General features: G+C 42.0%; 1 protein-coding gene and 73 non-coding genes across 78 annotated transcripts in view; all 74 read right to left on the bottom strand.

Moving 5' to 3' along the window:
• htr2cl1 (5-hydroxytryptamine (serotonin) receptor 2C, G protein-coupled-like 1) overlaps positions 1–35026 on the bottom strand; it is a 139306-nt gene extending 104280 nt beyond the window's left edge. For 4 of the 5 annotated variants that reach the window (XM_051400457.1, XM_051400461.1, XM_051400460.1 and 1 more), the window contains exon 1: positions 34463–35026. The gene's annotated coding sequence lies outside the window, so the exon portion shown is untranslated. Of the gene's footprint in view, positions 1–32819; positions 32900–34462 lie in introns of those variants that run through there. The other variant, XM_051400458.1, reaches the window with a different exon arrangement.
• A 33560-nt stretch (positions 35027–68586) lies between these two features.
• trnap-cgg (transfer RNA proline (anticodon CGG)) lies at positions 68587–68658 on the bottom strand. The gene has a single exon. It is a non-coding gene; the product is annotated as a tRNA-Pro (tRNA).
• Positions 68659–69011: 353 nt separating this feature from the next.
• Positions 69012–69083, bottom strand: trnap-ugg (transfer RNA proline (anticodon UGG)). The gene has a single exon. It is a non-coding gene; the product is annotated as a tRNA-Pro (tRNA).
• Positions 69084–69332: 249 nt separating this feature from the next.
• On the bottom strand, positions 69333–69404 carry trnap-agg (transfer RNA proline (anticodon AGG)). The gene has a single exon. It is a non-coding gene; the product is annotated as a tRNA-Pro (tRNA).
• An 805-nt stretch (positions 69405–70209) lies between these two features.
• On the bottom strand, positions 70210–70281 carry trnap-cgg (transfer RNA proline (anticodon CGG)). Its single transcript has one exon. It is a non-coding gene; the product is annotated as a tRNA-Pro (tRNA).
• A 352-nt stretch (positions 70282–70633) lies between these two features.
• trnap-ugg (transfer RNA proline (anticodon UGG)) lies at positions 70634–70705 on the bottom strand. Its single transcript has one exon. It is a non-coding gene; the product is annotated as a tRNA-Pro (tRNA).
• A 249-nt stretch (positions 70706–70954) lies between these two features.
• Positions 70955–71026, bottom strand: trnap-agg (transfer RNA proline (anticodon AGG)). Its single transcript has one exon. It is a non-coding gene; the product is annotated as a tRNA-Pro (tRNA).
• Positions 71027–71831: 805 nt separating this feature from the next.
• trnap-cgg (transfer RNA proline (anticodon CGG)) lies at positions 71832–71903 on the bottom strand. The gene has a single exon. It is a non-coding gene; the product is annotated as a tRNA-Pro (tRNA).
• A 353-nt stretch (positions 71904–72256) lies between these two features.
• Positions 72257–72328, bottom strand: trnap-ugg (transfer RNA proline (anticodon UGG)). Its single transcript has one exon. It is a non-coding gene; the product is annotated as a tRNA-Pro (tRNA).
• Positions 72329–72577: 249 nt separating this feature from the next.
• trnap-agg (transfer RNA proline (anticodon AGG)) lies at positions 72578–72649 on the bottom strand. The gene has a single exon. It is a non-coding gene; the product is annotated as a tRNA-Pro (tRNA).
• An 805-nt stretch (positions 72650–73454) lies between these two features.
• trnap-cgg (transfer RNA proline (anticodon CGG)) lies at positions 73455–73526 on the bottom strand. Its single transcript has one exon. It is a non-coding gene; the product is annotated as a tRNA-Pro (tRNA).
• A 353-nt stretch (positions 73527–73879) lies between these two features.
• trnap-ugg (transfer RNA proline (anticodon UGG)) lies at positions 73880–73951 on the bottom strand. Its single transcript has one exon. It is a non-coding gene; the product is annotated as a tRNA-Pro (tRNA).
• A 249-nt stretch (positions 73952–74200) lies between these two features.
• On the bottom strand, positions 74201–74272 carry trnap-agg (transfer RNA proline (anticodon AGG)). The gene has a single exon. It is a non-coding gene; the product is annotated as a tRNA-Pro (tRNA).
• A 1229-nt stretch (positions 74273–75501) lies between these two features.
• On the bottom strand, positions 75502–75573 carry trnap-ugg (transfer RNA proline (anticodon UGG)). Its single transcript has one exon. It is a non-coding gene; the product is annotated as a tRNA-Pro (tRNA).
• A 249-nt stretch (positions 75574–75822) lies between these two features.
• On the bottom strand, positions 75823–75894 carry trnap-agg (transfer RNA proline (anticodon AGG)). The gene has a single exon. It is a non-coding gene; the product is annotated as a tRNA-Pro (tRNA).
• Positions 75895–77122: 1228 nt separating this feature from the next.
• On the bottom strand, positions 77123–77194 carry trnap-ugg (transfer RNA proline (anticodon UGG)). Its single transcript has one exon. It is a non-coding gene; the product is annotated as a tRNA-Pro (tRNA).
• Positions 77195–77443: 249 nt separating this feature from the next.
• trnap-agg (transfer RNA proline (anticodon AGG)) lies at positions 77444–77515 on the bottom strand. The gene has a single exon. It is a non-coding gene; the product is annotated as a tRNA-Pro (tRNA).
• An 804-nt stretch (positions 77516–78319) lies between these two features.
• trnap-cgg (transfer RNA proline (anticodon CGG)) lies at positions 78320–78391 on the bottom strand. Its single transcript has one exon. It is a non-coding gene; the product is annotated as a tRNA-Pro (tRNA).
• Positions 78392–78744: 353 nt separating this feature from the next.
• trnap-ugg (transfer RNA proline (anticodon UGG)) lies at positions 78745–78816 on the bottom strand. Its single transcript has one exon. It is a non-coding gene; the product is annotated as a tRNA-Pro (tRNA).
• Positions 78817–79065: 249 nt separating this feature from the next.
• On the bottom strand, positions 79066–79137 carry trnap-agg (transfer RNA proline (anticodon AGG)). Its single transcript has one exon. It is a non-coding gene; the product is annotated as a tRNA-Pro (tRNA).
• An 804-nt stretch (positions 79138–79941) lies between these two features.
• Positions 79942–80013, bottom strand: trnap-cgg (transfer RNA proline (anticodon CGG)). The gene has a single exon. It is a non-coding gene; the product is annotated as a tRNA-Pro (tRNA).
• A 353-nt stretch (positions 80014–80366) lies between these two features.
• trnap-ugg (transfer RNA proline (anticodon UGG)) lies at positions 80367–80438 on the bottom strand. Its single transcript has one exon. It is a non-coding gene; the product is annotated as a tRNA-Pro (tRNA).
• A 249-nt stretch (positions 80439–80687) lies between these two features.
• On the bottom strand, positions 80688–80759 carry trnap-agg (transfer RNA proline (anticodon AGG)). The gene has a single exon. It is a non-coding gene; the product is annotated as a tRNA-Pro (tRNA).
• An 805-nt stretch (positions 80760–81564) lies between these two features.
• trnap-cgg (transfer RNA proline (anticodon CGG)) lies at positions 81565–81636 on the bottom strand. The gene has a single exon. It is a non-coding gene; the product is annotated as a tRNA-Pro (tRNA).
• Positions 81637–81988: 352 nt separating this feature from the next.
• Positions 81989–82060, bottom strand: trnap-ugg (transfer RNA proline (anticodon UGG)). Its single transcript has one exon. It is a non-coding gene; the product is annotated as a tRNA-Pro (tRNA).
• A 249-nt stretch (positions 82061–82309) lies between these two features.
• trnap-agg (transfer RNA proline (anticodon AGG)) lies at positions 82310–82381 on the bottom strand. The gene has a single exon. It is a non-coding gene; the product is annotated as a tRNA-Pro (tRNA).
• Positions 82382–83185: 804 nt separating this feature from the next.
• Positions 83186–83257, bottom strand: trnap-cgg (transfer RNA proline (anticodon CGG)). Its single transcript has one exon. It is a non-coding gene; the product is annotated as a tRNA-Pro (tRNA).
• A 353-nt stretch (positions 83258–83610) lies between these two features.
• trnap-ugg (transfer RNA proline (anticodon UGG)) lies at positions 83611–83682 on the bottom strand. Its single transcript has one exon. It is a non-coding gene; the product is annotated as a tRNA-Pro (tRNA).
• Positions 83683–83931: 249 nt separating this feature from the next.
• trnap-agg (transfer RNA proline (anticodon AGG)) lies at positions 83932–84003 on the bottom strand. The gene has a single exon. It is a non-coding gene; the product is annotated as a tRNA-Pro (tRNA).
• Positions 84004–84809: 806 nt separating this feature from the next.
• Positions 84810–84881, bottom strand: trnap-cgg (transfer RNA proline (anticodon CGG)). The gene has a single exon. It is a non-coding gene; the product is annotated as a tRNA-Pro (tRNA).
• A 353-nt stretch (positions 84882–85234) lies between these two features.
• Positions 85235–85306, bottom strand: trnap-ugg (transfer RNA proline (anticodon UGG)). The gene has a single exon. It is a non-coding gene; the product is annotated as a tRNA-Pro (tRNA).
• Positions 85307–85555: 249 nt separating this feature from the next.
• trnap-agg (transfer RNA proline (anticodon AGG)) lies at positions 85556–85627 on the bottom strand. The gene has a single exon. It is a non-coding gene; the product is annotated as a tRNA-Pro (tRNA).
• An 805-nt stretch (positions 85628–86432) lies between these two features.
• trnap-cgg (transfer RNA proline (anticodon CGG)) lies at positions 86433–86504 on the bottom strand. Its single transcript has one exon. It is a non-coding gene; the product is annotated as a tRNA-Pro (tRNA).
• Positions 86505–86857: 353 nt separating this feature from the next.
• trnap-ugg (transfer RNA proline (anticodon UGG)) lies at positions 86858–86929 on the bottom strand. Its single transcript has one exon. It is a non-coding gene; the product is annotated as a tRNA-Pro (tRNA).
• Positions 86930–87178: 249 nt separating this feature from the next.
• trnap-agg (transfer RNA proline (anticodon AGG)) lies at positions 87179–87250 on the bottom strand. The gene has a single exon. It is a non-coding gene; the product is annotated as a tRNA-Pro (tRNA).
• Positions 87251–88054: 804 nt separating this feature from the next.
• On the bottom strand, positions 88055–88127 carry trnap-cgg (transfer RNA proline (anticodon CGG)). The gene has a single exon. It is a non-coding gene; the product is annotated as a tRNA-Pro (tRNA).
• A 353-nt stretch (positions 88128–88480) lies between these two features.
• On the bottom strand, positions 88481–88552 carry trnap-ugg (transfer RNA proline (anticodon UGG)). Its single transcript has one exon. It is a non-coding gene; the product is annotated as a tRNA-Pro (tRNA).
• A 249-nt stretch (positions 88553–88801) lies between these two features.
• On the bottom strand, positions 88802–88873 carry trnap-agg (transfer RNA proline (anticodon AGG)). The gene has a single exon. It is a non-coding gene; the product is annotated as a tRNA-Pro (tRNA).
• An 805-nt stretch (positions 88874–89678) lies between these two features.
• trnap-cgg (transfer RNA proline (anticodon CGG)) lies at positions 89679–89750 on the bottom strand. Its single transcript has one exon. It is a non-coding gene; the product is annotated as a tRNA-Pro (tRNA).
• Positions 89751–90103: 353 nt separating this feature from the next.
• Positions 90104–90175, bottom strand: trnap-ugg (transfer RNA proline (anticodon UGG)). The gene has a single exon. It is a non-coding gene; the product is annotated as a tRNA-Pro (tRNA).
• A 249-nt stretch (positions 90176–90424) lies between these two features.
• Positions 90425–90496, bottom strand: trnap-agg (transfer RNA proline (anticodon AGG)). Its single transcript has one exon. It is a non-coding gene; the product is annotated as a tRNA-Pro (tRNA).
• An 805-nt stretch (positions 90497–91301) lies between these two features.
• On the bottom strand, positions 91302–91373 carry trnap-cgg (transfer RNA proline (anticodon CGG)). The gene has a single exon. It is a non-coding gene; the product is annotated as a tRNA-Pro (tRNA).
• A 353-nt stretch (positions 91374–91726) lies between these two features.
• trnap-agg (transfer RNA proline (anticodon AGG)) lies at positions 91727–91798 on the bottom strand. Its single transcript has one exon. It is a non-coding gene; the product is annotated as a tRNA-Pro (tRNA).
• Positions 91799–92602: 804 nt separating this feature from the next.
• Positions 92603–92675, bottom strand: trnap-cgg (transfer RNA proline (anticodon CGG)). The gene has a single exon. It is a non-coding gene; the product is annotated as a tRNA-Pro (tRNA).
• Positions 92676–93028: 353 nt separating this feature from the next.
• trnap-ugg (transfer RNA proline (anticodon UGG)) lies at positions 93029–93100 on the bottom strand. Its single transcript has one exon. It is a non-coding gene; the product is annotated as a tRNA-Pro (tRNA).
• Positions 93101–93349: 249 nt separating this feature from the next.
• Positions 93350–93421, bottom strand: trnap-agg (transfer RNA proline (anticodon AGG)). Its single transcript has one exon. It is a non-coding gene; the product is annotated as a tRNA-Pro (tRNA).
• An 804-nt stretch (positions 93422–94225) lies between these two features.
• trnap-cgg (transfer RNA proline (anticodon CGG)) lies at positions 94226–94297 on the bottom strand. The gene has a single exon. It is a non-coding gene; the product is annotated as a tRNA-Pro (tRNA).
• A 353-nt stretch (positions 94298–94650) lies between these two features.
• On the bottom strand, positions 94651–94722 carry trnap-ugg (transfer RNA proline (anticodon UGG)). The gene has a single exon. It is a non-coding gene; the product is annotated as a tRNA-Pro (tRNA).
• A 249-nt stretch (positions 94723–94971) lies between these two features.
• trnap-agg (transfer RNA proline (anticodon AGG)) lies at positions 94972–95043 on the bottom strand. Its single transcript has one exon. It is a non-coding gene; the product is annotated as a tRNA-Pro (tRNA).
• An 805-nt stretch (positions 95044–95848) lies between these two features.
• On the bottom strand, positions 95849–95920 carry trnap-cgg (transfer RNA proline (anticodon CGG)). Its single transcript has one exon. It is a non-coding gene; the product is annotated as a tRNA-Pro (tRNA).
• Positions 95921–96273: 353 nt separating this feature from the next.
• trnap-ugg (transfer RNA proline (anticodon UGG)) lies at positions 96274–96345 on the bottom strand. The gene has a single exon. It is a non-coding gene; the product is annotated as a tRNA-Pro (tRNA).
• A 249-nt stretch (positions 96346–96594) lies between these two features.
• trnap-agg (transfer RNA proline (anticodon AGG)) lies at positions 96595–96666 on the bottom strand. Its single transcript has one exon. It is a non-coding gene; the product is annotated as a tRNA-Pro (tRNA).
• An 805-nt stretch (positions 96667–97471) lies between these two features.
• Positions 97472–97543, bottom strand: trnap-cgg (transfer RNA proline (anticodon CGG)). Its single transcript has one exon. It is a non-coding gene; the product is annotated as a tRNA-Pro (tRNA).
• Positions 97544–97896: 353 nt separating this feature from the next.
• On the bottom strand, positions 97897–97968 carry trnap-ugg (transfer RNA proline (anticodon UGG)). The gene has a single exon. It is a non-coding gene; the product is annotated as a tRNA-Pro (tRNA).
• A 249-nt stretch (positions 97969–98217) lies between these two features.
• Positions 98218–98290, bottom strand: trnap-agg (transfer RNA proline (anticodon AGG)). The gene has a single exon. It is a non-coding gene; the product is annotated as a tRNA-Pro (tRNA).
• Positions 98291–99095: 805 nt separating this feature from the next.
• trnap-cgg (transfer RNA proline (anticodon CGG)) lies at positions 99096–99167 on the bottom strand. The gene has a single exon. It is a non-coding gene; the product is annotated as a tRNA-Pro (tRNA).
• Positions 99168–99520: 353 nt separating this feature from the next.
• On the bottom strand, positions 99521–99592 carry trnap-ugg (transfer RNA proline (anticodon UGG)). The gene has a single exon. It is a non-coding gene; the product is annotated as a tRNA-Pro (tRNA).
• A 249-nt stretch (positions 99593–99841) lies between these two features.
• On the bottom strand, positions 99842–99914 carry trnap-agg (transfer RNA proline (anticodon AGG)). Its single transcript has one exon. It is a non-coding gene; the product is annotated as a tRNA-Pro (tRNA).
• Positions 99915–100719: 805 nt separating this feature from the next.
• On the bottom strand, positions 100720–100791 carry trnap-cgg (transfer RNA proline (anticodon CGG)). Its single transcript has one exon. It is a non-coding gene; the product is annotated as a tRNA-Pro (tRNA).
• Positions 100792–101144: 353 nt separating this feature from the next.
• On the bottom strand, positions 101145–101216 carry trnap-ugg (transfer RNA proline (anticodon UGG)). The gene has a single exon. It is a non-coding gene; the product is annotated as a tRNA-Pro (tRNA).
• Positions 101217–101465: 249 nt separating this feature from the next.
• Positions 101466–101537, bottom strand: trnap-agg (transfer RNA proline (anticodon AGG)). The gene has a single exon. It is a non-coding gene; the product is annotated as a tRNA-Pro (tRNA).
• An 807-nt stretch (positions 101538–102344) lies between these two features.
• Positions 102345–102416, bottom strand: trnap-cgg (transfer RNA proline (anticodon CGG)). The gene has a single exon. It is a non-coding gene; the product is annotated as a tRNA-Pro (tRNA).
• Positions 102417–102769: 353 nt separating this feature from the next.
• Positions 102770–102841, bottom strand: trnap-ugg (transfer RNA proline (anticodon UGG)). The gene has a single exon. It is a non-coding gene; the product is annotated as a tRNA-Pro (tRNA).
• Positions 102842–103087: 246 nt separating this feature from the next.
• trnap-agg (transfer RNA proline (anticodon AGG)) lies at positions 103088–103159 on the bottom strand. The gene has a single exon. It is a non-coding gene; the product is annotated as a tRNA-Pro (tRNA).
• An 804-nt stretch (positions 103160–103963) lies between these two features.
• Positions 103964–104035, bottom strand: trnap-cgg (transfer RNA proline (anticodon CGG)). The gene has a single exon. It is a non-coding gene; the product is annotated as a tRNA-Pro (tRNA).
• Positions 104036–104387: 352 nt separating this feature from the next.
• Positions 104388–104459, bottom strand: trnap-ugg (transfer RNA proline (anticodon UGG)). The gene has a single exon. It is a non-coding gene; the product is annotated as a tRNA-Pro (tRNA).
• A 249-nt stretch (positions 104460–104708) lies between these two features.
• On the bottom strand, positions 104709–104780 carry trnap-agg (transfer RNA proline (anticodon AGG)). Its single transcript has one exon. It is a non-coding gene; the product is annotated as a tRNA-Pro (tRNA).
• Positions 104781–105586: 806 nt separating this feature from the next.
• On the bottom strand, positions 105587–105658 carry trnap-cgg (transfer RNA proline (anticodon CGG)). Its single transcript has one exon. It is a non-coding gene; the product is annotated as a tRNA-Pro (tRNA).
• Positions 105659–106011: 353 nt separating this feature from the next.
• On the bottom strand, positions 106012–106083 carry trnap-agg (transfer RNA proline (anticodon AGG)). The gene has a single exon. It is a non-coding gene; the product is annotated as a tRNA-Pro (tRNA).
• An 805-nt stretch (positions 106084–106888) lies between these two features.
• trnap-cgg (transfer RNA proline (anticodon CGG)) lies at positions 106889–106961 on the bottom strand. Its single transcript has one exon. It is a non-coding gene; the product is annotated as a tRNA-Pro (tRNA).
• Positions 106962–107314: 353 nt separating this feature from the next.
• On the bottom strand, positions 107315–107386 carry trnap-ugg (transfer RNA proline (anticodon UGG)). Its single transcript has one exon. It is a non-coding gene; the product is annotated as a tRNA-Pro (tRNA).
• Positions 107387–107635: 249 nt separating this feature from the next.
• trnap-agg (transfer RNA proline (anticodon AGG)) lies at positions 107636–107707 on the bottom strand. The gene has a single exon. It is a non-coding gene; the product is annotated as a tRNA-Pro (tRNA).
• Positions 107708–108512: 805 nt separating this feature from the next.
• Positions 108513–108584, bottom strand: trnap-cgg (transfer RNA proline (anticodon CGG)). Its single transcript has one exon. It is a non-coding gene; the product is annotated as a tRNA-Pro (tRNA).
• Positions 108585–108935: 351 nt separating this feature from the next.
• Positions 108936–109007, bottom strand: trnap-ugg (transfer RNA proline (anticodon UGG)). Its single transcript has one exon. It is a non-coding gene; the product is annotated as a tRNA-Pro (tRNA).
• Positions 109008–137957: the final 28950 nt, after the last annotated feature.

Genomic DNA, 137957 nt, shown 5'->3' with positions numbered 1-137957 from the left:
AAAGCAAACAAGCACTTTTGAATATATAAATATATAAATAAACAGGATGTGTGTGTTTGTTTGTGTGCTTAAGAGGAAAGCAGAGTGAAAGTTGTGTGTGAGAGAAAAAGAGCATGAAAGTGTGATAATAATATGTTCACATGCTGGCAAGTGTGTGTGTGTGTGTGTGTGTGTGTGTGTGTGTGTGTGTGTGTGTGTGTGTGTGTAAGAGATAATTCTCCCACCTGACCTACAGGGTCAGAAGGCTAATAGCAACACGCTAGTAAGACGTGAGTGAGTCATTCTCCACCTCTGGGATTGTGTGGCATCCCTACAGTAATTTGCAATTATATTAAAAGACGCATCGTAGCACAAGCTTCTTGTCTTGTGTTCTTCTCAAATCCCACCTGGAACAACTGAGTAATTGTTGGTGTTTCAGTGTGTGCAGCTCTTCAGATCGGAGGATGATGAAGCAGGTGAAGCAGAACATCTTATCAGGGTTATTTTTATATAGTTTTAGCCATTATTTCTATTGGATGACATTTTATATTAAGCAAACATATCAAACACACTTTGGTTTAAGCTTCTGTACATTTATTTGAAGACATCCTCTTGGGTTCTGGGAACATTTTTCCAACTATTTTTTGGGACATTTCACAGACTAAAGTGTGACTCAACTAATTGGGGATGGAGTAATTGATAAATGAGAGTCGTTAGTTGCGGCCCTAACAGTAGGTCAAAGTTGAAGCAGGTAGATTCACTGTTAAAAAGACATTTTTCACAGCAGCCATTTTGACCTACAACATAAGCACAGGTGTTACCACTGATACTGATTTAGGTTCTGTTTCATTAAGTGTAGCAGTGAGCAAACATGCACAATAGCAGCAGCCTGACTCTGTTTGACCTAAATGAAATGGAACCTTAATTAGTATCATAACACCTGTGTTTACCCTACTATTTCATGTCAAAATAGCTGCTGTGAAAAAGATCTATGTTATCTTGTTCAATATATATAGTCATCACTTTCACAGCTTCAAACCCTGGCAAAAGGTAAAGCTTCTGTAATTTCAACATAAAAAAGGTATTTATTTTAGAGATAACATGAAATAAAAGGTCAAACATTTGCTATATATTAACAATTCAGTCAAAGCTTAATGTTAGCAATGTAATTTACACACTTTGGCTGGAGCTGGAGCCACTTGAAACAATACAAAAAGGTGTTTTTGCTTTCTGGTTTTAAGGACCTCTATCGTCATAAGAATGAGATGGTGGAAGATATGAAGAATACTGGCACACACACACACACACACCTTCACCTTCTGAGTCACCTTTCAGATATGTATAAATCTTGGCAGAAGTCTGCCTGTCGTCCAAGGACCTTTCAAGAACCTTCAAGAATATTTATGGTGCCTCTCCTGATTTTGGTGTTCCAGACGGCCCAGTCCTCATCTGATCTGAGTCAGCAGGTCTGGAAGTTTATCTCATCTCCTTGACACCTTCTCCCTGCATCAGTTTTAGCAAACTTGGCGTCACTATTTGGTGCAAAAGTGAAGAGACACACTGAAAGGGTGTGAGATTCTGCATGCCTTACAGGCTTTTCTGACAACCAAATTTAACACCCTGACTGGTAAAAAACTGTGTGTAGGTGTGTGTTTTTGTTGCATGTGTGGGTGGATGTTGTGAGTGTTTTAAACATATTTATGTGTGTGTGTGCGTGTGTGAGCCTGAAGAAATCCTGTGGTATTTTGCAGTAGAAGATCAAACACTTGAATTCTCTTTGCACCTGTGGTTGATCATTTTTTGGTAATGTGAGTGTGTTCAAGAATCACTAATTGATCCGGTTACCCGTGAAGAATATCAAGAAGGCTCTGACACACACAAGCAGCTATTTATTTTGCCTTTGATCACTGAGGCAGCTCTGGAGTTTCATTTGAAAATAACGCTGTATTGATAGCAAAATGAAAAAAATAATGTCACCCTTTCATAGATCTGAAGGAATTTAAGCTTAGAGCGATCTTACTTTTACATGTTTTAGTCCATTACCACTTTCCAAACCAGAGCTACATACACATTCTGTGTTAGACATGCTCATGATTTGCATAAGACCAAAATGAGTGATGACCAAATATAATGGCCTGTACCAAATGGTAGAAGACTCAAAAACTGAGTTTGACAGTGTATTGGTCTCTCTTTTACCTGCTTCTTTCTCCCACCTCTCAGAAACTATACATCTTTTATCACATGCAGCCAAATGAGCAAAAGAAAGACCCCAGTAACACGTGTAACTATATTCTGCAAAGACATCCAGCAAAGACAAGCCGTTCGTGAAAGCGAGCTAGTTAGCATCACTCATTCATTTCCATACAAAGCTACAGACATTGATCTATTTCCACTAGAATCAATCAATACGCTTGTTAGGATGTAAATGGACACACACACGCACGCACACGTTAAATGGCTCCTGATGCGAGAAAGAAGTATCACTCCTTAAAAATCAGTCAATGACATCAGTAGGCCTCCTTGTCTTTCTCTTGCATGTTTACTGCTCGTCCTTCTCTTCTCATTAGTATTTTTTATGAGCAAACTGAATGTTCACTGGTCATTCAGTATTCATCAGAGGCACATTCCATTTTTTTTAATTGGCTGTCATATACATTTTCTTCTCCTCTCTAAAGCAGATTTAATTTTCTTTCTCTCTTCAATTGCTGACATGCTTGAAAACACACAACTACAGTTTTGGTTCAGTAGCTGGAAGAGCATCAAATTAAATTGCTATACGATGACAATTTCAGTCATGCTTTTTTAATTTTACCGTCTGTCACTGGTTATAGGCAGGCACAGGCAAAGTTTTTGCTCCTCTAAAGTTTCTGCAAACAGTTTTAATGAATGAACAGTTTTTGATAGTTTATTCTGCACAATTGTATTCTTTAGCTATCTACTGAGAAAAACAGTGCCATTTCCTCCAATGACGCCCGTTCTGGAAAATGTTTCTGGTCTTTTTTGCTCCAACTAAATCATTTGCTCAACTAAAGAAAGTGCTAGTTTCTCAGGGGTGATTTACAGTGTAGTGTACAACAAGACACACTAAGTGCAGAGCTGATAATTGCAGCTGTTTCCAATCCACAAAAAGGAAAACTGGGCACAAAGTAGCAATAATATCCTTTCATGCAAACAATAGCATTTGCATCAATGAGCTGAATTTGCAGGTGTCAATAACCATTATGTTCGTTGTGTGTGTGTGTCTGTGTGTGTGTGTGTGTGTGTGTGTGTGTGTGTGTGTGGCTATTAGAGATGAAGTATTGGATTCTATTTACAGTAGCTGGCCTCAGTGGAAACGTACAAGTTAATGAGCCTCAATATGCGCTTTGACGGCTACTTCATCTGCTCCCTCTCTCTGTGTCTGTCTGGCTGTCTCTCTCTCACACCTTTTATGGCTGCAGTGAAGCTGTTTCAGTTATCATCACACCTTTAATCAGTGATTTGTCTGTTGTGTGATGTTGAAGTAACTCACTGATCGAACTACTGAAGAAATATACACAAAATTCTGCTTTTCATTTACAATGCTGACTTCAAAACCATAGTGCACACCCAGAGGCAAAAACAGAACATCTGTACAATGTCATCAGACTCTGAATCTGAAGACGTTAACTTAAAAAGAATCTAATTAATGTTTGAACATCATAAAGATGGTATGTATGTAACTTCCCCTAGAATCAAAGATTTTCATTATTACATCTTTGACTCCCAGTCTTTATGCTAAGTTAGGCTAACACTACAAACAAGACCATTGGCTATGTTTATACAGTTATATTTAATACCTGCCACTGGGTCAAATTCGGTTGTATTCCCCTTGAAATCAACAAAACGACGCCGTGGAAACACTAGCGCTTTTGTCCACAGGGGCCGCCAGAATCAACAAAAAAAAGGCTTCAACATTGTTGTATTGTTGTATTCTATTACATCACATTAAAAATCGGATGTCATGTCCCACATATACACACACACACACTGACTCACACTGTGCATTACAGTCAAATAATCATACACACACATGCATACACAGCATTGCGTGATTGCAGGGCTAAACAAACAGCAGAGATTTGCATGACTAAAAATACCTCAGGGAAACCTGCTATGTCTGTGTGTGTGTGTGTGTGCGTGTGTTTTGTTGCATAATCACTCATGCATGTATGCAGGTTTTAGTAGCACGTGCACAGGGGATCACAGACAGAATAACCTGTGTATGAACTACAAATTTAATTCAAGTTTAATTAACTAGAATAAATGTAGGCTACGAACCCCACTGTATCTTGAGAAATAACTCAACATATACCTAAAGTCAAACCTACAATGTAACCATGGGCTCAGTTTTCATCAATGATTGTATTTACTTTTTTAAAGCATTGCACACTTCTTTAGTTTTTAATTTGGGCGATGACTTGAAGGAGGGTTGTAGAGGGAAATAGAATGAGAAAAAGATTTACAACGTGGGAGGCAGGAGAAGAAAAAAAAAATCTGTGGTTCAGCATTGCACCTCCTTCATCCTCATCGCGTGCCACCAGCACAGTCTGCTTGTCCGCTACAGCACATTACACTTTGAATGAGAGGGAGAAATATACACAGCGGGGACGCCCGTATGGTGGAGAGAGAGAGATAGATATATAAACACAGGGGGAGTGAGACGGAGAAAGTGCTGTCATCTGCAAAAGCACACTCGCTCACAAAAGTGGCCGAGGAGGAGGACTGATGGCTTTACGCTCTGTCGGCCGAAGAGGCGGCATCCGTCTCCGCTGTGATGCACCGGGGTGAAAGGTCAAACTTGTTCCTCTCCATTGATTGTCTAACTGGAGAGCTCATCACCAGCTGTCAGACGTCCTTCCCTTCCTCTCTAACATCGCTCTCAGCTGAACTCACTGTGCTGGCATGAATGATAAACAGTGACTAACTCAGACAAAATGAGTCAGAGAATGTCTTAATACCAAAACAAGCAAGTTGTGATATCTTTTGGTTTATTTCATATTATATTATTCTGCGTCTGGTATTCTTTGAGTCTCTCCTCACATTTGTTTTTCGTCTTTTGATCCTACTATTATGTGTGCTGTCTCTGTCTGTTTGCTGTCAGGCTTTCTCTGCTTGTTTTCCTTTTGATTCCTGTTTCCTTCCAGTTTACTTCTGTTCCCCACTCACTCCTACCCCTTTTGCATCAACCTTATCTTTTAATCTGTTTCCCGCCTACACTCTGTCAACAGGTATGTCACCTTTGTGCATGTTTTAATAGAATTTCCAACTTATCAGTAAAACAAAATGCAGATGAAAGTCTGTTTTTCTCCAGTACCTTGAAGTTAAAATCCTTACGATTTCAGCACTGCTTGATTTGGCAGCATCCCTGGTTAAGGCCAGTAAAAACTACTGCGGTTTAATACTCCAGGTCCCAGAATTCAGAGGGCTACAAGGAAATACAACAGAAAAACAGCTGGTGTTGTGTCTGTTGACAGTGCAGCCATGAGCAGGGCATTGTAAAATTAGAGGCTGCTCCTTCTCGTTCCAGTATTTCATACAATATTTAATCCGCAGTCGAAAAATGTGGAAATTAGTCATGTCTTGTTGTGTAGACACATTTTTGAAACTGTGACAGTAAAAAGCCACCCTGTTTTGTGTCAGTTGAATGCTTTTAATGTGAAGTAGCATTGGTAGGAAATGTGTCTGTAGGAAAGTGAACAGTAAGGCGGACATCAAAACTCAACCTGGATCCTGACTGGGATAATTTCAAACTAAAAAAAAAAAGTTTTTGAAGAGAGATCACTCATATGGTCATGAATTATCTGGTGTGTCCTGTTTTATGGTGCTTTAATGCGTTACTTTGTGTCGTGCATTGTTCTGTCTATATTTCTTGCTAAGTTCTGTGGTTTTTAATGTTCATACTTATTGTTGTGTTTGTGTTCTGTACAGTCTCTTGAGTGTTTGTTGAGTGTTGTGTATTTTAAAGGCCCATCTAGGGATGGGCATTAGATACTAATATATACAAATAAACAGTAAAACAAAATGTTGGATTAGATGCTGCTTTGTTTTAAGTGACTCCCTTGTGCATGCTTGTAAAGGCAATTTGAGACTTGCACAGGAGTGGCGGACCCTGCCACAAACAATGAAAATGACTACATAGAAGGGTAATTACAAGATGTAAATACACTGAATGACTATTGTAGAAAAAATTACCATCGGCGGTTTAGAAATTGCCGGTAACTTTAAAAGTCTTACATAATGGCATAATCTTCCCCCTTTTTTGCTGCTTCCATCTTGGGTTTCATTTAAGTTATGTTCATGATTTGGTCAGTTTCCGCAGGTGTTTTTGGCTGCTGCCATTTTCTAATCGACTTTCTGGTAGTAGAGATATTTTGATTTTCTGCATCTCATCCTTCCATCATCCTTTTGTCTTTCTCCTTTTTTCCTCTAATGACATTTTTTCAATATTAAGGCATTTTTAAAACCACACATCAAAGCAGGTGGATGGAAACTCTACCTTTCCTTTCCTACTACTACTATGCATGTCAACCTCATTCCTGCATATTTCCAATCCATCTCCTTCTCAGCTTTTATCATCTTCAATTCCCTGAGTTGCCTCCCTGAGCTTACCATTCGAATTTTTCCACTCTCCTCCCCTTCATCTGCCTTGCCTTTCCTGTCATCTTTGATTCTTGTTCCTGTTCCTCCTTTCTCATATACATTCAGTTCACGCCGCACGGCTCCTCCACTGTTCATCATTTATTTCTTCATTGACTTCTGAATCTTTCTTCTTATTATTTCCACCCTTACCCTGCCTTTTCTCTATTAATCTTCCTTCCTTCAGTGGTTGGTCAGGTGTGGTGAAGCTAAAGCATCTCTTAAAGCTAGACTAAAAGATTTTGATGGATGCTTTGAGGCTATGCCTGAAGGAGAACAAATGTTGCATCAAACAGGAGATTTTAGGGTAAAATCTGTTTGATGTTGATAAGAATATTTTTTTTAGATAAGCATGGGTACAACTAAAAACAGTACAATTAAGTGTGAAATTCAAAGACTAAGCTTTGGATCCCATTGAAACATGAGTGTCAGGCTCTTATTTCCCTCACTGGGGATAGCAGCTGCTGACAATCTGCAGGGGACAGAGGCCTCTACCCTGTTTCCGATACTTCACAGCTGAGCCAGTTTTACCAGATCAGCACGAAAGTCACTCATCTTCACGTTTGCAATCAATCATGGCACAGGGAAGGCAGAAACACATAATAGAAGCATTAATGCATATCTGGCAAGTTGTTTTCAACTGTTCCATGCTCACAAACAGGACAAAATCTGGACGGTTCCAGCTGTGTATACTACTTGGCACACGCTCAAGCAGAGATGGAGGAGCTCTTCAGTAAAGTCAGCAGGTCTAATAGTGATATGTTGGCAGGGAAACCTACGCACTGCACTCTTGACATTGGATTGCACAGTTTGATCATTCTTTTGTTTTTACAACTACTTATACAGTCATTTCAGTAAAAAAAAAGCCCAGTCAGCCTGCAATTCTGCTGGACAATTCTGAAGGACGTGATTTACGTCCAGTGTCAAATCAAGAAGGTAATGTTACATTTATTAGCCTGGTGATGAGTAAGGGTTTGATCAATGGTCGTGTAACTCTTTAGACAATAATGTCTGAGATCAGCTTTTTTGTCCAAACTCAGACTCCAAACTCCATCTCTTGATGTTGAGCGCTTTAGTTTTTTATCCATACCTGTACCTTGACCACATTTCCTTTTGCATTGCCATAATCTGGAGGCTTTCAAACTGTCCAAAATCAGGTTAGTTATTTTAGTTTGGTCCATTGACTTGCCCACTTATTAACATAGTCGACAGTTGTACCAGCAGCAGTGGTTGTGACACACAGTTTGCGGAGGCAATATAAAACCTTAGATTCTCACAATTTGCATCAAAACTAGTACTCCTTCTCATTCATAAGTCTGTAAACTTTTTCTTCAGTATCTAAGTAATTCAGTGATGGTTGTAAGTACATCCATGGAAGCATTACAAAAAACAGAACTGTTGACAGGAAGTATGACTCAAAACACCTGTGCGCAGCATAGTGTTCAAAGGCAGTTTGGTCAAGGTCAGTCAAAGTTGTTGACTGGCTGGCAGGTTGGTTTAGGCAAAGCAGTAATCAATAAATCCTTATTAACTGGCTTATTATGCAAACTTATTGTTGCAATCGAAATTTTGCCTCAAGCTGATTACTCCCTGCAGAGAGTGTATTGATGAACACATAGACATACTTCTTGATAAAGTCCTCCATGCCTTTATTGTGCATCAGTAGTAATCACCGTGGAAAGATGCCTTCCTGCCTTTATCCTGCACTGTTGACACTTTTGTGTTGGAGATGAAGCCAAAGAGCAAAAGTAATTAAGAAACTGTGCAGTGAATAGTTGGCCTGAGCTGCTGATTTGCTTTTGTTTATGCAGAAAGACTGCAGAGGTAAACACAGGGCACCTTGATGTCTCTGCAGGGGGTGAGTGTCACTTCCCACAAGGAGAGGAACATCTTTAATTAGACTGCGAGGAAGTAACACGTTTGGTGTACAGAGTCCTGAAACATGTTATGAGATGTATAGAGAGGGGTCAAAGGGTGCCGAAGCAGCTGCTGAACAGTTTTTTCTAATACTGTGTAAGGTCAAGATGACAAGTTGGAAGAGGAGGGAGAACAAGAGGCAGAGGTCAGTCAGTAAACGTGGAGAGACTAATGTCGGCAGGCTTGGGGAAGCAGTGCTCCGGGCGGATTTTTTTGTTGATTCAAAGGGTGATATGTGAGTTTTGTTTCTTCAAGCATGAGGCACAGTAGCTTTCCGCATTTAATATCAATTTTGTTGTGATCTTGCATTCTTAAATGAATACCTTACCAAAAAAGAATTAAATCCTCTCCACACACTTTAAAGGCAAATCTGAAATGTTTGAAGCTTCTTTCTGGCTGTAATGGCAACAATAGCAAGCAAGTCAAACATCCAAAGCGTTTAAAATATGTCAACTTAAAACCTTTTTCTGTACTTTCAACCACATCCCACTGTCATCAGCAAATAGATAGATAGGTAGATAGATAGATAGATAGATAGATAGATAGATAGATAGATAGACAGACTTTATTAATATCAGGAGGGAAATTGGGTCGTCATAGCAGCCAGGTACATTAAAATACAATAAAATACAATAGAATAAAATATTTAGACAGAAAAGATGAAAAAAAGATAAATAGGTAGGTAAGGTGCAAAGAGTTGTAGTTGCAAGATGGTGGTAATAGTACTGATGACATGATGGTAGTGTTATTGTAAATAACAGTATATAATGATAATATTAATAATATTTATGATAATATAATAATAATAATAATAATATGTAGATATAATATGATGGCTTAGGTATCATCGGTTTACCGACCAAGCTCTATTTGCTGATGTTGAGAGCTGTGCGAAAAGCTTGTAAGTGTACTATAGTTGAGATTATTTTGTTCCACATAATATGCCCAAGGTTAAGATTTAACTTCCAATGCTCAGCTCCCTTCCTTGCTTTGGAAAGTCAAGCCTTGTCAATGCAAGTTTCTGGTTAGTCCCTGAGACCAAGTCCTGGTCAAATTACAAGTCTGGAGGTTTTTTAGGTCTTTAAATGCTGACCATTATAATGTGTTAATTGTGTTTTTACATAGCTGAGACCAAGTCTTTCAAATGCACATGCCTGACAATAAATCGTCCTTTGGCGATGCAACAGACGGTCAAGACTTATGACTTCAACAAGTCAAGTTTCACAGCAGTTAAGTCTAAGTCAGGCCTCAAGTCCTAAGTTTCAAGAACAAGTCCTCAAATATAGTTGAGTAGTAGTTATAGTCCTATAAAATATAAGTAGTAAGTATTTTCTGATCTGATGCCCCTATTGGCAGTTTGTTGTTGCCTTTAAAAACTGCTACAAATCCCTGTTGCACAAATAAAACCGTTTCATTAACAACACTACTATAGTTAAAGTTTGGTTCAAGTTAAACAAGTTAGTTAGAGTTAAAGAAAGACTGGTTTGGGTGAGAACTACTTCATCCCTCTGCAAGTGTACAGTCCACTGATGCAGTATGCAACCAATGATGCAAAATTCATTGGTTGGTTTGTTCAGTATGTTCCAAAACAACGATTGCTTTGCCAACAAATCAGTTCCGGAGGAGCTGCAGAGCTCAGCAGAGGCGATGCCGTGGAGTGACTATGAGGGTTTGGGTTCAGAAGCAGAGAAGTGGATTATACTGCACAAGTAGTTTGAGAAGTTTTGACTTATTTTTGATACTGAAAGCATTGATTTCCAGTACAGTAATTTCTTTCAAAGGCGTCTCAGCACTTAAATTCCACTCTGCTTCTATTCCCTCAACTTTTTAGTCTCTCTATCACTCTCTTTCCCCTCCTTGTGGCATCACCTCTACCTCATCTGTCATCACCCTCTCCTCACCATCACTCAATTTATCTCTCCACCCTTCATACCTGAGCCGTTCATTCACTCCCTTATTCATTCACTCCTCTTTGAATCATAGCTTCATTGTAATTCCCTCCCCACGCTCATCCTTCATTTGCTGTGTCCCTACTCGATAAGTCATTTCTCAGCCCTGCTGTCGTTACTCACTTCATTCATGAGGTTTATGCCATCTCTCGCCCTCACTCTGTCTTTTCTCCCACTGCTCTCACTGTCAAAGTATAATTTTGTTTTTCAATCACAAGCAGAGTTGGAGTCACTTTGCCATCAGAGGACAACAAATGAAAAGGAATTTGTCTTAATGTCATAATGACAAAACATATATTGAAACACTTGATGTATTCGGTGGAGACCAAACTTGACATTTTACTTAATTATGGAATCAGTTCAAAGCATGTCATTAGTTCCTTAAAGGGTTATGTGCCAAAAAGCAAAAAGTGAAAGTTAAATGAAAACACTGAAGACCATTACATGGTCTTACATACAGTTATGAAAGAGGTCTGTCAGTTAGTTTCCAAAGCAACAGAATAAAAAACGTGTCTATGGCTGAACTGCATGTGCATCAATCAGAAAAAAGCCTAATTATATATATAAGTATGTCAAGGGCAAGAGAAAAATAATCACAACATGTCGAATGCTGTAATATGGCAAAAACCTAATCTGACCAACCTGCTTGCCATGGTAATTTAATTAGTTCAATTGAAAGCCTCTTTTTAAATTTCATTCATTCATTTTGTGCTCTGCAATGCTCAAGAGTTACTGAAGTGCCCTTCAACAAAACACTGACCTCTCCATCATGTATTTGGGTGCTGCCCTACAGCTCACTTTGACTCATCCAGAGACAGAGATTTGTTTGTGTTGAAGGCAAATGTGAAAAGCCGGGATCCAATTACCTCGTGTAAAATTGCTAATAAAGTTATCTGCCTCTACAGTGTGAAGGTGGGTGGTGTAGGAACGTAGGGACAAACACAACAGATAACACTAATCCTGCAAAACAACCCTAAAGTGAAACAGACGTCAGTATAAGCACGCATATCCTGATAAGAGGATGAAGTTACGGGGAATGTTTAAATCCATGTATTCGCTGTCAAAGTCAATAGGTTTGCTTTTACAATTCAGTCGGGTATGGATAACATTGACCTAGGAGGGGTACTATCAAAAGGTGTCCTTGTACCAAATGAGAGTGAGTGTGGGTGTGTGCACACATAGTGTAGGATATAGCTTGTTGTACTGAAGTGCATCAAAGACGTCTGTGCACCAAAAAATGAAAGTTAGAGAAGAATACTCAGGGTAGAGAGACAGAAGGCATGGGTGCAGCTGAACAGCACAGAACCAAAAGGCAGTAGAAGAACAGTGATGATGAGACTGTCCACTGTGTCTCCTTGATGAAAGGATTGTGGAAGAAAATCTAAATGGAATACAGAGGATGGCTTTGAAGTGAAGCCGGCCTGTCCGAAGCACTAATGTGAAGTCATTAATAATCACAATGTTCGCTTTTATCATAACTTTCTACAGTCTCTGACTATCAATGCATTCCCTTGCTGTGGCAAATATTTGAACCTACAGGAGATCAAAGAGGAACAGGTGAAGAAGAGAAGAGAGAAAAAACAGACTCAAATTAAGTCTATGACAAATCATTATATGAAGTCATATAATTTAGGCTTGAAAGGGGCTTTAACACGTAATTAAAGAAAGGTCTGGCAACAAAATGTTTTATTGTTGCTATCATCAGCAAATCTCTTGAAAAGACCATTGCGCCATAAACCTTAAACCTTAAACTACTTCATAAAAACTACTACCTACACCTAAAGGTACTTGGCTAGGAAAAGATGTTTGGGCCAAAAAAACAGAAGTTGTTGCTGCCACAGTGTATATTTTGCATAACTGGTCTGCAAGCATTTGTTTTTTACGGAATAATAGGCTGTTAGACATATTGGCACTCCAATGGGGCATTTTTTGGACGACTGGGGTTTCGGAATAATGGGTTGTCGAAACAATGGCATGGTACTGTACTGTCAACAGTCTGGATTCCAGTTGTTGATATCAAACAACAAGCTGCAACTGGAATAATTAGATTTCCTTCAGACCAAAAACTGAATGAATTTATCTTCCAACTATCAACTACTACAACACATTTGGCCTGACTTGGTCCTGTCACTTTTCACCCCCAAATCCTTACAAAAAATCCGCCCAGCAATCATAATATGTGTCCCCGTCTTCACTTAGTACATCAGCTAAAAAAAACTCTATTCTGTGTGTGTTTGTGTATATGAGAAAAAAAAAGACTTTTTTGGACGCAAATCAAGATGGGGGTCATACGGCACACTGACAACTTCATTCTTCTGTGACCAAGTGTGCAGCAACATATTGTGTATGTTTGTGTGCATTTGGTTTCCTCCAGTGAGAGAGCAGAGCAAACACATTCCTAAATCTCTCAGATTACAGCGAGAAAGTGGATTCGACTGTCCTTATCTACGGCAGAGCAGAGCAAATGTGAGTAAGTGTTTCTCACCAAGACAGATGGACAAACACACACAATCATACAAACAGAAAGAAGGCATGGGTCACTGACAGTTCACTGCGTTATTTTGTTTTACTCTGTGTAGACAAAACAAGTAACTAAAAGTATATTCTACTGTGAGTGTATTGAAAACCTGCTATAGTACTTTTTTTTCTGCCTGGCATGTAGTTATGAGTTTCCATATGTTGTTTCTTGGCATTTTAAATGCATTTTCTGTCATCCACCTGCTATCTGATGATTTGGCCTCTTTGGAGCTCTCTTAGCTGTTGCTCTAAAATCTCACACCTCAATGTGATGATTGCCAAATTGTGATGATTGCCAGACTTTTTCATAGCTGACAAAAGCTGCTAATTGACATTCAAGCTGAAATGGCCACAGTAATTGTGATTACGTTAGCTCTACCATCTGTATTCTTGGCAATGGAGGAAAGAAATGAAAAAGGGATTTGAGGCTTTGAGAAATTAGTGGATGCTAACCGACCAGGAATTCTTGCAACTTGCTGTCAGTTAAATTAGTCCCTAACATGACACTAAGTTCACGCCACTTATTCAATAAGATGTGTATTGTTACATGTCATTATATGAAAGTGGATGGGGCAACACAGCTAATAAGCAACGGTCAACAGTGCAAATGCATGTTTAAGTTTACCAAAGTTTAACTATTCAGGTGTATTTATTTGGCCTCTGTGAGTGAATCCAGTGACTGCAGCGATTCCATTGAAATACACTTTAAATTTAAATGTGGCTGTTTGAAATGTTGGTGTGACTGCGCCTTTAAACTGAAAAGCTCCTTTAATACTACTATCAACAGATGACTAATGCTGCAATGCTGGAAAACACACAGACCACCCAGAATGTTTGGAATTCTGGGAAATGTATGCACATCAACTGTTAGTCCAGTGTTTGTGTTTTTCTCTCTTTTCTGAATGTGTGTAAAACTATGTGTCCCCATATTGCTGTATATGTGTGTGTCTGTGTGTGTGTTCACTTTCTTAAATACATACAGTCATGGAAAAAATTATTTGACTACCCTTGTTTTCTTCAATTTCTTGTTCATTTTAATGCCTGGTACCACTAAAGGTATATTACCTGAAGAATGAAATGAACACAACAAAAAAATGCAGCTGATTCCATAATACTTTATGTCGTATTTGACATGCTTAAGCTTAATTGTTTTCCCAGAGGCCATTTCATGTCATAAGCAGCACTGCACATGCAAAGGCCTAGAGTGGTTTCCTGCTTACATTCAAGCCATAGCACAACTCAGAAGTTGTCAGCTCTTACATAATGCCTAAAAAAAAAGAAGAATTATGTGAAGCCACAAAGGCAGCCATCTTGGCACTGCTCGAAATTGGCGTGAGTGAGAGACAGGTAGCCAAAAAACTGAAGATCTCCAAGACAGCCGTTCATTACACCAAGAAAAAGCAAGCCAAACATGGTACTACCAAATTGCTAACTGGTCGAGGCAGGAAACGTCTTTCGACCGTGCACTCATCCGTTCCTGTGTCAGGAATCGTCGTCAGAACTCAAAGGACCTAAAAATTGAGTGGGCACTGTCGAGGAATATGACTTGTTCAGCAAGGACAGTCCAAAACCGACTTCTTGAAGCTGGTCTGAAGTCACACGGCACGGAAGAAGCCCTTCATCAACGAAAGGTAGAGGAACACCCGGTTACTCTTTGCTAGGGATCACAAGGATTAGACTGTTGATGATTGGGCTAAGGTTCTCTTTAGTGATGAATCCAATTTTGAGTTGATGCCCACTCCAGCCAACTTACTGGTTAGGAGGAAGCCTGGAGAAGCCTACAAACCAGACTGTCTTGCCCCTACAGTAAAACATGGGGGTGAATCGGTGATGATCTGGGGTTGTTTCAGTATGGGTGGAACAGGGCAAATGCAATTGTGTGAAGGGCAAATGAACCAGGTCACATACAGGGCTGCTCTTGAAAACAGTCTTCTCCCATCAGCTGATAAACTCTTTCCTGCCTCGAATGACTGTATTTTCCAACAAGACAATGCCCCTTGCCACACGGCAAGGTCAGTTAAAGCCTGGATGGAGAACCAGAACATTCAAACCATGCCTTCACCAGATCTAAATCCAATTGAAAACCTGTGAAACATCATCAAACTCAAAATGGAGAACCACAAGCCCAAAAACAAAGCAAATTTGTTTGAATTTTTGCAACAGGAATGGGCTGCTGTGACAGCAGAACAATGTCAGAAGCTGGTGGAGAGCATGCCAAGACGCATGGCTGCAGTCATCAAAAACAATGGTTATGCAAAAGTACTAACTCCTGTGTGTATCACGTGACTAAAGCAGACAGAGAAGAAAACATGGAATGCCTAAAAGCACTGTTTTTGGCAGTACAATGCCATAGCTATTGATGTAAGAACTTAAGTGATTTTGGTTATTATCAAGAAAACCATGGAAAATGGCTAGATATCAGCTCTTAAATTAAACTCTTATGAGCTATATATTGTTGTTATCATTATATTTGTCCAATCAAATGTACCTTTAGTTGTACCACGCATTAAAATGAACAAGAAACAGAAGAAACAAGGGTGGTCTAATAATTTTTTCCATGACTGTATATGCACCAGTGGCACCTTCAAAGTGGCAGTAGGGGGCAGGGAGCAGACATCTGTTCACACAGCCAGCCTGCTGAGATGCACAGACACACAAAATTGGGTTCATGTGAACGTAAACCCACATACACACACACACACACACACAAAACCCCAGTTGAATCACATGCTCCTGTTTGACAGCGTGAATCTGATGGGCTAAGACCTACCCTGCATGCGCATGTGTGTGAAGATGTGTGTGCGCATATGGGTTGACATTAGTCATGCCATGGCCGGAGGGTGACAGCAAGAACAATTACAACTGACTGGTCATGTGGTCATCTAAACCTGTCCTCTGCCATTAGTTGCACTTTGTGTGTGTAGATGTGTGTGTGTGTGTGTGTATGTGTGTGTGTGTGTGTGTGTGTGTGTGTGTGTGTGTGTGTGTGTAGGTGTGTGTGTGAGGCGGAATGGAAACCCGAATTCTTGGCACGTTCTCTCAAAGCTGGTTTTTTAGCTAATGTCACAGGGAAAAAAAACTGTCTAGACAACTCAGACAGGAAGACAGATGCTTCACCGTCCACACAAACACAAACACCCACTCACAAACTTGTGTATTTCAGTGGCTGAGCGCACAGTGCCCTGGGGCATTATGGGGGCTTGGCACCAAGACTGGGATTAAGACATTGCAGAGAACAGCTGTGGATGTGACTTCAACTCCCAGCCAAACTCATCGATCAGCCCAGACAGTGTTAGTTAGTATATTGACGTTTTGTACACTCGCTCTGTCAATTTCTGAAATATTATGAGAAGCTATCGAGTTAAGAGGAACTGTTTTCAACATCAAATTGTATACTGTTCTAGTTAAATAGCTAAAGAATTAAAATTTTATGAAAAAGAAAGATTTAAAAAGTTTGGTTTATGAGCAAATACTTGCAAAACTAATGACACTCCCATCAACCTCAGCTGTACTTTGTGTTTTGAGGTAATTAACAGATGTTATTGTGCTAACTTGCTAAACTAAGATGCAGGACTTTCTTATCTGCTAAACATCAGCATGTTAGCATCATCCTTGTGAGTAGCCTGTGTAACATACTGATATTAGCCTTTAGCTTGCCACTGTGCTGTATAGCCTTATACAGACTCTAGCATGACACTTCATTTTGTTTTAGAATAAGGATATGACCTTTTGTTGCTGTTGATTTAGGCCAGTTTATGTGGTTTAAGCTTAGGTTTCATTATTTTGGGTATGGTAAGTTAATTTGTTTGATTTTCAGGTTAATCATTTTAGTTACAGGAAGGATTTTGGTGTCACACTCTTCTTTGGATGAAAGTAGCTCATGTGAATGTGGATATTGTTAAGTCTCAATAAAGGAGTCAGACATTGATTATGACTGAAAGATGCCAGAGAGAGAATGAAATACATATTCTACTGAAGCCTTATCTGACCCATATATGAGGTTTTATAAGGAAACATCCTATGGTTAGGTAAAAATATGTACACATTAATTCTTGTTGCCAGTGCACACACAGCTGCAGAAGAGGTGTTATGTGTGTTTTAGCTTGAGGACCACAATGAGCCCTTAAGGAATGCAATTCTGGAAGATTAAAAGAGTCTACCTTGGTGTAGTCAAACTCATAGTATACTTTAAGTTTGAATGCATACCTACTTCTTCTCACTGAGCAGCAACAGGCTTGCAGTTGTCTGTCAACTGAAGTGAAGCCCTCCTGCTCCAGTTTAGCTCAATTGGTCTGATTATGGAGCCACACAATTCATTTTGACCTCTGTCCATATTGTCAAGACTCATACATTTCCCTGCTTATTTATGTTCACTAACTACATTAACTGATAAACAAAATGTCAATGCACTAAAATTTCCTGCAGGTATAAATAAAGTTGTTATTGAATGCAGTCCCTTTAAATCAGCCAATAATTGAGCTCTGACTCTATTTTTGTTATTATCCAGTGTAATATATGAGTTTACACCATGCCACTGCTGTGTTTCTATAACTAATAGGATCAGACAGATAATTTTGTTAGAGGAAGACAAACAGGTGCGAATAGGAAACTGACAAAGAGCTGACCAATTTCTTTTCTTCTCCTCCTCTCCTCCTGAACTGTCTGTGCCTGCGGGTGAGCTAAAATAGACAATCCCAGAGTGACAGAAATGAAAAGAATGATTCAGTCGGCCAGCTTTCGACACCTGGTCTCTTATTCCCTCAAAGGCACTAGGTTAGGATTTATAGACTGGCAAAGACAGGGGAAGTGAGGGTGAAACAGAGACAGACAATAAGGGAATAAGGTACAGATACAGTGTGGAGACTGAGGACGGAGCTTGAGTCAAAGGAAGAAGTTGTATGAAGTTGAGGAGAGACGTTGAGACAAAAATCAATGGCGGAGAGAGCAGAAAGGAAGGTAGAGTAAAGAGTAGTATGTCAATTTTAAAATCAATAAATCTTTATTATTCTGCTCCCTAACACAAAACGATATCATCACGATTGAACCAACAAAAGCTTTTCTTGTTCTGCTGTAAACACCCACGGCTGTTTCATCTTACTAAGACTGTTTCCAGCAGCAACTGCAACGATTGGATAAATAGAGGAACTCTCAGTGTGCATTGATTTTCATGATAAGTAGAGACCACTGCCTAAAGAAAAGACCACTACCAAAGCAGTTAATGTAGGATTTTAGGGTGGGTAAGACCTCAGCAATGACCTTTGACTCTGTACATCTTTTTGATATATTCATTCTTCCTCCTTCCTTCTGAGGTCTGGGGAAAATTTAGCTTAAAAATTGGATAGACTTGGAGTTATGATAATGGGGTTACACTATGGAAAACGTCTGCACTCAAACAAAAATTATTTTTTACTCCCATAGCCAAGAATTTAAAAAAAAGTAGTATTCACTGTCAAGTCCATAAATTAGTCCTTGCTGGACTTTTCTCTAATCAGCCCACTTGACCTACCCAAGTTTAAGCTACATATTGGATTTAGCTACCAATTAGACAGAAGAATGACTTAAAATGAATGCTAATGTAGCTCCTACATGCAACTGTTTGCTAACACGTTAGACATAACAACTTTATGAGGTGATAATATGTCTGTGTTGAGTTTTCAGCTTGTTTTTGCTGCCCCCAAGTGGCCATAAAAATCAGTTAATGCAAGTTTAAGTCATGTGCTTTATGACTTAAACTTACATTAAGTGTGACTGTGTGTAAAATCTGAATCTGCAACGTATTATATAACAACCAAAGCATTCAAATAGTTTAAATTTATCTCTGAAAATGTGGAGTAGACCTCAGTAAGTACCTCGTACGCTGTGCTCATGTGCTTGGGTCCATTTCCTCAATTCATTTTTACCTCTGCTTATACTCACACAAATCTGTTTCAGCAAGCAAGTATTGAGGTCTTCATTTGCAGTGGCTGATTCACTCACTGTTAGAGAGACGTTTCTTTGAGAAGACCTTGGCGGATGTTTAGTTTCATCTGTCTGTCTCAATTTTATTTTCTGTTATTTATTGTCTATTTCTCTGATTTATTGCCCTTGGCATTTTGTCACAGGCATTCTCTTTTCTCTCACCATCTGTTGTTTTCTCTCTCTTTCATTGATTGCCCTTGTGTCTTTTTGTAATTCCAAAACAGTCAATTACACAACACTTTCATTTGCAGTTTAAAAAACAAATTGCAAGGATTTTCTTTGTCTATTTGTTGTCTTGGTTAATTTTTTCCTTGTAATGTTGTCTCTTGGTATTTTCTTCCTTCACATTCTCCTTCCTCTGCATGAATTTGTACAGAATGTAAATGGTTCAGGGGAGAAAAAGCAAAAAGCAGTTTAGCTATTTTAACTACAATGAGATTTGTTCAACAGACATTAAAATAATCTGTTACCTAATTTTATTAAGGCAATGAACTTACAGAATATACAGAACTGACAACTTTATAGAGTATATGCAGTGACTGAAAGTAAATTGGTACTATGCCTTGTCTCAGAAGACAATATAAATATATATATATAAATCTATATTTTTTGGAGCTTGTAATTCTTGCCATGTAAGACCATATCAGAGTGTCGCAAAAAGAAGCCTCTTGTCTTTAAACATCACAAACCAAAGGGCATTAACTCTGTAGCAGACTGCCAAAAATCTAAAGCAAGAGCTGAAATCTTCCTAAGCCCTTCCAGATACTCTCTGAGCGTTTGCTTTGGTCTGGCCAGGGGCCAGACAAGAGGGCATTTGGATTGGGAATATTAGCCGGCTCTGCTTTGCTGGGCACACTCAGTCAAATCAGTCCTTGAAAAAGAAAGATTTCAGAGAATTTCAAGCTGTTTCTTAGATGTTTAAGGCAAGACAGAGTTTGGATGGACGGCAAGTTAAACCCCTTAATCCAACATTCAAGTTTAAACAATTGCAATGCTACATGCTATTTTTTGGGGTTTAGCCTTTTTAAAACTTTATCCAGCGACGGTTGCCTGAACACCAATGCCCTTTTCCTGCAATTCCCTGTTGCACCAACAACACATTGCTCTGCTGTTTAGCAGCTTCACAAGAACAGCAGTGGATTTAAGGGGAAAATCACCATAAAGGACACCCACTGACGATGTAAATTGTGTCACTTGTTATGTTGGAGAACTTCCCAGATGCAACACAATCAATTAAATTGCACTTATTTACCGTTCTTCTCATTGACAGGTCCAATGAGTGGTGCAGCAAGTACAAGTATTGATATGCAAACAGATGTTCTATTGATAGGCTGACTGTGGGAGTGGAAATGAGACCAGTAATGTGTTTGCATACCTATATCTAGTGCAGTTTTAGTCTTGGATTTACAGAGTTTTATGCATCTGACTCCTGGACTGTTCTCAGCATCTGAGCTGCTACTTCACACTGGAAGCTCTCAATTCCTGCAAGAAAAACCTGCTAGCCAGCACGTCATAATCCCCCCCTCTTAAGTCTTAGCACCAAACAGCAGCAACTGTTTTCTTCTTGCATATTTGGTTCATTGCAGACCAGCACACATAACTGTGACAAGGAAATCAATGCAAAGGCTAATTACACTGTATGGTGTGCCAAGGCGGCAGTGGCCTCGACCAATAAATCTGTGAATGAGAATGTGCGTGTGAGTGACATCATCTAAGGTTAAGTACCTGTGATTAATGGACTCACCTAAGCTGGCTAAATGGGGTTTTTATATCATGGCTTAATGTCGCTGTTACATGGTGTCTGGTTGGCACTTTCACTGGGAATTGAAACCCTCTAACCCTAGCAGGCTTAGCTCCGCTCTCCGCACCTTGAACCATACACACTTTAATGAGTGTGTGTGTGGAAGAGAGCTAGGAGAGGGTGAAGGAGTTGTGAAGTTGATAAACTGACAAGCAAGAGAGTATCTTAGCTGGTAAACTGCGCTTGGCGGCCTATATGGTAGTCGAAGTGTGTATGTGTGTGTCAAACTGTCAAGCAGCAGTGGAACAGACAAATCCCCAAAGCACATCACCTTCAAAAGAAGGACTATCTGGAGATGTGTGAATGTGAGAGAGACAGAGTTTATGTAAGGGAAAAAAGAAAGTGTGTGTGGCCACTGTACCAAACACAGTCACACTGCAGGACCGTTCCTTAAGAGTTCAGAAGAGAGGTGGGTAGAATACAAAGCGAGAGAGGAAGTGAAGGAAGAAGAGGAGATAGAAAAAGAGATGAGAAGACGAGAGACAGGGAAGGATGGGAAAGATGTGTGCACAAGGAAAGGCAACAAGGAAAGGAAGGGAAGGAAATAGGAATGACGGTAGAGCAGAACTGAGCATGAATTAAAAAGATAGGGAATGACGAGAGAGGGGATGCAGGAAGATAAAAAAAAATGTATGAAAGAGTAGAGGATGAAACAAAGGGGAAGACTGGAAAGCAAACAGGGAGGGAATAAGGGACAAAAGAGGTAAGACGACAGGGGGATATAAGAAATAATTGCAAGAGGGACATAACAGAGGGACGGAAAAAGGAAAGAATGCAGGAGGAGGATAGAATCAAAGGAGGGAGGAGAGAAGGAAAGTCAAGGAGGATAGAAAAAACATGGAGAAAAAGATGCAAAACGGGAATAAGAGAGGAATGAGTGAGACATGAGGAAGCAGGAAGAGCAAGAGATGAATGAATGGTTTGGGGATGAAAGGGGGAGGGAGGGAAGGGATCAAGTACTGAGGAACAAAGAAGGAAGGAAATATGGAAGAGGACAGGAGGATAGATGGAAGAATGGCAAGAGACGGAATGAGGGATTATGGGAAAAGCAAAAAGAGCACACAAATGAGCAGGTAGGAAGAGTGAGAGAGAGGAAGAGATAGAGAAAAATAAGAACACAAGGAGGGAGAGGAAGAAAGGCAAGGAGACAAGGAACAAGGGAGAGAATCAAAGAAGCATGGAGAAAACTATTAAATGAGGAGAAAAAGAGGGATCAAAGAGAGGATGAAGGAAGAGAAAGAGATGAATGGACGTGCAGAGGATGAAAGGAGGCAGGCAGAGAGGCAGGAGGATGGATACGAACAAATTGCAGGTGGGCTGCCGAGGCCGGAGGAGTCTTTGAAACAAGTAGGACATAATCCTACGACGGGAAACTAAAATGAGAAGAAAAAGGGTGAGCAAACAAAATGTCCATGAAAGAGAACGCAGATTAAGAGTCTTAGGAAGAGCTACAGAGGAAGGAAAAGAGAGAAGGACAGGATAGACATGAAGTGGATAAGGAAAGGGAGAAAGACAGACCAGAGCATCATAGAGAAAAAGACAGCGATGGGAGAAATCAAGTTAAGGATAAGAAAGGAAAGGAAGAGAGCAAGAGAGCAGACTCAAGGAGGGAAAGATGAATCGCCGGCAGGGGGGCTGTCGAGGCTTATTCGGCGTTCCAAGAAAAAAGAAAAGAAATCACCGTTTTACATGATTAATGTTTCCCTGAGCCCGAAGGTTAGCAAACACAATCGCTCTTTCATGCTAATCGCATCAAAACAATCTCTAATCAGAGAGAGAGAGAGAGAGAGAGAGAGAGAGAGAGAGAGAGCGTGCGCAAGGGAGACATAAACTTAGAAGAAAAACTGGCACACGTGTAGTACAGTTTGTGTTTTTTTTCCCACATTATAAATGCTTTATGCCGCTATTTAATTAAATACATCCAATGTGCTTACAGTCTGTGTGCACTCACTCATCTATATTTTAAGCTCCTCCAACTCTTGACAAATGACATCGGGGAATTGTAGGAATTCTCAGCGCTGCTTAGCCACGACACGCACACACGCATAGACACTCATACACACTCACACAGGCAAACACACACACTGACAGGTGTGAAGCAAATGCTTTCTTGTGATGGAAACTCCCCAGGAACCCTTGGAGACATACAGGGAATGTGTTATGTGGCGAGGGCGCAAAGATGTGTGTGCGTGTGCATGTTTGCATGCTGCTGTTAGCCAGCCGAGCACAGGGGCTGACAGCGGGAATAACAATTATGTGTGTTTGTCTGCATGTGCACAGGTGTGTGAAAGCTTCTTTCACGGCTGCCTTGTTTAAATGACAATCTTTCAACTTTCTTTTAAGTGAGTGTTCATGTGTCGGTGTGTGGAAATGCATACAGAGATAGATACAGGTGCGATGTACTGCAGGAGCATTTTAAAATGCACACAGTGATTTTGCAGCGGCACTCAGCCTCGAGAGCATAGATTAATGAAAGTCTGGAGGGAATATGAATGCAGTGGTTGTTTGCAGGTGCTGCTGTCGTGATCGCTGTACTGTATAGATAAACATGAACCGCCTGGGTATTATACAGCTGCGTGTCTACAGACACTGCCTGGCTGTCATATATCTTTCTGCATCACAGTACAGGAGACAGGCTCATGTCTGGGATCTGCCTCAGTTGGGCATACTGTACCTACACCTAGGTTGTTCAGTTCACATTCAAATTTAAGAGCATGACTGCTTTATAAAAACTGCATGTAAGTGACAGTTATGGTAAGTTTATGACTTTATCTGGCCACCAAATTCAATTAATCCATTTTATAATTTATTTTTCTCTTTATTAGCCCAGTAAACATCTCAGTGGGATTAATCTTTCTGGCCAATAAGGCAGCATGAAATCAGTGTTAAAGGTCCAGTGTGCAACATTTAAGAGGATCTACTGGCAGAAACATAATATAATATTCATAGGCATGTTTTCATTAGTGTATAGTCACCTGAAGATAAGAATTATTGTGTTTTTGTTACCTCAGAATAAGCCGTTTTTATCTGAGGGAGTGGGACATGTTTCTACAGTAGCCCAGAAAGGACAAACCAAACGTTGGCTCTAGATAGGGCCTTTCACAGTCTTTTTGTGGCCGACGTAGTTTCTCCTACACGCTTGGAAAGCTTAGCTTTTTTCAAATGGTTGCAAACTGATCCTTTTACAGCTAGATGCCACTGAATCCTACACAACTATTACTTTAAAACAAAAACAATGCAACACAGACAACATAAAGAGACCAAGAATACTGTCACACATTACAAACTAAATTAGGAAACAAATACTGATCTTGAAGAAGCAGTTTTCTAACTTTACAACAGACTTAATTTAACAAGTAATTCAAGTTATAATTCAAGGAAGCTCGTGTAAAATGAAAAAATTGACTTTTAGAGCATTCTGACATAAAACTGAAACCAAAACTGCCTGCAAGGTAGGTAATCAATCTAAAAACAGGCTTAATGCAATCTGACTGATGTGATCTATGAAAAGGAATGCAGCCTGATTTCATATGACAAGTGCGAACAAGGAGGCTCAATTTTATCTGACTGAAGTGTGGCCCTGTTGATCATAAACATGATAAACATGAAGCATAATGATGTTTTAGTAATGGATTGCCAGATACGTTTGACCTCAGCTAGCGTCTAACACTCAAAACTGTCACCTTCAATACAGTGAGTAGAGTAATAATACAGCAGTAAAACGGTGGTCAATCCAAGTAAAACGCTTTGATTTACGTCACTTCACTTACTTCTATCATCTACCAACCATTACATGAGGACGTTGGGTGTGTTTTTTTTTAAATCTCCTTGTGTAACTTTAGCTATAGTATGCACAGTAATCTTAAACACATACACACATTCATCTTAAACAATCATTAGTGTCAGTCTTAACCCCCTAACATACACAAACACCTGTGTTTTAGCTATTTATAGCTGAAGCTCTTATCTAAAACACTCAGTCAGTGGCCATTATGTCATCTGATTTATTGACGTCCTTGACTCTCACCTATAACATTACCAGGAAGCATGCACTCTCCCTCTTCTTCTCATGTCTATCTTATATGTCTTATATGTCCACACACACTCCCTCTCCCCCTCCACATCAGTCTCTAGCGACAGTCCCACTGAAAGGAGATCAAACAGGAAAGGAAATTGTGAAATAACTGCAGTCAGAAAGGTGCATAAGTATGAGAACAGATAGCAGTAGCCACAGCGCACAGGATGGGAAATCTACAAGGAGCCATATGGGATGTTATATCACACTTTACCTCGCACTTACATGTGATTTCAAAGGACGCTCCAGGGAGCAGTAGCAAAACAATGTGATGGGAGAGTATCACCTTAGATTTCCTACTAGAAAACACCCTGGCAAGGATATACTATGAGTCTGGCAACAGTGTAACAATAAAGAATAGCCTAGTGATTTCCTTTCATGTTAACTTCATAACGCTACAAGCACTACAAGACAAATTATGGAAGAAGAAGCAATACAACCAGAACATATTGAAGTATCCCTTTCTTTTAAGGCTGGAATGTATTAAAGTGTCTTGTCATACTACAGTGTAAATATTTTAAACTATCTTGTTCTGATAAAGTGAATATATGATCTAAAAAGAATGTAATCAAAGGATCCGGATTAAATAAGTCTGTAATATATTGAAGTATTTTGTTCTAAACGGGTTGGAATATATCAAAGTATCTAGTTACAATAAGGCTGAAATATATTATGTTCTAATAATGCAGGAATATATTAAATGTGTTCTTAAAAGGCCGGAATACATTAAAGTGAAACAAAAAAGCTTTGCTATATTTAAAGTATATTGTTCAAATAAAGCTGCCACATACAGAAGTACTCTGTCTTTGAAAAAACTGGAATATATTTAATGATCTTGGCCAATCAGGCCAGAATATAACGAGGTATTGTGTTTTTAAAAGGCTGGAATAAAGTATCTTGTGCTTGCGCGTATTAAAGTACCCTGTGAACAATATCAAAGTATTTTGTTCCAGTAAGACTGGAATATACTTTAATATGATATTCTAATAAGGCTGGCTTATATTGAAATATCTTGTTCAAATACAGCTATAACATATTGAATACCTGTTTGAAACGGGTAGAATATATCAAAGTGTTTTGTTCCAGTAAGTTTGGAATACATTTAAATATCTTCTTTTAATAAGATTGGAATATAGTTAAATATGATATATTCTAATAAAGCTGGTTTATGTTGAAGTATCTTGATCGAAAATGCTGGAATATATTAAAGTATCTTGTTCTACTACAGCTGGCACGTAAAGAATACCCTGTTCTAAAAGGATGAAATATATCAAATGATTTTGTTCCAGTAAGGCTGCAATACACTGAAGTATCCTTTACAGCCAAAAGACTGAACTTGACTGAACTGATTATGCAACAGTCTCCATGAAATACATAGACTGAACGACTAATTGTTTATTTAATTTGAATAAAATTCAAAAGAATAGGAGGTTAGCTAAGAATTTAAAGCTACTTTTATTCACATACAATTCAAATAATGTATTGTTTTCCATTTTCTTGTGGTCTATACGGTGTATGCCATTGTTGTATTTAAAATTACATTTTACTCTTTTACTTTACTTTTTTACTTTCCATTTTGCTTTGGCGACATTCAATTAATTCTTAACATGAATCCTACATTTTTCATTAAACTGAATTCACAGTAACATTATTCCTGAAGATGTAAAATGCTAAAAATGCAGAGCTCGTGCTAAAACAGGAATTTAAATGAGCTGATCTTGTTTGCACTGTCATTCCAGATAATTGAGTTATTCCACAGCTGAAGTTTGTAGGAGATGTGATAATATGAATTCAGTACATTAATAAGTTTAACACAGACTGAGACTATTAAGTTTAAACTTTATATTCTGACACTGTATGTGTCCTAATGATGTTTCTCTTCTTTTTTCTTTCTGGCATTCTGGTTTAATAGCTTATCTGATTGTATTGGCCAGCTGCAACTTTAACTTGGACTTATATGTAATAGGAATGTTATAAATGGGTTGCCTGGATCGAACACCATCCAAGTAAAACCTAGAACCTAGAATTTTCCAGCATAACTTCAAAGCACAGTTTTGTCCAGAAACAGCAAACAATTGTATTTTAACATGTATAGATTTATATGTCATAGATTATAATGCACTGTGTAATAGGTGGTTTCAGCCATAAACATGTGGATTATGTGACATTGTTTGGCAAATTCATGACTATGGACATTTTGTTTAAGTGTTGTATTATGTTAATGTTGAGGACCATTCATCATATTGTAATGTACACATACTGTATCTACAATAAAGAGCCTCATGTGGTTGTTAATGCGGTTTCAAGCTGCTGGGTTGAATATTAACCAATGAAAAGTGGGTTTAAACACTGGGGCATTTATATAGAGATTAGAAATTGGGATTATAGTGGATTATGTAACTGCCCTCGTGACAGTATTTTAATTGCCACATTAAGAGACAGCTGTACATCCTGGTCTACAAAAGGTCAACAGAGTTCTCGTTTTGTTTTCTTTGTATTATGAATAAAAGTGTTTTCCATTTCTGTCTTCTGACTTTTCTGATAGCTTCCCTGCTCTTTAAAGTCCTCTGATTTTCTCCCTTCTTTTCCTCTTTCTCCATTTCCTCACTTTCCTTTTCACCCTCTCTATTCCTTTGTTTCAACTTTCCTAATCACACCACCGCCTGTTTACTGTTCTCTCATGCAGATAACCCTGTTTAGATCTCCGCAGGTTCACAGTATAAAGCCATTCAAGGTCTCTCTGATAAAACGATAAAATGAGCTGAGGCTCTATGTACTGTAGGTCGTACCTGGCTCCGCTCTCCTGTAGCTGAAGGTCTCTCCGCAGCTTTAAGAGAGCCTTTTATTTGTAGTGAATGTTCAGCTACAACTATTCAGAATCTTTGAAGTGCACTGTGCTGACACAAAAAAGTGTGAACAAGTCTGATAGTACTTAATAGGATGATGGTGACTTGGGATAAAATAAAAGTTTCAAATAGGAGGATCAAGGCAAAGAGAAGAAGTCACTTAAGTCAGGTTTTGATGGATGCTTGCTTCATTCTTACTCTAGTGCCAAGAGTTCATCCACAGAAGGCTAAATATATTAGAGGGGGCTTCTACCAACAAATACAGTACTAATGATTAGAGTCAAAGTACTTCATATGATCAAATTAGATGAAACAAAGATGCCGCCCCCCAGGGGGAAAACCCATGTAGAGTAAATAAGTGCGACGCTGGCTGTAGGACAAAACAGCAAATCACTCATAAAGTCAGAGAGTTTGGATGAACACATTAATGCATTCTTCAGAAAATCCCACTTAAGCCCAGGGAACAAACATGATAGTTCCTGCTATCTCTAAAAGAATGTGACTTTTTTTTCTATTAATTTGTCCACTGAATTTGGTAGAAAATCTATGATTTAAGGCTTTTATAATATACAAATGGATGTCAACGTCTTTGCAGTCTTAAGTCAGTGTGGGATGATTTGATTTCAGTACCGAAGGTCTTGTTTTGGTTGCCACCACTCTTAATAGTACGGCCATGCTTGCAATTATTTATTTTTTATCTTGTGATCTGGAGATAACGTCATTAATTATTTGGTTATCTCTAGAAAACAAGCTTTGTTAATTTGAGATAACGAGATAATCAACTTGTTATCACGAAAAATAGGGTTGTTTCCTCTTATTACTTACAATGTTTATCAGTAATCAGGAATGCCAGGCAATTATGCATAGATTGTGTTTTATAGATATAGCATTGGTTGAACAAGTTGGACAATGCATGAAGGAACAATGTGCAATGTGCCAGGTAATATTAATTTTCATACTGACCAAACAGAGTCAGCAGCCATAAAAACAATCTGGAAACATCAGGAGAAGATTAAGATTCATAAAATGAGCTCAAAGGTCCTTGCTATTTTGTCTTCATTGTATCACATTGCCAGGAAATGAATAGCATAAATTAACTCTTAGATGTACATTCTAGTGACAACTATTTCTCATTTTCGAGTTTTACGTAACTATCCAATGATTACGAGAAACTGAATGTTGTTTTTCTCCTGATAAATTATCTGACTATTTCAACAAATCTTCCTTTTTCCTTTCTTGACATTACGGCATTAAAAAGATAATTGCAAGCAAATCCATTCTCTGCTTCCTTAGGGGGGTCCCTGAAGGCTTAAATCTAACGGCTGGACCACTTAAACCCATTCCAGCCCTATAAATCCCAGTCTGGATCCTATAAATCTACCTACAACCTGATGTTTAATAGCTTCATACAGCAGGAAAGTCGTTGTCGCACTCCTTTTCGCTTTTTGTTCAGACAGCCCATCCCCACTTGACAAGTAATAGGTTTCATTACAAAGCCTTACAGGCAGTTTCCATTTCCTAAAAGAATAAAAGCGAACATCATTCCCTAATGTTCACTGATCAATATTTAAAGACCACAGATGACTACATCTTATAAAATTCCTTTTTTTCCACCCTTAAGAGCATGTGGACAGTTTAATTCTTGAATTTAATTAAAAGTCAACATTTATTTAAAGTAGGTGTCTCATTTTTCAATAGGTTGATATCTCATTTTAACAAAACTCTGTTAAGTACCACTTTAACAGCAGTTACCCCCCTTTTTTTTAACTGCAGGCAATGAATTGTATCTGCTGACTCACTAAAGCAATCTACTTTGAATAAGTCAAGATCCTTTTAAATATAGAAAAAAGGGAACAGACAATAAACAGGTGGACAGCCATTTTGAGAGCACTGGAGGTTTCTCTACAAAATGACTTTTAAATGCCATAGGGAGAGTTAAAGTTGCTTACTGAAGGACTTTAAAGATCACATTGTTATTTGCTCATTTAGAATTCCATTCAGCCTTTTTGAGGGAGTCGCAGCTGGCAAATCCTAGTTCACACATATATACATACACACACACACACACACACACACACACACACACACACACACACACACACACACACACACACAAAACCATCCCTGCACCATTACGAGAAAGAAAGATGTAATCAGACTCAAGAATCCACTATATTTATCTCGGTTTTCCATTTGCAGGGAGAAAAGCACGAACCAGCAGCAGCTAGAGGAATTGATTCGCAGTTGATTTGGTTTGTCTTCCAACAACCCACCGCTGAAGGTTAAAGCTCGGATCCACGATCAGTGAGTCCCCCCCTCCATGGACAGGTCGCAGGTCTATAGAGAGGGGGGCGGTGCTGGTTGTTGTTTCACATGACTGATTGTCACTTTAATCTTGTGACTCTCAGGCCAGGAAAGACTGAGGCTATTCAGCCAAATGAAATCCTCTTCCGCTGAATGACTGAATCAAGTGCTGCCATCCTGGCTGAACACACACAAACACACCGGGGCGCATGCTTTAGTACTTAAGAGGAACGCATGACTGGGGGGGAACATATGGAGGAGAGCCAAAGCTGAATGATCAAAGTTTAAAGATCTGATTCATATGGGAACAATGCAAGAGTGCTTCAAGATTCAGATTAGCCAGATTTATTCAGAAAGACATGGAGAGAATTTTGATAGGGATAAAAAGAACACGGAGGTTGTCCTCGTCACAGCTAAATAAACTGAAGTCAGGAAAATAACAAGCCTATGCTCTCAATATAGTGGAGAGCTCTTTCATCCTGAGCCAGGTTTAATTGGCAGTGCTCATTCAAAGGTTGAAGGAAACAAAAACTCTGTCCTTCAAGATGTTACTTCAATAGAATAATGATCAACCAGGCTAGTTTTGTTACTGATTTCCCCAATTAGAGATCTTCGCAGGTTCATAATGTTGGGCCTGCAAATAAACTTACCTGTAGATTAATCAATTACCAAGCAGCCAAGATCAAATACCTCTATCCCCAATTTTGTAAATGTTTTATACAAACTTTGTAGGTTACCTAAAAAGGTACCTTATGGTTTAAAGGTGGTGGTAGACATGAAATCCTTTTTGTCGTCCATAGCGTGCCTTACGGAAAAAGTTTTGCTTGAAACAATTTAGTTTGTACAAAGTGTTGCCCAACCACGTCTCAAGACACAAGTGTTTACTACTGTCCCAAATGGTCACAACTCAAAAAGGTGTAACCAAAAGCCTGCCAAGAGGTTTGAAAACACTTTTGGACAGTAAAAGGCATTCATGTTTTTGCACTCACTGACAGAAGTAGCTATGCAAGAATTGAGTACAGACAGCTTGTTACTTTTACACCTCTGCACACCTGGTCAAGCACCGTGTGAAATGCTTTCTGAAAACCACAAAAAGAATTATGGGGCGAAGCCCATCGAATTCCATTGTCAGAAAAGTGTGCAGGTAGAGGGCTCAGACAATGGTCGAGCACTCTGAAGCCTTGACAACCACGATAGCCACAAACCATTAACCTTAACCTTATCCTAACCCCAAACCTAAAAACATAACTTTCCTCTTGAATTCTTCAAAATGCCGTTGGAGGGTTGAGTATCCATGTTCCCAGGGTCCTAACACCGAAATTCCACCAGACATAGCTTTAAGTCGTTGGTTTAATCATTAGACCGTATCAGAAGTGAAGCATCTTCAGAGTGTTTTGTATTTAGCGTTTATTTATATTTTGCCCTTTTGCTGACATAATGTTGATGTAGCGTGAAGTCTGCAAAGCGTATTTTATTTTGAAAATTGACTGGAACTCTATGGCATTTCTGTGCCTGACTTCCTGCAAATACTATCTGCTCTATGCAGCTTAGATGAAACACATAGCAACCGCAACCAGGGGATTTTTGCCGCAAGTTTCCTAACGCCCCCAACCCACATTCTAACACATACACATACATATAAACATAGGACCCTGGGAGCATAGCAATGACCCCAAAGTGAAAACCAGGAAAATGTCCTCACAAGGTCTGAAAGTTAAATGGTCCTCACAAAGATACAAGTATAAGATTCGACACACACCTTTGCCAGACAATTCTTGCTAAGACACAAAAACGTAAACACACAGACAATGCACACTATGGTGCACTCCATGCATGAATGCCTGCAGAGATATACACACCCCCCACAAGCCCACCACACAATCACATTTCATTTCATTCCCTGCGTTACCGGGCTCCCCCTCGAAATCTATTTTCTTCTGGATTCTGGCACTAGGATATCATCCTCTATAGTTATTGTTCTTGTGTGGCCATTCAGAGTGAGTCTTCCCTATAGATTGTTTTGTATTTCATTCAATGAGCGGGGGGTGAAAAAAAAAAACAGTTTGGGGCGATATGTCAAGCCTGCTGATCCACTCTGATTAATTCTACAAATCAAATGAGGGGTGGGATGGATAGATGTGGCATTTTCAAAGCAGCATCCTGAGGCAAAATAGAGTAAGTCTCTTTGTGAGAGATAGAAAAGCATGTTTGTGGATTTATGTCTGACCATCTGCATCTCTCTGTGACTGCCTGTGGCTGGCGTGTGTTTAAAGTCTCATCTCATATCCCCAGTTCGTTGGGCCATGGATCTTTCCATTTGTCTGAAAAACAAACCTATTATAAATCAACCTGCAGTTTTTTAACCATTATCCATTTGGTGGGCATCTGTCTTTCCACATGACAGTTCTGGCAACATGAGGATGAAAAGTAGAGGTAGAGAGAGAGAAAGGGAAAGAGAAAGGGGAGGATAAATAAATACATACATTTCATATAGCCACGATTGTCAGTGATTCCAACTTTCAATGAAAAGGTTGTAACAATAATAGAAAATTGGTGATGAATGAAATTATATGCTAAGCAGAGCTCAAAATTTGCCTAAAAAAAACAAATATATTCAGTGTCTGTTTCATGCTGAGAATATATAATATAATATAATATAACATGCTTCTGAACAAAATGTGGACCTGGAATTGACAATTGTGAGGGAATTAAACCCTCACCCTCAGCAGTGACAGCTCTGCTAAACAGACAAAAATGAAGCAAATCTGAGGAAAGATAGCAATGCAGAAAAGGGAGGGAGAGACAGAAGCACAAACCGTATCCATTTCCATCTTGAATCTTGATACTTCTCCGATTTTTCTTCCCAGTTTCATGCCAATACAGCATGTTGAATTGGAAATTTTATTTGAGCTGAGCCAGAGAAAGGGAGATGAGGAGAGAGAGAGAGAGAGAGAGAGAGAGAGAGAGAGAGAGATCAATTGAGCCCAGAGCAAGACAAAAGAGAGAGTGTGAGCATCCAGGCTATGATAAATGACAAGTCTTATCATGCATTCAAATGAGGCTTTAGGACTTGTCTACCCTATAACAACCTGCATACAGATGAGTTTACATTTCTTTTAAAAAAAAGGTATCCAAAATCAGCCTTTAGTGTTAAATGTAACAGTTTCTGGTTTGTTATGTCTTTCCTGACGAGCTGGTAACATACTAATTGTTCTGCCACAATGCCTCCAAGCCGACACATGTCAGAGTTTTGACCCATCAGCGGGGCCAAGCAGCCTTGGCTGTTAAAAAATTATTTGCACTCAAGGCACAGCCAGGCGCTTTGGCTAAATGCCTCCACCAAATGTTGCACTTGTGGCTGAATTTATCTCTGGGGGGTGGTGGGCTGAAGGAATCAACGTTTTGTCTCAGAGATTATGTTGTTAAAAGGAGGAGAAAGGGGAAAAAAACAGGTCCCAAAATGTCCCAAGCGCTCTAATCCTCCCTGGAGACAGGTGGATTAGCGGGACGTTCATTGAATAGACACGCACGCACATACACACATGCACACACATGCACACACACACACACACACACACACACACACACACACACAGCTAGATGATTTAATTTCTAGTTTGGTGCAGGTTTTTGCTGCTGACTCCCCACTGAGCTTGGTTGACGCGCAGAAAACCTTCAGCAGAGCAGAGCAGGGAATGGACACGCGAACAGCCACACCCTCTCTGAATGAAACCCAGCAACACACAATTCAAAGCACTGAACACACCCTCTACGGCATCATGACAAGTCATTGTCAGAATCGTGTTATTTGTTCTTAAACCTAAGCCACAAATCTGAATCATGAGAGAGAATCCTACTTGCGTTCAGCACAAATAATTAAAAAATCGTCCTTATTGTGGATTAGTGTTCCTTTATGATACAAAATTCCCACCACCTGTGCAGGATTTTCATTTTTAATCAATTGTAGTGTTCCAGAAATCAAAGAAAAGAAGATCTTAAAACTCAAAACCAGACTAAATTACTTAATAAGGGCGTTCTTGTGGTGCATTAGCCAATGGTGCGTAAAAGCGCACATCTTGCAATCTCCAAAAACAATCCACCTGTGAACCTGATACATTCAAGTTTCTACATTTAGACACATTCTGTATATTTCTTCACACACGCACTTGATGCTGCGCGTCCTAACCTGTCTCGGTATCGATCTCATTCTTTCAAGGACTCGATTTCCTCGAAGTTTCATCTAATCCAAACGTGCTCAGCCTTCCGCATTTGCTGCAGCTAAACTGTCACCAACTTTCACCCTCAAAATGTCTCCGCACACAACTCCAAGGACATCTCTGACCTCCATCCGCTGACCGTCTGCATGTGTCAAAGATGCGAAGGCGCAGCAAATACTCTCATCTTTCGAGTAAATGCGAGATTTTTTTTTTTTTTCTAAGACAAAAGCATGTTCACTCACCCGTGAAGATATCCGATTGTTCCTCCCGCGCCCTTCAGTTTATGATGTCCCTATGTTGTTGTTTTTTTATAGCTACATCCTCCTTGATATCTTTCAGCGTTGGTAATGTGTCCTCTCTTCGGTCCACAGCCGTAGATGAGGAATGAAAACGGACAGAGAGTGTAGGTGCGGATTCAGTTCACCTCCGGTCAGGATTTCTCCTGTCAGTTCGTCCCGGACACGGCGGCAGAGGACCAGGGCGGACGCACCGGACACGTTCTGCGGTCCATTTTGGTCTGGTGCGCACCGAGACGCACCGAGACTCGTCCTGCAGCAACACAGGAGCCCAAAAACGACAATAACTCCTTCTTTAAGTTCCAGGAAAACAGTTGGTTAATGCGTTTAGTACGATGTTGAAAGATCCCCTTCTCCTCTAAGGAAAGTTTTAACACCGGAGACCAGAGCGCGGAGGGGATGAGAGAGAGAGAGAGAGACAGTGAAAAAGGACTGCTGGAACTGACAGAAAGGGGGGAGAGAGAGAGAGAGAGAGAGAGAGAGAGAGAGAGAGAGACTGCAGACTCCGACTCGCTTCACTGACCACGAGTTGAGTCCTGGTCCCACACATTGTGGCGCCTCAGCATGGTCTGAAATTCAAACAAGCTCTTGCAAATTTTAAATTATAAAGCCCCTCTCCTGTATGTAAAGCTTCACAGTAGCCAGGGGAAAATATTTGGGATTCTTCCAGTTATATATTTTATTTATTTATGCTATTGGAGTATGGTGGCATCTGCAGATTATAGTTGCAGCAGAAGCTTCGGTGTTTACCAGCCTCCAGAGAGTCTGACTCTGCATGTAATGAGAAATGTCACATAATTGGTTTTCATCTTGTGTGTCTGTGTGTGTGTGTGTGTGTGTGTGTGTGTGTGTGTGTGTCATCATGACATCATCAGTCTACTCTGGCTGGTGTTTATACATGATATCCGTCTGTGGACACATTTTGTCAACGCAATGTGACAAAATACTGCAGGTATTACACTTCCTGCTTCCGCAAGTACGCGCTAGGTCCAAGTGGCATACATTTCATCATCAGAGGTTGTACGAGTGGGCTCTGTGTAGACATCCACTTGCTGCCAATTTGCGTGACCTTAGAGACCTCAGAACTATACACCACGACTATTGTGTGTAACAGCTGTTCGTGTAAGAACCGGTTTCTGACTATATTTGCACCACATCTGCAAGTACGGGAGGGTCTACTGGGGTCCAAGTGACGTAAAGAGTGTACGCATAGGCGTTGATTTGTTGTGTACTTTTCCTACTAATGTAAAAATGTCTTCAAATGTTTTGTTGCACCTGTTAAGGTTAGACGACTTACACATTTCTCATTTCTCAGTTCTCAATCATTCATGAAGTTTGGTGGCATCATGTGATTCTCATAAAGCCTCCACCTAACTTCAAATGGAAATTGCAAGCTCGTGGTTACGACACGCAAAGTCGTGTACACGATATGCTTCGTGCTGAAGTGGTAAGTTGTGAGAACACCGTTGTTAGGCAACGGCGATATGGACGGCAAAAGACACCTTGTTGTTTCCCTTGTCTTTCTTTGCTTCTTTCCAAGGAAACTTGACCTACTTTGTATTTCAACACCACGCAGAAGAACACAAAAATCGCCGCAACTCTTCCGAGGTTGTGGATATGCTACAAGGGTGGTGTTCATATGGACTCCTTAAAGGTCTAATCAGCCAAAATGACTAAAGAAAACGATGTGTGGGTGTTCAAACAGCCCATAAAGGAAATTAGGGCTGCCCAAAATGTCCTCACACGATCTAAAACTCAAATTTGTCCCCACAAAAAGACACACACACCTAAACAATGAACTGTAATACTAAAGGAGGAATTAGCCTCCCATCTCCTTATATTTAATTATCCTTTAGCAATGAATCCTTTCATTTATACTGTACATTACACACACACGCAACCATGACGGAAAAAGAGGATTTGCCTTCTTACCTCCCTCACTGCTCAGCCACTTTCTACTCCACGTCTCACACACTGTGCACTGACGCATTTTACTCTCTACCCACAGCGATGGATCAAATCCCGCGTCTTAAACTCTCTGTCACACTGCTTTGGTTCAACTCTTTATCCTGTTACCTTATATTATGTCTCTCTCACACACACACACACACACACACACGCTATAGGCCTATAATAAAACTCATTACTTTACTACATGTGTCAAAAGCGGGCGGCGCATTGCAGCATAATATCGCTTTGTCGCGTTATCGAGGCTTTACACCATCAACCATAGTTCATATAATTCATAACTTTAGGTAAACACTGTCAAACACTGCAGAGCGTTGCTGCATTTGTTTTGTGCAGGTGCTTTGGGTGCAGATAAAAATGTTTTATAGCTCCTTTACAGAAACACATTTTCTTTTTCATACATGTGGCACAAAATACATGTATACACAACCAATCTCAAGTCACAAACTGTTGGAAGTTAACGCACAATGACTGGTTATAATCTTTGCATCTGGCAGTAATACATAGGCCTCTTGTGTAATTATCCCAATTTCAATAAATGTCACACACACAGAGTACTGCAATGAATTTAGCTAAATTTACAACACACGTACTTTGTACTTGTCCTATAACCGTGGCCAGAATGTCAGTAAGTTACTGGAAAGAATTATAACTCAAGCAGCATTAAAGCAGCTTGATTTGTTTTTCCAATGTCGAACACATGCTGTATAGTGCATCACACTGTGCTAGTTTCCTCTGGGATAATAAAGTCCCTATGTCTCTGTCACATACTATTCATATTATATTTATCTCATATGAACAAGCCCAAAGCCCTGGGATATTACAGCGTACGTGCATTATTGAATGGTGTTTTAAACCTAGTTATACAACAGAGGGTATGATCCAATGCAGTGGTTTTAAACTCTGGTCCTAGTGGGGCAAAGACCCGCCAGTTTCTCTCCTGCCAGCTAAATGATTGCATTTAACTGAGTTCACCTGCTTCATGAAGTTAAATCAGTTCCTAATTAAAAGCAGCTGGTCTGTGGTTGCTGAGGACTACAAGACGACGCCAGTGCACCATATATACTGCACTATCCAATATATTATTGTAAACCATGACAGTGAACGGAACCACAAGATAAATTTGCAGACACTGCAGAACTCCCATTTTATTAAATAATGCTCAACTTTTCCATTTTGAAGAGTAAGTTCCTTAGAATAATCAATATAATGTTGTTGCTAAAGGTAAAGAGTTTAAAGCGATGTTGGTTTTCCCTGTGGATTGTGTTTTTATTTCTATTTAAATTGTAAATGGTGTGTTTTCTTGGCCAGGTGGCCCTCGGGAAAAGAGATTTAAATCTCAAGCAAATTCCTGGTTAAATAAAGCTTTATTACTCTCTACATCTCCAGTTGTAATTTATTAGTGACTCTGAGACATATGTTACTTATGTGGAAAGCTGAACGATAGAGCTTTACATTGGATGGCTTAAATTGATACTAAGGCTGTCATCTTTATGACGGTGTAAACAGCACAAATCACATCAAATCTGATCTTTTCGATTCTGATTCGGTCCACGTTCATATGTGGTCCAAATCAGATACAGGTCTGACCTCATATCAGAATTCATGTGACTTTTACGTCACTCTAGATCAACTTGTCATGCAGGTCACTTCAGGACCTGGATACTAGAATCTGATATGGGCCACATTCAAAAAGTAATGTGAACAGCCAAACAAAAAAGAGCAATAAATCAGAATTTAGCGCTAACGGTTGTGGTGTGAACGTAGTCGTACAGAGAATGCAGTACAGGATACTGTGAAGTCAAAGCAGGCCAGAAAATGTGACTGCAGTGTTTAGCAACGCACCTAAGGCCCCATTCTAGGCCGACTTGAGAGCTGTGTTGCAGCCCTCTCATTAATTTGAACGAGGCCAGTCTGTCAGCACAGTGGGGGTGCGAACGCATGGGGGCTCTGGCAAAACAATGCAGGGTTGTCCAACAAAAACACTGAACCAGACTCAACCAGGCTTTGTTGCGGCGGCATCCATCAAGGCACTGCATTGTATGTGAGTATTAACAAATAGTTGTGCAGTGTTTTGGTGTCTAATAAGCCTCTAAGTGCATGAAATATGTTACTCCAATTAGTCAGATTGTCTCACTAATACCATGGTGTGAAGCTGGATATGAGCATGTGTGTATAGCAAAAACAATGGAGTGGTAGCTCTGCAAATGTTTCTCTGAGGCTGAACAATCACATTAGTTGTGTTGAACCTTAGTGGACCTTAGTTTGCTCACTGGCAAAATTCCTGGAATTCTTTTATACATTTGTGGATAGCTATAGGCTAGAATGGTGAGTTTCAACTAGGAAAGCCACCTAACATTGATAACTCTGTATGAGCCTGCATTTTTTTTAGTTTGTAAGCAAGAGGGTTCAGCTTCACAGATGCTTCCCCTCTTTGTGTTTTCCTTATCACTTGGCTTCAGACTAACACTGCTTTGCCATAAAATCTGTACTTTAACTTTAACTCGGAGTCAGAGAAGATTTCTCAAGAAAAGTTTGCATAACTAAACTTAACTTCCCCTGAATTAAATGTTATTATAATATATATATATATAATATAATCTTGCCTGCTGAGTGGCTGGTTTAATTCAATAGCTGGAGTATGAGACTCAATGAAACATTCATATCCTTTGACACAATATGTAAATAGAAATAGTAGGAAAACAAATCTCATTACAAAGCCTAGTTGCAAGTATTTTTATCATCTCTGCACTTGTAACTGCTTGACATTATATTAACAAAGCATTTGTCCTTGTCAGTATTAAAGCTAATGATCATCAACTGTACACAGTCTGACAGACATAAGAAACTGGATCAAATGTGTGTTTAGAGCACATGAAAGTATCCCTTTCGTTGAAACCCTCTGAAAATTTTGCAGTGTTGACCCGTTCTTTGACCCCTTCTTTGTGACCTGTGTTTGACATTGGCACCAATTGATCAGCTGTATCTCAATCAGCATAGTAGTAACACCCACTGATCAGTTTGATTTCCCTATGGATCCCTGAATGAGCTCATCCCCTGGTGTCTAGGCTCACTCTTTACATGACCAAAGGTTGGCTGGCTGTTCTAAATCACACTGATATTATAGAGAGCATAGTCTCTTTTTTTCTAAATCCGATACCAGCCTTTTTGCTATTGAAGTATTTCCAATTTTTGTGCCAGAAAATGACATTGTTTGACGGTTTCCCCAGAATTACATCTAACTGGTGTTAATGTACGACTGAAATGTCATATAAACCCACCATTAAAGCCCAGACTAGTGGAATTATTTTAGGCATAAAAGCTCTAAAACGGCCCCCATAATCCCATAATGGCAGTGAAAACCCTTGGATACACTATTTCCTTTTAAAAAAAGAAAAAATTAGGTAATTGAACTCCTTCCTGAACAATGAAATACATAAAAGGTAATGTGCAAATACATTTTAATTTCATATAGTAGGTTTTAAAAAGGTGGTTATATATAGCTGCAATCAGGCCGGGACTTCCATCATGAATGACAACTAACATTACAGATTTATATGAGCCAATCAATATTTACACATACTTTGTATTATATATGAGAGAGTGGGATGACCATGCTCATTGAATTTTTCATAAAGAGCACATTTATTATGTTTATGCATGCATTCAATTAAACTTCCTATGTAAAATTATAACTGTGAGACTGTGAAAAACAGGGACCATGGTGTTAAAAGTCAAATGATAACAAATCAAAAGGATTTTAGACATTTCATTACTTTATTACTTGAATTCCTCTCTCATCATTATGTTCTCAAGTTTTTTTTTTTTAATCTTATAATATGGCAGCATGCTGCCCTCAAACTAAACTGGAGCTTATGCGGTCGAACAAGGAGCCAAGTATGATTAGATCCATTTGGCCCAGGTTCATACATTGTGTGGGAGTCCCAGATGCTGCCCATTGAAAACTCTGGACTTTATTGGAAATGGTGTTAAAACAGTGCACCAGGAGTATTGCAACTTGTTTTTAATTCAAATGAACCCGTCTAAAGACTGACTGTATTGACATACACCAATAGCCATAACATTATGAGCACTGACCAAAGTGAATAACACTGATTATCTGGTTATCCTGGCTCCTGTCAGTGGGTGAGATATATTAGGCAGCAAGTGAACATTTTGTCCTCAAAGTTGATGTGTTAGAAGCAGGAAAAATGGGCAGTGTGAAGATTTAAGCGACTTTGACAAGGAGCCACATTGTGATGGCTAGACGACTGGGTTAGAGCATCTCCAAAACTACAGCTCTTGTGGGGTGTTCCCGGTCTGCAGTGGTCAGTACCTATCAAAGGTGGTCCAAGGAAGGAAAAGATCCAACAGACGAGCTACTGCAGCTCAAAATGCTGCATTGCAACATTATGACCACCAGGGTGTATCTCAAAATTCTACTTTAATACAGTACTTGAATAAATGTACTTAGTTATGTTCCATCACTGGTTAAAACTAGAACAGGACTGGAGTGGATCTAAGCAGCACTGGCCCAACCATATGCTCGAGCTCACCAGGGTTTTGCAAGGTTTGCATCTTTTTCTTGTTGACTGGAAAGCAAGGGATATTTTGTGTGTATGGGCTATTGGTAAGATATACCATAAGACTTACTGATTTACATCCTCCAGATCTAACAACAACATATTTTACTACCTGTACCATGAAAGAAGCAAACAGGGCTAGTAGATGATATGCTTGGCAATGAAGTGGTTTCAAGTTGAGAAAAGGTTGTTACTATGTGACAGAGAAAGAAATGTGAAAAAGTAACATCCTTGGGTTTTGTAACAGCAGTATATGTCACAACTAATAGCTTTTGCTATGCTTTTTGGTCACTCTAGTGGCCTTGTAAAAAGGACTCAATTTAAAGGCTCCAAAGAAACTCGTGGAGCAACAGCTGCATCCATTTTTAGCGTGAACTTCTATCAAACAAGCCTCTATGACAACATTTCCATTGCTTGTTAACGGTACAGACACATCCCAAGTGCAGGTTTTCCATCCTCTCATTCATCCTTCTATTAATTTAATTAAGCCACGCTCAGTTGCAGTTCAATCAAGAGTCAGCTCACAAACCTTCAAAGAAACACAGACTTTTTGGGATTTTCTTTTCATTCCGTGTTTTATGAGAGAGTGGGCAGGTGGTAAATCCCTCCTCTTCCATGTCACCCTATTAGAGGCTTATCTGTAGGCCGACGAGAGGACAGAGGGGGGGAAAGGGTGGATAGAGATAGAAGTTGGTAGAGGAAGGATGGCTGGAAGCCTGGTGTGAGTCATATTTGAGCGTGCAGAGTTCAAATACAAAGCCTGCTTCCTCATATATTAGTCCACCTACTGGGATAACACCATGTGGTCTTTTTCAGAGCCTGATGCAGCCGAGGTATTATCATTTTGTCCGGTCTTTACTTTTGCCTTTTACAAGTCAGTCCAGCCCTCTCAGTTACATAATCACTAAAAATGTTTTTGCTTTAAATGGCCTGAAAGGATGTATTTTTTTAAATGCATATCTGTGTCCTCCTTCTATATCTCTATATCTAATCACAGAGCATTCAAGCTGCTTTGCGGACAGGTCAAAAGGACTCATATCTATTCTCTCAGTGCATTAATTTTTACTTTCCATGGCATTGTTTTGTTTGCTTTGTCTAGTCTATTTAATCGAGAACCCTGACTGAGTCTTTGGCTTGTGTAACAGGAGAAAAACATATCTGCTCAGCCACCACTGCAGCCTCTCACTACACATCCTTTAATAATGGTTTCACCTTGACTCTGAAGGCCTGTGGGTAGCCTTGCTACCTGTTCATGACACCTGTAATGAGCAGTTATTTTTTACTACATCCAGTATGTGGAGTATTTCTTTTTAAAAAAGCAGAAGGCTTTGGATTGAATCTCTAGATCAGTGGTTCTCGGCCTGGGACTGCAGGGACTCCTAGGGGTCGTTGAGTTCCAGGGGGTCCCCAGAAAAATGGGGAATATTTGTTAATCTTCCATTCTGCAATAAAGACAGTAAGTGAATCACTAATTCATATCAGACTGAGATCCCTGAGACTGCATCTCATCAAATATCGGTCCACAGCCTGATGTGTATCAATTTGGGGGTCCGTTCATTTTTAATGATTTTTACAGTGTTGAAAATCTTAGTTTAGCATTTTAGCATGCTAACATTTGCTAATGAGCACTCAACACAAAGCACAAGTGAGGCTGTTGGGAATGTCATTAGTTTTGGAATAATGTAATCATAAACACAAGTATTAGAGAAATTGAAATATCGATGTGAGGATGGTGCTAATTAAGGGGTCACCAAGGTTATTAATGTTGTGTCATTTGGAATATAAATGTTGGAAACTAATTTCATGGTTTTCCATCCAATAGTTTTTGAGATATACACTAAATAACAGAAGTCATCTTCATGGTGGCATTAAGGTCAGGGGATCACAAAAGTCAGTAGGATTTATCTTCTGGGGACCATGAATGTCTGCACAAAATGAAAAAGGAAATCCATCCAATGGTTGAGATATTTCAATCTGGATTTTATTAATTCTTAAAAGAAACAAATCACACTAAACAAAAAATAGCAAAACAAGATGTCTTTTTATATGCACTGAGGAATAAATCAGCAAATACATAAGGAACACTTTAAAAGACACTCAAGAAAGTAACCAAGGAACAAAAACAAGAGCACAGAGCTGTGTCAAAACAAAGGTCAGAACCAAAGTGAACAAAAAGAACAAAAGGTATTCTCCTTCAGTCACACAAAGCTTACATAAGAACAAAGAATAACTTGCATAAGCGCAATTCCCATTTGTGTAGCTGTAGACATTTCATACCCACTTGCAAGATCAATTGGTACATACATTTAAATGAAAACATGCATATGCACACACACACCATGTCTTAAAAGTGTCAAGTGTTACTTTTGCTTTTCGTCTGGACTTGAATGTCCTTTGCTGCTCTGTGACTTTGTAACCAGCCTGTTGCATTAAGAGCTGCTTCATAAAACCTCTCCGTAAGTGAATCTGACTTGACAAAAGAGAAAGAGACTAAAAGCTGTAACTCCGGAGGTCAACTTGCAGTCCAGAGGCGGCTAATGTAATGGAAGAGGCTGGCTTTGTTGGTGAAGACATGTGAAGGTAAGAGCATCAGAAAAATAAAAGGATTAAAATGAAATCAAGATGTGCTTGTGTCTATGTGATACATCTGAGCTCAGAGACCTGATTTAAACATTTTTTTTTTTACTTTCAAACAAAAAAAATGTCCACTTGTAAAGAAGGAAAATATCAATTTAAATAGCCAGACTGTCAAAAGATTTAATCAGAACATTCATGCTCTTTCCTCATGACTTTCAGGCCAAAATGTCAAATATTTACACAAAACGTTTTTATAATTTAATGCTGAGCACATCAATCTAAAGGCCTTTTAGACATACTGGGGGCATTTTTTTGTGTGCGTGTGAGAAAAAACAATGTCATCTTTTTTAGAATGAGGTCAATCTTTTCAGAGCTTTCACACTGCGAATAAAAGGCCTCAACCAATCATATCATGAGGAACAGACTTCATGTCACAACTCATGGCAGACCTTAAAACCCTGTATTATATGACAAAAGACACAAAAAATTGTAAGACAATGTGACAAGAGTGACCTGGGATGATGACTGCTCCCTCTGCACAGACTGCTCATGTGGGGGTTTACAACGGGGAACTGAAGCTGTTATGGCGATATATTAGTGCATCTTAACAGGCCACACTGGAAACCCTGGGACTGCAGTCCCGAAACAGGCAGCTAGGATGAACCTGGTGAATATGACCTCTCTATCCATACGCCGTTCGGTGCTGCATTGTGACTCCAAGACCCTGGAAGCTCTCTTCCACTAGTCCCTGCCTTGCTTGGTCTGAGGTAAGTGTGTATTGATTTAATTTTTTATTTTAATGTGTTGCAAATTAGCATCACTCCTGGTATGAGTAGTTTTGATGTGACATATGAGTGATTTGCATTTTTGTGTCATTTAGTCGTCTTGTTCCTGGTATTTAATGGCCTTAAAAGCAAAATTACGTCTAGCACTTTAATATTGTGTTGTATAGAAAAGAGCCACCGGGAGAGCTTATATTTTTCTTTTCTTGTTTCTTCACTTTACTAAATTTGTCATCTGTGTTTCTAACTCATAATTAATGGCCAACAGCAGATACTTCATGTGCAACACTTTTCTTCGGGTTGCAGTAAATCCTCCCTTCAGCAACCATAATGGCAGAGCATTTCAACTTATCACCCAGAGAATTTATCAACCCCTTTCACGCTGATTTCTCCCATCTTTTACGTTTGAGGTGAGCGGGCAGCACTTCAGAGGGTGTCTGACGCAACATCAGACTGATTTTGAGACAGTGTTATTAACTTCTCGCAAGTATGATTTGATTTGATGTCTCCTTTATATGCTTGTAAGATAGGTGTTGCCAGAGTAGGTCAAAAGTAGGAGGCAGACTCAGGACGTTGTAGTAGAATTCCCTTTGTGTGGGCATTTATTCAAGTGCTTCCCAAAAATGTGAAAAGCAACAAAAAACAACTAAACCTATTTACAAAAAACTGAGGAAAAATCAACTCATACTAGATTTGAAATTAACAGCACTTGTCTCCACCGCAATTTATCTCTCCTCACCTCTCTTGCTTTCCCCAAGAGAACTGACCCTTATATACTCCTTACCTGCCTGAAGACTAGACATGGATTAAACCATCCTCACTTCAGGTGGCATTTATTTACAGATATCTTTTAGCAAGACACACACTTCAATAAACATTACCCATAATAATCACTCACATTTCCTATGGCGTTGAATGTAACACCCACTCAATATACCCCACCATTCATAAAATGACAACGAAACAGAATTAAATATACAACTTATTCCCCCCGTTAACATGGTATGGCCCTGACGTAATTGGTGACGTCATCATATTCATTTAACCAGCACATTGCGGGGCGGCCCCCTCCCACACAGCGGCTTTCGGCGTCAGGTAAGATACCTAGTAAAATCAATACCCTTTATATGTGCTAAATCATTTTATATGAACAAATAAAATGACTGGAAAAAAACAACCTTTGCCTGCCATTATTGTTGTAACCTTGATGGATGTTAAAGATTATAACGAAATAACGCTGCACACAAAACAGACCCGGGATAGTAATGTGCACGTGCGTTACCAGCTGAAATTAATTTATAGTTAATGTAAATGAATAAACAAAAACGTGTACAAATGAAACAACAAATAACCTAACAAGTAAATACCTAAATATATATAAGTGACAAATGACGGAGATGAGTCTACTTTGTCACACTCCCCCCCCCTTAAGACCGTTACTCTTCAGAGGGACGGGACAGGAAATCTGCAATGACATTCTTGTAACCTGCTTTGTATCTGATCTGGAACCTGAAAGGCTGAAGGGAAAGATACCATCGGGTTATTCTTGCGTTAGTGTCTTTCATTCTATGGATCCATTGCAAGGCTCTGTGGTCAGTCTCTAACACAAACTCCTTCCCAATAAGGTAATATTTTAATGTGTCCAAAGCCCACTTTACTGCTAAGGCTTCCTTCTCAACAGTCGAATACCTTACTTCTCTCGGAAAGAGCTTGCGGCTGATATACTGTACTGGCATCTGGTCGTCACCTTCTCCCTGCAACAGCACAGCCCCAAGACCCCTCCCAGAGGCATCTGTCTGCACAGTAAAAGGAAGATCAAAATCTGGGCATTGCAAAAGAGGTTCACTGCACAAACACTTCTTCAAATCAGCAAATGCTGCAACACCCTCTGGTGTCCATTTAACTTTAACAGGGCTGGATTTTCGAGTCATGTCACTGAGAACTGCAGAGCGTGAAGAGAACTCTGGGATGAATCTGCGATACCAGCCACTTAACCCCAGGAATGATTTTACCTGTCTCTTGGTCGATGGTAATGGACAAGCCTCAATAGCCTCCACCTTTCCGATCTGGGGACGGATCACACCTCCACCAATCACATACCCCAGATACTGGACCTCAGCTTTGGCGATGTGACACTTCCTAGCATTGATGACCAATCCGGAACTCTGGATGCGACGAAAGACATCGGCAAGGTGTTCTAGATGCTCCTCCCATGTCTTACTGTACACCACGATGTCATCGATGTAGGCTGCAGCGTAGTCATCTGCGCCTCTCAGCACCTCGTCCACCAACCTCTGGAACGTAGCTGGGGCTCCATGCAGTCCAAAGGGCATCGTCCGGAACCGATAAAGTCCGCTTGGCACTCTGAAAGTGGTCAAGTCCTTAGAGGCCTCTGTCAATGGTACTTGCCAATAACCCTTACAGAGGTCAAGGGTCGTCAAGAAGGTTGCATTCCCCAACCGATCAATCAGTTCATCCACTCGCGGCATTGGGTATGGGTCAAAAGCTGAGACAGCATTTAGGCGTGAAAAATTGATACAAAACCTCAATTTCGGGTCATCTTTTTTTGGGACAAGCACAACAGGGCTACACCACTCACTGCGAGACGGTTCAATGACCCCCATAGCCAACATATCCTCCACCTCTTGCTTCAGCGCTGGGATGAGCTTTGCTGGTACTCTGTAGGATGTTTCTCTGATTGGCTGCTGTGTGGGTGACAGAAGACGAATCTCATGTTGAATGAGATCTGTACGACCAGGTTGTAAGCTGAACAGTTCATTAGGCATAATCTCCTCCACCTCTTCCTGACGATCAGCTGTGAGGTGAGTCAGATCCGGCAATACCTCGGCCCCCGCTGCAGAAGGAAAATACTGCTCCTGCAGTTCTTCCTCATCAACCACAGCTCGAGCCCATAACTGTGGTGAAACCTTTGGCTGTTCCACCCATTCTCTGAGTAAGTTGACATGAAACACCTGATGCTTTTTCCGGCGCTCTGGTATAAAAGTTCATAGGTCACCGGTCCCACCTTTTTGTGACCTCATAGGGACCCTGCCACTTAGCCAAAAGACCAGAGTCTGAGGTTGGGAGTAGGAGAAGGACTTTTTGACCCTGCTGCAAAGACCTCCTTCGTGAACTCTTGTCATAGCCCACCTTCTGACGCTGCTGAGCACTGGCTAGGTTGCTATTGGCCAGCTCTTGGTACTCACTGAGCTTATCTCTCATCTTGAGGACATATGACATGGTATTGCACTGCTGCTGCTGTGGCTGTGACTCCTCCCATGCCTCCTTAAGAACATCCAGTGGACCCCGTACTGGATGACCATATAGGAGCTGAAATGGAGAAAAGCCATTGGATGCTTGTGGAACTTCCCTGTAGGCAAACAAAAGGAAGGGGAGCCACTGGTCCCAATCTGCACCTGTGTCCGATACAAACTTCCTCAGCATGGATTTCAGAGTCTTATTAAACCTTTCAACAAGGCCATCAGTCTGTGGGTGATATGGGGTTGTCTTCACTCCTCGAATCCCCAGCAGGCTGTACATGTCTTTCAGCATCTTGGAGGTGAAATTAGTGCCCTGGTCTGTGATGATCTCTCTCGGGATCCCAACTCTTGAAAACAACTGGATCAAACAGTTTGCTATCTGCCGGGCCTTTATCTTCTTGAGTGGAAATGCCTCAGGGTACCTTGTAGCATAGTCGCAAACTACTAATATGTACCTGTGACCTGTCCTACTTCTCTCTAGTGGGCCAACGATGTCCATGGCAATACGGGAAAATGGGGTGTCAATGATGGGCATAGACACTAGAGGGGCTCTATCTCCCTTTTTGCCTGGCGCTGTCAACTGGCACTGTGGGCATGCTTTACAATACTGCACTGTATCCGAAAACTGCTGTGGCCAATAAAAGCGAGACACCATTCTTGAAAAGGTCTTTAGCTGTCCTAAATGGCCTGCCCAAGGAATGGAATGGCTTAGCTGTAAAACTGTGGGCCTCAAACTTTGGGGAACAACTAGCTGATCACCTAACTTACTGCGGCGAAACAACTGCTCTCCCTTTAGAATGAAGACCTCGCTTCCTTTCTCTGTCACTTGGGTCGACTCAGGAACACACTTATCAAAAAAAAACTGTAGGGAAGGGTCCTGTCTCTGGAGCTCAGTAACATTGGAGGGAATGAACTGCACCTCAAAACCATCAGGCTCTGGTACTGGCTCTAAAATCTCTGTTCCCCTCACTCTGTCCTGCCTTCGCTGTCTCCGGCTTTTCCTCACTCTTGGCTGACTAGCTACCTCAAGTCCTGGCACCTCACCATTTACAAACGGCAATTCATCCCAATTTGACACTGACTGTGCTTCCCTCTGCCTGGACCTTGTGACTGCTACCATACCCTCGCTAATTCTGTTTGTGCTTTGCTCTACCCCATGTCTAGCAATGAGTTCAAAAAGCACTGGAAGGTCACTCCCTAGCACTACCTGGTATGGAAGTCTCTCCATTACACCAACTGCAAGCATATATTGCTGACCCTCAACCTGGATAGGTACCTCAGCTATAGGATATTCTACTTTGTCGCCATGCACACACCAGACACTAATCTTTCCCTCAATGAAAATAACATCCCTGGGAAGACAGTCTGGCCTAACCAAAGTGCGGTTACTACCTGAGTCCAGTAGAGCTACATATGGCCTATCCTCAATAAATACACAAGCAGTGCGTTCCTCACTCCAACCTTCTGGCTGCTCCCTATCACCCTGAAGACTGCCTGTTGATTTAGGTGCAAAACACATGTAGGTCTTACTCACATGCTGCCTTGGACAATCTGCCTTAAAGTGCCCTATTTGACCACAAGAGTGACATGCAAAGGGGCCCCTATTTCTGAATTCTTTGCCATTACTGCTGTTCTGACTGTACCTGAAATTTCTCTCTCTCTGCCCATTACCCCCTGCTGGCTTACCACATACCGAAGCTGCTGTATGGGGTCTGGGATTGGGATTGGGAAAGGCTTTGGATGTGCGTCTTGCTGCCAGGAAGGTTTCTGCCATTTCTGCTGCTTCTTTGGAAGTTGCAGGATTGCGCTCCTTAACCCATGTGCGAAGCTCAGGGTTCAGGATCCTCAGGAACTGCTCCATAATGATGGCATCTCCAATCTGTTCCTTGCTTTTTTCTTTAGGATCCATCCACTTGTCATACAAGTCTCTGAGGCGGGCCTGCAGCTCTTTTGGTGTCTCCTCATCCTCCACCTTACTGAACCGAAACCTCACCCGATATGATTCTGCATTGATCTCGTATTTTTGAAGGACTGCATTCTTGACCTTTACATAGTCCATTGTTTCCTCAATGTCCATTGCAACATATGCTGCTCTGGCCTTGCCTGTGAGAAGAGGGGCAAGATGCAACGCCCAATCCTCTCTAGGCCACTGACATGCATGAGCAATTCTTTCAAATGTTGTTAAATAATGTTCAATGTCTTCGTCCTCACGGTATGGTTGCATTTTTGGACCTCTCCACCCAGGAAATCTCTGCCCTGGATTTAATGGCTGTCCACTGGAGGTGTCGATGGGATCAGGAACAGGCCTCTGCACAATTTGAGCCTCAGAATGCACTGATGATGCTGCAGAAAGTGGAACAGGGTCAGTCGCTACCCCCTCTGCTAGATTATGATGGCCACGTTGCTCCTGCCGAACCTCTTGCTGGAGCAGAGAAAACTCATGCTGGACTCTTTTCCAGCGACCCTCTTGACGTTTCTGGTCCTGCTCCCATCTGGCCTCCCGGTCAGACTGCTGCTCCATCAGGCAACGCAAAGGCTGGTGAGCTCTGATATGTTTTGTGGGTCTTGGGATTGACCCCCTGTAGCCCCCGCAGGTCATCAGGATCATCCTCACCATCTTCTTGCTGTTTGTCCATAGCACTTTTTTTTCCTCTGGTCATAATCTTTTACTGCCCCTACTGGCCTGGAACCACCACTGCCTCCACTTGTAAGATAGGTGTTGCCAGAGTAGGTCAAAAGTAGGAGGCAGACTCAGGACGTTGTAGTAGAATTCCCTTTGTGTGGGCATTTATTCAAGTGCTTCCCAAAAATGTGAAAAGCAACAAAAAACAACTAAACCTATTTACAAAAAACTGAGGAAAAATCAACTCATACTAGATTTGAAATTAACAGCACTTGTCTCCACCGCAATTTATCTCTCCTCACCTCTCTTGCTTTCCCCAAGAGAACTGACCCTTATATACTCCTTACCTGCCTGAAGACTAGACATGGATTAAACCATCCTCACTTCAGGTGGCATTTATTTACAGATATCTTTTAGCAAGACACACACTTCAATAAACATTACCCATAATAATCACTCACATTTCCTATGGCGTTGAATGTAACACCCACTCAATATACCCCACCATTCATAAAATGAAAACGAAACAGAATTAAATATACAACTTACTCCCCCGTTAACATGGTATGGCCCTGACGTAATTGGTGACGTCATCATATTCATTTAACCAGCACATTGCGGGCGGCCCCTCCCACACAGCGGCTTTCGGCGTCAGGTAAGATACCTAGTAAAATCAATACCCTTTATATGTGCTAAATCATTTTATATGAACAAATAAAATGACTGGAAAAAAACAACCTTTGCCTGCCATTATTGTTGTAACCTTGATGGATGTTAAAGATTATAACGAAATAACGCTGCACACAAAACAGACCCGGGATAGTAATGTGCACGTGCGTTACCAGCTGAAATTAATTTATAGTTAATGTAAATGAATAAACAAAAACGTGTACAAATGAAACAACAAATAACCTAACAAGTAAATACCTAAATATATATAAGTGACAAATGACGGAGATGAGTCTACTTTGTCACAATGCTGAAGAGGATTTTAGACTTGGGCATGTAGGATGTGGACCAAGACTTTAAAGTTTCTTTCAATGTTTCCCAAGGCTTTAGAGCTACAGGGGGTGGGATTTACGGCATTAAGATGTTTTTAGCTTATCATAGCAGCTGTCTTTTGAAATTATTTTGAAATAAATTTGTGACATTTATATATATTAGAGGAACTTGACAGAAAACATTAACATGCATAAGAAGGCAATCTCACACCCGTACCTTTGATTATATAGTTTATTGCCAAGACCAAGGTCTTCTTCAGGTCACACCTTGGCCCCACCATTAAATTAAAACATCAATGCTCTGAGAGTACGATTGCCATCGTTTTCATCACATTTGCTCTTGTACATGTGTGTCAGGTAGAGAAGAATAATTTTTACATAAACAGAAAACACAGACAGAAACTCAAAGCATATGAACTAGAAATCCAAAAGGTCAAAAGACATAACGAGTTTGCATTCTGCAACAAAAAAGAAGACTGTTCTCCCAAGAAAAACAACAGAATCAGTCTTTTCAGAAAGTTCCCCAAAAACAAAATTAGGTTTATATTCAAGTGTCAAGGCCATCTACCACAGGAATTATTAGTCCATCCATCAGGAGCAAAGGAAGGAAGTAGTATCCATGTAGTAGCAAGGTTAGGGTGGATTGTTGAGTAAACAACATAGTAGATTTTTACACGAGAGATCACTGTTTATCATTATTATTAATCATTTCTACTAGTATAGTTGTTACTGTTGCTATTGTTATAGCTGTGCATATTTGTCTCCGTCTCTCTCATATAAACCCAACCTTAACCCCAACTGGTCGAGGCAGACGGAGGACCTGCGCAATGTTTCTGCTTCTTATAAGGATGTTTTTCTTTGTTGCTGTCGCCAATTGCTTTCTCATGGTGGGAACTCTGAGGTCTCTGCAAATAGTTTTATTAGGAGTATGGTCCAAACCTGCTCTATTTGAAAACTGACCTGGGATAACTTTTGTTATGATTTGCCAGTATACATAAAAAACTTTAATTGAATTGTTTTCTTGTTTCCTACCAACAGTCGCATGGGTTTCTTTTAACCATGACAGCCGTTTCCTTACCATAACTAAACAGTGATTCTTGTACCCATAATGCCTAATCCTAACCAAATCTAACCTCCATAACAGATACATTTTTCAACAGTAATTTGGAAAGGTTTGGAAGACAGTGACGAATGATTCTGTCCAGCTGATAGGGCATTGGGTCAGAAAACGCTGTGTGTCCTTCTAGAGGGTATGGACAAACCACATATTTCATCGTTAAATTTTGAGCGCTTGACCGGTTTAGTAATTATCAAAAGAGTCAAAGCAATGGTTTCTCCTCCATGGTGCATATAGCTACATACCTGTTTTGGGTTTTTTCTTTATATCTCCGAAATAAAGATAAAGAACCTTCTGTCCTGACTTTCACATGCCTTACCCTTCGTTTCAGCAAAAATACTTTGGGTCAGGTGTTGCATGTGAAGTCTTTTTTGGGAACATCTGTCATAACAGAAACAGCCCTTGTACACACCATCAAACATGACGCAGGTGCACAGGAGTTGAGGTGGCACAGGTCAGTGGAGGCTGCAAGCTGCTCCATCATGCATCGCTTGACAAATTGACAAAACGAATCTCCCGATGCTGATGTTTGACTTTGTTTAACAAGGTCAGTCCGTCACCATCGCTCATCACCTGTGACACCATACAGCAGGTTTACTTAAGGGTCTGTGTCCTTTTTGTGAGAGTTAAAGTAACTCAACATCAGTGCGGGAGGAACAGGATAAAAAACTAAAAGGGACTCACAGATGTCACATCATGTGTGGCTAATTTTAAAAATGTCCCCCTCACCTCACTGACTTGTTCTCCCTCTCTTTTTTCTCAGTGTCTCTCACTCTGTATGTGGCAGGGTTGTGTGTGGGCATGTGTGAGAGGCAGCTTCAGGGCACATGAGGCAACTTTCAGAGTTTAAAAGCAAGATGTTTCATTTAAGAGCATAAAATGTTCAAGAGCAGTATCTCTCAACTTCAACATGAACATACTGTATGTAATGTAGCAAGATTTGAAACCGGATTGGGCTTATAAAACCACCGGACTGTATGAAGGCAAGCCTTTCTATATAAACATTTATTTGAAGAAGAAGAAGAAGAAGAAGAAGAAGAAGAAAGGGATCATTGATAATTCTTGGCAGAATATCCCTCCAAGGCTCTGTGCCTACTTTGGGAGCAGTCTGATGGGGAGCTTCTCCCCTTCTGCTTTCAATAATCAGCAGAAGCAGACCCTGTGGTCCTCTGAGAGGAGCCTCTTTTCCTATTTCACATGAACCACCACACAATCAGGATAAAATAAAACCAGAGAGATTGAACAGAAGGCTTCGAAGCAGCTCCAACATACCTCCATTGTCATAAAACCAGCAGACATTGGAGTCAAAATACCCCCAGGGAGGGTGGTAGTGTGGATAACTACCTGAGCCCCCTCTCTCCCTAACATTCAACATCAATTACCTCAAAGACACATAATGTTCTTGATGTTCTCTTGATTTTTCTGAAAAAAGTCAGACATATCAAACTGTGAGAGCCCTGCTTAATGTTATCAATGGACATGCACAGCTTGTATGCAAACACTGACATCCAGATGGGGTTGAAAGCAGTGAGGCGATCATAAGAAAGTATCCAAACCAGGCCTGAGTGGAGCAAGAAATCATAGACCTCTTCCATCTCAGGCTGGCCAGGAACGACTTAGAGTTTGATGAGAAACATTACGTGGATGGCGACTTCTAAGAACAACCCTGAACTGCCATCCATTAAGGTCAAGTCGATAATCAGCCATTTGAGAGATCAACTTCTTCAACATCACAGGGCCTATGCTTTGCACCTACCCAACTAAGGTCTTCTTTAATCCCACTGACATGCACACCCTGCTACACTACTCCAAAAACGCAAACCCGCAGATAGATTGCCTCATCCATAGAAGTTTTCATCCCAAACACACCTTTAAATGACTGGTTATTTCACATCCCTCTCTATCTGTAATTTCACTTCTTGCCTTTGCCTGTTTGATGCATGTCGTTTTTATATGAAATTAAAACCACTTGCCTAGTTTCCCCCAACCTGAGAACATAGATGAGACTAACAATAAATATAAGATGCTTTCTCTGAGAGATTAAGGATGAAGTCAGGAGCATCTTCAGGGAATCACAAGAGTACAGTGGTGGGAGAAAAAAAAAGAAGATAGACAAACCCTCCCACTTATTCACATACATACTCAACACCAAAAGGTTATTCTGGCTGTCTTGCTCTTCTGAACTGCTCTTCTTCTGAATAAAATAAAAAATTATATATATATATATATATATATATATATATATATATATAAAGTATCTCAGATCTCTCTTTTACAGGGAATAAAACCTGAAGCTTTTAGGCTTTGTTGCCCTTTGAGCTGATCCCATCCCTGGTTTTTAACCTTTTCTTTGTTGTTTCTCTCATTTCTTTTATTCGTTTAATTTTAGATCTTTTATTAAACCCATGGTGTATGACTTGTCGAAACTATAAGAATGAAAATGAAAAAAGACTAACTTGTGCTATTGCATTATAACTTCCTTTGAGGGGTTATTCTCCCCTTTACCTCAACCATTATCCCTGACCCTATCCTGCTGTCTCCTACCCTCAACTCTTACCATCTTTCCTCCACAGCACATTCATCAACATTTCAATTTATCCAATACATTGGCTCAGCCATACTTTGTGTTTAGTGCCAGTCAGGAAATGTTTGAATGCTCATACACTAAACTAAGAAGGTGAGCATGGGAAGCGTTACACCTGCTAACTGTCTGCATATTCACATTTTCAGTAATTCAACCTCAAGTAACCAAGAGCATGCTGTTAAAACCGTCTGGTTGACATTTTGCAGTGTTGCATTTGTGCACAAGAACTGCATGATCCTATCATGCTTATGAGTTGCCCAAGCCTTCTGGTTCACAATTCAAAAAAAAGATGTTGTCCTTCAACACTAAGAGAACATTTCTTAAGAGAACATTTCTTAACAAAAACAAAAGTACACAAGCACATACACACATAGATACAGCTCTAGCCTTTGTTCTTCTCTTCTGTAAGCCTTGTTTGCATCATCCAGTTTCCTTTACCCATTCTTCCTGACTAGTCATCCATGTTGGCAACAGGTAGAGATGTGTGGGTGATGTGGATATCCCCCCCATGTAGCTTCCAGCTGGTCACAACATACTCTATGTGCATGAGTGAACATGGAGAAGAGAAGAGCAGAGGGATGTAACCGAGAGAAAGATGAGGAGAGAGAACTATACTCGCCTTTCCTATTATGTGGCTCTCAGGGGGGGATGGAGATAGGATTGTACAGCGGTCCGTCCAACCGTGCAGAAATAGTCCATCCAACTGTCAGTGCATCATCCATTCCTTCAGAGCTTTTGTGACTCAAAAGTACAAATAATTAATATGTATAGGATATAAAGGAAGATGCTGAGAAAGAGAGTGCGATAAGAGATTGAGAGTAATATAAATTATAAAATTGTTATGGCAAATGATAATTGTTGAGGATGTTATCCATGTTTATTTGAACTATTAAAACATTACAATTTTAAAAATCTGCAATACAGAAAATAATATTAAAATTGTTATATTTAAGAATACTGTTTTTGTTACATAAGCAGCATTTTTTTATGTTTGTGTTTTGGAACACACTTTCCCATGTTACCTTTTTCACTGTTATCAGTAAATAACTTTACGAAATATTTGGAGCAACAAGTTTCCCTGAAAGAGGCTGTTAAAGAAATGGTAGAACCTAAGAAAGTAATACATGGTTCATTGTTATTGAATATAAATATTGTTGTTTAGAAAATACGTTAATCAGAATCAGAAAACCCTGAATGTTGTTTATTCCAGTTTTATTTTGGTGCTTCCTGCTATCTTTTCCTCCAGGTTGACCATCTGATTGGCAGGCACCTGTGCTACTTAGGGTACTGTATCTGTATAGGTAGGGCCTTTTGTTCAGCTCTCTCTCTCTCTCTCTCTCTCTCTCTCTCTCTCTCTCTCTCTCTCTCTCTCTCTCTCTCTCTCTCTCCCTCCAGCAGCAGCAACTTTTTCCAACTGGATTGGACCGCACAGACAGTGGTCCTACAGGTGTGGATATCTGGAAAGAGAGTTTGTTGAATTAATTGGATTGCATGTTGTTTCAGGTTGTTTCTTCATAACCAAACATCACCACTGCTACTGTACAACACCCACAAATCATAAAATGTCAAGTCCAGTCAGTTTTATTTATATATCCTAATCTCATTTAGATTTTTCCTCTACTACTCTTAGCTGACAGTCTTAGCTCACCCAATTATAAACCTAGCTGGTATATGAGGCTTGAAAATCGAAGAGGAGAAGAGAGGAAAAAGTTTGAGGTTGGTGAGTCCAGTTTTCTCCACACACAGTGTTTGCTCCTAGCCTTTTAAGAGACATTTGGGATTTCTTGCTCTCATTTTGAATTGCCATGTCTTGTGGGTGGATAACATTTATCACTATTTCCCATTCCAACATGGAACAAACCTAGTCTCAGTAGAGGTAAAAGGGATGTGGTTCTCTGATAAGGCCAGTTACAAGAACTTTGGCTGAATCACTGCCGGTGAATCATTTCTATGAGGACAGTGAACTGCAGATAAATGTGAAATGCAGTCTTGACAAACAGCAGCAACGGAAGTTTACATTTATCAGCAGCCTTACAAAGGTCACTAACACAGGTATGTCAGACACGGCAGAACAAGAACCTAATGAAGAGTCCTACTGTCTCCTGGCCTCTTCAAGCATCATGCAAATGCAGCCTGACAAAGTTAATGGTAAAATGAGGAGAGATGGTATTTATAAAAACTGGCAACTGTTATTTTTTTCATTTGCCTGACTTATTTATTGTCCTGCTGGCTGCCTCCACTGTCATATAGAAGTGTTTTTAATGAGCAGCCAACTCTTCGGATTCTGTCTTTCCCTGTGAATAAAAGGCCAAATGTTTCTTGTTTGTGAGATTTTGAAAAATGAACTTAGAACTTTCAAAACATAGTCTCTCATTATAGCCACTGTTTGAAAGGGGATTTCTGTGTCTGTGTCTGCGTCATCTCAGACAGTACATAACCTGTGCCATTAGTCGTCTCCTGCAGTATCCACAGTCCCTAATCTGTCTGTAGGTAAAACAACCTGTGAAAAGATGAGCAGAGGGTGTGTGACTCAGCTGCTGTTGAGTCACAGCAGCGACGCAGGAAATCTTGAAAGTGTCTGGTCCGAGCTGACTGTGACTTTCACTAGAAAAGAAAACCCAACACAGAAATTTAGCTGGCACTTTTTTTCTCCATCATCCAAACTGGCACATTTCCACTATGCAGCTGTTGTTGGAGACCCGACCATATTTGCCATAGCTACTTGGTGACAACTTCATTTTTAAAGTGATTTATTTTCTCCCCATTTCCAAATTAATCTAATTTTATTCTGGAGAAACAGATGGTATTTTATTGCTGCAAAAATTAAACTTTATAAGTACCCACTGGCTATATCATCCTGTCATACCTACAGTCAGTCAACTATTGGGATGCTGATATATTAGCCTGATAGGGGACTTTAATGAAAAATCAGATTAGGCAGACCATCAGTGTTGTCTGCCAAAAGTATGATGAATATGGCTTATTTATTATTTCAAGTAATTCATTTTGGTAGTTAAGATTTTACTGCATTTGGATAGTTCTATGTTCATTGTAATCATATAATTGTTGAGTTTTATGTGTTTGTAGTCTGGTTCATTTGGTCCATACCAAGGAAAATGTGGATAAATTGTTGTGTATGGAAACTTGAAGTCATGTGGGCAGACAGGTAACCCATTGATTGGACAGTTTTGGCGCTTATGAGATTGTTTGCTTGACAGTTACTGTGATCAGCAGATGGGTTCAATACTTGTTTAGCTTTTAAATTAATCTTAAAATCAAACATGTGCAAATCTGCCATGTCTTGTAATTTGTAAAGTAAAAATTCCACCGCTAATTACCTTTCATATTTTGGCAAACACAGAGGTCGTGATATTACCTTCTAACCTTTTTCCTGATTGAGGATTATAGAGCTTACTTTGGCAATTAGAAATGGAAGTTAAAATGAAAGTACTTAGACATGTAGTAATATATGTAGTAGATTGAGATCTAAAGACCGTGGTTCACTGATCAAAATATAGAAATCTATAGTAATAGCTCTAATCTTGTGTTCCTTTTCTGAGGTTTTTCTCAGGAAACATTAAAGAAGAAGGCTCTTAACAATTAAACTTTGTATGAATAGTTTCTTCAAAGAGCTCATGTTTTTCACACTATGGTAGCTTGAGTGCACAGAGCTCAGAAATAAACCGGTTTTGACTTCCTACCTCTAATCTGTGTCAATCTTTAGCCCTGCTTTCCCTTCCAGCTATCTAATCACAGACTGATTTGCACCTGGTGGATACAATTAACCACCTGGCAGGAAAGAAACGTGGCAAGCAAAAAGGAGTCTGTATTGAGAACAACTAATCTATGGAAAACACTTCACTTGAACTGTTTCTAATGAACTTTCTGATCTGATTGCACACAAGAAAACATTAGTGCTTGTATAAGTGGCTGATGTTATTCTAGTCAGCCTTGCTTAAAGTGTGTGAAATGCAGTCAAATGTTTTCTTTTGTCAAATAAAGTCAAATTTAGTCCAAAAATAACTATAACAACCTTAAAATGTAAGATCTCTGAGACAGTCAAAAGGAATGTGGACATCAAGAACCACCAAACATGGTAAACAATATGATGAGAAATCTCCAGTAGGTGTGCCAGTTCTTTGGAAAATGTTGGTCTTAAGATAGATTTGGGAGCACACAATATGAATGCATTTAATTTTAGCATGAGATACAATGCCTTGGTCTGACCCATGCTGTTTCCATTGGACGTTTAACCCCCAACTACTATTGGTAGTTCATTGAGTAAATCAAATCATTTACCGAACAAGTCTGATGTTCCAGTTCTGCATGATTATTCCATGGCTGACACTGTGGAAAACCTGTGAGTTTTTACTGGAAATCAATGGGTGAGTCATTGCAGCAAGTGTCTGCACCTTCAGCACACATGCGCACAAACTCAAACACACACCTATATCCACTACCTAGTAATTTATCCATTATGCTCCAGCAGGAGCTAAATGACCAGTGTGCTTCTTTGCTTTACTGTTCTTAAGAACAAAATTAGACAAACAACTTCTGGGAAATTGAGAGTGGACGTGTTGCGGCATAATAAGCAGATGATGCAAAATTAGCAGTTCTATTCATTCCCTCATGACAAACGTTGTTGATTAAAAACTTCAGCCCTTCATTACTCACTCTTGTTGAATCCTTTTATCTGCAGTCCAGCCAAAGGTTTAATCAAACCCAGATTTTCAGAGAGGAGAAAGACAAAGGGGTGGAATTACTGTCTCAGCTGGAAGAGATGGATGATTTTCCATCAGTCCATCCATCTGCAAAAGCAGCCAAGGAGCAGTGAAATGGGCCGGTGGTCCGACTGTGTCAATACAATTTTCTCTGCATTATGCAGTTAGGTCCAAGAACACATCCTTTTTTATCATACTTTGGAAAAAATGGAGAGGAAAGTTGAGTGGCCACAATGCTGGTTGTAGATCTGATAGGAGCCATTGTTCTTGTTTGCATTATAAAATCACTCAGTCTTACTATTTTCCACTTTTGACAGTGGAGATACTAATTACCACAGATCAAGAAGGAAAAATATGTTTAAATTTGGGTCGCCAGCAATGTAGAAATGTGTGGTTTGCCAGAATATATACAGTATGAGGTTAGAAGCTGCGCGCCTAGGCAGTCTGGTGTGTTTTCTTATCCAGCTCGGATCTGCTGCTCTGTGTTTATCTTTGGAAAATAACACAAAATTTCCCCTCCTGGAAATCAACGGGGTCCAATTCTGAAGAAATCTGGCGTTTTATAAGCAACGCAGGGGACGACACGCAAACACACGTGCACACATACACTTAAGTACACGTGTGCACACAAACAAACGAAGACAACTTAGTGGCAGTCCACTTCCCTGAGGTTTTATTTACTGAAACAGTGAGAAGGCAGAGAGGGAGGTTGAATAGTTGTGACAGAAAATTGGAGCTTCTGCTGAGTTTTGTTCCTAAATCAGCAAGGAGAAGAATGAATCTTAACTATTGATTTATCTCTTTCCTTTTTACCTATTTTTTCCTCAAACTCTGTCATCAGGTTATTTATCTCACCTCTTCAAGGATCATACATTTTAACATGAGTATGTCATTTTCTATTAATGCCCTTTTTCAGAGGAAAATCAGGTGAGGTAGGGAAGAGGAAAAGTGCAGTGTAAAACAAGCAGAAATAAAAATCTGTGAATTTGCCACATTAAAACATCTAAAATAAGTTTTACATGAATTGTATACGTCTAAATGTGCTTGTATTGCAGTGAGAAGCACTTTAAGCTTCATCGTTAAGATCAATTGTGCAAGCAGCTTATTATGACCCATATTTAAGTATATTGTGAGGTGGTAACCTCTCGTGGCAGTAGTAACTATAACTGGAGCAGTATAAAGAATGAGAGAGTCCGCATATGGAGGAGGTTGGGGTGGATGGATGGCTTTGTCCTGTGTGAAGACAGAAGTCAACATTGACTAATTTAATATTTTAAGTTACTCATGTTACGTAACTTATATCACTTATGTCACATGATTTGCGTAAAACCTTATCAGATAGTCTTGTTGCCTAAAGCTAATACCAAACAACTGTTTTACGCTACCCATGGTTTGTTGGTGCATCATGTGACTTATGTAATTTATGTATTTAAGGTCCAGTACGCCTGTCGCTGGTACCTTCCAACAGTCATAGTTATCATTTTGGGAGTCACTGGCAATTGACCTATTATGTTGTTTAGATATTGTGTGACATTGTGCACAACCTGTCTAGTACCTTATTACAGACAGAGAAAGTCAGCAAAGAGCTGTTGAACATGGTGGAGCATTTAGCAGCTAAAGTCAGATGTTTTTCTCTGTTGGTGGAGACCAAAACAGAGCTACAAGGACAATAAATATCAGACTTACATTTGTGAGGTGGTGGTGAGGTGAGAAACTAGGGATGTGCTGATCTAGTATCAGTATCGGCCCAATAAAGGCACAAAATCACTGGACTGGATTTTGGAGAGGGAAAAAAATGTAATATGATTCATTAGCCTAAACTATTACATAAAGGCTTAACACATTTTTCGGCAATGTATTTCTTCTTTCATGGCAGTAGAATATGTATTTCAGCATGATGTTTTTTTAGATGGCTATAATAAGCAAAATGCATCCATACAATTGTATTATTAACAGCTAAGTTCCCTTATGAGAGTAAAAACAAGCCGTACCAGAAACATAACTCCAAAAAAATAATGCTAATGTTGGTCCTTGTCTGCAGGTTGGTGATAATATGTCAGTTTTGTGTTTGCGCTGTCCTCCAGCTGCCAAACCTGCATCCTCTCCTTCAGCTATTCCCTCCTTCTTACCCTCATTATTTCTTTCTCTCAGTCCTACAAAGACACATATCAGGGAAACATGATCAGAGGTTCCAATTACGCATTCTGCTGACATTTACATGAACCACAGAAAAAACCTTTCACCCCCTTATCTATCTCCTCTGGATTTAAACACCCCAACACCTCCACACACACATTAAAACAATGTGAAATTAAACACATGCTGACCCCATGCAAACTCACACACACACAGATCAGAGACACAGATGTAACACACTCTCGCAGAAAGTCACACTGAGAGTGGCAGTGAAAGCAATGATGCTCATTCAGACACACTCCTACATGAGGATTGTGTAGGGGCTGATTAATGGTGTATAATGGGCTTTTATAGCAGTGCTGTGAGCTGAGTTTCACTGTATCACAGGGAATTATGCTAATAACAGCGAGGATAGGGTGTATGATGCCAGACATAAATTTATACCCCTGGAATGACGACAGACTCGGCAATGTGAGGTCTTTAATGAATGACGTGCGGTGGTGTGTGGCAAATTATTTTTTTATGCGCACATTGTACCGGAAGTGACTTATGTGCCAGTGGATTCCTGACAGAGTTTATTACAGCTGATAGTAATTGTAGTCTGGGTAATTGGCCCCAACATTAGTCAGATATGAGCTGCCTTTCAAAGTGCTCTTTAAACATTTATTACCGTCTCCTGTAGATTAACCTTGATAAGTGATCTGTGATTTCAGACAGATGTAACAACTCTGCAGAGAGTAGAGTTAAAAACCCTGGAACTGTGAACGTGCCCGGGTTCAGTTTCTGGAAAGGAGTGACATTTTCTGGCTGAGAGTTGATCATGCAGCTGTAAAATATAGATCATCTGGGTGTGATAGCAACACAAATGGTTCTGTTACAAAGTCAGTCAAGGTGTTTGCTTTAACACCTTTGATTTAAATCTAATGTAGAGCAGCAAAATAACTCTATATGAAGTCAGACTCACTGAAAACTGTTCATTCTGCAAATATTGAATGATGTTTTTGTGATTAAATCATTGCATGAACTCATGGTCTTGAGCAAATCCTTCTATAATTAAGGGCCTGTTTACACGAGTTACAAGACTTTTGCAGAAAACATTAAACTGTTTGAAACTGGAGTGCAATCTTTTGGAAACGCCACCCTACTGTCGGCATGTAAACTGGCAAGACGCATTTGCTGTGAAAACAGTGACAACACAGCCCTGTTTCGCACATGACCGTTATGTTTTCAACCAAATAATCATGCTTCCAAAATATCTGTGTATTTTGACTGGCATGATTTCCTACAGTGTTCCTTCCTTACTTCCTTATTTCATCATCTGTCGATAATTACATTTTTATGTAAAATTACATAATTGGCAACATTTAAGATACAAATCTGAAGAGTAACCAGTCATGCAGCCATCAGGGACCACATCTGTCTTTGAGCCTTCTTCTGTCTTTATTGTCTTTATTTTGACTGTGTATCTCTCCTTATTAACCACAGTAACTGCGTAAATCTGGGGATGACAATGTCTGTTTGTTGGTCAGTCCCCCCCCCGCGGTATCTCAACTTTTGGTAAAAAATTACAGTGAGACATTCATGACTTTTCCTTTTGTGGGAAAAACTGCAAATTATCTTACACATTTATTGGTTATATATTATAATATTTCAGTGAATGAACAGTCTAGTTTACTACACCCACAATGACTGGGTTTCTACATACATGCTGTACCACATGTCCCCTGTCAGACGTGTGTCAGGTCAGGGTCTTGAAGTTCAGCTCTTTCCTGAGATCAGGGCCAGTAATCTGCCACCGTATGTCATGTTCCCTGGGGGAGCTGAGCCCATCAAGTTACCCAGCCCTGTACTCCACCAAGCTGACATCATCTGTCATATTTCACATCCTCCAAGCTGCAACCATCAGCTGACCTTGCCCTTAACCTGTCTCATGCATATTACACTTATTATTAGTTTGGAATAACCACAAGAAGAACTGGGTAGTTAGCATGATTGGTGACAGCCAGGATTGCTGAAGAAATTATATTGTATTATATATTTATTCATAACCTTGTTTCATAAGACCCATTCCGACTTATTTCATTAGACTTCTCAATATTGAATTTAGCACTTTGGTATAATCTCTTCTAATCTTATTGTTGAATTATAATACCATTGCTGTTTCTTTCATTTTTCCTTGTCTTCTTGGAGACCTTGGAGTCTGTTGAGACACTATCAGCTATAAATATATATTGACTAGACATGTACAGTACACACATATGCACACATATAAACATTTCAGGACCATTACCTTTCTATTTATATGTGGATAGACTTACTGTATATTCCTCTTTTCCATGTGTAGACCATTTTCCCGACACAGGATGGTACGGAACGCTGCAAACACAGAATGTCTGGAACTCCAAAATATCGGAATAACACAGTTGCAAGGAATGATTCACCACCCAATTTTAGATTTAGGTGAAAGAATAATATAATACCTTACACAGAGTATGGACACACTGTTTTATGGTTACAATTCCTCCCTTTTAAAATACCTCAAATATCTACAGTATATAAATATCCTCCACTGCCTTTTAAGGTAAACCTCCCCTCAGCAGCCCTAGCTCTCCATAAAATTAAATACAATTATAAAGAGCTTATACACATTACAAATGACATATGAAGTCATGGAAATCAAAATAGAAGAAATACTGATCTACACCGACTGATACACACTTCACTTCTACACATAATGCATTCAAACTATATATATACAAACATTAGAGATGAATATAGTCGAAGTGAAAACCCAAAATGAAAACCTTATTTTTCTGTTGGGGGAAGACAAAAATAAATCTGGCAACCTACATCTAACAGCCTTAATCGTCATAAATGAAATGATTAAAGTAAAGTTTTTGAAATTGACTTTTCGTTACACCCCTCCCCCGAACAACGATTGTCCAATCGTAGCTTAGCAACTGTAACTAGGCACAATGGGTCTGTCAAGCTTGCCAAACACATCAGCTGGTCCTCCTCCTTCCTCAAAGCCTTTTCTCATGTAACAAATACAAGTGCAAAAATTCAAGCAGCTGTGTGAGCTAAGCAACCAAATAGTTATGTTAGAATGAAATCTGATCACATTTTTCCTTATAATTCTGATTGTTGCAGGGCTAACTAGCTTTACAATGAAATACAAGCAGTGGCGGTTCTATCTTGAATGACACCCTGTGCGAGACCCCCTTCCAGCGCGCCCCCCCCATAAAAAAAATAATAATTCTGCGCAAACTGTTATGTTTTAATATAACAACATAAGTGAAGCAGAGAATTATATTTCTCGATTGCACAAATCCTTCATCAGAACAATTGGATTTAACTATTGCACTTGGAAAAGAAAACACACTTTTTAAAGTGCACAATCTCCATCTCCAACATTGCCAAAAGACAATGAACACAGTTCTGCACAAAATATGACAATATAAGTTATCAGAACTTGACCACATAATCGTTTTGTATTACCTATTTTTGTTAGCCATTTCACACAATTCAGAAAAACAAAAATGTGCATGAACTATAGGCGAGTCGAGGTGTGACTGACTAATGGTGCGATCCATTTGTCTCGTAAATCCCCCGCCCGAGTTGCTCTGACGCAAGAACGTGACGTAATTGCCTGGCTTGTACTACTTATAGTGTTCCAGTTTGTCTTTGGGCATTTGCTACACGACAAGTCCAAAAGAACATGGATGCCACCAGTGCAGCAGCTGTCTTGTTATTGCTTGTGGCTCATCGAAACAAGCTCAATGTGAAATAATAATATGTTTTTCTACAGAAACACTAACATTTCAAGTAATTCCGTTATTGCAAGTCTTACATTTCAATAATATTTTGCCATTTTCGCCTATTTCAATTTCAACAAGTGCTGTGGCGGTTTTCTCGAGCCACCAGGGGGCAGTGGCAGGCTAGTGTTATTGTTAGCTACATTAGCCTATTTAGCAAACCAGATAGAAAACAAAACTTTACATTGTATTGCACGCACAGAAACATTGTGCAATGCATAAATTGGTGACCGGACTAAAGCAGCAATGTAAGCAAGTGTGTAAGAGCATTTAAAATCGACAGTAAAATGACCAACGTAGTACAAATACAAAGAAAATACATCTCAATATGGGTACAGCCATCTTTGTTTTGCATGTCATAAGTTCGTCCTCGTTCAGCTCGGTGTACTCTGAGGAGCCCTTAGTGGGACGGCTGAAATTACGACCAAAAGGGGGTGTGTCTCGGTGAAATGTCGTGAGATAGCTGTGAGATTTACACTTTCCAACTCGGGTGGGGGATTTACGAGACAAATGGATCGCACCATTACAGTGGATCTCCCATTCCCCCACTTGTCCATTCCATTAGGGAGACCCAGAGGTGAACTGTCCTGCGCCCCCCTCCCCCTCACCCTTCTGACACAGCTTCCGTGCAGGGGCGCTTGCTGTAGGGGGCGCCAATTTGCCAATTCCCCACACAGTGATATGATAGAACAGATAGATAATAGAAAACCACTTTGCGGTGCAGAAGATTTTTTTAAGTGCTTGTGCCGCCCCCCCGTGTCATGAAAAAATGCTGCCCTGGGCAGCTGCCCGCTTCGCTCACGCCCAAAACCGCTACTGAATACAAGAGTTTCTATATGCTGTATTTTTCGCCTGAGACAGGCAGTTTTACACTGCTGGATATTATGTAGCAATAAATCCTATTTAAGACTGATTTAAGATTAGTTTAAAAAACATGTCACTGGTTGGAAGAAAATAAAAAGGACAGTTTTTATTTCATCAACATTGATGGTTGGCCTACAAATGAGAAGCTGTCTCTGTCTGTCTGAAATTAGGACCCAAATATAAAAAAAAGAAAATACTATGAATTTCAAGTGGTAATCTGTTATCATGCAAGAACAGGAAACCTGACAGGCATAGCAACAGTAACTGAAATGCTGTATATTATTATATCCTTTCACCATTCTTAATTCTTCTTTCACAACTTTTTTCTATATATTTGGCTACACAAATGTGTTTTCATGTCATTCCAGTATCCCAAATTGAAAGAGAAAAATGCAGATACATGAAGATCTAAATACACAGAAAAGGATAAAAGCATGAGAGAGAGAGAGAGAGAGAGAGAGAGTGGATTGATAGAAGAAGACAAATGAGGTGCAGGTACAGGTAGATACCAAGGACTTTTGTTATACTCATGAATACTAAGAAGTTGTCCTGCCAGCCTCTTATGACCTCACCTTAATATATACGCACTTGCATTAAAAAACAACAAAATGAATCCAGTCACGCACACTTTCTCTGTGCCAGCTTCAATCTGTAAGCTGCACTTTCTATCTTAAAAGTGTCCTGACTTCATTTACATTGGCTCTAACACATTTGTTTTTAGAGGCAGGAAGGGGACTGACAGGACAACAAATGAAAAATGGCTGTGGACCAGCAGTTCATAGTATAAGTGTTCTGCTCTTCACCCTGACAGCAGGGACCATGAGACAGTGACATGCCACAGAGTACTGTTTGAATTTGCAACGAATACGTCAAAAAAATAACTTCAACAGTAGTCGTGAAGCCTCTTTATTTGTTTTGATTTAGGAGATAATTATTAGAGGTCTTATCAGAGGACATTTCAAAGAGTGGTTAAAATACAGGCAGCTTGTGTTGATTAAATACTGAAAAAGGATAAAAGCCACACATTAAAATCATTGTGCCTGAAAATCCCCACAGTTGTGAGTCCAGTGGCTATCTTTAGAGCATTGTTCAAGGACAGCCCATGAGCTACAGAGACATCATGAGCTTAAACATTTCAAGCCAGGATCTTGCTGACAGTCCCAACATCAGATCTTGAGGTTTACAAGTTGTCCTTGACAAGGGCTCGGGAGTTGAGAGGGACCTCTCGCACCCGAAGCGAGAATCATACCCCTAGACCAACAAGCCACAAAGAGCCTCTTTTCTGTCTACTTTTGCTCTTGATTTGATTGCTCTTGAGTTTGGCTTTTTGACAGACCAAAATGCACTCAGATTGGCTGCCTTGTGATTTTTGGTTGATCTTTCTTTAAACATAAAGCCTTAGAAAGAAAAAAATAGAGGCCACAATTCAAGGAAAAAGGCCGGTGCATCTGATGCGTTTCTTTGCTTCAGATCCACTCTGTGCTGGTCATATGGCTTCGAGAGGCTGGGAGGTGGACTGCAGCAACACTAAGATGGATCATCTACAGAGAGTGTGCTTATTTCTGAGTGCAGGAGGAGGTGCTTCAGTTCGTGGTCAACAAAGACCCTACCAACAGTCCCAGTTTTAAGACCGTGTCCTGGATTCGAACCTCGCACCCTAAGCGAGAATCATACCCCTAGAGCAATGAGCCACTGAAAGCTCTGAAAGTTGTCATTGTTGAGTGCTCATCCAGGTTTGAAACCTGAACCAAAATGCAATCAGATTGGCTGCATTTGATTATGGATTGACTTTTCTTTTATCAAAAGACTTAGAAATTAGACTCGGGCAGGGGAGAGTAAAGCCTTTTTGTTCCCATCCACGTAGAGGTTTGCCAAAGAAGCTCCTGTTGTTCCGATCACACAGGTTAGATGATTGAGTGGACTGCAACGATGCTGAGACTGCTTCTTTTGGAGTGAAGGAGCAGGTACTTCACGGTTAACAAGTATGTTGCTGACAGTCCCAGTTTTTCACCTTGCCGCTGTCAAGCTGTTACGGTGGAGGGCTCGTCCGGGAATTGAACCCGGGACCTCTCGCACCCGAAGCGAGAATCATACCCCTAGACCAACGAGCCACAAAAAGCCCCTTTTCTGTCTGATTAAAAAAATTGGATTCCGACACGATCGAGCCAGTAGAAAATGCTTTGCCGAGAGAAGGCGCCGCTTTTGGAGCCATTGACGAAATCCCTCAATTCATTCAACGGGACTTCTCGCACGGAATCAACTTTAGCCACAGTTCAAGGACAAAAGCCGGATCATCTGATACTTACTTTTGCTCTTGATGCGTGTTTTTGACGGAGGAAGGGGGACTGCAACAACACTAAGACGCGTATTCTGTAAAGAGTGTACTCATTTCTAGGTGCATCGGGAGGTACTTCAGTTGCTGGTCAACAAAGATCTTACTGAGAGCCCCAGCTTAAAGACCTGAGGGCTCGTCCGGGATTTGAATCCGGGACCTCTCGCACCCAAAGCGAGAATCATACCCCTAGACCAACGAGCCACAAAACACTGAGACGGGGTCTGATTTCATCACTGCTGGATTAAGAGAAAACACAGTTGCCGCAAAAGAAAAGCAATCTCAAGTGCTGCTTTATCCACCGCCCTAATGGGACTATGCCAACAGTCTGCTCCCGCTTCCAGTCTTTGTGCAAAACTTGGTTAAGCAGGTCGTGAGCTCACACATTTCCGGCCAGGATGTTGCTGACAGTGCCAACATCAGATCTTGATGCTTACAAGTTGTCCTTGACAAGGGCTCGTCCGGGATTTGAACCCGGGACCTCTCGCACCCTAAGCGAGAATCATACCCCTAGACCAACGAGCCACGAAAAGCTTCAAAAGTGTCTGATTCGATCACGGCTGAATCATTAGACACAGACCTGCAAGTTTGTCACTGTGGACGGCTCATCCAGGTTTTCAACCCAGACCAAAATGCACTCAGATTGGCTGCCTTGTGATTTTTGGTTGATCTTTCTTTAAACATAAAGCCTTAGAAAGAAAAAATAGAGGCCACAATTCAAGGAAAAAGGCCGGTGCATCTGATGCGTTTCTTTGCTTCAGATCCACTCTGTGCTGGTCATATGGCTTCGAGAGGCTGGGAGGTGGACTGCAGCAACACTAAGATGGATCATCTGCAGAGAGTGTGCTTATTTCTGAGTGCAGGAGGAGGTGCTTCAGTTCGTGGTCAACAAAGACCCTACCAACAGTCCCAGTTTTAAGACCGTGTCCTGGATTCGAACCTCGCACCCTAAGCGAGAATCATACCCCTAGAGCAATGAGCCACTGAAAGCTCTGAAAGTTGTCATTGTTGAGTGCTCATCCAGGTTTGAAACCTGAACCAAAATGCAATCAGATTGGCTGCATTTGATTATGGATTGACTTTTCTTTTATCAAAAGACTTAGAAATTAGACTCAGGCAGGGGAGAGTAAAGCCTTTTTGTTCCCATCCACGTAGAGGTTTGCCAAAGAAGCTCCTGTTGTTCCGATCACACAGGTTAGATGATTGAGTGGACTGCAACGATGCTGAGACTGCTTCTTTTGGAGTGAAGGAGCAGGTACTTCACGGTTAACAAGTATGTTGCTGACAGTCCCAGTTTTTCACCTTGCCGCTGTCAAGCTGTTAGGGTGGAGGGCTCGTCCGGGAATTGAACCCGGGACCTCTCGCACCCGAAGCGAGAATCATACCCCTAGACCAACGAGCCACAAAAAGCCCCTTTTCTGTCTGATTAAAAAAATTTGATTCCGACACGATCGAGCCAGTAGAAAATGCTTTGCCGAGAGAAGGCGCCGCTTTGGAGCCATTGACGAAATCCCTCAATTCATTCAACGGGACTTCTCGCACGGAATCAACTTTAGCCACAGTTCAAGGACAAAAGCCGGATCATCTGATACTTATTTTTGCTCTTGATGCGTGTTTTTGACGGAGGAAGGGGGACTGCAACAACACTAAGACGCGTATTCTGTAAAGAGTGTACTCATTTCTAGGTGCATCGGGAGGTACTTCAGTTGCTGGTCAACAAAGATCTTACTGAGAGCCCCAGTTTAAAGACCTTAGGGCTCGTCCGGGATTTGAACCCGGGACCTCTCGCACCCAAAGCGAGAATCATACCCCTAAACCAACGAGCCACAAAACACTGAGACGGGGTCTGATTTCATCACTGCTGGATTAAGAGAAAACACAGTTGCCGCAAAAGAAAAGCAATCTCAAGTGCTGCTTTATCCACCGCCCTAATGGGACTATGCCAACAGTCTGCTCCCGCTTCCAGTCTTTGTGCAAAACTTGGTTAAGCAGGTCGTGAGCTCACACATTTCCGGCCAGGATGTTGCTGACAGTGCCAACATCAGATCTTGATGCTTACAAGTTGTCCTTGACAAGGGCTCGTCCGGGATTTGAACCCGGGACCTCTCGCACCCTAAGCGAGAATCATACCCCTAGACCAACGAGCCACGAAAAGCTTCAAAAGTGTCTGATTCGATCACGGCTGAATCATTAGACACAGACCTGCAAGTTTGTCACTGTGGACGGCTCATCCAGGTTTTCAACCCAGAGCAAAATGCACTCAGATTGGCTGCCTTGTGATTTTTGGTTGATCTTTCTTTAAACATAAAGCCTTAGAAAAAAAAAATAGAGGCCACAATTCAAGGAAAAAGGCCGGTGCATCTGATGCGTTTCTTTGCTTCAGATCCACTCTGTGCTGGTCATATGGCTTCGAGAGGCTGGGAGGTGGACTGCAGCAACACTAAGATGGATCATCTACAGAGAGTGTGCTTATTTCTGAGTGCAGGAGGAGGTGCTTCAGTTCGTGGTCAACAAAGACCCTACCAACAGTCCCAGTTTTAAGACCGTGTCCTGGATTCGAACCTCGCACCCTAAGCGAGAATCATACCCCTAGAGCAATGAGCCACTGAAAGCTCTGAAAGTTGTCATTGTTGAGTGCTCATCCAGGTTTGAAACCTGAACCAAAATGCAATCAGATTGGCTGCATTTGATTATGGATTGACTTTTCTTTTATCAAAAGACTTAGAAATTAGACTCAGGCAGGGGAGAGTAAAGCCTTTTTGTTCCCATCCACGTAGAGGTTTGCCAAAGAAGCTCCTGTTGTTCCGATCACACAGGTTAGATGATTGAGTGGACTGCAACGATGCTGAGACTGCTTCTTTTGGAGTGAAGGAGCAGGTACTTCACGGTTAACAAGTATGTTGCTGACAGTCCCAGTTTTTCACCTTGCCGCTGTCAAGCTGTTAGGGTGGAGGGCTCGTCCGGGAATTGAACCCGGGACCTCTCGCACCCGAAGCGAGAATCATACCCCTAGACCAACGAGCCACAAAAAGCCCCTTTTCTGTCTGATTAAAAAAATTTGATTCCGACACGATCGAGCCAGTAGAAAATGCTTTGCCGAGAGAAGGCGCCGCTTTTGGAGCCATTGACGAAATCCCTCAATTCATTCAACGGGACTTCTCGCACGGAATCAACTTTAGCCACAGTTCAAGGACAAAAGCCGGATCATCTGATACTTACTTTTGCTCTTGATGCGTGTTTTTGACGGAGGAAGGGGGACTGCAACAACACTAAGACGCGTATTCTGTAAAGAGTGTGCTCATTTCTAGGTGCATCGGGAGGTACTTCAGTTGCTGGTCAACAAAGATCTTACTGAGAGCCCCAGTTTAAAGACCTTAGGGCTCGTCCGGGATTTGAACCCGGGACCTCTCGCACCCAAAGCGAGAATCATACCCCTAGACCAACGAGCCACAAAACACTGAGACGGGGTCTGATTTCATCACTGCTGGATTAAGAGAAAACACAGTTGCCGCAAAAGAAAAGCAATCTCAAGTGCTGCTTTATCCACCGCCCTAATGGGACTATGCCAACAGTCTGCTCCCGCTTCCAGTCTTTGTGCAAAACTTGGTTAAGCAGGTCGTGAGCTCACACATTTCCGGCCAGGATGTTGCTGACAGTGCCAACATCAGATCTTGATGCTTACAAGTTGTCCTTGACAAGGGCTCGTCCGGGATTTGAACCCGGGACCTCTCGCACCCTAAGCGAGAATCATACCCCTAGACCAACGAGCCACGGAAAGCTCCAAAAGTGTCTGATTCCATCACGGCTGAATCATTAGACACAGACCTGCAAGTTTGTCACTGTGGACGGCTCATCCAGGTTTTCAACCCAGACCAAAATGCACTCAGATTGGCTGCCTTGTGATTTTTGGTTGATCTTTCTTTAAACATAAAGCCTTAGAAAGAAAAAATAGAGGCCACAATTCAAGGAAAAAGGCCGGTGCATCTGATGCGTTTCTTTGCTTCAGATCCACTCTGTGCTGGTCATATGGCTTCGAGAGGCTGGGAGGTGGACTGCAGCAACACTAAGATGGATCATCTACAGAGAGTGTGCTTATTTCTGAGTGCAGGAGGAGGTGCTTCAGTTCGTGGTCAACAAAGACCCTACCAACAGTCCCAGTTTTAAGACCGTGTCCTGGATTCGAACCTCGCACCCTAAGCGAGAATCATACCCCTAGAGCAATGAGCCACTGAAAGCTCTGAAAGTTGTCATTGTTGAGTGCTCATCCAGGTTTGAAACCTGAACCAAAATGCAATCAGATTGGCTGCATTTGATTATGGATTGACTTTTCTTTTATCAAAAGACTTAGAAATTAGACTCAGGCAGGGGAGAGTAAAGCCTTTTTGTTCCCATCCACGTAGAGGTTTGCCAAAGAAGCTCCTGTTGTTCCGATCACACAGGTTAGATGATTGAGTGGACTGCAACGATGCTGAGACTGCTTCTTTTGGAGTGAAGGAGCAGGTACTTCACGGTTAACAAGTATGTTGCTGACAGTCCCAGTTTTTCACCTTGCCGCTGTCAAGCTGTTAGGGTGGAGGGCTCGTCCGGGAATTGAACCCGGGACCTCTCGCACCCGAAGCGAGAATCATACCCCTAGACCAACGAGCCACAAAAAGCCCCTTTTCTGTCTGATTAAAAAAATTTGATTCCGACACGATCGAGCCAGTAGAAAATGCTTTGCCGAGAGAAGGCGCCGCTTTTGGAGCCATTGACGAAATCCCTCAATTCATTCAACGGGACTTCTCGCACGGAATCAACTTTAGCCACAGTTCAAGGACAAAAGCCGGATCATCTGATACTTACTTTTGCTCTTGATGCGTGTTTTTGACGGAGGAAGGGGGACTGCAACAACACTAAGATGCGTATTCTGTAAAGAGTGTGCTCATTTCTAGGTGCATCGGGAGGTACTTCAGTTGCTGGTCAACAAAGATCTTACTGAGAGCCCCAGTTTAAAGACCTTAGGGCTCGTCCGGGATTTGAACCCGGGACCTCTCGCACCCAAAGCGAGAATCATACCCCTAGACCAACGAGCCACAAAACACTGAGACGGGGTCTGATTTCATCACTGCTGGATTAAGAGAAAACACAGTTGCCGCAAAAGAAAAGCAATCTCAAGTGCTGCTTTATCCACCGCCCTAATGGGACTATGCCAACAGTCTGCTCCCGCTTCCAGTCTTTGTGCAAAACTTGGTTAAGCAGGTCGTGAGCTCACACATTTCCGGCCAGGATGTTGCTGACAGTGCCAACATCAGATCTTGATGCTTACAAGTTGTCCTTGACAAGGGCTCGTCCGGGATTTGAACCCGGGACCTCTCGCACCCTAAGCGAGAATCATACCCCTAGACCAACGAGCCACGGAAAGCTCCAAAAGTGTCTGATTCCATCACGGCTGAATCATTAGACACAGACCTGCAAGTTTGTCACTGTGGACGGCTCATCCAGGTTTTCAACCCAGACCAAAATGCACTCAGATTGGCTGCCTTGTGATTTTTGGTTGATCTTTCTTTAAACATAAAGCCTTAGAAAGAAAAAATAGAGGCCACAATTCAAGGAAAAAGGCCGGTGCATCTGATGCGTTTCTTTGCTTCAGATCCACTCTGTGCTGGTCATATGGCTTCGAGAGGCTGGGAGGTGGACTGCAGCAACACTAAGATGGATCATCTACAGAGAGTGTGCTTATTTCTGAGTGCAGGAGGAGGTGCTTCAGTTCGTGGTCAACAAAGACCCTACCAACAGTCCCAGTTTTAAGACCGTGTCCTGGATTCGAACCTCGCACCCTAAGCGAGAATCATACCCCTAGAGCAATGAGCCACTGAAAGCTCTGAAAGTTGTCATTGTTGAGTGCTCATCCAGGTTTGAAACCTGAACCAAAATGCAATCAGATTGGCTGCATTTGATTATGGATTGACTTTTCTTTTATCAAAAGACTTAGAAATTAGACTCAGGCAGGGGAGAGTAAAGCCTTTTTGTTCCCATCCACGTAGAGGTTTGCCAAAGAAGCTCCTGTTGTTCCGATCACACAGGTTAGATGATTGAGTGGACTGCAACGATGCTGAGACTGCTTCTTTTGGAGTGAAGGAGCAGGTACTTCACGGTTAACAAGTATGTTGCTGACAGTCCCAGTTTTTCACCTTGCCGCTGTCAAGCTGTTAGGGTGGAGGGCTCGTCCGGGAATTGAACCCGGGACCTCTCGCACCCGAGCGAGAATCATACCCCTAGACCAACGAGCCACAAAAAGCCCCTTTTCTGTCTGATTAAAAAAATTTGATTCCGACACGATCGAGCCAGTAGAAAATGCTTTGCCGAGAGAAGGCGCCGCTTTTGGAGCCATTGACGAAATCCCTCAATTCATTCAACGGGACTTCTCGCACGGAATCAACTTTAGCCACAGTTCAAGGACAAAAGCCGGATCATCTGATACTTACTTTTGCTCTTGATGCGTGTTTTTGACGGAGGAAGGGGGACTGCAACAACACTAAGACGCGTATTCTGTAAAGAGTGTGCTCATTTCTAGGTGCATCGGGAGGTACTTCAGTTGCTGGTCAACAAAGATCTTACTGAGAGCCCCAGTTTAAAGACCTTAGGGCTCGTCCGGGATTTGAACCCGGGACCTCTCGCACCCAAAGCGAGAATCATACCCCTAGACCAACGAGCCACAAAACACTGAGACGGGGTCTGATTTCATCACTGCTGGATTAAGAGAAAACACAGTTGCCGCAAAAGAAAAGCAATCTCAAGTGCTGCTTTATCCACCGCCCTAATGGGACTATGCCAACAGTCTGCTCCCGCTTCCAGTCTTTGTGCAAAACTTGGTTAAGCAGGTCGTGAGCTCACACATTTCCGGCCAGGATGTTGCTGACAGTGCCAACATCAGATCTTGATGCTTACAAGTTGTCCTTGACAAGGGCTCGTCCGGGATTTGAACCCGGGACCTCTCGCACCCTAAGCGAGAATCATACCCCTAGACCAACGAGCCACGGAAAGCTCCAAAAGTGTCTGATTCGATCACGGCTGAATCATTAGACACAGACCTGCAAGTTTGTCACTGTGGACGGCTCATCCAGGTTTTCAACCCAGACCAAAATGCACTCAGATTGGCTGCCTTGTGATTTTTGGTTGATCTTTCTTTAAACATAAAGCCTTAGAAAGAAAAAATAGAGGCCACAATTCAAGGAAAAGGCCGGTGCATCTGATGCGTTTCTTTGCTTCAGATCCACTCTGTGCTGGTCATATGGCTTCGAGAGGCTGGGAGGTGGACTGCAGCAACACTAAGATGGATCATCTGCAGAGAGTGTGCTTATTTCTGAGTGCAGGAGGAGGTGCTTCAGTTCGTGGTCAACAAAGACCCTACCAACAGTCCCAGTTTTAAGACCGTGTCCTGGATTCGAACCTCGCACCCTAAGCGAGAATCATACCCCTAGAGCAATGAGCCACTGAAAGCTCTGAAAGTTGTCATTGTTGAGTGCTCATCCAGGTTTGAAACCTGAACCAAAATGCAATCAGATTGGCTGCATTTGATTATGGATTGACTTTTCTTTTATCAAAAGACTTAGAAATTAGACTCAGGCAGGGGAGAGTAAAGCCTTTTTGTTCCCATCCACGTAGAGGTTTGCCAAAGAAGCTCCTGTTGTTCCGATCACACAGGTTAGATGATTGAGTGGACTGCAACGATGCTGAGACTGCTTCTTTTGGAGTGAAGGAGCAGGTACTTCACGGTTAACAAGTATGTTGCTGACAGTCCTAGTTTTTCACCTTGCCGCTGTCAAGCTGTTAGGGTGGAGGGCTCGTCCGGGAATTGAACCCGGGACCTCTCGCACCCGAGCGAGAATCATACCCCTAGACCAACGAGCCACAAAAAGCCCCTTTTCTGTCTGATTAAAAAAATTTGATTCCGACACGATCGAGCCAGTAGAAAATGCTTTGCCGAGAGAAGGCGCCGCTTTTGGAGCCATTGACGAAATCCCTCAATTCATTCAACGGGACTTCTCGCACGGAATCAACTTTAGCCACAGTTCAAGGACAAAAGCCGGATCATCTGATACTTACTTTTGCTCTTGATGCGTGTTTTTGACGGAGGAAGGGGGACTGCAACAACACTAAGACGCGTATTCTGTAAAGAGTGTGCTCATTTCTAGGTGCATCGGGAGGTACTTCAGTTGCTGGTCAACAAAGATCTTACTGAGAGCCCCAGTTTAAAGACCTTAGGGCTCGTCCGGGATTTGAACCCGGGACCTCTCGCACCCAAAGCGAGAATCATACCCCTAGACCAACGAGCCACAAAACACTGAGACGGGGTCTGATTTCATCACTGCTGGATTAAGAGAAAACACAGTTGCCGCAAAAGAAAAGCAATCTCAAGTGCTGCTTTATCCACCGCCCTAATGGGACTATGCCAACAGTCTGCTCCCGCTTCCAGTCTTTGTGCAAAACTTGGTTAAGCAGGTCGTGAGCTCACACATTTCCGGCCAGGATGTTGCTGACAGTGCCAACATCAGATCTTGATGCTTACAAGTTGTCCTTGACAAGGGCTCGTCCGGGATTTGAACCCGGGACCTCTCGCACCCTAAGCGAGAATCATACCCCTAGACCAACGAGCCACGGAAAGCTCCAAAAGTGTCTGATTCGATCACGGCTGAATCATTAGACACAGACCTGCAAGTTTGTCACTGTGGACGGCTCATCCAGGTTTTCAACCCAGACCAAAATGCACTCAGATTGGCTGCCTTGTGATTTTTGGTTGATCTTTCTTTAAACATAAAGCCTTAGAAAGAAAAAATAGAGGCCACAATTCAAGGAAAAGGCCGGTGCATCTGATGCGTTTCTTTGCTTCAGATCCACTCTGTGCTGGTCATATGGCTTCGAGAGGCTGGGAGGTGGACTGCAGCAACACTAAGATGGATCATCTACAGAGAGTGTGCTTATTTCTGAGTGCAGGAGGAGGTGCTTCAGTTCGTGGTCAACAAAGACCCTACCAACAGTCCCAGTTTTAAGACCGTGTCCTGGATTCGAACCTCGCACCCTAAGCGAGAATCATACCCCTAGAGCAATGAGCCACTGAAAGCTCTGAAAGTTGTCATTGTTGAGTGCTCATCCAGGTTTGAAACCTGAACCAAAATGCAATCAGATTGGCTGCATTTGATTATGGATTGACTTTTCTTTTATCAAAAGACTTAGAAATTAGACTCAGGCAGGGGAGAGTAAAGCCTTTTTGTTCCCATCCACGTAGAGGTTTGCCAAAGAAGCTCCTGTTGTTCCGATCACACAGGTTAGATGATTGAGTGGACTGCAACGATGCTGAGACTGCTTCTTTTGGAGTGAAGGAGCAGGTACTTCACGGTTAACAAGTATGTTGCTGACAGTCCCAGTTTTTCACCTTGCCGCTGTCAAGCTCTTAGGGTGGAGGGCTCGTCCGGGAATTGAACCCGGGACCTCTCGCACCCGAAGCGAGAATCATACCCCTAGACCAACGAGCCACAAAAAGCCCCTTTTCTGTCTGATTAAAAAAATTTGATTCCGACACGATCGAGCCAGTAGAAAATGCTTTGCCGAGAGAAGGCGCCGCTTTTGGAGCCATTGACGAAATCCCTCAATTCATTCAACGGGACTTCTCGCACGGAATCAACTTTAGCCACAGTTCAAGGACAAAAGCCGGATCATCTGATACTTACTTTTGCTCTTGATGCGTGTTTTTGACGGAGGAAGGGGGACTGCAACAACACTAAGACGCGTATTCTGTAAAGAGTGTGCTCATTTCTAGGTGCATCGGGAGGTACTTCAGTTGCTGGTCAACAAAGATCTTACTGAGAGCCCCAGTTTAAAGACCTTAGGGCTCGTCCGGGATTTGAACCCGGGACCTCTCGCACCCAAAGCGAGAATCATACCCCTAGACCAACGAGCCACAAAACACTGAGACGGGGTCTGATTTCATCACTGCTGGATTAAGAGAAAACACAGTTGCCGCAAAAGAAAAGCAATCTCAAGTGCTGCTTTATCCACCGCCCTAATGGGACTATGCCAACAGTCTGCTCCCGCTTCCAGTCTTTGTGCAAAACTTGGTTAAGCAGGTCGTGAGCTCACACATTTCCGGCCAGGATGTTGCTGACAGTGCCAACATCAGATCTTGATGCTTACAAGTTGTCCTTGACAAGGGCTCGTCCGGGATTTGAACCCGGGACCTCTCGCACCCTAAGCGAGAATCATACCCCTAGACCAACGAGCCACGGAAAGCTCCAAAAGTGTCTGATTCGATCACGGCTGAATCATTAGACACAGACCTGCAAGTTTGTCACTGTGGACGGCTCATCCAGGTTTTCAACCCAGACCAAAATGCACTCAGATTGGCTGCCTTGTGATTTTTGGTTGATCTTTCTTTAAACATAAAGCCTTAGAAAGAAAAAATAGAGGCCACAATTCAAGGAAAAGGCCGGTGCATCTGATGCGTTTCTTTGCTTCAGATCCACTCTGTGCTGGTCATATGGCTTCGAGAGGCTGGGAGGTGGACTGCAGCAACACTAAGATGGATCATCTACAGAGAGTGTGCTTATTTCTGAGTGCAGGAGGAGGTGCTTCAGTTCGTGGTCAACAAAGACCCTACCAACAGTCCCAGTTTTAAGACCGTGTCCTGGATTCGAACCTCGCACCCTAAGCGAGAATCATACCCCTAGAGCAATGAGCCACTGAAAGCTCTGAAAGTTGTCATTGTTGAGTGCTCATCCAGGTTTGAAACCTGAACCAAAATGCAATCAGATTGGCTGCATTTGATTATGGATTGACTTTTCTTTTATCAAAAGACTTAGAAATTAGACTCAGGCAGGGGAGAGTAAAGCCTTTTTGTTCCCATCCACGTAGAGGTTTGCCAAAGAAGCTCCTGTTGTTCCGATCACACAGGTTAGATGATTGAGTGGACTGCAACGATGCTGAGACTGCTTCTTTTGGAGTGAAGGAGCAGGTACTTCACGGTTAACAAGTATGTTGCTGACAGTCCCAGTTTTTCACCTTGCCGCTGTCAAGCTCTTAGGGTGGAGGGCTCGTCCGGGAATTGAACCCGGGACCTCTCGCACCCGAAGCGAGAATCATACCCCTAGACCAACGAGCCACAAAAAGCCCCTTTTCTGTCTGATTAAAAAAATTTGATTCCGACACGATCGAGCCAGTAGAAAATGCTTTGCCGAGAGAAGGCGCCGCTTTTGGAGCCATTGACGAAATCCCTCAATTCATTCAACGGGACTTCTCGCACGGAATCAACTTTAGCCACAGTTCAAGGACAAAAGCCGGATCATCTGATACTTACTTTTGCTCTTGATGCGTGTTTTTGACGGAGGAAGGGGGACTGCAACAACACTAAGACGCGTATTCTGTAAAGAGTGTGCTCATTTCTAGGTGCATCGGGAGGTACTTCAGTTGCTGGTCAACAAAGATCTTACTGAGAGCCCCAGTTTAAAGACCTTAGGGCTCGTCCGGGATTTGAACCCGGGACCTCTCGCACCCAAAGCGAGAATCATACCCCTAGACCAACGAGCCACAAAACACTGAGACGGGGTCTGATTTCATCACTGCTGGATTAAGAGAAAACACAGTTGCCGCAAAAGAAAAGCAATCTCAAGTGCTGCTTTATCCACCGCCCTAATGGGACTATGCCAACAGTCTGCTCCCGCTTCCAGTCTTTGTGCAAAACTTGGTTAAGCAGGTCGTGAGCTCACACATTTCCGGCCAGGATGTTGCTGACAGTGCCAACATCAGATCTTGATGCTTACAAGTTGTCCTTGACAAGGGCTCGTCCGGGATTTGAACCCGGGACCTCTCGCACCCTAAGCGAGAATCATACCCCTAGACCAACGAGCCACGGAAAGCTCCAAAAGTGTCTGATTCGATCACGGCTGAATCATTAGACACAGACCTGCAAGTTTGTCACTGTGGACGGCTCATCCAGGTTTTCAACCCAGACCAAAATGCACTCAGATTGGCTGCCTTGTGATTTTTGGTTGATCTTTCTTTAAACATAAAGCCTTAGAAAGAAAAAATAGAGGCCACAATTCAAGGAAAAAGGCCGGTGCATCTGATGCGTTTCTTTGCTTCAGATCCACTCTGTGCTGGTCATATGGCTTCGAGAGGCTGGGAGGTGGACTGCAGCAACACTAAGATGGATCATCTACAGAGAGTGTGCTTATTTCTGAGTGCAGGAGGAGGTGCTTCAGTTCGTGGTCAACAAAGACCCTACCAACAGTCCCAGTTTTAAGACCGTGTCCTGGATTCGAACCTCGCACCCTAAGCGAGAATCATACCCCTAGAGCAATGAGCCACTGAAAGCTCTGAAAGTTGTCATTGTTGAGTGCTCATCCAGGTTTGAAACCTGAACCAAAATGCAATCAGATTGGCTGCATTTGATTATGGATTGACTTTTCTTTTATCAAAAGACTTAGAAATTAGACTCAGGCAGGGGAGAGTAAAGCCTTTTTGTTCCCATCCACGTAGAGGTTTGCCAAAGAAGCTCCTGTTGTTCCGATCACACAGGTTAGATGATTGAGTGGACTGCAACGATGCTGAGACTGCTTCTTTTGGAGTGAAGGAGCAGGTACTTCACGGTTAACAAGTATGTTGCTGACAGTCCCAGTTTTTCACCTTGCCGCTGTCAAGCTGTTAGGGTGGAGGGCTCGTCCGGGAATTGAACCCGGGACCTCTCGCACCCGAAGCGAGAATCATACCCCTAGACCAACGAGCCACAAAAAGCCCCTTTTCTGTCTGATTAAAAAAATTTGATTCCGACACGATCGAGCCAGTAGAAAATGCTTTGCCGAGAGAAGGCGCCGCTTTGGAGCCATTGACGAAATCCCTCAATTCATTCAACGGGACTTCTCGCATGGAATCAACTTTAGCCACAGTTCAAGGACAAAAGCCGGATCATCTGATACTTACTTTTGCTCTTGATGCGTGTTTTTGACGGAGGAAGGGGGACTGCAACAACACTAAGACGCGTATTCTGTAAAGAGTGTACTCATTTCTAGGTGCATCGGGAGGTACTTCAGTTGCTGGTCAACAAAGATCTTACTGAGAGCCCCAGTTTAAAGACCTTAGGGCTCGTCCGGGATTTGAACCCGGGACCTCTCGCACCCAAAGCGAGAATCATACCCCTAGACCAACGAGCCACAAAACACTGAGACGGGGTCTGATTTCATCACTGCTGGATTAAGAGAAAACACAGTTGCCGCAAAAGAAAAGCAATCTCAAGTGCTGCTTTATCCACCGCCCTAATGGGACTATGCCAACAGTCTGCTCCCGCTTCCAGTCTTTGTGCAAAACTTGGTTAAGCAGGTCGTGAGCTCACACATTTCCGGCCAGGATGTTGCTGACAGTGCCAACATCAGATCTTGATGCTTACAAGTTGTCCTTGACAAGGGCTCGTCCGGGATTTGAACCCGGGACCTCTCGCACCCTAAGCGAGAATCATACCCCTAGACCAACGAGCCACGGAAAGCTCCAAAAGTGTCTGATTCGATCACGGCTGAATCATTAGACACAGACCTGCAAGTTTGTCACTGTGGACGGCTCATCCAGGTTTTCAACCCAGACCAAAATGCACTCAGATTGGCTGCCTTGTGATTTTTGGTTGATCTTTCTTTAAACATAAAGCCTTAGAAAGAAAAAATAGAGGCCACAATTCAAGGAAAAGGCCGGTGCATCTGATGCGTTTCTTTGCTTCAGATCCACTCTGTGCTGGTCATATGGCTTCGAGAGGCTGGGAGGTGGACTGCAGCAACACTAAGATGGATCATCTACAGAGAGTGTGCTTATTTCTGAGTGCAGGAGGAGGTGCTTCAGTTCGTGGTCAACAAAGACCCTACCAACAGTCCCAGTTTTAAGACCGTGTCCTGGATTCGAACCTCGCACCCTAAGCGAGAATCATACCCCTAGAGCAATGAGCCACTGAAAGCTCTGAAAGTTGTCATTGTTGAGTGCTCATCCAGGTTTGAAACCTGAACCAAAATGCAATCAGATTGGCTGCATTTGATTATGGATTGACTTTTCTTTTATCAAAAGACTTAGAAATTAGACTCAGGCAGGGGAGAGTAAAGCCTTTTTGTTCCCATCCACGTAGAGGTTTGCCAAAGAAGCTCCTGTTGTTCCGATCACACAGGTTAGATGATTGAGTGGACTGCAACGATGCTGAGACTGCTTCTTTTGGAGTGAAGGAGCAGGTACTTCACGGTTAACAAGTATGTTGCTGACAGTCCCAGTTTTTCACCTTGCCGCTGTCAAGCTGTTAGGGTGGAGGGCTCGTCCGGGAATTGAACCCGGGACCTCTCGCACCCGAAGCGAGAATCATACCCCTAGACCAACGAGCCACAAAAAGCCCCTTTTCTGTCTGATTAAAAAAATTTGATTCCGACACGATCGAGCCAGTAGAAAATGCTTTGCCGAGAGAAGGCGCCGCTTTTGGAGCCATTGACGAAATCCCTCAATTCATTCAACGGGACTTCTCGCATGGAATCAACTTTAGCCACAGTTCAAGGACAAAAGCCGGATCATCTGATACTTACTTTTGCTCTTGATGCGTGTTTTTGACGGAGGAAGGGGGACTGCAACAACACTAAGACGCGTATTCTGTAAAGAGTGTACTCATTTCTAGGTGCATCGGGAGGTACTTCAGTTGCTGGTCAACAAAGATCTTACTGAGAGCCCCAGTTTAAAGACCTTAGGGCTCGTCCGGGATTTGAACCCGGGACCTCTCGCACCCAAAGCGAGAATCATACCCCTAGACCAACGAGCCACAAAACACTGAGACGGGGTCTGATTTCATCACTGCTGGATTAAGAGAAAACACAGTTGCCGCAAAAGAAAAGCAATCTCAAGTGCTGCTTTATCCACCGCCCTAATGGGACTATGCCAACAGTCTGCTCCCGCTTCCAGTCTTTGTGCAAAACTTGGTTAAGCAGGTCGTGAGCTCACACATTTCCGGCCAGGATGTTGCTGACAGTGCCAACATCAGATCTTGATGCTTACAAGTTGTCCTTGACAAGGGCTCGTCCGGGATTTGAACCCGGGACCTCTCGCACCCTAAGCGAGAATCATACCCCTAGACCAACGAGCCACGGAAAGCTCCAAAAGTGTCTGATTCGATCACGGCTGAATCATTAGACACAGACCTGCAAGTTTGTCACTGTGGACGGCTCATCCAGGTTTTCAACCCAGACCAAAATGCACTCAGATTGGCTGCCTTGTGATTTTTGGTTGATCTTTCTTTAAACATAAAGCCTTAGAAGAAAAAAATAGAGGCCACAATTCAAGGAAAAAGGCCGGTGCATCTGATGCGTTTCTTTGCTTCAGATCCACTCTGTGCTGGTCATATGGCTTCGAGAGGCTGGGAGGTGGACTGCAGCAACACTAAGATGGATCATCTACAGAGAGTGTGCTTATTTCTGAGTGCAGGAGGAGGTGCTTCAGTTCGTGGTCAACAAAGACCCTACCTACAGTCCCAGTTTTAAGACCGTGTCCTGGATTCGAACCTCGCACCCTAAGCGAGAATCATACCCCTAGAGCAATGAGCCACTGAAAGCTCTGAAAGTTGTCATTGTTGAGTGCTCATCCAGGTTTGAAACCTGAACCAAAATGCAATCAGATTGGCTGCATTTGATTATGGATTGACTTTTCTTTTATCAAAAGACTTAGAAATTAGACTCAGGCAGGGGGAGAGTAAAGCCTTTTTGTTCCCATCCACGTAGAGGTTTGCCAAAGAAGCTCCTGTTGTTCCGATCACACAGGTTAGATGATTGAGTGGACTGCAACGATGCTGAGACTGCTTCTTTTGGAGTGAAGGAGCAGGTACTTCACGGTTAACAAGTATGTTGCTGACAGTCCCAGTTTTTCACCTTGCCGCTGTCAAGCTGTTAGGGTGGAGGGCTCGTCCGGGAATTGAACCCGGGACCTCTCGCACCCGAAGCGAGAATCATACCCCTAGACCAACGAGCCACAAAAAGCCCCTTTTCTGTCTGATTAAAAAAATTTGATTCCGACACGATCGAGCCAGTAGAAAATGCTTTGCCGAGAGAAGGCGCCGCTTTTGGAGCCATTGACGAAATCCCTCAATTCATTCAACGGGACTTCTCGCATGGAATCAACTTTAGCCACAGTTCAAGGACAAAAGCCGGATCATCTGATACTTACTTTTGCTCTTGATGCGTGTTTTTGACGGAGGAAGGGGGACTGCAACAACACTAAGACGCGTATTCTGTAAAGAGTGTACTCATTTCTAGGTGCATCGGGAGGTACTTCAGTTGCTGGTCAACAAAGATCTTACTGAGAGCCCCAGTTTAAAGACCTGAGGGCTCGTCCGGGATTTGAACCCGGGACCTCTCGCACCCAAAGCGAGAATCATACCCCTAGACCAACGAGCCACAAAACACTGAGACGGGGTCTGATTTCATCACTGCTGGATTAAGAGAAAACACAGTTGCCGCAAAAGAAAAGCAATCTCAAGTGCTGCTTTATCCACCGCCTTAATGGGACTATGCCAACAGTCTGCTCCCGCTTCCAGTCTTTGTACAAAACTTGGTTAAGCAGGTCGTGAGCTCACACATTTCTGGCCAGGATGTTGCTGACAGTGCCAACAACAGATCTTGATGCTTACAAGTTGTCCTTGACAAGGGCTCGTCCGGGATTTGAACCCGGGACCTCTCGCACCCTAAGCGAGAATCATACCCCTAGACCAACGAGCCACGGAAAGCTCCAAAAGTGTCTGATTCGATCACGGCTGAATCATTAGACACAGACCTGCAAGTTTGTCACTGTGGACGGCTCATCCAGGTTTTCAACACAGACCAAAATGCACTCAGATTGGCTGCCTTGTGATTTTTGGTTGATCTTTCTTTAAACATAAAGCCTTAGAAAGAAAAAATAGAGGCCACAATTCAAGGAAAAAGGCCGGTGCATCTGATGCGTTTCTTTGCTTCAGATCCACTCTGTGCTGGTCATATGGCTTCGAGAGGCTGGGAGGTGGACTGCAGCAACACTAAGATGGATCATCTACAGAGAGTGTGCTTATTTCTGAGTGCAGGAGGAGGTGCTTCAGTTCGTGGTCAACAAAGACCCTACCTACAGTCCCAGTTTTAAGACCGTGTCCTGGATTCGAACCTCGCACCCTAAGCGAGAATCATACCCCTAGAGCAATGAGCCACTGAAAGCTCTGAAAGTTGTCATTGTTGAGTGCTCATCCAGGTTTGAAACCTGAACCAAAATGCAATCAGATTGGCTGCATTTGATTATGGATTGACTTTTCTTTTATCAAAAGACTTAGAAATTAGACTCAGGCAGGGGAGAGTAAAGCCTTTTTGTTCCCATCCACGTAGAGGTTTGCCAAAGAAGCTCCTGTTGTTCCGATCACACAGGTTAGATGATTGAGTGGACTGCAACGATGCTGAGACTGCTTCTTTTGGAGTGAAGGAGCAGGTACTTCACGGTTAACAAGTATGTTGCTGACAGTCCCAGTTTTTCACCTTGCCGCTGTCAAGCTGTTAGGGTGGAGGGCTCGTCCGGGAATTGAACCCGGGACCTCTCGCACCCGAAGCGAGAATCATACCCCTAGACCAACGAGCCACAAAAAGCCCCTTTTCTGTCTGATTAAAAAAATTTGATTCCGACACGATCGAGCCAGTAGAAAATGCTTTGCCGAGAGAAGGCGCCGCTTTTGGAGCCATTGACGAAATCCCTCAATTCATTCAACGGGACTTCTCGCATGGAATCAACTTTAGCCACAGTTCAAGGACAAAAGCCGGATCATCTGATACTTACTTTTGCTCTTGATGCGTGTTTTTGACGGAGGAAGGGGGACTGCAACAACACTAAGACGCGTATTCTGTAAAGAGTGTACTCATTTCTAGGTGCATCGGGAGGTACTTCAGTTGCTGGTCAACAAAGATCTTACTGAGAGCCCCAGTTTAAAGACCTGAGGGCTCGTCCGGGATTTGAACCCGGGACCTCTCGCACCCAAAGCGAGAATCATACCCCTAGACCAACGAGCCACAAAACACTGAGACGGGGTCTGATTTCATCACTGCTGGATTAAGAGAAAACACAGTTGCCGCAAAAGAAAAGCAATCTCAAGTGCTGCTTTATCCACCGCCTTAATGGGACTATGCCAACAGTCTGCTCCCGCTTCCAGTCTTTGTACAAAACTTGGTTAAGCAGGTCGTGAGCTCACACATTTCTGGCCAGGATGTTGCTGACAGTGCCAACAACAGATCTTGATGCTTACAAGTTGTCCTTGACAAGGGCTCGTCCGGGATTTGAACCCGGGACCTCTCGCACCCTACGCGAGAATCATACCCCTAGACCAACGAGCCACGGAAAGCTCCAAAAGTGTCTGATTCGATCACGGCTGAATCATTAGACACAGACCTGCAAGTTTGTCACTGTGGACGGCTCATCCAGGTTTTCAACACAGACCAAAATGCACTCAGATTGGCTGCCTTGTGATTTTTGGTTGATCTTTCTTTAAACATAAAGCCTTAGAAAGAAAAAATAGAGGCCACAATTCAAGGAAAAGGCCGGTGCATCTGATGCGTTTCTTTGCTTCAGATCCACTCTGTGCTGGTCATATGGCTTCGAGAGGCTGGGAGGTGGACTGCAGCAACACTAAGATGGATCATCTACAGAGAGTGTGCTTATTTCTGAGTGCAGGAGGAGGTGCTTCAGTTCGTGGTCAACAAAGACCCTACCTACAGTCCCAGTTTTAAGACCGTGTCCTGGATTCGAACCTCGCACCCTAAGCGAGAATCATACCCCTAGAGCAATGAGCCACTGAAAGCTCTGAAAGTTGTCATTGTTGAGTGCTCATCCAGGTTTGAAACCTGAACCAAAATGCAATCAGATTGGCTGCATTTGATTATGGATTGACTTTTCTTTTATCAAAAGACTTAGAAATTAGACTCAGGCAGGGGAGAGTAAAGCCTTTTTGTTCCCATCCACGTAGAGGTTTGCCAAAGAAGCTCCTGTTGTTCCGATCACACAGGTTAGATGATTGAGTGGACTGCAACGATGCTGAGACTGCTTCTTTTGGAGTGAAGGAGCAGGTACTTCACGCTTAACAAGTATGTTGCTGACAGTCCCAGTTTTTCACCTTGCCGCTGTCAAGCTGTTAGGGTGGAGGGCTCGTCCGGGGAATTGAACCCGGGACCTCTCGCACCCGAAGCGAGAATCATACCCCTAGACCAACGAGCCACAAAAAGCCCCTTTTCTGTCTGATTAAAAAAATTTGATTCCGACACGATCGAGCCAGTAGAAAACGCTTTGCCGAGAGAAGGCGCCGCTTTTGGAGCCATTGACGAAATCCCTCAATTCATTCAACGGGACTTCTCGCATGGAATCAACTTTAGCCACAGTTCAAGGACAAAAGCCGGATCATCTGATACTTACTTTTGCTCTTGATGCGTGTTTTTGACGGAGGAAGGGGGACTGCAACAACACTAAGACGCGTATTCTGTAAAGAGTCTACTCATTTCTAGGTGCATCGGGAGGTACTTCAGTTGCTGGTCAACAAAGATCTTACTGAGAGCCCCAGTTCAAAGACCTGAGGGCTCGTCCGGGATTTGAACCCGGGACCTCTCGCACCCAAAGCGAGAATCATACCCCTAGACCAACGAGCCACAAAACACTGAGACGAGGTCTGATTTCATCACTGCTGGATTAAGAGAAAACACAGTTGCCGCAAAAGAAAAGCAATCTCAAGTGCTGCTTTATCCACCGCCTTAATGGGACTATGCCAACAGTCTGCTCCCGCTTCCAGTCTTTGTACAAAACTTGGTTAAGCAGGTCGTGAGCTCACACATTTCTGGCCAGGATGTTGCTGACAGTGCCAACAACAGATCTTGATGCTTACAAGTTGTCCTTGACAAGGGCTCGTCCGGGATTTGAACCCGGGACCTCTCGCACCCTAAGCGAGAATCATACCCCTAGACCAACGAGCCACGGAAAGCTCCAAAAGTGTCTGATTCGATCACTGCTGAATCATTAGACACAGACCTGCAAGTTTGTCACTGTGGACGGCTCATCCAGGTTTTCAACACAGACCAAAATGCACTCAGATTGGCTGCCTTGTGATTTTTGGTTGATCTTTCTTTAAACATAAAGCCTTAGAAAGAAAAAATAGAGGCCACAATTCAAGGAAAAAGGCCGGTGCATCTGATGCGTTTCTTTGCTTCAGATCCACTCTGTGCTGGTCATATGGCTTCGAGAGGCTGGGAGGTGGACTGCAGCAACACTAAGATGGATCATCTACAGAGAGTGTGCTTATTTCTGAGTGCAGGAGGAGGTGCTTCAGTTCGTGGTCAACAAAGACCCTACCTACAGTCCCAGTTTTAAGACCGTGTCCTGGATTCGAACCTCGCACCCTAAGCGAGAATCATACCCCTAGAGCAATGAGCCACTGAAAGCTCTGAAAGTTGTCATTGTTGAGTGCTCATCCAGGTTTGAAACCTGAACCAAAATGCAATCAGATTGGCTGCATTTGATTATGGATTGACTTTTCTTTTATCAAAAGACTTAGAAATTAGACTCAGGCAGGGGAGAGTAAAGCCTTTTTGTTCCCATCCACGTAGAGGTTTGCCAAAGAAGCTCCTGTTGTTCCGATCACACAGGTTAGATGATTGAGTGGACTGCAACGATGCTGAGACTGCTTCTTTTGGAGTGAAGGAGCAGGTACTTCACGCTTAACAAGTATGTTGCTGACAGTCCCAGTTTTTCACCTTGCCGCTGTCAAGCTGTTAGGGTGGAGGGCTCGTCCGGGAATTGAACCCGGGACCTCTCGCACCCGAAGCGAGAATCATACCCCTAGACCAACGAGCCACAAAAAGCCCCTTTTCTGTCTGATTAAAAAAATTTGATTCCGACACGATCGAGCCAGTAGAAAATGCTTTGCCGAGAGAAGGCGCCGCTTTTGGAGCCATTGACGAAATCCCTCAATTCATTCAACGGGACTTCTCGCATGGAATCAACTTTAGCCACAGTTCAAGGACAAAAGCCGGATCATCTGATACTTACTTTTGCTCTTGATGCGTGTTTTTGACGGAGGAAGGGGGACTGCAACAACACTAAGACGCGTATTCTGTAAAGAGTGTACTCATTTCTAGGTGCATCGGGAGGTACTTCAGTTGCTGGTCAACAAAGATCTTACTGAGAGCCCCAGTTTAAAGACCTGAGGGCTCGTCCGGGATTTGAACCCGGGACCTCTCGCACCCAAAGCGAGAATCATACCCCTAGACCAACGAGCCACAAAACACTGAGACGGGGTCTGATTTCATCACTGCTGGATTAAGAGAAAACACAGTTGCCGCAAAAGAAAAGCAATCTCAAGTGCTGCTTTATCCACCGCCTTAATGGGACTATGCCAACAGTCTGCTCCCGCTTCCAGTCTTTGTACAAAACTTGGTTAAGCAGGTCGTGAGCTCACACATTTCTGGCCAGGATGTTGCTGACAGTGCCAACAACAGATCTTGATGCTTACAAGTTGTCCTTGACAAGGGCTCGTCCGGGATTTGAACCCGGGACCTCTCGCACCCTAAGCGAGAATCATACCCCTAGACCAACGAGCCACGGAAAGCTCCAAAAGTGTCTGATTCGATCACGGCTGAATCATTAGACACAGACCTGCAAGTTTGTCACTGTGGACGGCTCATCCAGGTTTTCAACACAGACCAAAATGCACTCAGATTGGCTGCCTTGTGATTTTTGGTTGATCTTTCTTTAAACATAAAGCCTTAGAAAGAAAAAATAGAGGCCACAATTCAAGGAAAAAGGCCGGTGCATCTGATGCGTTTCTTTGCTTCAGATCCACTCTGTGCTGGTCATATGGCTTCGAGAGGCTGGGAGGTGGACTGCAGCAACACTAAGATGGATCATCTACAGAGAGTGTGCTTATTTCTGAGTGCAGGAGGAGGTGCTTCAGTTCGTGGTCAACAAAGACCCTACCTACAGTCCCAGTTTTAAGACCGTGTCCTGGATTCGAACCTCGCACCCTAAGCGAGAATCATACCCCTAGAGCAATGAGCCACTGAAAGCTCTGAAAGTTGTCATTGTTGAGTGCTCATCCAGGTTTGAAACCTGAACCAAAATGCAATCAGATTGGCTGCATTTGATTATGGATTGACTTTTCTTTTATCAAAAGACTTAGAAATTAGACTCAGGCAGGGGAGAGTAAAGCCTTTTTGTTCCCATCCACGTAGAGGTTTGCCAAAGAAGCTCCTGTTGTTCCGATCACACAGGTTAGATGATTGAGTGGACTGCAACGATGCTGAGACTGCTTCTTTTGGAGTGAAGGAGCAGGTACTTCACGCTTAACAAGTATGTTGCTGACAGTCCCAGTTTTTCACCTTGCCGCTGTCAAGCTGTTAGGGTGGAGGGCTCGTCCGGGAATTGAACCCGGGACCTCTCGCACCCGAAGCGAGAATCATACCCCTAGACCAACGAGCCACAAAAAGCCCCTTTTCTGTCTGATTAAAAAAATTTGATTCCGACACGATCGAGCCAGTAGAAAATGCTTTGCCGAGAGAAGGCGCCGCTTTTGGAGCCATTGACGAAATCCCTCAATTCATTCAACGGGACTTCTCGCATGGAATCAACTTTAGCCACAGTTCAAGGACAAAAGCCGGATCATCTGATACTTACTTTTGCTCTTGATGCGTGTTTTTGACGGAGGAAGGGGGACTGCAACAACACTAAGACGCGTATTCTGTAAAGAGTGTACTCATTTCTAGGTGCATCGGGAGGTACTTCAGTTGCTGGTCAACAAAGATCTTACTGAGAGCCCCAGTTTAAAGACCTGAGGGCTCGTCCGGGATTTGAACCCGGGACCTCTCGCACCCTAAGCGAGAATCATACCCCTAGACCAACGAGCCACGGAAAGCTCCAAAAGATCTGATTCGATCACTGCTGAATCATTAGACACAGACCTGCAAGTTTGTCACTGTGGACGGCTCATCCAGGTTTTCAACACAGACCAAAATGCACTCAGATTGGCTGCCTTGTGATTTTTGGTTGATCTTTCTTTAAACATAAAGCCTTAGAAAGAAAAAATAGAGGCCACAATTCAAGGAAAAAGGCCGGTGCATCTGATGCGTTTCTTTGCTTCAGATCCACTCTGTGCTGGTCATATGGCTTCGAGAGGCTGGGAGGTGGACTGCAGCAACACTAAGATGGATCATCTACAGAGAGTGTGCTTATTTCTGAGTGCAGGAGGAGGTGCTTCAGTTCGTGGTCAACAAAGACCCTACCTACAGTCCCAGTTTTAAGACCGTGTCCTGGATTCGAACCTCGCACCCTAAGCGAGAATCATACCCCTAGAGCAATGAGCCACTGAAAGCTCTGAAAGTTGTCATTGTTGAGTGCTCATCCAGGTTTGAAACCTGAACCAAAATGCAATCAGATTGGCTGCATTTGATTATGGATTGACTTTTCTTTTATCAAAAGACTTAGAAATTAGACTCAGGCAGGGGAGAGTAAAGCCTTTTTGTTCCCATCCACGTAGAGGTTTGCCAAAGAAGCTCCTGTTGTTCCGATCACACAGGTTAGATGATTGAGTGGACTGCAACGATGCTGAGACTGCTTCTTTTGGAGTGAAGGAGCAGGTACTTCACGCTTAACAAGTATGTTGCTGACAGTCCCAGTTTTTCACCTTGCCGCTGTCAAGCTGTTAGGGTGGAGGGCTCGTCCGGGGAATTGAACCCGGGACCTCTCGCACCCGAAGCGAGAATCATACCCCTAGACCAACGAGCCACAAAAAGCCCCTTTTCTGTCTGATTAAAAAAATTTGATTCCGACACGATCGAGCCAGTAGAAAATGCTTTGCCGAGAGAAGGCGCCGCTTTTGGAGCCATTGACGAAATCCCTCAATTCATTCAACGGGACTTCTCGCATGGAATCAACTTTAGCCACAGTTCAAGGACAAAAGCCGGATCATCTGATACTTACTTTTGCTCTTGATGCGTGTTTTTGACGGAGGAAGGGGGACTGCAACAACACTAAGACGCGTATTCTGTAAAGAGTGTACTCATTTCTAGGTGCATCGGGAGGTACTTCAGTTGCTGGTCAACAAAGATCTTACTGAGAGCCCCAGTTTAAAGACCTGAGGGCTCGTCCGGGATTTGAACCCGGGACCTCTCGCACCCAAAGCGAGAATCATACCCCTAGACCAACGAGCCACAAAACACTGAGACGGGGTCTGATTTCATCACTGCTGGATTAAGAGAAAACACAGTTGCCGCAAAAGAAAAGCAATCTCAAGTGCTGCTTTATCCACCGCCTTAATGGGACTATGCCAACAGTCTGCTCCCGCTTCCAGTCTTTGTACAAAACTTGGTTAAGCAGGTCGTGAGCTCACACATTTCTGGCCAGGATGTTGCTGACAGTGCCAACAACAGATCTTGATGCTTACAAGTTGTCCTTGACAAGGGCTCGTCCGGGATTTGAACCCGGGACCTCTCGCACCCTAAGCGAGAATCATACCCCTAGACCAACGAGCCACGGAAAGCTCCAAAAGTGTCTGATTCGATCACTGCTGAATCATTAGACACAGACCTGCAAGTTTGTCACTGTGGACGGCTCATCCAGGTTTTCAACACAGACCAAAATGCACTCAGATTGGCTGCCTTGTGATTTTTGGTTGATCTTTCTTTAAACATAAAGCCTTAGAAAGAAAAAATAGAGGCCACAATTCAAGGAAAAGGCCGGTGCATCTGATGCGTTTCTTTGCTTCAGATCCACTCTGTGCTGGTCATATGGCTTCGAGAGGCTGGGAGGTGGACTGCAGCAACACTAAGATGGATCATCTACAGAGAGTGTGCTTATTTCTGAGTGCAGGAGGAGGTGCTTCAGTTCGTGGTCAACAAAGACCCTACCTACAGTCCCAGTTTTAAGACCGTGTCCTGGATTCGAACCTCGCACCCTAAGCGAGAATCATACCCCTAGAGCAATGAGCCACTGAAAGCTCTGAAAGTTGTCATTGTTGAGTGCTCATCCAGGTTTGAAACCTGAACCAAAATGCAATCAGATTGGCTGCATTTGATTATGGATTGACTTTTCTTTTATCAAAAGACTTAGAAATTAGACTCAGGCAGGGGAGAGTAAAGCCTTTTTGTTCCCATCCACGTAGAGGTTTGCCAAAGAAGCTCCTGTTGTTCCGATCACACAGGTTAGATGATTGAGTGGACTGCAACGATGCTGAGACTGCTTCTTTTGGAGTGAAGGAGCAGGTACTTCACGCTTAACAAGTATGTTGCTGACAGTCCCAGTTTTTCACCTTGCCGCTGTCAAGCTGTTAGGGTGGAGGGCTCGTCCGGGAATTGAACCCGGGACCTCTCGCACCCGAAGCGAGAATCATACCCCTAGACCAACGAGCCACAAAAAGCCCCTTTTCTGTCTGATTAAAAAAATTTGATTCCGACACGATCGAGCCAGTAGAAAATGCTTTGCCGAGAGAAGGCGCCGCTTTTGGAGCCATTGACGAAATCCCTCAATTCATTCAACGGGACTTCTCGCATGGAATCAACTTTAGCCACAGTTCAAGGACAAAAGCCGGATCATCTGATACTTACTTTTGCTCTTGATGCGTGTTTTTGACGGAGGAAGGGGGACTGCAACAACACTAAGACGCGTATTCTGTAAAGAGTGTACTCATTTCTAGGTGCATCGGGAGGTACTTCAGTTGCTGGTCAACAAAGATCTTACTGAGAGCCCCAGTTTAAAGACCTGAGGGCTCGTCCGGGATTTGAACCCGGGACCTCTCGCACCCAAAGCGAGAATCATACCCCTAGACCAACGAGCCACAAAACACTGAGACGGGGTCTGATTTCATCACTGCTGGATTAAGAGAAAACACAGTTGCCGCAAAAGAAAAGCAATCTCAAGTGCTGCTTTATCCACCGCCTTAATGGGACTATGCCAACAGTCTGCTCCCGCTTCCAGTCTTTGTACAAAACTTGGTTAAGCAGGTCGTGAGCTCACACATTTCTGGCCAGGATGTTGCTGACAGTGCCAACAACAGATCTTGATGCTTACAAGTTGTCCTTGACAAGGGCTCGTCCGGGATTTGAACCCGGGACCTCTCGCACCCTAAGCGAGAATCATACCCCTAGACCAACGAGCCACGGAAAGCTCCAAAAGTGTCTGATTCGATCACGGCTGAATCATTAGACACAGACCTGCAAGTTTGTCACTGTGGACGGCTCATCCAGGTTTTCAACACAGACCAAAATGCACTCAGATTGGCTGCCTTGTGATTTTTGGTTGATCTTTCTTTAAACATAAAGCCTTAGAAAGAAAAAATAGAGGCCACAATTCAAGGAAAAAGGCCGGTGCATCTGATGCGTTTCTTTGCTTCAGATCCACTCTGTGCTGGTCATATGGCTTCGAGAGGCTGGGAGGTGGACTGCAGCAACACTAAGATGGATCATCTACAGAGAGTGTGCTTATTTCTGAGTGCAGGAGGAGGTGCTTCAGTTCGTGGTCAACAAAGACCCTACCTACAGTCCCAGTTTTAAGACCGTGTCCTGGATTCGAACCTCGCACCCTAAGCGAGAATCATACCCCTAGAGCAATGAGCCACTGAAAGCTCTGAAAGTTGTCATTGTTGAGTGCTCATCCAGGTTTGAAACCTGAACCAAAATGCAATCAGATTGGCTGCATTTGATTATGGATTGACTTTTCTTTTATCAAAAGACTTAGAAATTAGACTCAGGCAGGGGAGAGTAAAGCCTTTTTGTTCCCATCCACGTAGAGGTTTGCCAAAGAAGCTCCTGTTGTTCCGATCACACAGGTTAGATGATTGAGTGGACTGCAACGATGCTGAGACTGCTTCTTTTGGAGTGAAGGAGCAGGTACTTCACGCTTAACAAGTATGTTGCTGACAGTCCCAGTTTTTCACCTTGCCGCTGTCAAGCTGTTAGGGTGGAGGGCTCGTCCGGGAATTGAACCCGGGACCTCTCGCACCCGAAGCGAGAATCATACCCCTAGACCAACGAGCCACAAAAAGCCCCTTTTCTGTCTGATTAAAAAAATTTGATTCCGACACGATCGAGCCAGTAGAAAATGCTTTGCCGAGAGAAGGCGCCGCTTTTGGAGCCATTGACGAAATCCCTCAATTCATTCAACGGGACTTCTCGCATGGAATCAACTTTAGCCACAGTTCAAGGACAAAAGCCGGATCATCTGATACTTACTTTTGCTCTTGATGCGTGTTTTTGACGGAGGAAGGGGGACTGCAACAACACTAAGACGCGTATTCTGTAAAGAGTGTACTCATTTCTAGGTGCATCGGGAGGTACTTCAGTTGCTGGTCAACAAAGATCTTACTGAGAGCCCCAGTTTAAAGACCTTAGGGCTCGTCCGGGATTTGAACCCGGGACCTCTCGCACCCAAAGCGAGAATCATACCCCTAGACCAACGAGCCACAAAACACTGAGACGGGGTCTGATTTCATCACTGCTGGATTAAGAGAAAACACAGTTGCCGCAAAAGAAAAGCAATCTCAAGTGCTGCTTTATCCACCGCCTTAATGGGACTATGCCAACAGTCTGCTCCCGCTTCCAGTCTTTGTACAAAACTTGGTTAAGCAGGTCGTGAGCTCACACATTTCTGGCCAGGATGTTGCTGACAGTGCCAACAACAGATCTTGATGCTTACAAGTTGTCCTTGACAAGGGCTCGTCCGGGATTTGAACCCGGGACCTCTCGCACCCTAAGCGAGAATCATACCCCTAGACCAACGAGCCACGGAAAGCTCCAAAAGTGTCTGATTCGATCACGGCTGAATCATTAGACACAGACCTGCAAGTTTGTCACTGTGGACGGCTCATCCAGGTTTTCAACACAGACCAAAATGCACTCAGATTGGCTGCCTTGTGATTTTTGGTTGATCTTTCTTTAAACATAAAGCCTTAGAAAGAAAAAATAGAGGCCACAATTCAAGGAAAAAGGCCGGTGCATCTGATGCGTTTCTTTGCTTCAGATCCACTCTGTGCTGGTCATATGGCTTCGAGAGGCTGGGAGGTGGACTGCAGCAACACTAAGATGGATCATCTACAGAGAGTGTGCTTATTTCTGAGTGCAGGAGGAGGTGCTTCAGTTCGTGGTCAACAAAGACCCTACCTACAGTCCCAGTTTTAAGACCGTGTCCTGGATTCGAACCTCGCACCCTAAGCGAGAATCATACCCCTAGAGCAATGAGCCACTGAAAGCTCTGAAAGTTGTCATTGTTGAGTGCTCATCCAGGTTTGAAACCTGAACCAAAATGCAATCAGATTGGCTGCATTTGATTATGGATTGACTTTTCTTTTATCAAAAGACTTAGAAATTAGACTCAGGCAGGGGAGAGTAAAGCCTTTTTGTTCCCATCCACGTAGAGGTTTGCCAAAGAAGCTCCTGTTGTTCCGATCACACAGGTTAGATGATTGAGTGGACTGCAACGATGCTGAGACTGCTTCTTTTGGAGTGAAGGAGCAGGTACTTCACGCTTAACAAGTATGTTGCTGACAGTCCCAGTTTTTCACCTTGCCGCTGTCAAGCTGTTAGGGTGGAGGGCTCGTCCGGGAATTGAACCCGGGACCTCTCGCACCCGAAGCGAGAATCATACCCCTAGACCAACGAGCCACAAAAAGCCCCTTTTCTGTCTGATTAAAAAAATTTGATTCCGACACGATCGAGCCAGTAGAAAATGCTTTGCCGAGAGAAGGCGCCGCTTTTGGAGCCATTGACGAAATCCCTCAATTCATTCAACGGGACTTCTCGCATGGAATCAACTTTAGCCACAGTTCAAGGACAAAAGCCGGATCATCTGATACTTACTTTTGCTCTTGATGCGTGTTTTTGACGGAGGAAGGGGGACTGCAACAACACTAAGACGCGTATTCTGTAAAGAGTGTACTCATTTCTAGGTGCATCGGGAGGTACTTCAGTTGCTGGTCAACAAAGATCTTACTGAGAGCCCCAGTTTAAAGACCTTAAGGCTCGTCCGGGATTTGAACCCGGGACCTCTCGCACCCAAAGCGAGAATCATACCCCTAGACCAACGAGCCACAAAACACTGAGACGGGGTCTGATTTCATCACTGCTGGATTAAGAGAAAACACAGTTGCCGCAAAAGAAAAGCAATCTCAAGTGCTGCTTTATCCACCGCCTTAATGGGACTATGCCAACAGTCTGCTCCCGCTTCCAGTCTTTGTACAAAACTTGGTTAAGCAGGTCGTGAGCTCACACATTTCTGGCCAGGATGTTGCTGACAGTGCCAACAACAGATCTTGATGCTTACAAGTTGTCCTTGACAAGGGCTCGTCCGGGATTTGAACCCGGGACCTCTCGCACCCTAAGCGAGAATCATACCCCCTAGACCAACGAGCCACGGAAAGCTCCAAAAGTGTCTGATTCGATCACGGCTGAATCATTAGACACAGACCTGCAAGTTTGTCACTGTGGACGGCTCATCCAGGTTTTCAACACAGACCAAAATGCACTCAGATTGGCTGCCTTGTGATTTTTGGTTGATCTTTCTTTAAACATAAAGCCTTAGAAAGAAAAAATAGAGGCCACAATTCAAGGAAAAAGGCCGGTGCATCTGATGCGTTTCTTTGCTTCAGATCCACTCTGTGCTGGTCATATGGCTTCGAGAGGCTGGGAGGTGGACTGCAGCAACACTAAGATGGATCATCTACAGAGAGTGTGCTTATTTCTGAGTGCAGGAGGAGGTGCTTCAGTTCGTGGTCAACAAAGACCCTACCTACAGTCCCAGTTTTAAGACCGTGTCCTGGATTCGAACCTCGCACCCTAAGCGAGAATCATACCCCTAGAGCAATGAGCCACTGAAAGCTCTGAAAGTTGTCATTGTTGAGTGCTCATCCAGGTTTGAAACCTGAACCAAAATGCAATCAGATTGGCTGCATTTGATTATGGATTGACTTTTCTTTTATCAAAAGACTTAGAAATTAGACTCAGGCAGGGGAGAGTAAAGTCTTTTTGTTCCCATCCACGTAGAGGTTTGCCAAAGAAGCTCCTGTTGTTCCGATCACACAGGTTAGATGATTGAGTGGACTGCAACGATGCTGAGACTGCTTCTTTTGGAGTGAAGGAGCAGGTACTTCACGCTTAACAAGTATGTTGCTGACAGTCCCAGTTTTTCACCTTGCCGCTGTCAAGCTGTTAGGGTGGAGGGCTCGTCCGGGAATTGAACCCGGGACCTCTCGCACCCGAAGCGAGAATCATACCCCTAGACCAACGAGCCACAAAAAGCCCCTTTTCTGTCTGATTAAAAAAATTTGATTCCGACACGATCGAGCCAGTAGAAAATGCTTTGCCGAGAGAAGGCGCCGCTTTTGGAGCCATTGACGAAATCCCTCAATTCATTCAACGGGACTTCTCGCATGGAATCAACTTTAGCCACAGTTCAAGGACAAAAGCCGGATCATCTGATACTTACTTTTGCTCTTGATGCGTGTTTTTGACGGAGGAAGGGGGACTGCAACAACACTAAGACGCGTATTCTGTAAAGAGTGTACTCATTTCTAGGTGCATCGGGAGGTACTTCAGTTGCTGGTCAACAAAGATCTTACTGAGAGCCCCAGTTTAAAGACCTTAGGGCTCGTCCGGGATTTGAACCCGGGACCTCTCGCACCCAAAGCGAGAATCATACCCCTAGACCAACGAGCCACAAAACACTGAGACGGGGTCTGATTTCATCACTGCTGGATTAAGAGAAAACACAGTTGCCGCAAAAGAAAAGCAATCTCAAGTGCTGCTTTATCCACCGCCTTAATGGGACTATGCCAACAGTCTGCTCCCGCTTCCAGTCTTTGTACAAAACTTGGTTAAGCAGGTCGTGAGCTCACACATTTCTGGCCAGGATGTTGCTGACAGTGCCAACAACAGATCTTGATGCTTACAAGTTGTCCTTGACAAGGGCTCGTCCGGGATTTGAACCCGGGACCTCTCGCACCCTAAGCGAGAATCATACCCCCTAGACCAACGAGCCACGGAAAGCTCCAAAAGTGTCTGATTCGATCACGGCTGAATCATTAGACACAGACCTGCAAGTTTGTCACTGTGGACGGCTCATCCAGGTTTTCAACACAGACCAAAATGCACTCAGATTGGCTGCCTTGTGATTTTTGGTTGATCTTTCTTTAAACATAAAGCCTTAGAAAGAAAAAATAGAGGCCACAATTCAAGGAAAAAGGCCGGTGCATCTGATGCGTTTCTTTGCTTCAGATCCACTCTGTGCTGGTCATATGGCTTCGAGAGGCTGGGAGGTGGACTGCAGCAACACTAAGATGGATCATCTACAGAGAGTGTGCTTATTTCTGAGTGCAGGAGGAGGTGCTTCAGTTCGTGGTCAACAAAGACCCTACCTACAGTCCCAGTTTTAAGACCGTGTCCTGGATTCGAACCTCGCACCCTAAGCGAGAATCATACCCCTAGAGCAATGAGCCACTGAAAGCTCTGAAAGTTGTCATTGTTGAGTGCTCATCCAGGTTTGAAACCTGAACCAAAATGCAATCAGATTGGCTGCATTTGATTATGGATTGACTTTTCTTTTATCAAAAGACTTAGAAATTAGACTCAGGCAGGGGAGAGTAAAGTCTTTTTGTTCCCATCCACGTAGAGGTTTGCCAAAGAAGCTCCTGTTGTTCCGATCACACAGGTTAGATGATTGAGTGGACTGCAACGATGCTGAGACTGCTTCTTTTGGAGTGAAGGAGCAGGTACTTCACGCTTAACAAGTATGTTGCTGACAGTCCCAGTTTTTCACCTTGCCGCTGTCAAGCTGTTAGGGTGGAGGGCTCGTCCGGGAATTGAACCCGGGACCTCTCGCACCCGAAGCGAGAATCATACCCCTAGACCAACGAGCCACAAAAAGCCCCTTTTCTGTCTGATTAAAAAAATTTGATTCCGACACGATCGAGCCAGTAGAAAATGCTTTGCCGAGAGAAGGCGCCGCTTTTGGAGCCATTGACGAAATCCCTCAATTCATTCAACGGGACTTCTCGCATGGAATCAACTTTAGCCACAGTTCAAGGACAAAAGCCGGATCATCTGATACTTACTTTTGCTCTTGATGCGTGTTTTTGACGGAGGAAGGGGGACTGCAACAACACTAAGACGCGTATTCTGTAAAGAGTGTACTCATTTCTAGGTGCATCGGGAGGTACTTCAGTTGCTGGTCAACAAAGATCTTACTGAGAGCCCCAGTTTAAAGACCTGAGGGCTCGTCCGGGATTTGAACCCGGGACCTCTCGCACCCAAAGCGAGAATCATACCCCTAGACCAACGAGCCACAAAACACTGAGACGGGGTCTGATTTCATCACTGCTGGATTAAGAGAAAACACAGTTGCCGCAAAAGAAAAGCAATCTCAAGTGCTGCTTTATCCACCGCCTTAATGGGACTATGCCAACAGTCTGCTCCCGCTTCCAGTCTTTGTACAAAACTTGGTTAAGCAGGTCGTGAGCTCACACATTTCTGGCCAGGATGTTGCTGACAGTGCCAACAACAGATCTTGATGCTTACAAGTTGTCCTTGACAAGGGCTCGTCCGGGATTTGAACCCGGGACCTCTCGCACCCTAAGCGAGAATCATACCCCTAGACCAACGAGCCACGGAAAGCTCCAAAAGTGTCTGATTCGATCACTGCTGAATCATTAGACACAGACCTGCAAGTTTGTCACTGTGGACGGCTCATCCAGGTTTTCAACACAGACCAAAATGCACTCAGATTGGCTGCCTTGTGATTTTTGGTTGATCTTTCTTTAAACATAAAGCCTTAGAAAGAAAAAAATAGAGGCCACAATTCAAGGAAAAAGGCCGGTGCATCTGATGCGTTTCTTTGCTTCAGATCCACTCTGTGCTGGTCATATGGCTTCGAGAGGCTGGGAGGTGGACTGCAGCAACACTAAGATGGATCATCTACAGAGAGTGTGCTTATTTCTGAGTGCAGGAGGAGGTGCTTCAGTTCGTGGTCAACAAAGACCCTACCTACAGTCCCAGTTTTAAGACCGTGTCCTGGATTCGAACCTCGCACCCTAAGCGAGAATCATACCCCCTAGAGCAATGAGCCACTGAAAGCTCTGAAAGTTGTCATTGTTGAGTGCTCATCCAGGTTTGAAACCTGAACCAAAATGCAATCAGATTGGCTGCATTTGATTATGGATTGACTTTTCTTTTATCAAAAGACTTAGAAATTAGACTCAGGCAGGGGAGAGTAAAGTCTTTTTGTTCCCATCCACGTAGAGGTTTGCCAAAGAAGCTCCTGTTGTTCCGATCACACAGGTTAGATGATTGAGTGGACTGCAACGATGCTGAGACTGCTTCTTTTGGAGTGAAGGAGCAGGTACTTCACGCTTAACAAGTATGTTGCTGACAGTCCCAGTTTTTCACCTTGCCGCTGTCAAGCTGTTAGGGTGGAGGGCTCGTCCGGGAATTGAACCCGGGACCTCTCGCACCCGAAGCGAGAATCATACCCCTAGACCAACGAGCCACAAAAAGCCCCTTTTCTGTCTGATTAAAAAAATTTGATTCCGACACGATCGAGCCAGTAGAAAATGCTTTGCCGAGAGAAGGCGCCGCTTTTGGAGCCATTGACGAAATCCCTCAATTCATTCAACGGGACTTCTCGCATGGAATCAACTTTAGCCACAGTTCAAGGACAAAAGCCGGATCATCTGATACTTACTTTTGCTCTTGATGCGTGTTTTTGACGGAGGAAGGGGGACTGCAACAACACTAAGACGCGTATTCTGTAAAGAGTGTACTCATTTCTAGGTGCATCGGGAGGTACTTCAGTTGCTGGTCAACAAAGATCTTACTGAGAGCCCCAGTTTAAAGACCTGAGGGCTCGTCCGGGATTTGAACCCGGGACCTCTCGCACCCAAAGCGAGAATCATATCCCTAGACCAACGAGCCACAAAACACTGAGACGGGGTCTGATTTCATCACTGCTGGATTAAGAGAAAACACAGTTGCCGCAAAAGAAAAGCAATCTCAAGTGCTGCTTTATCCACCGCCTTAATGGGGGGCCAACAGTCTGCTCCCGCTTCCAGTCTTTGTACAAAACTTGGGTAAGCAGGTCGTGAGCTCACACATTTCTGGCCAGGATGTTGCTGACAGTGCCAACAACAGATCTTGATGCTTACAAGTTGTCCTTGACAAGGGCTCGTCCGGGATTTGAACCCGGGACCTCTCGCACCCTAAGCGAGAATCATACCCCTAGACCAACGAGCCACGGAAAGCTCCAAAAGTGTCTGATTCGATCACTGCTGAATCATTAGACACAGACCTGCAAGTTTGTCACTGTGGACGGCTCATCCAGGTTTTCAACACAGACCAAAATGCACTCAGATTGGCTGCCTTGTGATTTTTGGTTGATCTTTCTTTAAACATAAAGCCTTAGAAAGAAAAAATAGAGGCCACAATTCAAGGAAAAGGCCGGTGCATCTGATGCGTTTCTTTGCTTCAGATCCACTCTGTGCTGGTCATATGGCTTCGAGAGGCTGGGAGGTGGACTGCAGCAACACTAAGATGGATCATCTACAGAGAGTGTGCTTATTTCTGAGTGCAGGAGGAGGTGCTTCAGTTCGTGGTCAACAAAGACCCTACCTACAGTCCCAGTTTTAAGACCGTGTCCTGGATTCGAACCTCGCACCCTAAGCGAGAATCATACCCCTAGAGCAATGAGCCACTGAAAGCTCTGAAAGTTGTCATTGTTGAGTGCTCATCCAGGTTTGAAACCTGAACCAAAATGCAATCAGATTGGCTGCATTTGATTATGGATTGACTTTTCTTTTATCAAAAGACTTAGAAATTAGACTCAGGCAGGGGAGAGTAAAGCCTTTTTGTTCCCATCCACGTAGAGGTTTGCCAAAGAAGCTCCTGTTGTTCCGATCACACAGGTTAGATGATTGAGTGGACTGCAACGATGCTGAGACTGCTTCTTTTGGAGTGAAGGAGCAGGTACTTCACGCTTAACAAGTATGTTGCTGACAGTCCCAGTTTTTCACCTTGCCGCTGTCAAGCTGTTAGGGTGGAGGGCTCGTCCGGGAATTGAACCCGGGACCTCTCGCACCCGAAGCGAGAATCATACCCCTAGACCAACGAGCCACAAAAAGCCCCTTTTCTGTCTGATTAAAAAATTTGATTCCGACACGATCGAGCCAGTAGAAAATGCTTTGCCGAGAGAAGGCGCCGCTTTTGGAGCCATTGACGAAATCCCTCAATTCATTCAACGGGACTTCTCGCATGGAATCAACTTTAGCCACAGTTCAAGGACAAAAGCCGGATCATCTGATACTTACTTTTGCTCTTGATGCGTGTTTTTGACGGAGGAAGGGGGACTGCAACAACACTAAGACGCGTATTCTGTAAAGAGTGTACTCATTTCTAGGTGCATCGGGAGGTACTTCAGTTGCTGGTCAACAAAGATCTTACTGAGAGCCCCAGTTTAAAGACCTGAGGGCTCGTCCGGGATTTGAACCCGGGACCTCTCGCACCCAAAGCGAGAATCATACCCCTAGACCAACGAGCCACAAAACACTGAGACGGGGTCTGATTTCATCACTGCTGGATTAAGAGAAAACACAGTTGCCGCAAAAGAAAAGCAATCTCAAGTGCTGCTTTATCCACCGCCTTAATGGGACTATGCCAACAGTCTGCTCCCGCTTCCAGTCTTTGTACAAAACTTGGTTAAGCAGGTCGTGAGCTCACACATTTCTGGCCAGGATGTTGCTGACAGTGCCAACAACAGATCTTGATGCTTACAAGTTGTCCTTGACAAGGGCTCGTCCGGGATTTGAACCCGGGACCTCTCGCACCCTAAGCGAGAATCATACCCCTAGACCAACGAGCCACGGAAAGCTCCAAAAGTGTCTGATTCGATCACTGCTGAATCATTAGACACAGACCTGCAAGTTTGTCACTGTGGACGGCTCATCCAGGTTTTCAACACAGACCAAAATGCACTCAGATTGGCTGCCTTGTGATTTTTGGTTGATCTTTCTTTAAACATAAAGCCTTAGAAAGAAAAAAATAGAGGCCACAATTCAAGGAAAAAGGCCGGTGCATCTGATGCGTTTCTTTGCTTCAGATCCACTCTGTGCTGGTCATATGGCTTCGAGAGGCTGGGAGGTGGACTGCAGCAACACTAAGATGGATCATCTACAGAGAGTGTGCTTATTTCTGAGTGCAGGAGGAGGTGCTTCAGTTCGTGGTCAACAAAGACCCTACCTACAGTCCCAGTTTTAAGACCGTGTCCTGGATTCGAACCTCGCACCCTAAGCGAGAATCATACCCCTAGAGCAATGAGCCACTGAAAGCTCTGAAAGTTGTCATTGTTGAGTGCTCATCCAGGTTTGAAACCTGAACCAAAATGCAATCAGATTGGCTGCATTTGATTATGGATTGACTTTTCTTTTATCAAAAGACTTAGAAATTAGACTCAGGCAGGGGAGAGTAAAGCCTTTTTGTTCCCATCCACGTAGAGGTTTGCCAAAGAAGCTCCTGTTGTTCCGATCACACAGGTTAGATGATTGAGTGGACTGCAACGATGCTGAGACTGCTTCTTTTGGAGTGAAGGAGCAGGTACTTCACGCTTAACAAGTATGTTGCTGACAGTCCCAGTTTTTCACCTTGCCGCTGTCAAGCTGTTAGGGTGGAGGGCTCGTCCGGGAATTGAACCCGGGACCTCTCGCACCCGAAGCGAGAATCATACCCCTAGACCAACGAGCCACAAAAAGCCCCTTTTCTGTCTGATTAAAAAAATTTGATTCCGACACGATCGAGCCAGTAGAAAATGCTTTGCCGAGAGAAGGCGCCGCTTTTGGAGCCATTGACGAAATCCCTCAATTCATTCAACGGGACTTCTCGCATGGAATCAACTTTAGCCACAGTTCAAGGACAAAAGCCGGATCATCTGATACTTACTTTTGCTCTTGATGCGTGTTTTTGACGGAGGAAGGGGGACTGCAACAACACTAAGACGCGTATTCTGTAAAGAGTGTACTCATTTCTAGGTGCATCGGGAGGTACTTCAGTTGCTGGTCAACAAAGATCTTACTGAGAGCCCCAGTTTAAAGACCTGAGGGCTCGTCCGGGATTTGAACCCGGGACCTCTCGCACCCTAAGCGAGAATCATACCCCTAGACCAACGAGCCACGGAAAGCTCCAAAAGTGTCTGATTCGATCACGGCTGAATCATTAGACACAGACCTGCAAGTTTGTCACTGTGGACGGCTCATCCAGGTTTTCAACCCAGACCAAAATGCACTCAGATTGGCTGCCTTGTGATTTTTGGTTGATCTTTCTTTAAACATAAAGCCTTAGAAAGAAAAAAATAGAGGCCACAATTCAAGGAAAAGGCCGGTGCATCTGATGCGTTTCTTTGCTTCAGATCCACTCTGTGCTGGTCATATGGCTTCGAGAGGCTGGGAGGTGGACTGCAGCAACACTAAGATGGATCATCTACAGAGAGTGTGCTTATTTCTGAGTGCAGGAGGAGGTGCTTCAGTTCGTGGTCAACAAAGACCCTACCTACAGTCCCAGTTTTAAGACCGTGTCCTGGATTCGAACCTCGCACCCTAAGCGAGAATCATACCCCTAGAGCAATGAGCCACTGAAAGCTCTGAAAGTTGTCATTGTTGAGTGCTCATCCAGGTTTGAAACCTGAACCAAAATGCAATCAGATTGGCTGCATTTGATTATGGATTGACTTTTCTTTTATCAAAAGACTTAGAAATTAGACTCAGGCAGGGGAGAGTAAAGCCTTTTTGTTCCCATCCACGTAGAGGTTTGCCAAAGAAGCTCCTGTTGTTCCGATCACACAGGTTAGATGATTGAGTGGACTGCAACGATGCTGAGACTGCTTCTTTTGGAGTGAAGGAGCAGGTACTTCACGCTTAACAAGTATGTTGCTGACAGTCCCAGTTTTTCACCTTGCCGCTGTCAAGCTGTTAGGGTGGAGGGCTCGTCCGGGGAATTGAACCCGGGACCTCTCGCACCCGAAGCGAGAATCATACCCCTAGACCAACGAGCCACAAAAAGCCCCTTTTCTGTCTGATTAAAAAAATTTGATTCCGACACGATCGAGCCAGTAGAAAATGCTTTGCCGAGAGAAGGCGCCGCTTTTGGAGCCATTGACGAAATCCCTCAATTCATTCAACGGGACTTCTCGCATGGAATCAACTTTAGCCACAGTTCAAGGACAAAAGCCGGATCATCTGATACTTACTTTTGCTCTTGATGCGTGTTTTTGACGGAGGAAGGGGGACTGCAACAACACTAAGACGCGTATTCTGTAAAGAGTGTACTCATTTCTAGGTGCATCGGGAGGTACTTCAGTTGCTGGTCAACAAAGATCTTACTGAGAGCCCCAGTTTAAAGACCTGAGGGCTCGTCCGGGATTTGAACCCGGGACCTCTCGCACCCAAAGCGAGAATCATACCCCTAGACCAACGAGCCACAAAACACTGAGACGGGGTCTGATTTCATCACTGCTGGATTAAGAGAAAACACAGTTGCCGCAAAAGAAAAGCAATCTCAAGTGCTGCTTTATCCACCGCCTTAATGGGACTATGCCAACAGTCTGCTCCCGCTTCCAGTCTTTGTACAAAACTTGGTTAAGCAGGTCGTGAGCTCACACATTTCTGGCCAGGATGTTGCTGACAGTGCCAACAACAGATCTTGATGCTTACAAGTTGTCCTTGACAAGGGCTCGTCCGGGATTTGAACCCGGGACCTCTCGCACCCTAAGCGAGAATCATACCCCTAGACCAACGAGCCACGGAAAGCTCCAAAAGTGTCTGATTCGATCACGGCTGAATCATTAGACACAGACCTGCAAGTTTGTCACTGTGGACGGCTCATCCAGGTTTTCAACACAGACCAAAATGCACTCAGATTGGCTGCCTTGTGATTTTTGGTTGATCTTTCTTTAAACATAAAGCCTTAGAAAGAAAAAATAGAGGCCACAATTCAAGGAAAAAGGCCGGTGCATCTGATGCGTTTCTTTGCTTCAGATCCACTCTGTGCTGGTCATATGGCTTCGAGAGGCTGGGAGGTGGACTGCAGCAACACTAAGATGGATCATCTACAGAGAGTGTGCTTATTTCTGAGTGCAGGAGGAGGTGCTTCAGTTCGTGGTCAACAAAGACCCTACCTACAGTCCCAGTTTTAAGACCGTGTCCTGGATTCGAACCTCGCACCCTAAGCGAGAATCATACCCCTAGAGCAATGAGCCACTGAAAGCTCTGAAAGTTGTCATTGTTGAGTGCTCATCCAGGTTTGAAACCTGAACCAAAATGCAATCAGATTGGCTGCATTTGATTATGGATTGACTTTTCTTTTATCAAAAGACTTAGAAATTAGACTCAGGCAGGGGAGAGTAAAGCCTTTTTGTTCCCATCCACGTAGAGGTTTGCCAAAGAAGCTCCTGTTGTTCCGATCACACAGGTTAGATGATTGAGTGGACTGCAACGATGCTGAGACTGCTTCTTTTGGAGTGAAGGAGCAGGTACTTCACGGTTAACAAGTATGTTGCTGACAGTCCCAGTTTTTCACCTTGCCGCTGTCAAGCTGTTAGGGTGGAGGGCTCGTCCGGGAATTGAACCCGGGACCTCTCGCACCCGAAGCGAGAATCATACCCCTAGACCAACGAGCCACAAAAAGCCCCTTTTCTGTCTGATTAAAAAAATTTGATTCCGACACGATCGAGCCAGTAGAAAATGCTTTGCCGAGAGAAGGCGCCGCTTTGGAGCCATTGACGAAATCCCTCAATTCATTCAACGGGACTCTCGCATGGAATCAACTTTAGCCACAGTTCAAGGACAAAAGCCGGATCATCTGATACTTACTTTTGCTCTTGATGCGTGTTTTTGACGGAGGAAGGGGGACTGCAACAACACTAAGACGCGTATTCTGTAAAGAGTGTAATCATTTCTAGGTGTATCGGGAGGTACTTCAGTTGCTGGTCAACAAAGATCTTACTGAGAGCCCCAGTTTAAAGACCTGAGGGCTCGTCCGGGATTTGAACCCGGGACCTCTCGCACCCAAAGCGAGAATCATACCCCTAGACCAACGAGCCACAAAACACTGAGACGGGGTCTGATTTCATCACTGCTGGATTAAGAGAAAACACAGTTGCCGCAAAAGAAAAGCAATCTCAAGTGCTGCTTTATCCACCGCCTTAATGGGACTATGCCAACAGTCTGCTCCCGCTTCCAGTCTTTGTACAAAACAGAAGGCGCCGCTTTTGGAGCCATTGACGAAATCCCTCAATTCATTCAACGGGACTAGAGCAATGAGCCACTGAAAGTTCTGAAAGTTGTCATTGTTGAGTGCTCATCCAGGTTTGAAACCTGAACCAAAATGCAATCAGATTGGCTGCCTTGTGATTTTTTCCGATGCTAGGCTAACTTTTTTCCCATCTTGCAATCTTTTTCATTAGCTAGGAAAAACAGGTCTCAGCAACTATGCCAACCGACAGTAATTACAGGTGCCGCTTTTGCCCGCATTGACAAAATTTGTTGATTCTTTCAGTGGGACCTCTCGAATCGAAACAAGTTTAGCCACTGACCATATCCAAAACGGTGTAAATGTTCAGACACCAACAAGAGGTAATTAAAAGGACACAAAGCAGAGACCCAGTTTTATAGTAACTCTAACAAAATACAATATAGAGAACAGTAATACAAGAATACAGCCGCTGTATCATGTATCAAAAAAAAAAAATTAACTGTTGCATTCACTTCTTCTTTCGTACTTTCTTACATTTAATTTCCCTGTTCTCCAGTTAATTTTAGCTGAATGTCAAAATTGTTTGAATGAGTTTATTGGAGGGTTATTGAGATCACCTGTTGCACAGAGTGTGGGGACTGACTGACTTTTAAATAAGGATTAAGAGCAGCTTGGTGCATTCCCCTTTTGGCCAATCAGGGTGTGACAACGCACCTTTCTTTAGGGCATAAGAGAGGTGAAAAACTGTCCACGTCAATTTAGTGCAGATCTTGTTTTAGCAGCTATTGTCCGCCAGAAACTCTGGTGTTTAGGTTAGTTTGAGATTCTGAAACCTGGTCTGAGTGAATATTAAAGAACCCCTTTCCAATAGGTTACCTGCACAAGGGTAGATCTCCGTGCCATGTCTGCAGGGATGCTTGGTTAAGCTGTGACTCACCAATCAGCCTAATGGACCACTTATGCACCAGTGGAAGAAACAAACTTCAGTCCTTAAGGGGGTGAAATCAATCTTGCGTAGCATCAAGCCTCTGCATTCACATACTTGCACCATGTTTGTGCCCTTTTTTTTTTTTTAAACCAGTGACCCAAAAAGAGGATGGTTGGCCATGTTTGGCCTTTTATGTATTGCTTTTTCATGTATTGCTTTTTCATATCACATAGTCAAGATTTCCAATTCTGATGCTTGTTTCATGTTCAGAAAAAGGCCTTTTTTAGTTTGTCCTATAGAGGTCAAGGGCAGGTGACATATAAACCACATGTGTATTATTACATTCTCAATGTTGATGTCTAATGTTCTTTCAGAGAAATAAGCCAATTTGAATAGTCAAGCTTCTGGACAGATTTAACCAAATGGTCTCAAAGAGAGGGTGACCTTCAAAAAGAGAATAGAGGAGGTTGTTTGGTGATCTCCTGGAGCACAGGCTCAGCATTCAGGATGTACCAATGTTTGATGATGATTAAAGATTTTGCCGAACAGTGATTTAGTCAGTGACAAGTGTCTGTGATTCAATTTGTTTGTTTTGAGGAATTTTTGAAGAGCAAACCTATCACTTATTTTGGCAGATTGAAAGGGAGCATCAGTCTCCTTTTTTGAAGAAGAAAATTCTCTTAACTGTTCACACATCATTTGATTTTGGCTTAGTCAGCAAAAGATGTTTTGATATAAAACTGGCTTTTAGGTTCGCTTGGTGTGTTGGGTGACTAATTTTTATTTTTTATGCACCAATATACAAAGGAAAATTCCTTGTATGTGAAAACCTAATTGTCAATAAACCCCTTTCTGATTTGTTGCATGTAGCAAAGTATTACTGTCTGTTGGTTTATGCTAAATGAAAGTGAATTGTTACAATCTCCTTTTCAAAAAAAAGTCACACTTTCTTGTATAAGTGATTTTGCTGTTAACAATGATGCTCTGAGGAAGGACTTAATTTTTTTTTTATTATTTGTACTGTGAAAACCAAATACCTAGTAAGTACTTGATCAGGAATGTTTCTTGAAATTTCAAAACAAATTAGTGTCACTTAAAATTACACGTATAAGATGAGATATTGAGCTGTAAAACTGAGTTAGTGTTATCTAAACTTTCTGGTCTGCAGCCCTAGAGACAGAAAGCAAAGCAACAGCAGAGCAAACCAAGCAGAAGCATGTCAGTCTGTGGTGGAAACCACTAACAGCGTCAGTCTGCATGATAATGGCAACTGAAATCACACTGAAATTAACCGCCTTTCTCCCTCTCACTTGAGACAGCAGCTCTCCTATAACCATTTCAACAAATACGTTTTAAGTTGTTAGCCATAACAGCTACGGTAGCCTGCTAACTGTAAATTGTTGTAACTAAGCTGCTGAAGTGCACGAGCTATTCTTCTTCTGGTGTCTTTTAAGCAGTGATTTACAAAATTAACATTTATTACACAGGATGTGATATTGAACTTTTGTTGAAAAAAAAAGATGGATGTTCTGAGGCAAATTCCAGATCCTAATAACCAAGGTTGAGCAAATTTCATCTTTATCCAAGTCTGTAAGATGAGCTTCAGGCAAATTTAAAGTAAGTTCAGACTTAAATTGTGATTAATCTATTCTGCCGAGATTCATCTCAAGTAATTACAACACTATTTGATCAGAAATCTGAAAGCTTACTGCGTCTAACTGAAAAAAAAAAAAAAAAACCCCTGATACTGACAGTTTTAGTTACACTCTTTAAAAATGAAAATACATGACACTCTTGCATACTCCTGATGGATTTACTGGAATGTTAAGTTGACATGGGAGTGATCTCTGGAGCAAAAGAACGGCAGCGTTCCAGCCTTTTATAGCTCACATCTGGCAAACCTCAGAAATATAGTTCTTCATACAGTATGCAGACGTCTGGAGCGTTTTTGATGTACCCCGAGAGAAATGAGCAGTTCACTGTCAAGAGACATACACGCATGCAGGACTAAAGCCAAGCTAAAGGTCGGATGAAGTGTTACTCAGTTTTAATCTTGTTTTAGCAATACAAAATACATATTTTTGCATTATAACATGTACATGTTAATAGTACAGGCGCCCATGTTATGAGCCAACACTGCACTTTGACTGGTGTCAGGCCTTCACTTTTACCAACACATAGATGATTATCAGCATAATGTTTGTCTGACCAACTACTGCAGCCTCTAATTTCCTGCCAGATCAACGCTACCATTAACATCAACACAGCCCCAATGCCATTTCCATCAGAAAATAAGTCCATTTTTTTGCATTTGCACCTGTTTGGTAATTTCATGGCTCCAGAAGAGGTCGTATTTATACAGTGAAATTGTGACGCTCATGTTAACATGAAATTGCACCTGCTGTAGCCCCTCCTCAGACCGCCAAGCAAATGGATTTACACAAAAGTTCCTTTGCTAACTGCAGTTTGCCATTATCCTCACTGTAGACCAGTGGTCCCAAACCTGGGGGTCAGGAACCCCACTAGCTTCACCGGGGTTGCTACAACTTTAAAAAAAAATTACACACTAGGCCTATATCGTCTCATCTTGCAGTAATGAAGTATGCAGTTCTAACAACCAAAGAGCTAACAGAACAATCGCCAGGGAAGGGAATTTGTCAAGCTTATTACGTATGTATGATTGTTAAATATCCCCTTAAGTAAAAAGGTTGGGAAGCACTGCTGTAGACTCACAATGTAGTTTTGTAGTGTTGACTAATCGATTTAGCTTTTTTTCTTAGCTTTTTTAATATCCTACCAATTTCATATTATTACTGTCATATAAGTAAATGTGTAGAGTTTATTCAACACCTCCTACCAGTATGAAGAGACAATTGACAAGTGTGGGTATGACATAATGACAGTGTCCAATTACAACAAGGATGAAGATATGCAAAAATGCATTGAAGGCAACTGGATACAAGCTGATGTGGCATTGCATATGTTTATGTGAAAACATAAACGCCTACTCTGAGCGATTGAAAACAGCCTTTCAGACATAAAGAAGTCCTTAACAGATCATCTTATCACAAAACAATAAGCAAGTATATAATAAACTGATTTTGTTTTAATTCTGTTTAATTTAAGTAGAAGGCTACAGGTAATAAATTATGAAATCCACATTTTATTTTTAGAGTTCTTCACTTAATGAATGTAGTAAATCTTTTGGCAATGTAAACCCTTAAGAGAAGTTGTTGCTGATGAGATTCTGTAGGATTAAAATGAGCTGTTTTTAATGCACAACATCCATCATCGTGTAATTTCTTTCCATTTAATTTAAAGAAATGTATTTTTTTAAACAAAAAAACACAGAAAAATTCTTGACTTTTTTCCAGACTCAAGACAGTGTTAGTGAGCTAATTTATTTCAAAATCAATTTGAGCAATATAACAGATATTATATCTGCCCTTAAAATGATATGAGGCTGTATTAGTTAATCACAGGTGGTGACACTGATGGATGGGAATTAGGTCAGTCTATAAATCCACAGCTAATGTCATGCAAATTAATCTGAAGACGGCATTTATTGTGGAGAAAAGGTGCCTTGCAGAGAAAAACCCTGCAGAAGCATGGGAGAGAGAACCTGCTGACTCACCCCTCACTGCTGCTTAATACAGGTGTGTGTAAAAAATTTACATTTCATCCTCTGATCTGATCTGATCTGATCTGACAGTCCATATAAACCATTTGTAAATGGCTAAAGTTCAGAATATAACACTTAAAGCAGCATAGACCAGACTGTGGCATCCGTCCAGTGGTCAATAGCCACTCTGTGCCCTAAAGTCCCGACATCACTCACCGAAAAGGCTGCCATCTTTACTCACACAGTAAATGTACAGATTGTGATTTTTTTAAAGAGTCTCTAAGAAAGATTTATACTTTCCTACAGTGAAAAATAATTAAAATTTACCCCCCAGGGAGTGATAAGGTCGTTGATCAATAACAAATTACTCAACAACTGCTTTGCCATGTGCTGGCTTTCCAACACTCACTGGCATTGAGCCCAAAACTTCATCAAGTTCCACAGATGCTGTTGAAATTCCTACAAAATCATGTTGGTAAAGATTATGTGTGACTTTTATTCTAAAAACTGCACCTTTCCAGTTTGAAGGTTTGCCTCCCTGAAATTATCACAAATACTGAAAACAAGAAAAAATAATTAAAAGCTAGGAATAAGCGAAAAACAAGAGCAAAGCTCAAACAAACAAAGCATTATTGTGTTTGTTTGATTTTCAACTGTTTAAATGTTTGTTTTTTCTTAATGGGAACAATTCATTTTCTGTGTTTACTGCATCTGTTTTCAGCACTGAATGTGCTGACGTCTCTGCGAGACACAAGGTGAATCCTCTACACGGTGGCTCCATCATCAAATGTGGTACTGAATTTCAATTTAAGTCTGGGTTTCTACAACAATGTGTGCACAGAATTAAAGAACCTCTTGTCCCAGCAATAATAATGATCCTCGCCATGTCTGGGACAATGACAAATTACCTCTTTTCAGGCAACAGAGATTATCTGTGTCAGCCTTTTATTCCAGTTCTTCAAGACTTATCCTCGCTTTATTCTTGGGGAATCATTAACACTTAATCTATCTAATCTATGACCAATGTAATTAATTAAATATTGTCCCTTCTAGTCTAATTTTGGACTAAGGTGTTGGAAAGTTGGATTCAAGAATGGTTGGCTGAAACTGCAGCACTTAACTCAAAGCATATTTTAGCCAGTGAAAGGGCCAAGAATTTCTGTACATGAAAATTCATAGTCAAATGGAAAATACACCACATAAGGCCAATGGGGATGATGTTGGGAGCAGCAGACTGTGTTGGCATGAGCGTATCAGCAGAGTAATGAGAGGAGCATTGGGTTATGATGGCCTCATTTTAAACCTGAATGAACAGGATTGGACGTCACTAGTCAGCTGAAGGCCACACAGTTGTGAATGAGCCAGTGAGTATGAAGCATGAATGAAAGAGTTGGTGCCAGTCAAGTAATTCCAGCCCTGGCTCACCAAATGGCGTATGACTAATGCTTCCCATTAACTTCTGTGAGGTGTATAAAAGATATAGTATAAAGAGAGACAAAGTGTGTGTATGGAGGAGGTTTGGGTGGATGGATGGCTCAAACAAACACAGGACTTGTGCACACGTGTGAAACCAAAAGTCAATGTTGACTTAATTTAACTGACTATGTATGTAAGTTAACTTGTGCAACGTATTTAACTTATCTTTTGCTAACCCTAACCAAGAGGCTTCTGTGCTCAAACCAAACCAAACTGTTTCAGAACATTAACATGATGATGAAGGTCCAAATAGGCAAAAATACATTTGAAAGTGTTATTTGTACGCAGATTGAAGAGACTGGGTTGTCATTTCAAGTACAACTTCAGTAGTCGCCAAGCTATCTCTATGCTTCATGTGCAGATACCAACCCTGTCTCCAAGATGTTTCTTTTAATACAAATATAATACAACTCGGGGTTTGTTTATTGTTACATTTTGAAGGGAGCATAAATGCCGTCCGGAACATTTCTTTTCAGTAAAGGAGGTGCGATGAGTAGGAAGATGGTTGGGGAACATTGATACTGAAAAAACAGGGTTTCCATCTTGCTTATGGTCACATTTAATTGAAACCATAATATTTAATTATATTTAAAGTAAACATTTTGTGCTTCAAGTCACTGTGGATTTTAATATTCAATATTTAATCAAGAACACAACCTTTCCCAGGTGCTGTGAGAGATTAAACATAATTATGCTTTAGCTGCTACCTGAAGCTACAATATTGTAAGAGTGATTTATTGTAAGAAAAACACATGAAATACATTGTTAGTTAACATTTTCCTTTAGTGTATCAGCATTTGCGACTTGGCAGAGAAGTTAATTCTCATTATATTAATAAAGAGAACTTAATTCAGGTCGCATCATGTTCGTCTCATAACACATTTGCTGTGGCAAAAGAGTACATGAATGTAATTCCCAGAAGACGACAAGGTTGAGCTTTTAAACCTGTGCAAGCTGCTGAAAATAATATTTGTTACTGACAAAAGCTTGTGATTACGAGGAACATGCAGCATTTGAAATATTTATTCTGGACAGGTTGACTTGCATGTAAACATTGGTTACAACCCTAATATATAATTCAAGACTCAGGTTGCACAGGTTTATACATCTCAAGTATGTTATCAAAGCAGCTAAGATCAGAGTCTCTGCTTAAGATTGAACCTGTAAACCTCTCACCCACAGAATTTCCCCCTGATCACGCCTGACATTAATCTGATGAAAATACATGTAAAATAAATGCATCATGCAACAGTCATATATAGGGCAGGAATAACATTGTAATTTAATTTCAAGAGCATTACTGTTATAGTTTGGTGTCATATCAATGCTTTCTCCCTTTTGAAGACATTTTTGTATTTTTGTTTTAGCTCCAAATCAGTGCCCGCTTTTTGGTCTCAGATTAGGTTCCAATGCAATTTGCATAACTTTGATTTGAGACGTCAGGATTAAAGGGAAAAAACAGAACTGCATTTTAAAATTTTTATCCATTTCACCTGTTAAAAAGATTCTAGAGTTTGTTGTGGGAAACATGACAATGGTTAAAGAGACTTTGGAGGAGAATTACGACTGCAGCATACCTGTACACTGTTCTTTTATTGTATAACTCATCAGGATTACAATAAATACAAGAATAAAGAGCATGGAATTAAATGGTAATCTGAGATTGGTTAAAAGAAGAAGAATTATTGGTTATTTTCGCTGAATCCAGTGAGTCCTGAGGAAGGGAACTTCAATTACCCAAGCAATAAGACCTATAGTGCGATCTCTAAAGGAATCCCCTTGGTAACCTATGCACCATGAGGGGAAATGAAATCACATTTCTATACATAAATTTCTCTCAAGGACATGGGTTATGAGACTGAATTGGTATCTGCATGCATTGGGATTGGATCACAGATCAAAAAAGAAGTAAAATACCGAACAGTTATATGTGTGTACAGTCTTATCTAATCCAACACTGGGGTCAAGAGAGAAACTGATTTCCAGGAATATGCCGTTTCATCTCATCTTATGTTCCCTTGTATTGTGTTGGTTTATGTGTGTGTTTGCTACATTGAGTGGATTAAACAATAACCTGGTTTGACATTGGAAAAACCTAGAGCGTGTCTCAGTTTCCCTCTCCCCCCCGAGTCTCGTCAGTCACTGTCAGTCTCTCCTCCCCTCTCTGGATCCTTCTCTCTCTCGTTTATGCAATGAAGTAACAAGCACTAATCCACAGGCAAAGCGAGTAGGCAGAAAATAGAGGAGCGCAGAGGATGCAAGGGGAAACTCTGTGTGTGTGTGTGTGTGTGTGTGTGTGTGTGTGTGTGTTTGTGCGTGTCACACACAAGAAGCTTCAGAATGAAACCCGCAGCCCGGGTCAGCCTGCCAGACGCAATCCTTGACCGAAAGCAACTGCCCTAGTTTCCTTGTGAGTAATCCTTCTCGACAGAGTCTCCATTCAAATAAAAAAAAAATTTAAAAACACACTCTGCTGCGGCTGCTGTTGTGTGTGCTTTTGGTTGCTTTGGAGGACAGCTCAGCGGCAGCAGTGGCTTTGACAAAATCACACTCTAGTGGGCAAGGACTTCCCTCTAAAGCAGGTAAACAACACCCCAGCAGTGCAGTAGAAGCACAGAGTTTCACAACAGCAAAATGCAGCTTATGTGAGGTAAAGTGCAAACCAAAGTTCACTTGATCAGGAAGTAAATGCATCAAGTTACAGTACAAGTATTAGTATTCCAAACAAATGTTCTCACTTTCCTTTTTGGTTTAGAGCCATTCATTCATAATTTAGATTGTTGAATAATAATGGTAAGACTTAACATTGTAATGTGTGTGATTTTAAATGTACAACTATCCAGGAACTACTTATTAGGGCTCATTTAAGCTGCTATTATCAATATTTGTATATTAATGGAACAAATGACTGTGTGTATGTGAGAGGTGTCATTCATAGTAATGAACCCACAGATAATTTCCACCCAACTCTGTCGAGCGGAGGGGACCTGCAGAACGTCTAAATGAGTTTCAGCTCAGTGATTTTGGTTTTTCGGCCCACAACCCATCACTCTCGCCAGTGTCATTTTCATTTTCAGTCGCAGCAGGAAACTGTTTTAAGTGAAAAAGTTGACAAAGTTAGCGACTAGCTGGTGAGGATATTAGAACATTTAACAGATAAAGAGCCAGACCCTCAGGAGCTGCTAGAGAGCAAAACAGAGCCTGTAAGTCCCAGTTTGTGCCTCTAATGTATTAGCCTGCACGTTGGTAACAGAGGTCTCTAAAAAGTAATTTTGCTTGTTAATGTTTGAAAAACCAAGATGATTATTTAAAAACACCTATGCTGTTCTGTTTTTGTTTTGTTGTTGTTTTTGTACCGCCTGCTGAGAGGCACTATGGAGGACCACAACTGCCAAAATCAAAAATTAATACATAAGTAAATGACTTAATAAATAAATGAATGTGCCATTAATTCACAAAAAATATTTAACCCTAACCTGACCCTTACTTCTGTATTTATTTACCTTTGTATTAATTTCCTTATGTATTTTATTCCCATTAGATTCGCATTCTGTACCCATTTCTGCTTCATTTGGGGGGTGTTTGTGCTTTTCCAAACATTTGACTGAGGGTCAGGTACTTATTTTGCTAGATCTTGTTTCCATGTGGGAAAACTTAAATGACAGTATCCATGCTGTGTGACCTGTATGCATATATTCAGTGGACTTAAAATTGCAGATGACAGCCCTTCTCAATGTAGCATACACTGTCTGTTAATGTGCTGGTCCTAGTCTGTCCTCTGTGTTTAAATATTGAACCGATGTGGCCAAGATTACTGTAAAATTAATAGCCTTTCATAAGCTTTATGCAGATCTCTTACTCATAGTACTCACCATCGCCTACTTCTTTTGAATGTAATTAGGTTATTAAAAATTAGAAGGGCTGAAATTAGTTTGACTACAACTACTACATTTTCTGAATGGCCAAGATTGTCGTCACCAAATCAGAACTTGTCCACTATATAGCCTAAAATGAAAGTGAGTGAGCTGGCAAAGTAGCCAGAGATACTTACCAATCTAAATTACCTAGCAGAATATCTAGCAGACGAGCTTTCAACTCTTCTATTTTCACTGTGTGTGTTGTAGTACAGGACCAAGTGTGAACCTTTCATAACGTCACCCATTGATTGCGGAGTACCATTTTAAAGCCTCAAGTTTGGCGTTATGGTCATCACCATGTTGTTTTTTTGCAGCCAGTGGCAGTGGCGTACTGAGAACTGAGCTGCGCTTATTGGGACTTATCTATAGCCAACATAATTTAGTATATGGTTTATCTGTAATACTAGAACATGTGTGATGAGGCAAGCCACCATTGTTTCTGGCTATGGATATGTTTCTGATGATAATTTAGTTGAAAAATGGGTGATGCAATAACAGAATCTGCCTTGTGTGCATGGACTGTTGGATCTGAGTTTCGTGCAGTGCACTGGATGGATTCAGTGGCAATGACTTGTCAATCAAAAGGTAGGTGATAAAGCAGGGTATTCTTTCGGTTGTGACTATTTTAATTTAAATTGGACTATAATTTACAAAATCAACATCATGCTTTTAGACAAGATTTGAAACTATAGCAACGTGAGACCACAAACTCATTAGAAAGCTGATTAAAGTAGGGTCCTTTCCACACAAAACTTATTTTCCTGCCCCCTGCTGGCCATTAGAAAGAATACAGGTTTAAGTCAGGCACTGGCTTCACTTCACAGACCTGGAAGCTCTGACATCTGTTCAAAGTGGAAGGCTGACCTAAAAATAGCCAGATTTTAACCTGAGCACTAGTTTCCAGCACAGCGAGGGGAACATTTTGTTTTATCCAGCAGTGGGCTGCACCTCAAATGTCGGTTTGTGGTCTCGCAGATGTCCAGTGTGGCCACAATCATAAATTGTTGGTCCGGAGTGAATTTTTAAGCCAACATTTCCAGACTGCACAGCCCACTGCCTCATCCTGCTCTGGCTAGTGTGGCACACATCCGGTGAAGAAGAAGTGAAGGGAGGAGCAGCACAGTCTTAGGAAATATTTGATTTAAACATAGACTTTAGACATCCATAAGAAGATACCTCTGCTGCATAACAGTTATATCTATTTTTTCTTCTAAAGTTTGCAGTGAAAAAGCCATGGACGGAATCTGGTCACAGGAAACAAAATTAGGCCAGTTTTATTTAAGAACCTCTACTTTAAAGACACTTCTGCTTTGGCCTCGAATTCAGGAATGCTATTGTATTAGTCTCTTGGTGTGGTCGTCATTTGACAGGATCAAATGTGATGAAAACACCTTTCACATCGTGTGTGGAAAAGAGACCACATGGATCTCTGCCCCTTTACTTCCAGTCTCTCGATCACACTTTTTCTCTCTTCCCAGATATTCGACAAAGTGATCAAAGGCTTTTTGGCCTGTAAGTGTGACAGGATTATTACATATTCATTCTCACCCACTCCATCCTGATGTCTCATTAAGTTACACTGACCCAGCTGCAAGCCTCTAGAAAGTGATAAAATATGAATGAAAAGCTTTTTTTTTTTTTGTGGTTAAGTGGTTACACCACCATCCAACGCTGTTCTGCTTTCGAATAATGAACTCCTTTTGAAGTTGAAAATGGCACAGCAGGGATATTTTCTTTTATCAGTTTCTGTTTCAGAATAGAGAGAGTGGACTTTTCTCACACGAGATGGCCATATTAGTTGTCATATATGAAGTTTTCTTTGTTAAATGAGAGAAAACAATGCTCAACTGAAACAACTTTTACATCTATTGTTCATGAGCATGCACAAGTGGGACCAATTACTAAACCATAAAGCAAAAACAAACTTGGAGACTGATGATACACCAGCAGACAATGTGATGGTGCTGCATTTCACAATTTCTCTTGATGAGACTCTTTTTGTAAACTTTGTTTTTGCAAACTGACGAATTGTTGTAGTGCAACAAATATGCAGGCTCACCTGGCTCGACCCAATATGGAGGTAAACTGAGGCTTTGCTTGTCTAACAGCCTCAAGAAACATTAAGTCTTGTTTGATATCACATCTTTTAAGTTTAATTTTTCTAAATAATCAAAGTACAATTTTAGAGAATGAGTGCTGAAAAGACTTGCTAGATGTATTGATTCAATACCACATCATACAACAAGGTCTCTGATAAGAGTCCTCATTTTAGTACTTGGCTTAACTATGTACTCTACATATAAAAACATTTGTGTTAAGGTAATCAGAAAATGCTATGGTAATCTAATGTCATGTTTAATATTGTAATATTGGAGCCCATCTAAATGAGGTGGCAGCACAAGATAAGAGCTACATTTTAATGTCATGTGTGCTATATTAAATATGGCATACAAGGCAGAGAAAGAGAGAGGCATTGAGCCATAAGGGATTACATGCTATATAGTGCAGTTTTAATGTTTGCAACTGCACTTAAAGTGTACGACCTTCCATGTAAAATGAATGGTAAATTTTTTGCCAAAGCACAAATTTATAATTCAGTTGTTCAATAATTTACATTTGTATGAGCATAACTTTTTACAGATTTGGAAATTTTTCTCATGTTCTTAGGCACACTTTGTGTATTTTGGGGTATATTTTATGTTTGTGTACACATAGGTTTGTTTTATTACATTCGTGGTGTCCAATAAAGAAAAGCTCTCTATACTTGTTGGGTCCGACAGATTTTTGGGGCCCAAAATGTTGATGCCACAAGTTTAAAGGGCTGTTTGAGGTTTAAGACGTGGTTTTAGAGTTAAGGTTAGAATTAGGTTTGGGATGGGGAATGCATTATGTCAATGACTGGTCCCCACTAATATGATGTATATATACACAGAATATGTGTATTCCTTTTCAATTTGAAGGCTCCCCGGTCTCCCAGGGAATGGCTCCACTGCTTTTAGGCTCTGGTTGAAAATAACACTCAGATTAGCTGAGAGATGTGGACTCAGGGACAAAGAAAGAGGCATGAAAGAGGGCAAACAACGCAAGGAGGAAAAATTGGTTTGAAAGAGAATAAAAATAAAAAAAGATGCTGCCAACCACATTGAGAACAAATGAAGTAAAAACGAAACTGGATAGGGGAGACAGAGAGACAGCGCTGGAAACTGATAGGAATGAGCGTGTTGCTGAGAACAAGCTGTAAGGTAGAGACAGGACGGGGAAACCTCCACAACAAAGCAAGTGGAGAAGAGAGAACAGCTTCGGTCTCTGATGTGAATGGACACAGAAAAGAGCTTAAAGTGAGAAATTCTCTGTTGTACTTCTCAGAAAAAAACAAGCTTTGGTGGCACTGCTTTTTGTTTTTTTTACCAAACCGCCTTCTAGTACCATGAGTGCATACATTAACATTGGACATCCAAGTGGGAATTGAACTTTTTTATCCTGGCAGCAATTGTGTCAAAATCCATCCTTTGTGATACAAGGCTTAACAGGATCAGACCCTTTTATGAAAAAACTTCTAAAAATGATGCAGTGATTTCAGTAATCTTTGGGTGCCTTGAAGATGCAAAAGGAACCTCAAAGAAACCGATACACTCGCCAGCACCTTAAATCCCTGGAAGGTTTTCGTATTCATGAATAAAACATTTGATCATAATTTTCTTGGCAGACAATCTAAAGAAAACTGGGAAAGACTGAATAGAGAAAGTGGAAACTGCCTTTCACCGATGAATAACTCTGGCAATGATCTGAAACGTGAGGGTGCTAAGTGGCCAACAATTACAAATACCTTCCAGTTGTAAAAATGCAGGAGAACGCTGGAAATAAAGTAAACTCTGTCACCTTTTCCTCCATTTAATAAAATAAAGTCTAAGATTGAAATATCTGAACAACTATTGGTTGGATTGCTAAAACTGTTTGTATAGACCATCATGGCCCCAGAGAATGAAACCTACTGATGTTCACTTATCCATCTCAACATCTACCAGATGGATTTATACGAACTTTTTGTGCAGACATTCATTGGTCTGAGACAGTAAAAACTAATGAATTTGATGATCCTCTGACATTTCCTCCACCATTTTATCATGCTAACACACTAAATTGAGATAATAAACATGGTAAACATTATACCTGCTACACAAAAGCATGTTAGCATCGCTGTTCCTAAGTACAGCCTCACAGAGCCATTAGCGTGGCTTTAGACTTGATTAACCAACTGAAGACCATTTACGTCAGTATCTGACAACCTGGGAATGAGGACGGGTGTGTGAGGAGAAACTACAGTGGCTGCAAAACACACAAAAAACACAAGGCCCCATCTAGAGCCAGTGTTTGGTTTGTCCGTTCTGGGCTACTGTAGAAGCATGGTCTTTAAACATGGCAGATTCCATGGATAGCGACCTGCGGTGTCTGTAGATAAAAACGACTCATTCTAAGGTAACGAAAACACAACGTGGTTATACAATCAGGTGATTATACACTAATGAAAACATAGCTATAAATATAACGTTCCCCTTCTGGCAATAGATGCTCCTAAATGTTACATAATGGACCTTTTTAAAAACTAATACATGTTGCTGACAGCAGTTTTGTTTAAATCTAAATTTTAAAAGTCACAGAACATGCCTAAAGTCCAACACAACACAACTGCAAAAGGGATCCTGTTAAAATGATTCCAGTAGAGGCAGTGAAAGACAAAATGACTGTAATGAAATATACTCATCGTTCTCTGGGGTTCCTCAAATAACCTCCTGACACTTCCGATCTTGGCAGTTTCAATTTGCGAAATAAAAGATAAGTATCAAGTTTTCCCAGAAGTTTTGATCCCGGGCTCTTTTCACAGAGCAGCGACTGCCTTCTTCACGGTCTGATTCACCTTCCTATCAAGGGGGACTGACAGAGGGGGGAAAAAGACGTAGAGTGAGAATGACAGAGAGGGAGCAGGAAACAAGACTGAAGACATTAGGAGAAGACAACAGATGGAGAGCGGACGAGAGGGAGACTAAGAAGGGGAGACAAGGTGAGATGCAGACACAGAAAATAGAAAACAGAGAAGCAGAAAAAGCAAGAGTTCATAATTTTAACTGACAGACATACTAATCCCTCTCCTCTTTGTTAGACACGGTTTCCATCTGTTTTACTCTCCCTCATCCTCCCCTTTTCTCTTTCCTCTGTCATTTATTCCATATCAGCTTGTCTCTTCCACTTTCTATTACATTTCCTTCCTTTCTCCATCTCCTCTCTTGCTCACTTCCCTTCCTTTCACTTCATCTCTCTCCTCCCCTGCCCTCTTGCTCGCTGTCCTCCCTTTTTCTTTTCCATCTATGCTACCCCCCTCTGTTTCTCCTCCTCCCATCTCTGTCTCGCCTTCAGAATAATTGCTCTCCAGCTCTCTCCTTTGCTGGGTGCTTATCAAGCTTCGGCTGCTATCTGCACACACAGCGTCCCCTAACAACACCGAAAAGTGTTTCCAACCACACATGGCGATGTGTGAAGACACCCACACACACCTCTGTCAAAGTAAATGGGATACCTCTTGCAGAGCGGGACAAATAACATCCCGAGAGCTACTTATGGTGCAACAATCAATGGGCCTTTCCCATTAATCCACCCAACCATCTATGGATCACTATTCCCCCAAAAAGATGAATGAGTCGCCAGTGATTCATTTTTGCTCTTCCAGCTCATCTTCCTTTCCTCTTGCCTTTTCTCCTCTCTCTTGACTTTCCCTTTCTGTCGTCTCCCCACCTTCCTTCCTTCCTTCCTTCTTTGCTCTTTTCTCCTCTACACCCACCGCATTTTATTTATCCAAACATTTCTTCAAGTCATGCAGAGCCTCTTCAGAAGCCAGACGGATAGATAGAAATAAATCTCACCAGGCAAAGCCAAAAAGACTAACCATCAAAACTTGAAAAGCAAAGAAACTTTAGAGTAAAACATGAATAGAAATAGCAAAAATTGCACCTTTTTCGTTGAATATGCAGTGTGTAACATTTAAGGGGATCTATTGGCAGAAATGGAATATAATATTCACAGGTATGTTTTCACATGTACCTAAAAATTGTACCTAAGAATTGTGTTCTCGTTACCTTACCACCGCAGTTTGGTTTGGTGGTGAGGCGTGTGGGTGAGGCGAGTTGGTTGCAATCTGCAACTACACAGCTAGATGCCACTAAATCCTACTTACTGGTCCTTTAAAACCCAATACCAAGTTTTAGTTACTACATGATTGATTTATTTTACTTAAGTTTCCTGCACATTCTAGGGTCTTACAATATGGGCTTACAAGACACTAGACAGCAACACAACTACGATGGCTACACAGGAAATCATAGTGTACATTTCGACAAATTCAAAAAGAACATTTCATAAGATTGAATTTTCTCGACCAAAACGTCTTATTATGTTGGATACACTCTCTGTCAAAACAAAACCACACAAACAAAAATCTCCTCCTTAAAGAGCCAGCTCAACATTTCACTTTCAGACAACCGAAACAAATCAGCGTTTGTCGATTGGATTTTTCCAACAGATGGTTCCTCGAGTCCTCGTACACGGGGCAGTGAAACAGAAAATGAAATTGATCCTCAACAATACCAAGAACACAGAAAAGCTCTTTAGGATCAAATCAGTTGCCAGTGGGAAGGTACCAATTCTTAACTGAGCACACAGGGACCTCTGCCTTCGCTTAAATTAAATATTATATACAGTTCTTTGTAGAAATATCCTTGATTTGAGGATTTCTGTTTCTGAGCTTTGGTCTTACAAATCATTAATACTTGAATGATTTGAGTTTTCCTGTAACTTTTGGCTTCCATTAATTTCTGTAGCTCTGACAAATATGATAGCAGTCTTGCTGTTCATTGTGATTCTACAAACATTGCTTTTTTCCCCTGCACGTCGCCCTCTTAATCCATCAACACAGGTTGTATCCTGAGAAATGTTCAACAGAGGCCGTGCACTTATCCACCAAAACGAAGCTGAGCTATTGAAGCATATTTTTAAGATCAGAGAAGCACCACATTCTATCAATGATACTGAAATCAGACTCAAATTCATAACTCTTTCTGAAAGTGTTGTGTAATGCAGTAAGCAGCGCTGAGCACTCCAATCGCCCTATGCGTGGTTTATTCTCAGCTCTTTCATCTTGAATGCGCTGGGAAAGCATCAGATCAGGCGCTTCAGAGACAACATTTACCCTCAGGTGGTCACAAACAAGTTGCACTATCTACCCACTCATACGGAACATGCAGTCGAACTGTCCTGTTGCTGCTCATTTTCATTATTTTAATCACGTCTTTAATGCAACTGTATTGTTGTTTTTATTGCCTTTAAATGCCCTCAGCCTCGTATGCAATTACTGTTTTGTAATTGTCCTTTTAAAGTAGGAGTAATGCAGCACTTTATATATGATGTTTAAGTGCACTTAATCACTTCTGGTGATGATTCTGCCTTTTATAAAACTACCAAATTGAACTATTCAGATTCATGTCCAGCTGTGCCCAATACATTTTTCAACCTGTTCAACACTATTTGTAATATAGGAACATTTTAGTTTATAAATTTTTTTATCTTTACTGCTCCTGAAGTGGTTTTCCACCAGCATTACTTGTAAATTACATTCATTTGGCAGAAGCGTTGTCTGACATTTTTTCACATGAGTACACAAATATTAGGAAAAATAGACAGTTGAACACGTGGGAGGAATAGTTACTACAACCCGATGATTAAAATCTGTTTGACATTTCGGGAAATTTACTGCTTTCTTGCCAAGAGTTTGATGAGAAGGTCAGTATCGCTCTCAAAATAAGCTAAAGTCAGCAGCAGGTTACCTTAGCAAATTGACTGGAAACCGCATAATCCAGCACCTCTAAACAGGAGTGTGGGGGCTTGGGGTGGCACTGACCAACCCTGAAAACCACCCCTGAAAACCATCCCTATCCTCTTGGACTCACACTGTATTTCAGAGGCTGTAGTGGGCTCCATTTTAAAGCTCGAGTGAAGATACTGGTATCATATGAAATGACATAACGCATTCTATTGGTACCTAGAAAGTTGGCAAGGAGGCAAAATAACGCTCCAAAGTTAGGCTACATTTTGGTGATGGACAAACTGGCATGGCCATTTTATAAAAGATTCCCTAAACTTCAAGATATCTGAATGAAAATGGGCTCTATGGGAGTCTCCCCTAAGCAGACATGCCCACCTGATGCTAATCCCATGCAGTTTTTTGCAGTAGGGTCCTAAACAGTATCATAATTCTATAAATGGGGAATTAAATAATATATCTCAGCTTTACTTGTGCCACCCCAGTTAAAAAAAAAGAGTCTGGAAAAGCCTCTAAAGCTGCCTTATTCAGCTACCTTGTACCTTCTTTTGTACGGACTAAACAAGTCGTAAAAATGACAGGGGCAGATTTTGTGATGGACTTTTTCTTGGCAAGGAGAAGTGCAAGTTCCACTGCAAGCTGTCGAGGAGTCACAGCTCCCTGCCAAGAAACTGTTCCACACATAACCCCAAATAAGAACTTCCCTCACAATGTCAAACTATTCCTTAAATACCTGACACTTTCTACCACCTGAGCTTCACTCACCATCCTTGACAATGTGATTAAAGTTAGCTATTTGACCTATCACGGCATCACAACCCTCTCTCAGAAACTACCTTTTGTATGTATTATTAGATTTGTAAATAATTATGCAGGATGTCCAGACTCCTGCAACAAAAGCACTTATAGTGAGATTGTGATTTTAGTTAAATGTCTCAAGTCACTGCTGACTTTTGAATAATGTTGTAGTCAATACAAGTGGAGGGTATTGCCTGTTTTGGCAAATTAAATACATCGTCAGTAAACATTTTACTGATAAATTCAGTATCAACATTTTTGTGACTTGCCAGGTACATTAGTTAACAATATTTCCTTTTTATGTTAATATAAAATGGTATTGCACTTCCTTCAAAATGTAGTTACTGTTACAGATTAGTTGTATATAAACATGATTTCTAGGAAACAGTGCTGACTGCTTTCTTTCTCAAACTTCGAGCCCCAGGTCAATAAATCTCCCTCACTGTTCTTTCAAGGACGCCACCTAACTCATAAAAGGCGATGGAGAGCCTTTCATCAACTCACAAATGAATTGTTGGGCTAATTGTTAGTTTCTTCCCCTCGCTTATTACAATAATGATTTCTGCCCTTGTGGAAACAGCAGATTTTAATTATACTCGCAGCAGAAGGATGAAAATACCCACCTGGGCCGAGTTACACACTAACTCACCTGCCCACACAGACACACACTTGTACATTAAAGAGGACAAACAAACGTGCTCTGCTCCCTGTCCCTCTCTCACCGCCAACAATGGATCGATTTAATGAGGAAGAAAATCTCTCTTTACCGCAGTAAATCTCTGCAGTGTCCTGGGAGGATTTGTCTTCAAGTCTTTGTGTTCAGGGTGTTAACAGCCACTTGTTTTCCGATGGTGGAATTGAACAAGCCTGATTGATAACCGTAACGCCATTGAGGATGGAGTGATCCTGACTCAGCAAGCTTTTCACAGACAGCAAAGAGCAAGGATTGGCCTGGTTTTGAATGTTGTTGCCTGTACATAAAATTCACTAGAGCGCCAGTATTTCAGACCAAAATGATAGAACAGAACCAAAATAAAATTTGTTAGAATTTCCATGGTCTTTCCAACAATCACCAACATTGGTTTGGTCAAAATAAGACATAAATTCACCAAGTTAGATGTGAAAATATTCGTAAAAAAGGGCTGCAATGGCCACAACATAAACTATCGTGAAATGCGCCCATTAAAGTACATTCACCAAAAGTGCTTGTTTTTGCCACTAACAGGCTCAGATTGTTAATCTAAGCCACCACGCCGTGTAGTAGCGACAAAGGCATGAAGACATACTAGCAATAAGTGTGCAAAAGTTTTTGGGGAAATGTTGACGTGCCCTCTCATCCACATGCAAAATTATCCCTGTCTTATGGAAGCAACTCATGGCTGTATATATGATTGCAACTCAGATGTGGATATTTTCATAATGATGGCAGCCTTCCTTAATCATTGTCTCGAATGTAAAGTCCTGATAATGGGAGTTTTTTTTTTTTATGAATGATTAACAAGAAATTAGATCATTTTACTGCATGTGAATATAACACAAACGAGACTGCACTCACCTCCATTGTATCAGGGAGAGGACAAATATAACCAGAACAAACAATATATCATAGCAGTTGTAGTGTGAATTGACAGCTCTCAAATGATGATTTTGCTTACAACAACTACAACAACAACTCCCTTTTAGACACCCCCCAAGTTCTCATCATTTCAGAGAATAGTGTTAACAATGAAGATATAATTTGTATGCAGCCTGAGAGGAACATGTGCATCACTGGAATTACAGCAGGTGCATTTTGTTCATTAATTTGCTCGGTATCAGGGTCAGGGCCACGATGATTAGTAAAAGGAGGGTGATATATTTGTATAATATTTTTTTATACCACAACACATGCCCTGAATTGGCCTTTTCTGAGCCCACAAGAGAGTGCACCAGAGTGCAGGTTTCAGTGGTGTATATGTTGGGGGGGGCAGTGGGTTGAGCACCCATGTGGCTGAGGCTGATAGAGTGCTTGAGGGAGCAGAACTGGTTTGCCTTTTCAAACCTGCACAAATCAGTTCAGTGCATTAGCGCAATGCATCACTGGAAGCCCTTTTATAACCTTTATAACAATAAGGACAGTTGCTTAACACCTTAGTAATTATTCATAGTTAAAGCAGTACTCTGACATTTATAGGAACTACATGTTTGCCATCTTACCAAGAGACTAAGACTAATTTATTCTAGCTTAAACTTGTTGTGCTTAGGTACACTAAAATCATTAACTCAGTTGCTAACCAGCAAAAATCACCAGCAGCCATTCATTACATTTCAGTGCAAGAAGGGGATGTTTTCTGTGAAAAAATATATATTTTAGAATGATAAAGGTTCGGACTTTGCTTGCAAGAATTGTGAATTTTAGAAATAATGCACAATTGAATCTCCACCAACCTCAAAAAAATGTTTTGAACTGCATTTCGACTGCATCTTATAAATGTGAGCTAGCTCAAGAAGTAAGTTGACCTTTGAGCTGAGATGACTTTGTTACAACTCCCCGGAGCTCCCTTGGGGAGAAACCTCACAACCTCTATCCTAAGGATTTACTGTACCAGTAATGATTTGTTTTGCTTGTGCCTTCCAAATAGTCTGATGTGTCATTCTCACTGCAAGGCCTGCAAAGAAACTTACCAGAGCTCTGTATAGCAGTGGTTCCCCACCTTTCACCTTAAAAGGACGCCTTTTCTATTACTGAGTAATCTAATGACCCCTGACTAAGTGATTTTATGGATCAATGCAACAATAACAGTGCAGAACAACTAATAAACTGTTCAATTAACAGCAGAGTTTATTTCCTATAATGCACCAGAGATGATTTTTGCTGATATTTCAGGAACTTCTTCAAAAATCACACATACTTAATAGGCTTCTTTTTTGACAAAGCCAGTGTTTTCTTCTGCCTTGGTCATTGTCCTTTTCTAATGCAGAGGAAAGCTCTGTGAATGTAGCTTTTCACAGAAATAAATGTATATTTAAGTTTTCGTACACGCCTTAAAATCAGGAAGACCTTTGTGACTACCCGTGAAGCTCTGGCGACTCCCAGGTTGGGAACCAGTGCTTTATCCTAACCATGGGCCTAACAATCACTGATCTGTGCAGCTTTGAATCCAGTACTGACCACTGATGGATGATACTGGTCAGAGCGTCACCCATCAATCAAAATCAGACTTCCACATGCCAGATGTCATGATCCTGGCTCTGTGGTGGCGTAGCAGTCACTTAATCTCTTGTAATTTACAGTCCTGATTATCTCAATGAGACGCACAGCCAGTGAAAAGCGGACACAATCGTTTTAAGAATATGAATGAGAAACCACAATGACAATTACCTTCATTAGTCAGAGGTCTTGTAGCGCTGTGTGATGTCTCACTGTATGACATTATCCAAGTGAAAGTAATCTACAGTAAATGAGTTATGTTCCCACCAGTCTGCTGAAAGATGATTATAGTGTTTGTAATCGAAGCTGGAGTCGGTGTTGGAGAAAATTACAGATGCTGCGTACGCCTGTGTGAAAAACACTTCATGATTATTTCAGCTAGATGACAGACATTCAGCTCACAGGATGTGGTCTATAAATTTGGTTAAATAAAAATACAGGTGTGAATTGAAGTCTATAACACTGCTTTATTAGACTGGTGTGGACAATATGTCGTATTAGTGATGTGAAGTGTAATAGGAAAAGGTTAACTGGTACTGAGCCAGTTTACCTCTGCCTACAGACCAATGTTTTAGTTTTACACCAACTTTTACTGTCTTGTTTCAGTCACAACACTCTCTATTTTCCAGCAAATAACTCAAACAGCAGACAATTAGCAACTAGCTGTTGAACATAGTGGACCATTTACCAACTCTGGTATCACAGCAAAGCATCTAAAGCTCAATTCTGATTTATTGTTATTGTTGTATGGCCCATATCAGATTCCAGTCTGAACAGGTCACGGTCCTGAAGTGGACCCGTATGATGGATGTCAATCTAGAGTAAAATAAAAGTCACATAAACTCTCATATGACTGTTAACACTGAGGTTACATTGCAAAAGAATCAGACACAACACGTGCACAGTCCGTCGTCAAGTTAGCAGTAATACATATGCAACGTCAGGTTATTCTTTTAAAATAAAGCTTCAAGGTTTTTATGCACAAATTGATAACATACATAAAACAGCTGGATGGAGATGCACTGAGTGTAAGTACAGCACAAACTTTAAACTTTTTTTAAAAAAAGCCATAATTGTAAACTCACATAATGTAATTTGCTTGTACACCCAAATTAATCAATATTAAAGACAAGTGAGTTTGTTCAGATTATTAAAGTTAAATTATTAATATACTTTACTAAAACTGTAATCTACAATGGGAGAAAATATAGTTTGTAAGCAAGTTATTGATACTCGGATTAAATCAACACTAGTACTACTATTTTTATATTTAAAAGGTAAACATTTAACATTTTTATAAGCAATAACAGAGTTGAAAAGAGTTGCAAATGTTTATATAACTGCTGTCTGAATATCTTTTATATTCTATGATGACCTAAATCTCCAAACGTAAATTATTAAAGTAATTTTCTTAGACTGTATATTACATAATGGTGGTGTTAATAAATTATTTTGCTCGACTTTTAAATTATTGAAAGAAATTGCATTTTGGTTAAACTTTTATTAAATTTAAACCCTCTTGTAGGGTTACTAAAACAAAAAATGGCGACTATAATTATACAGCTTTTATTTTCTCTTATATCAGCAGTTATTTAATGAAAGTAAACACAACATGTCAGTCCTTTTAGGTGGTTTATTTTGGACGTCTGTTGTGACTGCGGGTAAAAATAACAGGAAGTCACAGCATCAGATCAGTGTACAAAGACAAACCAAAGTTCTGTGTCTTAATTGAGATAAACATGTATATAAATAAATTGGTGTGTGTGTGCGTGTGTGTGTGTGTGTGTCTAAGCCCTAAGCCAAGCCACAGGCACCGGCAGATGGAGGGAGCAAACAAGGGTTAGAGACAGATGTGTCTCCGTGAGTGTTTGTGTGTGTGTGTGTGTGTGTGTGTGTGTGTGTGTGTGTGTGGGTGTGAAACAGAAGGGGGATACAGGGAAGACATCCTCATAAATATTGGACAACACACCCGTCGAAGAGGACGGTAATTAGAGTGAGCGAGAGACACTCGAGTAGACAATGAGAGAGAGACAGATAATCTGAGAGAGAGAGACACACACACACACACACACACACACACACACACACACAGATAGACAAAGATGCACAAACATGGGAGTGTTGTTTGATCCGGCTGTCAGAAAGGATTAAAAAGAAACAATGGAAACTGTCACAGCATATTCAAAGGTGCTGTATGAGTTAAGTTTGTAGACATTCCAGCAAACAGCTCAGTCTGTCGGGACTTGGCTCAGGAACCAGAGGGTTGCCGGTTCAAGTCCACAGTGCTGGTAGCTGGAGAGGTGCCAGTTGGTCCTAAGCAAGGTACTTAAGTGCTTGGGAGGTTTTTCCTCCATGTAGCAGCCCCCATCATTCTCACATCTCTCCCCCTCTATATGTCTCTGTGTGTGTGTGTGTGTGTGAACTGTATAATTTACCCCATGGGGGTTAATAAAGCAATGCTTAAATGGAATATATGAACTTAATGTATTATATTATAATAATATTATAGTATCGCAATCCTCCCCAAGAGACTTTATACAGCTAAGGAAACACTTTAATGGGGACGAAATGTCCATTGCATTTGAAAACTGCATGTGGGTGCAACTACAGTAAGTATGGTAGGTTAAGGGCCCAGTCTGTACATTTTTGACCATATAAATTATAGGCATTGTCTCTCTTCATCTGAGTTTTCATGTTTATTCTGACATGTTATGAGCAGCAATTATAATAAGTATAAAAAGGGTCAAAAGTTTAATCAATGGTTGCTTGTGAGGACAGATTTTCAATCCCAAATCCAATCAGAGTTGAGTTAAAGTTCATGTAAGTTTTCATCCAAAGGGTCACAACCAGGAGATCAGTCTGAGAAGGCAAATTTAACTAGACAGGGCAGGCGAAGAATCATTAAACCGAGAAATAGGCAGGCAGAATGAAAGAAGGCTGGGAAGCTTTTAAAGAAAAGTTTTTAATTATTGATTCATTAACTTACTGAGATTAAATTAAATTAAAAACAGAGAGCTTACAGTGAAACTGGGGTATTTAGGTTTGATTGTGTGCATTTAACAGACCTGAGGAGTGATAGCAGATTATATTCCTGTGTTTTTAACACTTTGCTTTTGTGTGGAATATATTTTTGACTTCAAAGTGAGCAAATAAGGTCTATTTTTTATCTCACAATTCACACACTCAGTCTGCTGATCATCCATGGCACTGCTGCCGGCGACCGAGATCACAGCAGACTCCCTCCAGAACTGCAGCCTCCTGCTGTTATTTAGCGTATGCACTGAATGCCGTGCAAGCAACTTCTGAATTAGGTCTGGTTTTCTGCTGCTGGTTTCATATTTATGGAATAATATATCTTGGCAGGCTTTTATTGGCCTCCGTGTAGAATATCACAAATGCTGCTGGATTTATTTGGGGAATGATGTGCACTCATTTTTCAAAAGATGTGACTGTAATCTTGTGTTTATTTTAGGAGACTTGAGTTTTTCCGTGGTAGAACCTGCTGCAGACATAGATCAGACTCGACGGCAGTTCGATGTAGCATGTAAGGAATTGGAATGAATAAGTAAAGGAAACGAGAGCAGATTGGTGAGTTATTGCACCCAATGGAGCTCCCCCTGCTGGTCATTACAAAGAATGCAGGTTTGCGATCAGTTGGTACTGATTCTTTATACTGATTAATTGTGATAAACATGAGCAAATGTTTCAAATAAATATAGCAATCACATGTTGGTTGAAGTTGCAAAGTGATGTAAGCTAAAGCTAAGCTTACTTCCAGTCCATTCTTGAACTTAGCAGTCCCTTCCCCATACCAACCCACTGAGTTTGCCATGGAGGACCACCTCTATGTGGAGTTCTCTCTCCTGATTGGCAAATGTATTCTCTGTTTACCACAGAAAAGTTACCGACTGAACTCTCTATATTAGTGATGGCTGTCAGAATGTGGAGCTATTAAAACACCTATTTTAACAAAAAATATCACTTACACCGACTTTAAGATCTCTGGCAGCCACAGTGACAAACACACTGCCTTTTCTGAGGCGTCTTCACAGTAAAAGCCACTCTGGTTTTGCCAGTTGAACACTTTTAATGTGTAGCAGTGGCAGTTGGATGTTCCAGCTATTGTGATTTTGGGCTATAAAAATCCAGTTTAACTTGACTGTTATTACATGAATGCATTGTTTTCCTGTGAATCCCTTGAGCGTGTAAATGCAATCTGAATCCTGCAGAGGAATGGCGGACTCCGCCACTACGAATATATAAACGACTATATAGAGAGATTACCTAATACATCTAATGGCTATTGCACAAAAGAATCCAACCATAAATATTATCAGAATGGATTTGATGAAAATCTTGGATGGATTATAACTTTAAAATTACATATTGAAACTTTTCATGCAATTTTCTTAAAAGGTACCAATTAAATAATCTTTTCTTTTGCCTGAATCTGTCATTCTTCTCTCTGTGTCCGACTCCCAGTTTCTCTCCTCTCTTTCTTTCTGACACACTTACACACAAACACACACACAGATATATATATATATATATATACACACACTCGGATCAGACTGCTGTGGTGGGTTGGTTGGGTTGTTGAAAGCCTGTGGGGAGACTTGTCAGCTCTCATTGGCTTTTGGAGCACACCCCTTCCCTTTCCTTTGCCTTATCCCAGTGTGCTACAGCACGCCTGTCACTACCCACACACTCTATTCACTGTGTGTGTGTGTGTGTGTGTGTGTGTGTGTGTGTGTAGGTAGGTGTGTGTGTGTGTGTGTGTGTGTGTGTGTGTGTGTATGGAAGAGGCATATTCAGCTTTCTATCTGTGCTTGAATGTGAGTGGGCATGGGCAGCACTGAGTGTGTGTATTTTTTATTTTTTTTGTGATGTCTGTCACCGAGGTAGCAAGTGTGTAAAGAAAGTATTGTGTGTATTGTGCTGTGTGTGTATCTGTGTGTGTTTGTGCGCCTTTCACAGCTCTAGAAACTGGTGAACATCCTGCACTCTTCCCTCCTCCTGCCTTCGTGTCCCTCGTTGACCAAAGCAAATTTCCAAAGACATGCCAAGTACACACACACACACACACACACACACACACAGACAGACACACACACAGCTCAGTGTTGGCAAAAAAATTCTGGGTATTGCACCATGTAAACCCAGCAATGACAAAAAATATAACATATGTTTCTGGACACAGTGTCATGCATGATGCTGAGAAAGCCTCAGTTGAATTTGATGTGATTTACTCGAGGAAATATTGAATTCAGCCGTATTGGAAATACTCTACTACAGTGGCTGTAGAAATTTGACTCCCTAATAAACAATGTAGGCATCCCACTACAAATGATCAAATAGTTAGCTAACATTAGTGGTCAAAATATTCCTTTTACATTATTCTCTCTATACTCTTTTAGTTTTTATACTTGTGTAACTAATTCCATAATACCTCCCTGAAGGGCTGTAGTGGAATAAAGAAAAGTCCTGAAGTCAACAGTAGCTACAACTACATGTATATACTACACTATACTACAAGTATAAATATGTTTATTCTTAATAAGAAGATTATTTATTGTTGATTGTTGTTGAATCCTGAATGGAACCAGTTCAAGAACCAGAGCTAATCTGGTGGAAAAGAGGGCACTTCTGGCCCATACTCCTAATAATAATTCCTGTTTGGAGCCACCATTGTAGTGTTTTTGAACCACTCATTCTTCCTCTACTTAATATCTTGTCATCACATTTTAGCTCATAAGTAATGCATGAACGATATATTGACTGGAAATGAAAAACTTATGTTAAATTACATTTTTAGCATTCTTATGGTTGAAGCATTTTCATTGGAAATGTTATATCTTCATCGTAATATAAACCGATCAGCCACGACATTGTGAACACTGACAGGTGAAGTGAATAACACTGATTATCTGGTTATCATGGCTCCTGTCAGTGGGTGGGATATATCAGAACATTTTGTCCTCAAAGTTAATCGACTTTTGACTTAGACGACTGGGTCAGAGCATCTCCAAACCTGCAGCTCCTGTGGGGTGTCCCGGTCTGCGGAGGTCAGTACCTATCAAAAGTGGTCCAAGGAAGGAACCAGAGAGAGGGTCATGGGGGGCCGAGGCTAACTGATGTACATGGCGAGCAAAGGCTGTAGCTCAAACTGCTGTGGTTGATAATATAACATTCATACATATTTCTGAGGGCCTATTTCACATAGGAGAAAAGCCTAAAGTAGCCTAAGCAGTGAAGGAGCTGCAGTACTTTTAGTTCAAATTCAGCTTTCTACACATGGGGCTTTGAGCAAGCGTGATTCATTGTTTTCTTGTGGTGACAGCAAAAACACCAAACCTAGTGGCAGCACTAACCTAACCGACCTTTCAGTGCACAATCAACAGTTATTGTATCCTAAAAATAATGGACAAAAAAAAGTTTCATGCACCCAAAACCTTCTTGATCGTTGTGACCCGACTTAGAAAAGAGGGGATTGTGGTTTTGTGCTCATTAACCTCCAACTAAACCTTCACTGAGCTCTTAATGTGCTCTGGTGATTGAAGCCATTTCAGGTCTGCGTCTTCAGTTACGGTTATCTTGAGAGTCACCATCTATATTCAGAGTGTCTATTGCACCGTTGCACCCTTTCTGCGTCAACTTAGTTTCCTGTGATTGTCTGCAGTGGTTTATTATTTAATAAGCAACATTTCTGCATCTGTCTGTATTTTTTAATGTTATTTTCTTAGGAATTTGTTTACTGTATGTATTACATACTTATTCTGTTCATGAATCAATGCTTTGGGCATCTCTCCATAGTGGTTTTCTCTTCTCAGATTGTTTTACTGGCCCTTTTTAACTCCCATACTTGGCTACTCAGCTTACTCGACTTGCATTTTGAGCATTTCCAGTCACTTAGTGTGTAATTAGCTCCTGCTTTACTGAATCACAAGTTGATTCCATGCTCATTATGATTCCAAAGTGAATTTAAGTATGTAAATAAAGT

The sequence above is a fragment of the Dicentrarchus labrax genome, unplaced genomic scaffold (assembly GCF_905237075.1).
Source record: "Dicentrarchus labrax unplaced genomic scaffold, dlabrax2021, whole genome shotgun sequence".
Taxonomy (NCBI): domain Eukaryota; kingdom Metazoa; phylum Chordata; class Actinopteri; family Moronidae; genus Dicentrarchus; species Dicentrarchus labrax.
Note: the sequence above shows the minus strand (reverse complement) of the source record. Positions and strands in the feature narration are given on the sequence as shown.